This window comes from Camelus bactrianus, chromosome 29, assembly GCF_048773025.1.
Source record: "Camelus bactrianus isolate YW-2024 breed Bactrian camel chromosome 29, ASM4877302v1, whole genome shotgun sequence".
Classification (NCBI taxonomy): Eukaryota; Metazoa; Chordata; class Mammalia; order Artiodactyla; family Camelidae; genus Camelus; species Camelus bactrianus.
The window spans coordinates 25392658-25536836 of NC_133567.1; the positions used below are offsets into that span (position 1 = coordinate 25392658).

Below are 144179 nucleotides of genomic sequence, written 5' to 3' on the forward strand. Positions count from 1 at the left end.
TCCTAATGACGGTGATAATTAGGATGAAGATAAGGATTTCACTCCAAGTTAATGCATTATTTTTACTCTTCTCCAAGCTCAAATCAACTTCTCCTAACTTCTCTGTTTCCTAATGTTGCACTTTCATCTAATCAGGAGCTAAGTAAGTGCTGGGGAGTCTATCCATCCTTTTCATTTCTACCTGTACCAAGCTGGTCCAAACTCTTGATACTCCAATAGCCTCCTAATCCTTCACCACCCACCTCCTGCACTAGTCCATTCTACATCTTGCAAACTACAGAGTAAACACCCTGGAGCACACTTCCGATCAATAATTTATGGTTTTCAAAAGCATTCTGTAATGAGAAGGGAAAAGAAGTCACTTTAAAAGCCTGGTTTGCCAATCTGTTGTGCAAAAATCGTATACACAGAATTAGCAGACTGAATCAGGTGGTTTATAAGAGGGTAATCATGACTAAGCAGGGCTTAATCCAGAAATAGAAGGGTGGGTATTGACTGGGGGAAAAAATAAATGTAATTCACCAGAATAACAGGGAAAAAAAGGAGAAAAATCATGATCATTTAGGTAGTCACAGTAAAATCATTTGGTAAAGTTGAATGTCTATCCATTTATTCTCAGCAAAACAGGAGGAGAAGGAACACCTTTGATCTGATAAAAGGTATCTATGAAAAACCTGCAGCATACATTATACTTAAGGTAAATTATTTAATACTTCCCCCTGACATCAGGAATGAAATAAGAACATATTTGCTCTTACCACTTATTTTCAACCAAGTTTTGGATGTTCTAACCAATGCAATAAAGGGGGAAAAGAAAAGGTATATGGATTGGAAAGGAAGAAATAACAGTCATTATTCACAAACGACATGATTATGTGCAATGAAAAATCTAAAAGAATTGAAACGTGAATTTAATAAGGTTACTGAGTACAATGTCTAAAAAAATTTCCATTGTATACTTTTATTCCAGATAATACATAGAAAATTGCATTAAATTAAATATGTAATTGTAGTAACACCAACAGTCTTCATGTTGTAATACCTTGTAAGAAATCTATCCAAAGATGTGATACAAAACATTATTGACTGCAAAAACATTCCTGACAGAAATTAAAATAAGTCCTAAATAAACACAGGATAATATAACAAATTCATGGATTGTTAAGATGTCATTTTCCCCAAAATTGATCTACAGATTGAATGCAATTTAAATACTGTTCCAAAAGATTATTTGAATGGAAACTGATAAGCAGGTTCTAAAATCTAATAGCCAAGGACTTTTTGAAGAAATAAAGTTGGAGTACTTATAATTACCAGGTATCAAGATGTATTATAAAGTTATATTTTTTTGTCAGTGCTCTATTGGCACAAAGATAGAAAACAAGCAAATGTGTCAAAATAAACCTAAAAAAGATCCACACATGTAATTTAATTCTTCAAAAGTGATATTACAGAGCAATGGAAGTTTTTCTTTTTTTCAATAAATGGTCCTGGGGATATTACCTAATATTACGGAAGAAATGAAGGCTGATCCCATACCTCACACACATACAAGCTTTCAAATATACAAAACAGCGTTGTTAATTATAGTCATCATGTTGTACATTACATTATAACTGGAAATTTGTATATTGCTTTTTATTTACTATCTTGCCTGTGCAATTTCCGAGGCTCCATGTTGGCCTTTCCCACTTTGTTTTTACCCCAAAGACCAAGGAACTGATATGGATGCTGTACTAACTACCAAGTATGTCCATTCCAATTATACATTTGGAAACTGTGGAAGTGACCACTAGACAGGTCCCTGCACTCAGTGGACCTACTGTATACCACACCTGGGCAAAAATTCTGTTAATTATCATGCATTATTAGTAGACTTGCTAATGGGTTAATTTACTGGATTATTTGAAACAAATTGGCTGTTTGACTATAATTTATTAATTAAAAAATTGAAAGATAAAAGGATGCAAGTAAGACCTCAAATTGTGAAGTGTAAGGCTTGATTTTATAGAATGAGAACAAATAAGCCTATGTAATGGGAGCATGAGTTGACCTCACTTCCAGAAGGCACTCAAGTCACTCTAATTAATGATTGCAGAGCACTCTGAACATCTGAAGCTTACTAATCATATAAAATGTATAAATTAGATGAAATGTTCAAATACTAGAGATACACAAGAGCTGCTATACTAAAGACAGACACATCTATCAGCTATTTAATTTTAACAGCATTTCACAGTGACTTTCTTAGTGCCATAGTGGGTGGTCTATAATAATTCTACCAAATCTAATTTACTTGTAAAATCACTGATTTTTAGAACTATAAATGATTTTAGAGGTAATTTACACCAATGTCCCAGTTTCAAGGTTGAGGAAAATAAAGCTGATAAAAATTCATTTGCACAGTAGCAGAAAGCTAATTTGTAGCAGAGTTGTGACAAGAACAAACTTCTGATTCTCAGTGCAGCTCTCTTGGATCTCTTTAGGGGCAGCAAGTCCTTGGAGCACTGCCCTTGAGCAATATTGTGCATTGTAGCCTGGGAGTGAATACTGGATCAAAAACTAGAGGGAGGGATATTATCAGCTGTTGCTTCCTTTTCTCAGACTCAGATGCATACCTTTCAGGATATTACAGGTCACATGATCGGTTATCTCTCATCTAAATTAAGCAGGACTTCCTGCTATTCTTCAGTAGTGAGATAAAAGCCAGGACTTAATCACTTTAATCCCTCTCTAAGACAATACTAAGCAACTTTCTGGCCATTTCTGGAAGTCATTATTCTTTATTACCCCACAATCCAGGCCCAGGTCTGATATGGCAGTTTGACTTTAGCACTTGGCATTGACAGCTTTCTCACTGATGAATTCTTTGCTGGTGGGAAAATAATTATAAACAAAATCTTCTACAACCCCAGACAATCTCTCCACAAAGACAGAAGGAAAGGGGGACAGTTTTATTATTGAATAAGTGTAAACCAGAATTACAGGCAATCTTCTAAAGAAGTTGCAAAGACAGAAAGAACTCTTAACTTATATATAGTACTGGGAAAAAAATCAATAGTTAATCTAAAAAAGAAATGGAAAATTTTATTCATAACACAAGAGACAGTCTTTCGGAAAGCTTTGAGGAACAGTCTCATTAGCAGTCAAAGTAGAGTTATACAAGTTTTGAGACAAAAGTTATACACCAAATTATATATTGACTATTTACACAATCCAGATCTGCATATACAAAACAAGTAGTGGATCATCATGACCTCTTACAAGATTATGAAGGAAGATTATATTCTATGCAAGTCTGGTTAATGCAGATGCACAATACACACTAAGGGGGTGAGAGGAGGCCCAAATGGGCACAGAAAATTTTTATGTTTAAATATTTCTTGTCTTGTCATAAAATATGATTTTTATTTCCTCCATTTCCCTTTTTTGATCATTAATCTTCCAATAAAAAGCATTAGGTAACCAAATATTTAGTCCCTCAATGACAGGGTGGTTTCTGACCTGCCCTGAGTCTATCATGTCCCCTGATGTCAGGTCTTCATAGCCTGGTTCTTTCTTTCCTTTTAGGAAGTTGTACTAGTAAGATGTCTGGCAAGAAGTAATGGTCAATTCCAAGTTGTTCAATAGGATTGATGCCAATTTTACTTTGCACAGGCACTGTACATGTTCATTAATTTATAGAGGACTATAGATGTGATCAATAGTTTTAAGATGTTTAGGTATCATTCTTAGTAGTAGGTGATACATAGTGTGAAAGGCAAGAAACTATCACTTTATGAGTTACACAAACTAATCAAAATTAACAATAGAAGCAACAATGTCATTTAGTAAAAGTTTAAGCCAAGATCTTCCTAAACCAAACCATTTCCTGAGTATTTAACCTAAATTGGATAGAAGAGAATTCAGAGTAGGAAAATGATTCTTCATATGTGCCATAAGATGAGTTACATTAGAAGACTCATCAAGTATAAAAACAACATTTAGTATGTATTATAGCACAAGTTTCCCCTTGAGAAACAGTTACTGAGGGCCATGAGATTCTGGTCATCATGGAGATTTCAGAATTGAGCAAGCTAATGGCTTGATTACTATCATACAAAGCTTGTTGCTTAAAAATTACTATTGCTTGTTTTCAAATGGGGTCCTGAGCATTAGTATTTTTGAAACTCCCTAGGCAGTTTTAATGTGAAGTTTAATGTGAGTTAGATTCAAGAATCTCAGAGGTGGGTGAACTTTTTGTTTCACAGACACTTTGATTTTATATGGTTGGCTTATCGTAAACATTAAAATAAAACATGTATTTACAATTGACTATTTTTATGTTTAAATAAGAAGCTTGCTGAGTAAATTTTGTTAAAGCTTCTATGTGACTAATGTTATCTTCTATTCAAGTGAAGTTACAAATATCGTGGCCAAATGATCACATCATTGGAAAACTGAACCCAGCATGCTCACGTTAAAGGAAGATGGGCAAGGGCTGTTTCCAAGACTACCTATAGGTGACCTTGAGCCCAAGTGAGAAATGTATTTGATTCATAAGCAAAAGTGTATCAAAGCAATTAGTATACAGGTCTAGTCTGACATTTTGGGTCTGTTGTCTGCTTCAGATGTCATCTTCTTCTCATAATGGTCTGGTAGTGCTGGTCTTAGTTGAAATCAGGTGTCAGAAACAGGTGTTGCAGTTCATTCAGGAGAGGAGGCCTGATATGATCCTTTCCAACTTGTCTGTAAAGAGTCCTTTATCTGATGTCTTTTACAGTATGCATAATCTCTTGGTCATGGGGCATTTGCTTTTCATTTGAAGATAAATTACCGTGATAAGCTTCAGGAACAAACTTTACAATAATGTCACATAGCAATAAGGAGCCATTTGAGAAATGAGTCTTAGGCAGTAAATACAAAAAAAAAGTCAAAGGTAACAACACTAGAACTTAACGTCCACAGAAGTATAGGTTTTTTCTCTCTAAAATACAGAAAGTTAAAACAATTAAAAACATATTCTAAGAAAAATTTGTCCTCTTATCAGAGAGAAAACCAAATTCAGGTTTGTATCACTTTGCCTTTAATATTAAAATTCATTTATACAATTAAATTTATTATAATTTAATTTATATTTAGCCAGTCCTGACACGGAATTCCTTTCTAAAGATTCTTTTATTTTCTTTCGCTCAAACCTTCTACAACTGCATATATCTATATTAATTTGTCCCTTATATTTTTTCTCACTTAGAAATAACTTGCTCTAGGACAAAGTTAGTTTCTTTTCCCTTAACAAACCTCATTTCCAATCCTTATACCTTCCTTTTCCTTATTTTTAGCAGTTTTAATTACATATTTTAATTATAATTTAACCTTAAAACCTTAGTGAAGTGAAAACTAAGAAGCAAGTTAATATGAACTATTTGTCACGCCAGCACTTCCTGATTGGCCAATTTAGTACATATTGGCAAACATATTCTATAATCTAATTTATTTCCTTAGTAGAGCACAAGACGTATCAAAAGAACCAAAACATCTTTGGTTTTTCTCCCATAAGAAGACAAAAGTAGGTCAACTTAGACATATTACAGCAATTACTGTTCCATATCTTATTTGGAAATGATCTGGATATTCAATGAATTCCCATCATTTAACTTAATTTAGCAGTTTCAAGTTGCCAGAAGTCTGGAAAAACTATTTTTAAAAGACAGTTCTAAAACATAACTATTCCTAAAGCGTTTACCTAAAAAACTCTAATCTCATATACATTTAACATAATTTAAAGTTTCATCATATGAAGTTACAGTTCTTGCTGACAGATTTTGCAACAAGAATGATAAGATCTTGTTTGACTTATAGTAAACATAGGTATAATAAAAGTATTATACTTAATATTGGCTCTAAAGACACATGTGTGTTAATTAAAACAGCATACTTAAACTTGTTTCCATTCATTAAAATTAATCTTAGATTATTCCTAAAATTCATGTAAATTAGTTTCTTTTATATTTCTGAATATAGGTGCTTAATTTCCTGTAAGCCAACTGAACAGCATTCTTTCACAAATCATTTTTGGCAAAGTAACACATCTACAACACACATATATACATAAAAAATTTCAATTGTGAATCAGGTACAATAATACAAAACTTATCAGTTACAAAAGAGTTTGGATTCAACTTGTGTTTCTGATGGAACAAATCCAGGTCACCTGTTTAGATGGCTAAATCCTTTTTACCAATATTTACAGAGAAGACACTTGAGATTTGTATTTGTCTTTGACAAGTCAAGTTCCAAATTGCCTATCCCCCTTTTGGTTTCTTCTTTCCATAAGAGTCACCTTCCTGAAGTTTGCATTTTAAAAAGATGGCCTACCTAAGAGTTCTTGGAGAAGACCAAGAAGAACATGTACATCTCAAAGGCATAGGAGAAATGCAAGTTTCTCTTAGGAGGAACTTTTGCTCCCTTAAAGTCAGAACTTACTTTTTTCAGTACTTACAAGGCACTTAAGATATACAAGGGAGGTTTTGGGAGTGGTAAAAGGACCGGTGGGCTTTGAATTGTTTCTGAGGTCACACCTCTGGTCCTGTAAAGACAACGTGTAGAGTAAGGACGGCTGGTTTTAATTCCTCAAAGAAATGAGTGGCCACTTAAGTGATATCAAAAGACAGGCATATCTATTCACCTATGTTGGAATGTTTTCCTTCCCTTGTCCTGGAGCTCTCTGGCTGTCGAGGCACAATTTCCCATTATTAATTTGGTAGTCTAATTCAGATATGTGATATGATTTGAGCAATTTTTTTTTTAATGGAGGTACTAGGGATTGAATCCAGGACCTCTCACATGCTAAGCGTGCACTCTACTATTGAGCTCTACCCCATCCCTTGCCTCCAACACTTTCTGAGGACAGTGTAGTGGATCAGATGTGTGCTGCTTCTGAGTCTAGCTCCCCAAGGAGTTGCCCTTGGGTTGGTTCAACTCTTTTACATGTCATAGTTTCTCCCTCTGATAGTCTAAAACCACCGTGGGTGCTCAGAGCACTGGATGATCAGTCCTTGTCTCACACATCCTTGTATTTACTTAGTGGTTGTAGTGAGGAAGAGTACTGAGAAGCTGGTGGGGCTCAAACCACCTGAAGAGTACTGAGATGCTGGAGTTTGGGGTAGACTCCAGGTATCCTCCGGTGGGTATCTCTGATATGTTGCCAACCAACCATGCATATGTTGACCAAAAAAAGTTAATCAATAGTTGATCTAAGAAAGAAATTGAAATTTTTATCTAAGCCAACCTGAGGGTTATAACCTGGGAGACAGTCTTTCAGATATCTCTCAGGACTGTTCCACACATTAGAGAACAAGGCACAGTTATATAAGTTATTGAGACAAAGGGTTATATGTCAAATGACATATTGACCATTTACACAATCCAGATCTAAACGTACAATGAGTAGTAGGTCATCATTACCCTTACAGGATTAAGAAGGAAGGTTACCTCCTAAGGAGTTATTGAGTAATGGGTTATCCTGACCCTTTACAAGATCAAGAAGGAATGTTATTTCCTGAGGAAGTCTAGTTAATGAAGATGCACGATACACATTAAAGGGGAGGGAGGAGGCCTGAGTGGGCAGAGAAAACATTTTATGTTTAAGTTTTTCTTATCTTGTCATAAAATATGAATTTTAATTCACCAATAACCAAGAAGACACAACCCATCCCACTCATGTTTTCAAGATAAACAACTAGTCTTCAAATAAGAGGATTGACAGCACTGTTTGCACACATTGTTCATCCTAAATCCATGTAGAAATCAGAGTGAGCATCTGTTCTAGCTATTTGGCTTTACCAAGAGGAAAAATAAACTTCTCGCACCTTTATGACAGGAGGTGATTTTGCAAGTTGGAGCTTGGAGGCCCTCTGAAGATAGGCTCTGACCCTCCCACAGAAACGAGGAGGTGAGCCACTCTTTTCCTTGATAACTACATTTCTAGGAAACGGCTTCCAGGTCTCTCAGAAAGACATTCCTGGGTTGTAAAGCTGTCAAAAAGTTTGTTTAGCCTCTTAAAAATAATTGACATACATTTCAGAGAGGAAGAGAAAGAATTTACAATGACAAGTTTGCTAAACTAAATGCTCTTACAGAAGGGAGGGAGGGAGTCTCTTCCCTTATTTTCAACAGAGAGAATTGTCTATTATTTTGAATTTGTTACATTACCAAAGTAAGTAATCACATTTTTCAACCTCTTCCCCTGGAGCAGAAGCTGTGAGGCAAGATTTCATACAAAGACAACTTTGTAAACTTATTTTGAACACTGCAGGTTAGCTTTTTGTAAAACTCTCTAAACAAAAATATTAAACAACATTGAGCATAATTTCTAGACAACACTGCATGAGAAGGATTTTTTAAAGTTTTTTCTTTTTTTTTTCCCCTCCCTAATGGTAGTTTATCTTCTGGGTAATAATCTTGCTGATCTTGCTTAACAGTTAGAGCCAGTGGTTCCTTGAGGAAAAAAAAAATCATTATATACTGATGCCAGGGATTTACCCTTAATACTGGGTATCAACTGCTATTGTCCACATGCACAATAATAGTGAAAGTTTACTGACTGTTTTCTAGGTGCCAAGCCCTGTTCTAAATATATTATCTCATTTAAACATCTGTCGAGCCTTATGAAGTCAACACTCTTAATATCTGCACTTTATAGATAAGGAAATCAAACAGTTCATAACTTGTTAAACATTAGGCCTCTAGTGGGACATGTAGCTTGGCTCGAACCTCTGCAGTCTGCCTCTCACATCTACACCCTACTAGCAAAGAGTGCAACACCATGTCTGAGAGCTGGATCCCAGAGTCAGACAGGTCTGGGCTCAGATTCCATCAGTGTTTTTTTATTAGCTGGGAACTTTGCCTAATTGTTCTGTGCCTCAGTTTTCCAGATGGGGATAATAATAGTAGATAATAGATAATAATAAATGAGCACTCATGAGGATTACTGAAATGCATACACAGGATGCTGAGGACAGTCTGACACCCAGAAAAAAGTTAAGAAATATTAGCTTTCATGAGTAATATATCCTCAGGCATTGAAGTCAGACGCCATGGTTGACTCATTAAGATATTAAATAACACATTGCATTTGGAATAATGATTTTCTTTCATGCTCCGAGTCTAATCTGCCCATCAATGCTACAGGGTCTCTAAATTCCATTTATGGTACTGCCTTTAGAAAAGGCAACAACCTCGGTGCTTACTTATTCATCCCACAAAGGTTTATTGAGGGCTCACTTTGTTACCAGGCATTTGCTAGATATGGGAGATAGAAAGATAGTAAATAAAAAAGACATTCACCCCTACACCTACCTTCGAATATGTAAAAGAGTGGTACAATTGCAGTTGTGACAAGAGTTGTAAAAGGGAAATTCAGGGTTCTATGAAAACATAGAGTAGGTTGGGTTTACCCGAAGCCAGTAAACATCAGTACCCCTCGCTTGCACGGTTCTTCCAAGGACCCAGAGCTATTTATTTTTTAGTAAAATTTGCAAAAGTAAGCTATCTTAACATCCGTGGTTAAAATAAGTATTTTCATTCCACTTTTGTTTGTCAAACCTCTTCTCATATTGAATGATGTTGGAATGACTATCAAGCAGTTTTGGAATTTGCTAAGAGGAAGTTGAATTAGGGGTAGGTTTGACTTGGACTAAATGAGAAAAATTTGTGGTTTGTTGTCGCTTCAGTATAGAGGTAAGTAAAATTTAGTTGTCCTGTCAGAAATATACTTTATCTGTACTTTGTAACACCCATGGGCAGGGCCAAAAGGGGTATTGAGATCTGGGTATGTCCCGTGGTGTCCAATCCTGGAAGTATATGCAGATTGAAGGAAAAGTAAAGTTTGAAATGTTTGAAGTATATGGAGCAAGAAGCTAATATCAATTGTGTAAAATTGTAAGCAGAGTACATGGTTTCATGGATGCATAGTCATATGGGAAGTTTTCCTTTGTCAGGAATATTCAACAATACAGTATTTACTATTATGAGATACCATGCTTCTGAGGTGTGTGTGTGTGATGGAAATTACACTCAATAGACTTTATCAGAATTTCTGTCTGCGCAGGATAGAAATTTGTAACAATCCTATAAACAGCAAGTCTGTGTATGTGTGAGGTCACATGAGTTTAGCACCCAAACTCTCTACTGTCTCTATATAAAATGTGATTATAAAATCTTTGATATATGAGGATATGATCAAAGAGAATGTAGCCAAAAAATGTAGGGGGAAAGTTTAAATAGAGGTGTGGTGAGCTTTCAAGTAATTAAACATATTACTAAACTTTTCTAGACTCTGTTAAATGTGTAGTGTTATGGATTTTTTGACATTTGTAATTTGTTATGATTTCTTCTTACACTCTAATATTCATTTAAGGTACTTAATTTGGTATTCTTTTTCTTAAAGAGGGCTCCCCAAAGTGCATAAGCTTCAGATATCGCCAAACTTGGATGCACCTCCAGCAGGAAGACTTAAACCAGGCCAAAAGTCAAGGTAAATTTCTGAGAAAATGTCATTGAAACTGACTCCTGATAGGGGTCAGAGGCAGCCACACTAAGGAGGTAAAGAGTGTATGAGCGTGTATGTGGGATGGGGCTGGGAGGGGAAGGCAGTGAGGTGCTGGGTGCAGGTGCTCAGACTGAACCATAAGGAGGGATGGCAGAAGTCATGGTATGATTTTAGGCTCTCTGATTTCAAGAAAAATTAAAAAAATTTAATATGACCACTTCTTTTTTTTTGTCACATTCAAGACAGGAATCGGGTGTATGAATTTTCAACCTTATATTCAAGCGTGAAAGTAATATCACCTAATTTTATTTAAGTTGCATTCTTAGCCCCTGTCCATTGGTCTGTTATTGTGTGGGGCATTCAACCTTAGTCATCTTTACAACCCTGTCTCTCTCCTTCACTCTCAGGATCACAAGAAGGTGGAAATTCTCTGAGGCATGTGTTTTAGTCCTTCCATTCTGCTATAGCAAAATACCATAGATTGAGAGGCTTACAAACTGCAGTAATTTATTGCTCATAGTTCTGGAGCTGGAAGTCCAAGATCAGGGTGCCCACAGAGAGCCTCCTTCTGGTTTGCAGACTTTTCACTATAATACCTTCACCTTGGGGGTCCTGATTTCAACATATAAATTTTGGGGGGAACACAAATATTCAGTCCATAGCAGCATGTATTCTCCATCTTCTCCCAGATTTGCCCTGTGGTATTGGCTCTAGTTGCCCACACTATTAGCTAGCTGAATAATTTACCCTGTATTGTCTGTCTCCCTTCCTTATTGGTGTTCCCCAAAGTTCCCAGATGAGTCCCTTGCACTGGATCCTTGTCACAGGATCTGCTTTAGAGGAACCCAAACTGAGACAATGAGTTAATACTGTAAGGTCACTGTCAATGCCCTTGAGCCAAAGACCACCAGGGACACACATATGGTTGAACCTGTTGGGTTTATTATTTTTTGCATCAAGGTGGGACACACTCCATGGGAAATCATGGGGTGTCTGTGCAAAAGTGTGTCAGAAAGGGCCTATTACAGGTTTTGGACACTGGATGATTTGGGCGATGATCTAAGGAAGTGGGGGTTTCACTTTAGATTGGATGCTGTCAGAAAGCACGGGCAATTCTATGAAGGAGCATGTCAGTTAGTCTTATCTACAGTGAGGGCAGACTAAAATGAGGTTAAAGTTGTAACTGGTAAAGAAATAGCCACTCATCTCGGCCAAGAGCTGAAATGCTAGGTATTTTGTAGGTGACAACTTTGAGCTTGTTTTTGTCTGTGCTTGAGACAGGAAGGAAGGGGGTAGGGCATAACCATTGAAAGAATGACACAGCAGTTGAGGATAGGTTAACTAGTTAGAACCAATCAAGCCCAAGATGGCAGAGGATTTGACTTTCAGTGGACCTTAAGCTTCAGTATACCCTTATTGTAATGGACTAGCATGCCACATGACACACCCTCAGGTGCCATGACAGTTCTGAGGCTGACCATAAAAGGCCAAAAAGTGGGCAGGGGCTCAATTCCTGGAAATTCCTGCCACTTCTCCCAAATAGTTGGAATAGTCCTCCCACTTGTTAGCATGTGAAATTACTGAGCCCAGAAAAACTAACAACCCCCACACTCCAGGACCTCTCACCTTCTAAGATGGCCCATATTTGGTCTGTGGAATCTATATCTCCTAGGCCATTCTTGCCCCATCTCTTGCCTTCTGAGATGGCCACACTACCTGTGCAGTGTGTATCTCTCTAAATAAATTCACTTTCACTTTATTGTGGCTCGCTTTAGAATTCTTTCCTGTATGAAGTCAAGGAGCCTCACTTGTCAGGGTGTGTCCCAGTGATTTGCCCAAGACCTAGGACATGACTATCTTCTCAGGTCCCATTTTCCTGTAACACTTAGAATTGTGAAGTCAGTTTGCTCTGTTTCACCCTCTGGGCTCAGAGAAACCTTGTCTGAGGTTGGTATTCTGTGAGACAGTGTATGGCTAATTAGAATGGTCTACCTGTGAGTGCCAGGCCAGGGTCTGAAAGTCCAGGGCTGATTTTAAAAAATTCTCAGCGCTTAGAAAATGCCAGGTCTTTAGTAAATTGTCAATGTTAAGTATCATCTGTAAATAAAATTCATATTTTATGCCAAGACAAAAATTTAAACACAAACATTTCTCCTCTGCCCTTTGGCCTCCTCTCTCCACACTGTGCACTGTGTATCTGTATAATATAGGGACCAAACCTCCTCCATTGGCAGGAACATCTGCTCAACCATAAAGGTCAACATTCTCCTAGCATCAACATGACAACTCCTTAAAACATTCCTTCTTGATCTTGTAAAAGGTCACTATGACCCACCATGATGATGCTTAGATCTGGATTATGTAAATAACACATCATTTGATGTATGACCCTCTGTTTCAAGAAACATGAAACTATGCCTTCATTTCTAATTGGGTGACAGTTCTCAGAGCTTTCTGAGATGCTCTTCCCAGGTTATAATCCTTAAATTTGTATTGAATAAAAATTTCCATTTCTTTATTAGATTGCCTGATTAATTTTTCATCGACACATCAGTCTAAACTTGGAGCTTCACATGCGTCCTCTTTTAATCCTTGCAATAATCCCAAATTAGGTATGACTATTCACATTTTAGAGGTGAGAAAGAAATGTGATCTATGCTCATGAAGCCTGTCAACAGGTATATGACACTAAGATGGAGAATGATAAACCAAAGTTCTGCCTTTACTTTTAAAGTGTATTATTACTAATCCCGCAGAGAGAAAAACATAAGTAGAAGGGTCAGTAACCTGCTGCCTCTTGGGGATAAAGGGTGCTGTGTCCTTGGAAAAGTCAAAGCCGCCCCAAAGCTGCAGCTTTTATTAGATTTCCGCCATTTCCCCTTAAGAAAAAGGAGGCTGTGTCATAAATCTTTTATTATTCTGATGATGTATGGTCCAGCGTGGACTTAAATATGCATCTAAGGAATAAACATAAATTACTGAAAAGGCACTAGGACTCGAGCAATGTATATGCACCGCGTGTTCTGCACTCTGCAAACTTTCCTGGCGCAGTAGTTCCCGCATCCGCACCAGGACACCGGCACCGCCGTTACCTGCCCTACAGTAAACGATCCGGACGGTCTCGGCCGCCAGGGCTCGCCCACTCCAGTCCACTCCCCGCCCACTCCCCAGCCGCCCCGCCCACTCCCCAGCCGCCCCACACACTCCGCGGAGCTTTTCCGTTTCCGGGCGACGTTTGTGAAGCTCAACATGTCGCTGCTAGGTCGGGTGTTCTTTGCTCCGGGCCGCGGTCCTCGGCGGGTAAGGGGGCAGGAAGCGCCCAGGGCCCTCCTCGCCCCGCCATTAGCCCCCTTTTTGGGGTTCGCAGAGCCAAGATGAGGGGGTCCCTGGGTACCCGGAGAAGCACAGAGCGTGGACCCGCGCGCGTGGCGGGGCGAGGACAGGGTGTCCTGCGGAGAGAGGAGCGGGAGCCGGGGACGGGTTTCGGGGGAAAGTCACATTCTGTGGCTGATGGAGGAAGCCCTGATTCGTGTTTGTGTATGCGTGGAAGGGGAGAGGAGGGCACGCCATGGTTCTCAAAGGGTTTCACATTCTTAGAAGTTTTAAAGTCGTGTGTAGAGAGCAGGACCCTGTACACACCGGCCCTTTTGGGGGGAAGGGAGGGACCAGGGTGGAGAGTGGGGCCCGGTGGGAGCGTTGTCCTTATCTGCAGTATTTTTTTTTTTAAATAGACTAAATTTTTTTAGAGCAGTTTCAGGTTTATAGCAGAATTGAGCAGAAAATAGAGTTCCCACATAGCCCTCCCCACCTTCAACATCCCTCATCAGTGGCAGATTTGGTACAATTGATCTGCAGTCTTTTTTAATGAAAGAAATTCATTTAAGTGTTAGTTGTGCAGTTAAACAGTAATACAAACATATTCACATTAAAAAAAAAAAACTCAGAAAACAAAATCCAGCTTTTTACACTTCCCTTCCTAGAGGCAGTGCCACGGAGCTGCATCTCCTGCTGGTTTCCACTTCTTTCTCCCCCATATTTCTGTTGTTTTGTTTTGTCAACATCTCTGCGCTAGACCCATAGTCAAAATTAAGTGTACAAGGGAAGACAGCTGGAGGGGGAAGAAAGAGAAAGGAAAATAAAAAGCAAGAATATCCAAGACAGCTCCTTCCCCCAACTAAATGAAGAAATCTTAGCTAAATTAAACTAAACCAAAAATCACAATTTTCTTAGCTAGGTAGAAAAGTTAATCTGCCAACTGTGAAAACACTTTTCAGTTTTGATAGAATCCGCAGGAATGGTTTTCTTTTTTGTAAAACACGGTCGAATTCTAAATTCCAGATTCCAAAGGTGAACACAGGGAAATGGCGTAATGAGTCTCTGACGTAAAAGAGAGATTTGTTCAGTGCTAGATTTTATTCGTATTATTTTCTCTTCCTGTAGAGATTTAGGTCATAAGTTATTGTAAAAGGAGGCTATATTTTCTGATCTCTTCTTAAAGAATTCTCTTATTTGAATCCTACGGTGGGTCTGTATAGTAGAAAAGTCTTCAGAGTTTTTTTCAAAACACAAATCAGTAAGATTGTAGTAACACGGTCGCACGGACTGTGTCCCACCTCTTCTGACACCATTAGACAATACAGTATGAGAAGGTGAAAATGAACTCATTTAAAAATTAACTGTAATCACAGCTTTGAAATTCCTTTACTTAAGAAAAATGAAAGGTTTGAGGATGGGGGTTTGAAGGCAAGAGGGGCTCACATAGACCATGTTTCTCTCCTGGCACGTGCAGACTTGGATTTGAATTCCTGAAAGAAGAAAAGTCTTAACATTTGTGAAGTGGGGAGTGGTTTCAGGGAACATGATGTTTTTGTGGGTGAATACAAGTTACAAGTAAAGCCCTGATGTGAATACTTTAATTACCAAGAACCATGAGAAATGTTTCATTTGACATAAACCCTACTTATGAAGTGCTGCATTGTACTATTAGCTAGTAGGTCTTAGTTCAGTGTAAACTTTAAAGAGAATTGGCTCTTTGCCTGGCCCTGGGGATGCAAAGATTAAAAAAATATAAACCCTGCTCTCAAGTTGCTCTCAGTTTCACTGAAGAAAACATCCACTCATTCAGTAGTTGATCAGGAAATGCTAATTAAGTGCCTACAAAGTGTTGGGCATTCTTTGGGGATCCTTAGTTGAAAGCTGTCTCTACCACCCTTGAGTTAATAACCTCGTGCGTGTTTTTCAAGCTGTGGATAATAACTTATGAGTGGACGTTGAAGTAATTTAGTGGAACAGAATGACTTAAAGGAAAACAAAATGGGATAGAGTAGGAAATCGTAGACTGAAAATGCAGATGTGTATTAGAATGTATATATGAACCAAACAGTGTGTGCCAAGAGGAAGTAGGGAAGGCTTCATGGAGGAGGTGGCTCCTAGAGCTGACTTTTGATGGAGGAGTTGGAATTTATAGGCCCAGAGAAGGATAGCACGTATCAAGAAGTGAAGGAGCATGGGCTACTTTTAAAAATTCAAATGATTTGGCACTGTGGAGTTTCTAAAGTGGAGTAGTGGAAAGTGAGAAAAGTGCATAGAGAGGAGACTGGACAGGCTGCTGGGGGCGGCCAGGGCATGGTGGGCTCCACTTGCTTATGCAGCAGATCAAACATGTACTATGTGTTAGGCACTGTACTAGAGAGATGGGCACAAGAAAAAGAGCCGACTCCTGCTCTCAGAAAGCTTGCAATCTACTGACATTATGGTATAATATGGTTTGTGTTATGATGAGTGTTCTTGATCTCAGACGGGGTCCAAATAAATAGCATTCCTCTCCTCCAGTCTGAAAAACAAGAGTAAAGGTGGAGGCCAGAGTATCCGTTGTTATGGTTTGGTATGAGAGGCAGTTGTTCATACTAACTGGATTTCCTGAATCAGCCTCAGGAGGAGGGCAGAACTCCTGCTCCCTCCAGGCAGCTAGCTCCCAGGAGGAAGGCAGTTTAAGAAGGACTACTCATGCTCAGGTGTTCTCTCAAAATTTACTGGTGAGATAAACCGTTTCTAGGGGGACGGGGTACTAAGGGGGCGAAAAGAAGCCTGGAGTTAAATTAACTGAGCTCCTTTCTGGGGGAAGTGAATTTTCAGGATTGGGGAAGAAACACTTCCCATTCGCAGTGGGAGAAGTGTACAGTTGATGGCGTGTGATTTGGGGGTTATGCATTTCAGCTGAGATGTGAAGGATTAGTGGGCGCTAGCCCGGGGAGGGGGAGGGTAAGGAAGTTACAGGCAGAGAGTGGCCTGTGTGAAGGCCCAGACTAGACTTACAGGTAGCAAGTTAGGACGCAGGTGGTGAGAGACAAGCCAGTGAGCGGCCTCCGAGCCACATTAAGGAGTAAGAGCGTTGTCCTGAAGGCGTGGGAGTGGGAGTGAGAATGGAGGCAAATGGTCAAACCCTGGGTAGACCTCTCCCCATGGTGGCCTCAACCAGGGAAAGGCAGTGTATGAGAGACTTGAAGTCTCCTGATTTCAGGAGGTGACTTGAGAGGCCTTGGTGGCTGGTTGGTGAGGGCAGGGGGCTGAGAAAGGAAGGTTAGGCCGTGCTGAGGGGGGTAAGCAGCACTTTCACAGTTGTGAGCAGGAAAGTGATGTTACCAGGGGGGCCTGCAGGTGGGGAGACCAGAGCGCTAGTAAAGTGATGCGAGTCTGAACTAAGGGCGCTGTTGGAGCTGTTTGGAACTCTAGGCCTTCACAGTTGTTGAAATGATGTTGCCATTTACCTTTAGTCCTGATTTATTTTATTCCCTATGCAATTTCCAGCTGCGGGTTAATATCTCCACCTAAGTAGTCCACAGGCGTTCCAGGTGAAGCATTTCTAATCAGAGCTGGTTATTGTCAGTTTGGTCTTCTCATGTCAACCCAGGCATTTCGCTTACAGCATCACTACACGTGCAGCTGTCTGAACTGAAAAACTCCGTCATCTGCAGCTCTCCACTTCTTGGTCACCATTTCCAGTTGATTGGCTTCTGAGTTTAGGCTAATCAGCATGTTAAATTTCTGTGCAAAGTATTGTCTTATCTTAATTTCTACTCTCATCACTTCTTACCTAGACTTAAGCCTTTTGTTTGACTTACCTCCATTTCCTTGCAGCTCACAGTTAAATCTTATTTGTAAAGCACAAAGGCAATGCATAAAGTAATAGAGATTTTGAGGTGAAGGTGAAAGGAGAAAAGATTCTATCTGCCAAATGGCCTTGATCAAAGAGGGAGACCTCTTTGCTTGCTGTTAGTGAAATAGGTCAAAGTGTGCTGAGGTTGGGCTTTGAAGCAAGAAAAAAATAGTTGGACCAGATGGTACTGTAATAATTAACTGTGTCCTTATTTTCTGGGACTTTCCATCAGCAAATAATTTTATTTGCTAACCTCCCACCCCTTCTGATGGTGGCGTCCAGGCTAAGTCACCATCTCTTGTGTCGCCTGCTATAAAAGCATCCCCTATTCTCCCTGCTTCCAGTCTTGCTTCCTACATTTCATTCTCAACTTAGTAACCAGACAATCTCTAAACTTAAGGAAGATCATGTCAGTCCTCTTCGCAAAACTTTGAAGATCTTGCCCACTTGACTTAGAGTAAAATTGTAAGTCCACATAGTGGTTGACTTCAGCCTGTATGAACCAGTCCCCTTTACTGACCTCCCCTCCTGCTCCTCTTTCCCCTCCCTCCTGATTCAGGCCCACTGGCCCTCTGACTCTTGCTCAGCATCTTCTGAGGGCCTTTGTCCTCATTCTCCCCTCTGCCTGAAAGAACCATGGGACTCATTCCCTCACTCCCTTTAGGTCTTTGCTCAAATGTCATCTCAGCAAGACCTTTGCTGACCACTCTGTTTGAAACAGCAACACTCTACCCATATTTTATGCTTTATTTTCCCCAACAGCAACATGCTAGTTTTTAGTATACTATATATTTCACTTAATTTATTTATCATCCCCCCTCCCCAGGATAATCTCCCTAAGGGTAGAGTATTGCATCTGTTTTGATCACTGTTGTATTGCCATTGCCTAGGACAGTGCCTGGGGCATAGCATGTGCCTAGTGAAAACTTGCTAAAAAGAAATAATATGAATTAATTCTAAACCTAATCATAATACCATGTTTGGTTCTAATTCTTTTTCATATAAGCAAATTCCCAAATCAAAACAAACCCCTTTCAAAAGCAGGGCGTCTGTTTCTTGGTTCAAAAAAGATAGTCATGTTTGTTTCGGCTAACATGATAGGGATTAGTAAGAAATGACTGGAATGACAGGCAAGCAGGAATGAAGGCGCCAGTTGAAAATTTCAAAGTGCCTGCTAATTTGTCTCTTTGATTTCATCTCCCTTTATTGTATAGTACTGGTGAAGCATCTGTTTGGTCTACATCTAATTGCATACAGATAAGAGTTGTAATAAAAATGGGGAATACACCTTGTAACACAGAGCAGCTACTTTTTCAAGGACTCATTGTTATAAGATGTGTCATTATTCAAAAAATGTAATTTCTGTCTTGCTACTGGTGACAGCTGCATTCAGCCTGGCCACTGGAGCTCGGAGTCCAGCTGACTTCTTTTTATGCTTGCTCAGCTTTACCTTCAAGTTGCTGTGGTAGTGAGATCTGTATTCTGCAGAAGCTTATGTCAGTGGCTTCTGCGCAGTGCCCTGTTTAAGTGAAGCGGCAGACAGGTGCTCAAGCAGCCCACACAGGCGTAGAGCTGGAACCTAACACAGCCTGAGGCAAGCCATGGGGTGGGTAGAGTCTGGGCTCTTCAATCTTTTTGAAGTTTGTAGGATCACTGTAGGGTTGTTGAAAGTCCTTAGTAGACCTGGCTCATGGTAAATATTGAATCCACTACTGTTATTTCCTGCTAGTCTTTTTTTCTAGGCATATATTTTTATTTATAGTTAAGAACATCCTATATATTTCTTTTTTCACTTAACACCATACAAGCATTTTCTTGTCCAGTTTCCAGTTGATAACTTGCCTGTCCTAAATCACTGACTACATTTATAATTATTTTCTTAGAGTAAATTTCTAGATAATTCAGAACAACTGATGGCAGGCTATTCAACTTAACGTTGTAGCAGGAAATTATAAATTCCGGAGTTTTAATCTTGCAACCATGACCTGATAGGGAATATCATAGCCCACTGATGTGATTATTAAACTCAGTAGGAGCTCTGTGATTAGAGAGAGGCAATAGACAAGATGGTTATAATCTTGGTCCTGTAACTTGGTAACATAATTAACTTCTCTGAGCCCCTCCTGTACAATGGGATAAAAATAATGTGTATTTCATGGAGTGGTAAAGATTAGTTAGATACGTAATCCTGACATATGGTAAGCACTTAATGAATATCAGCTTTTTATTGCTTGTTATTCTGTTCAGCACTTAAAAGTTTGTTTTCATACTTAAAAATGAGAGAATGAAGTATAATCAGTTTACAATGTTATCATTTATATACTTTTAATTAAATGAGAGAATGGCAGTGATTTTGACAAGTAATATGAGAGTAAGCTGTAAAATATAAGATAGGGCAAGTATTTTTCAGTTCAAAATGGTTTAATTTTCCCCCATTTTAAATATAGCAAATATTTTTTATGTTAGTACAATAATTATTCTATATATTAGAATATAAAATATTTTAAATTTATTATCTAGAAGATAACATGAGAAGAAGCATTTGATTTAATAAACCTAATAAAGGACATTTTGTAACTTTCTTCAGTGATTCAAAGATGGAATGTGACTTTTATCCAAATTATCCTTGTTAAAAGATGAATGCTTTATGTAAGTTTTTTTAAAGTTAAATTTAAGCAAAACATCTAAACTAATAGAGTGTTTCCTATGTGTGACACAATTTTCTAGGTTTATTATTTATATTAACTCATGTAATCCTCACAATGTCCTATTAGAAAGATTCTATTATTATCTCTAATTATAGAAGAAACTGAGGCAAAAGAGGTGATAGAACTTGCTGAAGTTTATATGACCAGGGAGAAAATTTTGTCCTATGTAGTCTAGCTCTAAAGCTCATGCTTTTAACCATTTCCACTGTTACTTAACATTCCAACAGAAAAAGAAGAAAACTTGATTAAATACAATACCAATATGTTTACAGTGAGTTTATGTTAATCTAAGAATTTGATTAATGTTAAAGAGTAAGTTTTAAAAAATTCATCTCTTTTGTGGGAATACAAGTATGCAAATTTCTTTTCTTTTCTTTTCTTTTCTTTTCTTTTTTAGTTTTTCAGTTACGGAACACAAATATTATATCAAACCACTGACGCTTTTCAGTCTAAATTCTTTCCACCTGTTCAAAATGTGATGCTACCACCAAACAGTTTCCAAGGAAAAGTAGCATTCATTACGGGGGGAGGCACTGGCCTTGGTAAAGGGATGACGACTCATCTGTCCAGCCTAGGGGCACAGTGTGTGATAGCCAGCCGGTAAGTCAGTTTCAGCAAGTTGCCTAGCAGGAGTCTATCGATGGGATAATTCTGTGCCACATTGTTGAAAACATTGTTTGCCAGTTGTTTGATTTGTGTCTTAATCTTGTATGAAATATCCTTTAGGTCATTTAAATAAATCTCCTTGGAAAAAGTGTTAGTTTGTGATGATAGAAATAATGATTGATTATGGAACTGATATATACATTTCACAAATTCAGTGATAGAATTTTTTTCTGTATATGAATAGGAACTTAAAAAGTATTACAGTGAGGATGCTTTGCTTTCAAAAGTGATTATAATTGCTCATTCAATAGATGGTTAACCTTGTGCCAGGATAATGGATATAATGTTTCCATTTTCTATAAGATAGGCAGATATTTCAAAACATGTATTGTGATGAATGTAGGAAGGAGGAGACCATGTGGAAAGAATTTCTTCTTATTTAGGCGTGTCCTGGTACCTTATAACTACGTAAGTGTTGAGCTTTAGAGGCTGGTCAAAAAATCTACCCATTTCTCCAGTTTTGAACAGTGTAAAATTTTTAGGTAGGCTAATTAATAATCTGAATGACAAGTCATTATGTCATTTACAAGGGGCCAAGTGAATTTCTTTCTGATGTTTCCTTTAACGTAAATTGTCCAGAACATTTTTTTCATGTTATAATATTTTTGAGTGTTAAAATACTGTCTTCTTTGTAATACTACATAACGTACATGGTTTTTTTTTGTGTGTTACTCTCAAGAGTGTAAGACACTGAATGCGCATAGGTTGTCCAGACCTATCAATTTGGTCTAAAATCGACTAACATAGATTTTATAAATAACATTGATTTTATATAGTTTTAAGATAAGCTTACATCATTCCATGAATGTGTTTTCTTTCTAAAGCAGGCTTGGGCCAGGAAACAGATAGAAATGAATATAATTAAGGAAATAATTTTAAATCTGTGAGTAGATATAAATTAACTAGTCTAAAAGAAATTCAATAAATTAATGTCAGATGTATGAAAATTGCATGAATTTAACTTCTAGAAAATAAACTCATTCAGACTGTCTTGTTTGTAGATACAGATTTCCTATTGCCTCAAGAATGCATGTCTTTTAGCTATAGATTGTTTTTTTAATTTATGAAAAATAAAACATGAAATCGTTTCAGAACTCATGCAAAGTACCATGTGTTTATTTCTAGAAAAATTGATGTTTTGAAAGCTACTGCAGAACAAATTTCTTCTCAAACCGGAAATAAGGTATGTTAAAAAGTTATTTAAATCAGATTTAGGAATTATGCTTAAGTAATTTACTCATGCTTATAGTTTAGGAAGTCTGAAAAAAGGTAGGATTCTTTCTTTTTTCCTTTGTTATTTTGCAGGTTCATGCAATTCAGTGTGATGTGAGGGATCTTGATATGGTAAAAAACACTGTGTCAGAACTGATCAAAGTCGCAGGGCATCCTGATGTAAGTATAATGGTGATGAGGTCAAAGTTTGAGGCATTTGATATTGATAACATCTGCCAAGATGTAGGAAGGAAATAAAATATTGACGTGGACAAGTGCTGTGTTGAGAAGCATCTGTTTTCCGTCTGCTAGCAAAAAGCCATCTCTGCTTAAAGCGGGGAATAGATTAGGAGGAGTGCTATACCGTTTTCTTTCAAGAATACTTTAAAAATACATTTACAGTCATAGAACAAAAAAATCCTTCACTTTAATAAGTTAATGAAATAAGAGCAGTTATCTAAGAGCACAGTATCTACTTTAAATGGTTCATGCTCTTTGCTTTTCTTAATCACTTTTGATTATCTCTATCAGTGGAGGCAAATAATACAAACAAGGAAACCTACAAGGAATTCCAGATTTCTCCTTGTAAGAACTGAGATATACATTGGTATTTTGCCATTTTTTGGTTCACCTAAAAGAAGCCATTTCCTCCTGTAGTCTCAAAGAGAGTACTTTTCTATGTTAAAGCTGTTTTCAGACAGACCATAATATCTGCTGTTGTATCTGCTCTAAAACTAAAAAGAGTCTATTGCTAGTGAAGAAACAGGTCAATAACCAAGAGTTTCATTAGGTAAGTTAACCCAAAAATGACACCAGAAATTAAAGGCACTTTATTTGAGATTCTTTGAAGTAAAGTATAATTACGTGGTAGATATGTTAACAAGTCCAGACTCGTTCTGCTCACAGCATGACAGGCCAATAAATTGGGAGACGAGGTGTTGGGGCAAGAAATAGTGACTATTCGGAAAGCCGGCAGACCGAGAGGATGGCACACTAATGTCTTGGAGAACCATCCTGCTCCAGTCAGAACACAGGCTCCTTTTTTACCAAAACCCCCCCAAAACCCCCCAAAAAACAAACAAACAAAAAACCCAGGAGAGGGGATGTGTTGGTTGTTGCAAACTTCTTGGTGTAGGAATTCTTTGTTCTTGCCGCCGTCCGTGTGGGTCAGGCCATGGTGTCCTTGTAAACCTCCAACAAAAACAAAGGTTATTGTCTATTCTGCAACTTGTCATCTTTATGTAAGTGCAGAAGTGTTAATATCCTTGAAGGTCAGAGCCTTTGGAAAAAGGCTCTCCTGTTTACCAGACAGGCTAAAAGCAACATTGTTTTACAAAAGGTGCAGAGCCAGCAAGAATGAACCTAGAAAGAAAGGGCCCTGGCACACTGGTTAAAACTAAAGGAACAGATCCAATACAGAGTCAGATTTGTTCTCCTCTATTACAGATATGCTTAACTGTATTTATATTTTAATAATAGACTCTACCCTAGTTTTGAGATGGAATTAGGATTCTAAAATTTGGTAAAGAATATAGGAGATATTCCCAGGCTCAAAAAAGTGAAACTGAACCAGATCTTATGATATTGTTTCATAGCAGACTGTGAACTTTAGCTTTATTATATTATTGGGAATAATAACTTTCAGAAATAAAAGCCCTTAAGGGAAAATATTCTTCCTCATCTAAGTTTCTGTAACTTGCCTTATTCATTATTAGATTGTGATAAACAATGCAGCAGGGAATTTTATTTCTCCCACTGAAAGACTCTCTCCTAATGCTTGGAAGACCATAACTGACATAGTTCTAAATGGCACAGCCTATGTGACACTAGAAATTGGAAAGCAACTAATTAAAGCACAGAAAGGTATGTTTATTCTTCACATATTTATCGGGTCCCTATTGTGTGCAGTTTTGGTGCTAAGCCCTGGGATACTTACAGAAATCAATGATACAATGTCTGTACTTGTCCAACTCATAATCTAATAGGGAAGAAAGATACTTTTACCATATGCTATGATCTAAGCTTTAATGTTATGTTTCAAGTGCATTGGAAATCCAGAGACAGGAGTGACTAACTCTCCCTAGGGATGATTAATTATCGGGTTGAGGAACAAGACGCAATTTGAGCTGAGTTTTCAAAGATCAAGACATGGAGAAGGGGGAGGGAAAAGGAATGTAAATGTCCATGGGAAGAGGCTCCGTGTGGGAAAAGCAGAAGGGTGGGAAAAGCAGAAGGGTGTAGGGACTGGTTACAGATGGGGAGGGAGAGTGGTGGGAAATGATTATGGGAAATGAGTTAGGGGGTGTCATTGGGAAAGTTCTCAGTACCAAAATGGGGGAATTTCATGTTAATTCAGAGGAAATGGGGAATTATTTCCTTATGGCTTTCTCTTGAAGGTGTCTCATAAAGAATATGCTGTGATTAGAAAGGTTACTGGAAACAATGTGGTGGGTAGAAAGACCATTCTAATCTAGAAAGATTAGAAAGACCGTTCAAGAGGATTTTATTTTTTTTTCATCAGGATAGAGGGCATGAGGGATAAAGTAGAAGGCATTTAGAAGATAAGGTCAGTAGGTCTTACTGATGAGCTGAGAGAGTTTTTAGCTGGAGTGAGTAGTTTAGATGATGATGACATCGGTGAGAAAACTGGAAGGAGACTAGATTTAGAGAGACATTAACTAGGAGGCCGTTTCTGTTTAGTACTGTGAACAGACTTCTTTATAAAAGTTCATACAATATAAACGGTAAATATATTTGTAATGTATTTACGTGTGTATATACATGTACGTCCAGAACCAGTGTACATGTATTCATTCAACAGACACTTACAGACTTCCGTGTACCAAGCGCTGTGCTGCAAGCCCAAAGGACAGAGGGGGACAAGACGTTGTCCCTGAATGAGCTGTGGTTAGGACATGAAGGATGGGGGTATTTTCTCAGAGAGGGTGGAGGGTATTCTCAACAAGGATGGGAGGAAGAGTCCTTGTATTCCTTGAAGGATGTCCTTTGGGGTTTGAAGGTAGAAAGGAAGGCGTGGAGCTGGCCACATTCCTTCTGTTCATTCAGAGCTTTTGCCTCATTAGATTCAATTTCTTCTGTACAGTGTGGGTAATTCTCGGACCAGCTTGAGAAAGGATGTAGGAACAGACAGACGGATGTTAGAAAGGCACTAGATTTTTTCCTTTTTGTGTGCTAACAACTTCCGTCCTTTCTCCATACACTCACTGAAACTGAAACCCCAGGTCACTCATTCCCACTACAGCAACTTGGCTATGATTGAGATTTGGAGTTTGCATGAATTTTTTTTTTTTAAGGGATGGATGGTTGGGAAGGGAAACGGAGAAGTGTGGGTTGACTTCTCTTCTCTTCTCTGTCTGAGGATCCTTGAATGTACACATCTTTGTACGTGTAAGGAAAGTATCTTCATCTTCTCTATCTCTTCCTTCTCTGTGTCTGTCTGATTTTGTCTCACCATAACTCTTATTCATGTCTCTGATTCTGTCTCTCTCTCTTCTTCTCTGCCAACTTTTCACTTTTGGTTCTCTTTTTCTCTCATCATCTTGATCTTTCTCAACACTTGGTATTTCTCTGCCTCTCTCATCACTTGGTGTTTCTCTGTCTCATTTTTCTTTTATTTTATCTCTTGCCCATCTCTGTTACTCTTGATTTCTGCCTGACTCTCCCTTCTTTTCTCATTATTGTCTTTCGTTTTAACATAGACTTTGATCTATTTTTATTCATCACATTGTATTAAAATTCTATGGGCTTCATTAAAAGTATACTAGCTAAAACTTCTAGGAAGATGGAGCCAGTTTTTATTCTTCCAAGATTCCTGCAAACTGTAGATGTGTAACCTCCAGGGTTTTAAGGACCTGCATTAGTGGGCTGTGGAGAGCACAGCGCACGGGTCTATACTGGGATTGGAGCAATAATCAAGGAATTCAGGTGCTGATGATCTCTAACATGTGTCAAGCTGGTAAATGTGGAAGTCAGTTTAGGAGGCAGGCAATCTGTGATAATCCATGGTCAGAAGTATGTTAGGTGGTCTGGCTTCGAGGATGGCAGCCAAAGTAAGAGATCTAGGAGGTCAGACTAGAGAAGGTAAGGGCACTAGCAACTGGAAGACATGCTCACTTGCTGAGGGCAGGGATTGGTGATGCTGTGCACTCAGAGAGGGGCTAACAGATGACTGAGGATCGAGAGAATTGTGGCCTTAGCAGGGGCAGAGAGCTAAAATTAGAGGGACATTTTTAAAGTATGTTTCTAAGCACTATTGATGCAAAATTAACAATTTTGAACAAATAAAAGATGCACAAAACTCCTGAAGCCCTCAGCCCAATGTGCCACGAAAGTCAGTAACTATATGGCTGAGCCTTTTGGGGAAGGACATTGAAATTATCATGCTGAGATCCATTCATCACTAGATTACCATGTATAAATGTAAATTTAGTAAATAAGATAGAAAAGAGTACCTAATTTTATTAAAGAATTGGGAGAACTTGCCATGAGGAGAGATAAAAAGAAAGCATAATATGTACTTTTATTTAAAAGTGTAGTCACAACGGTCATGGATAGGATAAATACTGAATTTTTCCTTCAACCCCTAGAGGTCACTAGAAATAAGAGATACCTCTTGAAACTCACAAGAGGTGATTTTGGGACATATAATAAGCATTTTATTCAAGTAGGTTAATAATAATACTTTATACCGCTACAGTGCTTTGTAATTTACAAAGTACTTTGACATACCAGTATGGAACCAGTATGAAACCCAGCATTATTGTATGCTGAAATACAGATAGATTAAAGGAGTAAGTCAGTGCATGATATAGCTCTAATGTGTGTATTATTTTTAGGTTGCTAAATGTGAGGTAAAAGTTATATATAGTGAAGTCCACAGATTTTAAGTGTATAAATTGATGTTTTATAAATTTACACACTTAGGTAACCATTACCCAAACCAAGACATAGAACATTTCCACTGCCTCCAAATGCTCCCTTTTGCCACTTTCTACTTAATCCTCACTATATTTTTAATCCATTTTTAATTGAGTTGTCTTTTTATAATTTAAAAAATTTTAGATTTTTTTATTGCGGTAACTGGTTTATAACATATATATGTTTTATGAGTGCACTATTCTATTTCTGCTTCTACATACAATACAGTGTGTTCACGACTGAAAACAGTTTCCATCTGTCACCATACTGTTGATCCTCTTTACTCATTTTGCCTTGTCCCCTCCCTTTCCCCTCTGGTAACCACTACTGTGTTCTCTGTACTTATGTGTTTATTTTTGTTTGGTTTGTTCATTTATTTTGCTTTTTGTTTTTGTGTGTGTGTATTTTATTTTTGCATATGAGTGATATCATACGGTATTTATCTTTCTCCACTGACTTCTTTCACTTAGCATGATACCCTCAAGGTCCATCCATTTTGTCACAAATGGCAAAATTTCATCTTTTTAATGGCTGAGTAGTAGTCCAGTGTGTGTTTGTGTGTGTTTATCACATCTTTATCCATTCATCTGTTGATGGATGCTTAGCTATTCTGATATCTTGGGTGTTGTAAATAATGCTGTGATGAATAAAGAGGTACATATATCTTTTCAAATTAGTGTTTTCATATTCTTTGGATAAGTGCCCAGAAGTGGGATGCCTAGATCGTATGGTAGTTCTATCCTGAATTTTTTGAGGACTCTCTATACCACTTACCATAGTGGCTGCACCGTTAGACATTCTCACTAACAGTGTATGAGGGTTCCCTTTTTTACACATCCTTGCCAACATTTGTTATTTATGGTCTTTTTGATGATAGCCATTCTGAGAGGTGTGAGGTGATCGCTCATTGTGGTTTTAATTTGCATTTCCCTGAGGATTAGTGAAGTTCAGCACCTTTTCATCTACCTGTTGTGGAATTTCCTCATTTTTAGTATTTATTTCTCTTTTTTCTTCTGCTTGCATCACTTCTAGATTTCTGTCTTTGAGCTCACTATTTCTCTCTTCTGTAGGGTCTGCTCTATTTCCTGTGCTTTCTAATGTATTCTTCATCTTGTTTACTGAGTTCTTCCACTCTAGAATTTGTTTTACTATTTTTTTGAGTGTCAGTATTTTTGGTATAATATTCCTTTTGTTCATTAATTTTATTCCCAAGCTCATTGAATTGCCTTTCTGAGTTTTCTTGTAGCCTGTTGATTTTGTTCATGACAGTCAGATTGCAATATTCTGTGATTTTAAGTTTGATTTCTGGAGAATTGTCACTTTCATTTTGTGGTACAGTGTTACTGTGTTCCTTCGTGGTACTTGATGCATTGTTCTTGTGCTGGTGCATTTTAAGTAAGGAACTCATTTCTTTTTGAGTCTAATGATTGAAAAAGTTAGAAATTAGAAGCCTTTCTTTTCTTACCCAGTAGGTGGTGCTATAGCACAATTTTGGTTTCTCTTACCTGAGCGGCCTCTGGTCACATTTGAGTCTGTACTTTCCACTCTCCACCACCTCTGTGAGAGGTGTGGCCCATGCCTTTGTTATGGCTTCTTGTGCCTCGGGCTCATGGGTAGCTTACTTTTGCCAGTGTCGCTGGTGTTGCTGCCTGGTGCACCAAGATGGTGGACTTTTTTGACTGAGTCACAAGACTCTGCGTTCTAGGGGAGGGTGAAAGTAGAGGGGCCTGGGGTCACATGGGTGCCTCAGTGGCTGAAGGGACTGGGTCACAGGACCCACTGCTGCTGCTGCTACCCAGTTATCCATCGCTGTGGGCACTACTGTGTTTGGGAAGCCAGTTGTGAGGGCTGCATCCCCTTCTGTTCCCAGCTTTTCTGGGGCTGTGGGCTCAGCTGCTGGATTGCAGACCCTGCCTCCACTCTTCCTGGGTTCCGTCTCCTCTTTATGTTCCAGTCCACCCACCGTTAGAAGTACAGATTTGTGGAATTCTCTGGAGTCCTGGGTGTGTTGGGCAGAGGCATCTATTGAATTTTAGATGTTTTACTGAAGGGGAGAGAGAAAGGTAGCTTTTCACTTTGCCAATTTGCTCTGTCTTTTTATTATTGATTTGTGGAAATTCTTTATGCAATCTGGTCTGAGTACTTTGTCAGATACAGTATGTGTTTAGAATAATTCCTTCTATTGTGTGGCTTGTCTTTTCATTTCCTTAGCAGTGTCCTTGATTAGCAGAAGAAATTTTAATTTTGATCCATCTGCCAAACTGTTTTCCAAATTGGCCGTACCATGTTGTGTTCCCAGTAGCAATTTACAGGTTGTAGTTGCACCATACTCTGGCCAACACTCACTTGATTATACAGTTGACTTTTGAACAACATGGATTTGAACTGTGCAGGTGCACTTACATGCAAATTTTTTTCGTGCTACAGTACTACATGATCTGGGGTTGGTTGAATCAGGGGTTGCTGAACCACAGATACGGAGGAGCCAAGTATACAGAGGGCTGACTATAAATTATATGTGCATTTTTTATTGCATGGAAGGTTGACACCCCCAACCCCTGTCTCTTTCAAGGATCAACCGTATTACATTTTAGCCATTCTAGGGTTGTGCAATCGTTTTTCACTTATGGTGTTAACATGTGTTTTCTTCATGACTAATGAAGGTGAGCATCTTTTTGTGTGATCATTCATCATTCGTATAGATTCTTTGAGGAAGTGACTGTTTTATTCCTTTGTCCAGTTTTTATTGGGTTAATTTGTCTTCTTGGTATTGAATTGAAAAAGTTATTTTTATGTATTCTGATACCAGTTACTTTTCAGATCTATGTTTCGCCGATATTTTTCCAGTCTATGACTTGCCTTTCATGTCCTTAACAGTATTTTCTGAAGAGGGAAAGTTTTAAATTTTGCTATTTTCCAACTTTTCTTCTATGGCTCATGCTTTTTGGGTCCTATCTAGGGGATTTTTTTCCTAATCCAAAGCTGCAAGTAATTTCGCCCTTGCTTTCTTCTTGAACTTTTACAGTTTTCACTCTTACATTTAGGCCCATGATCCATTTTGAGTTAATGTTTATGTATGGTATGCAATGATGGTTAAGGTTAATTTTTTGCATTTTCCTGTCCCTATTGAAATACCTTGGTGTTTTTGTTGAAATAAATCAATTGATATATGTATATGTGTGTGTGTGTGTGTGTATACACACATACACACAAATATATATGTATATGGGTCAATTTCTGAAATCTCTGTTCTATTCACTTGATTTATATGTACATCATTATTTTGGTTTCTTTAAAATATATACATATATTACTTGTTATATGTATAGTATAAATTGATTACTTTAGCTTTATATTAACTTGAAGTGATGTAGTATTCTTTTTCAAAGTTTTTTTTTGCTATTCTGTATCCTTAGCATTTTCATATACCTTTTAGAATTAATTCAACAATTAAAAAAAAATGCCTACTGGAATTTTGACCAGGCTTGTTACAAATCTGTAGGTTATATTGAGGAGAGTTGGTATTTTGACAATGTCAAGTCTTTCAGTCCATCAGCATATGTCTTTCCATTTATTTAAATCTTCTTTAATTACTATCAGTAATGTTTTACTCTTTTCATTGTATAGGTCTTACATAAATTTTGTTAAACTTCTCCCAAGGTAATTTATATTTTCGATGCTATTGCAAAGGGTATTATTTTCTAAATTTTATTTTCTAATTGTTTTTTTCTAGTGTTTAGAAATATAGTGGATTTGTTGTTATATATTGATCTTTGTCCTGCAAGGTTACTATACTCACTTATTAGTTCTTATAGCTTTTTTTTGTAGATTCTTTAGGATTTTCTGTATTGCTAATAATGTTATTTGTAAAAAAGATGATTTTTGTATCTTTATTTCCAGTATGTCTGTGTGCTTTTTCTTTTCTTTTCTCACCTTATTTTGCTTACTGGGACCTCAAGTATAATGCTGAATAGCAGTGGTGAAATTAATCGTCCCTGTTTGTTCCTCATATCAAGAACAAATCAAATACATTTCCTCCTGATCACAGTGTTTTTTTTTTAAAATCATGAATAGGTATTGAATTTGCCCAGTCTTCTTCCTATATTTATTGAGATAGCCATATTTTTTAGCCTGTTAATGTGGTGAATTACATTGATTAATTTTTGAATTTTTAAGTCAACGTTGTTCCTAGGCCAAACCCTGCTTGATTATGACATGTTATCTGTTTGTACGTTGCTGGATTTGTTTTCTTAAGGCTTGCTTTTTCAGCTTTCAGCTGTTGCTATTGAGTGAGCTAAAAGAAGAGCCATCCCAATGCTTACTTAGTTCAGAAATCAGTCACAATTTTAGGGAAGTTTATGTGCAGATGTTGCCTTCTCCTTTCCAGCTGCTCTGTCAGTCCTCAGCTTTAATTTGGAAACAGATGATATGCTGGATACAGCCCTGCCTTTTGAAATTGATATTATGTTTAAACTAAAAACATAAATGCCTCTGTGTCACTGCCAGAGACGTGTTAAATAAGTGTTCAACATAGTTTGATAGTCTTCACATTTGGTTGTTTTCCAGAGTCCTAAATTGCTTAATATTTGAGTAAGAATATTGAGCAGAAATGCTCTAATTTTAACTAAATTCTCTTCTTCCTTGTCTTTACTCTCCTTTCCTCCCTCTCCTCCCTCCTTCCTTCCTTTTTACTTTTTTAAAACACCTAACATTTACTGAGTGCTTATTCTGTATCAGTTTTTGTTTTAAGTGCTGAATATTTATGAACTCATTTAATACTTGTAATGACCCTGCAAAGTATAGTTATGGGTGGAAACTGAGGCACAGAGTTAGCCTTTTTTAATACATGAGGGTAAGATGTTTTTAATTCTCAGTTTTATGGATGAGAAAATATGGTTTGTTAAATACCTAATAAGTGTTCATTATTATTAAATTTGATGATTGACTTTTTAAAAGAATTGTCATAAATGGTCTAGTAGAAAAAAAGAAAGGAAAGACTGTATCTGTGATTGACCTTGGGAATTTGCAAATTCTTTGAGTTTTTAACACCCTGTTAATTTCTTGAAATCCAGCTGTTAATTACTTAACCAGGCAACATTCATCCTATTGGAACAGTGCTGTTTTAAATGTTTGAATCTCCTTTTTACACTCAGGGAGAATCAAAAGCAGCAGTGTCTCATTCTAAGCAGTGGGCTACCCATGTCATAAATAAAATCTAGAGAGAAAGAGAAGAGGAAAATAACTTTCACTTTCAGTATCTGAATTGTATAACAATGGCTTAACTTCGGTCCCACACCTCAGTACACATTTCGGTTAAATATGAATGAGAAGATAGAGCACTTTCTATTGGAGCATTGGCTTTGCATAAGTAACTGTCACTTTGTAAAGTCATTTTTATAATTTTGTTATAAGAGTAATGTAGTTAGCATCTGTTTTCAGTGTACTGCAATGGTGTACACTAAAGTTCTGCATACCTCCACTTTCACAAGGTGAGTTTGGAAACAAAGTATTTTTCAGAGATCTGAAAGACTGAGCTTTTGGTACATTAGAAGCAGTTACCATAATGTCTTAACATAACCATTCTTATTTCTCATGTCCTTAAAATGGTACTCCTGCTCCCTCTTCCACTCCCCATGTTTACTGAATTTTGTTTGCTCTGGAGTGTACAGAGGGAAAGAGAAACAATACATATCAAGGAGGAAAAAGAAACTTATCTGAATATTCTTCAAATGATTTTCCTTATAGCCCTTCAAACCTGTAGTCCTTTAAATTTCTTAAAGTTTCTACTGTTTCATAAAATATATAAATATAGTTTGATTCTTTTGCAAATATTAACTAATAGTATTATTTTATCCAGTATTGTGGCCAAGTAAGAAGTAAAAATCACTGAGTTCTCAGGAGTTAAATATTATTACTTCAAACTTTCATGCAGTCAATTTATTGAGAACCTACTGTGTCCTTGGCAATTTTTTAAGCTTGTTTGTAACTGGTCCATTGTATTGCAGCTATCTTTTTTTTTTTTAATTGAAGTGTAGTCAGTTTACAATGTTGTGTCAATTTCTGGCTTACAGCATAATGTTTCAGTCATACATACACATACATATATTTGTTTTCATACTGTCTTTCACCATATGTTACTACAAGACACTGAATATACTTCCCTGTGCTATACAGCAGAAACTTATTGTATACCTATTTTATATATAGTAGTTAGTATCTGCAAATCTCAAACTCCTAATTTATCCCTTCCCACTACTTTTCCCCCCTGGTAACCATAAGTTTGTTTTCCAAGTCTGTGAGTCTGTTTCTGTTTTGTAAATAAGTTCATCTGTGTCTTTTCTTATTAAGATTCTACATTTAAGTGATATATATGGTATTTTTCTTTCTCTTTCTGGCTTACTTCACTTAGTATCACTATCTCCAGGTCCATCCATGTTGCTGTAAATGGCATTATTTTATTCTTTTTTATGGCTGAGTAGTATTCCATTATAGACATACATACATACATACATACATACATACATACATACATACCACAAGTTCTTTATCCAGTCATCTGTCAGTAGACATTTAGGTTGTTTCCATGTTTTGACTATTGTAAATAGCGCTGCTATGAACATTGGGGTGCATGTATGTTTTTGTATTAGCATTATATCCCTCCAGATAAATGCCCAGGGGTAGGGTGCTGTATCATGTGGTAAGTATGCTTTTAGTTTTTTGAGGAATATCCATACTGTTTTCCAAATACCATCAACAGTGTACTACGGTTCCCTTTTCTCCACATCCTTGCCAACATTTGTTATTTGTGGGATTTTTTTATATGGAAGCATCATAAGTGCATATCAGTAGATGAATGGATAAAGAAGATGCAGCATATGTATGTAATGGAATACAACTCACACATAAGAAAAAAGAATATTTTGCTATTTGCAGCCTTTCATTCACTTTTTTTTTCCACTTCAAAAACCAGAATTTTATAACTGGCTTAAACATTTCCATTGCATCAAAAATACCTAGAAATAAACTTAACCAAAAATTTACCTGTACTCTGACAACTGTAAAACATTGAAGGAAATTGAAGATGATACAAAGAAATGGAAAGATATCTTGTGCTCTTGGATTGGAAAAATCAACATTATCAAAATGGCTGTACTACCCAAAGCAATCTACAGATCCAATGGAACCCTTGTCAAGTACTCATGACATTTTCACAGAACTAGAACAAACAATTCCCAAATTTATATGGAACCATAAAAGATCCTGAACTGCCAAAGCAATCTTTTGTAGGTCTTTTTTTTTTTTTTTTTTCTCTCTCTCTCTTTCCTCTTTTTGTTCTCTTTTCTTACGGTTTGATGACTAGAGAAGTTCCTTTAACATTTGTTGTACAGCTGGTTTGGTGATGCTGAATTCTTTTAGCTTTTGTTTATCTGGGAAGCTTTTGATTTCTCCATCAAATCTGAATGAGAGCCTTGCTGGGTAGAGTGTTCTTGGTTGTAAGTTTCCCCCTTTCATCACTTTAAATATATTGTGCCACTCCCTTCTGGCCTGTAGAGTTTCTGCTGAAAAATCAGCTGATAACCTTATGGGAGTTCCCTTGTATGTTATTTGTTGCTTTTCTCTTGCTAATTTTAATATTTTCTCCTTATCCTTAATTTTTGTCCGTTTTTTGACTATGTGCCTTAGTGTGTTCCTATTTGGGTTGATCCTGGTGGAACTCTCTGCACTTCCTGTACTTTGGTGACTATTTCCTTTCCCAAGTTGGGAAGATTTTCAGTTATCATCTCTCCAAAGCTTTTCTCAGGTCCTTTGTCTCTCTTCTCTTTCTGGGACCCCCTATAATGTGAATATTAGTGTGCTTCATGTTGTCCCAGAATTCTCTTAAACTATCCTCATTTCTTTTCATTCTTTTTTCTTTTTTCTGTTCTGCATTAGTGATTTCCACTAATCTGTCTTCTAGCTCACTGATCTGTTCTGCCTCGTTTAGTCTATTCTTGGTTCCTTCTACCGTGTTATTCATGTCAGTGATTTTATTCTTCAACTTTCGGTATTCTTTATGTTTTCCAACTCGGCTAAAAACTTCACTCTGTGCATCTATACTCCCCTTGAGTTCTCTGAACATCTTCTCCATAATTATTTAAACTGTTTCTCAAATAAATTTCCTATCTCTTTATCACTTATTTCTTCTGGGATTTTATCGTGTACCTTGTCCTGGGAGATATTACTCTGCCGTCTCATATTGTTTATCTTTCTGTTTGTATTTTTAGGTAGGTTAGTTACATTTCTGGACCTTGGAGAGGTGGCCCGCTGTGGGAGATGTCCTGTGTGTCTCAGCCGTACACTCCTCTCTCGTCATCCAATGGCTAGGGTCCAGCCGGTCCTGATGTAGAGTCTGGCCTGTGTTTGTGGACTCCTTCCGCAGGCTTTGGGATTGTTGTTTTCTTATTTCTAGTATCTGCCCCTGGTGGATGAGGCTAGACTAGAGGCTTATGCAGGTTTCCTGACAGAAGGAGCCAGTGCCTGCCCACTGCTGGTTGAAACTGTCCTGGACCTCTGGTGGGTCTGTGTTCTTTTTGATGAAAGCCATTCTGACAGATGAGAGGTGATACCTCACTGTGGTTTTGTTTTGCACTTCTCTGTTGATTAGCGGTGTTGAACATTTTTTCGTGTACCTGTTGGCCATCTGTATGTCTTTTTTGGAAATCTGTCTAGTCAGGTCTTTTGCCTATTTTTTAGCTGGGTTATTTGGTTTTTTGACATTGAGTTGTATGAGCTGTTTATGTATTTTACATATCAGCCTCTTATCAGTCATCTCATTCACCAGTATTTTTCCCATCCATTATGGTTTCATTTTGTCCATGGTTTCATTTCTTTTGCTGTGCAAAAGCTTTTAAGTTTAATTAGGTCCCATTTATTAATTTTTGCTTTTGTTCTTTTGTCTTGGGGGAGCCAAAAAATAATTGCTGTAATTTATGTCAAAGAGTGTTCTGCCTTATATTCTCTTCTAGGAATTTTCAGATCATGCATTTAGGTCTTTAATTCATTTTTAGTTTATTTTTGTGTATGGTGTGAGGAAATGTTCTAGTCTCATTCTTTCATGTGTAGCTGTCCAGTGTACAATATCATTTGAAAGCTCTTTATCTGCTAATTCTATCTTTTCTTATTTCTTCTCTTATTTCTAAGGGCTTTCTATTAACTAATTTTTCCCCAGGTTGTTTCTGTGTCTTTTTATGTGTAGTAATTTTTGGTTACATACTGTGAATATTAGGTTCTTGAGGGGTGTGTGTGTGTGTATGTATGTATGTTTGTGTGTGGTGTGCACATATGTATGTGCATTTGAATTTCCCTTTGAATTAAAAACTTGTGGATCAGCTTGATCTTTTCAATTTTATTTTACAACTTTATTTGTGTGAGTGTAGAGTAGACTTTACTTTTCGGCTAATTTAACCCTCCTACTAACGCACAGCCTTTCTGAACTTTCCACTGAAAATCCTGGATCTTCATCAAAGCTGCTCAGACTCACCTATCTCCCAGCCGCTGTGCACTCTGGGAATTGTGCAGCTGACAGCTCTTAGGCTGTTGTTCTTTGCCTGGCCTTGTGGAATCTCACCCTAAACATGTACAGCTTGGTGTTCATCCAGAGACTCAAGGATACACTACACAGATTTATGGGGCTCTATCTCTACGTACTTTCCTCTTTGGGGGAACTCTCCTCACAAATTCCAACTTCCTTCATCTCTCCAGACTCTGATTGTCTCCTCAACTCAGTGATAATGCTATAATTTGGTGTATTCATATTCCTTATGCCACAGTCCACATGATACATGCACATAGTATACAGTATATAGTGTGTGTATGTATGTAGGGTGTAGTATATGGGTAGTACTTTTAGGCAAAAAATTTGATCTTAGGGCTCATTTCATTTGTTTTTCTTCTCCCAGGAATTGCTGTCTTTCCCTGCCCATAAACAATATCTGAAAAAGTTTGTATCGTATATTTGATCCAGTTTTCTTTATGTTTACAGGAGGAGGGCTAATCCATGATGCTGGAGGCTGAAGTCCTTGCTAATTTAGTTTTGGCTCTGACTTATTCTTACTTAAATAGGTGCTTAGTTAATGGAAATCCTGTCAGGCTGATTATGCAGGGTGTAACAGGGCCATGCCTCTGAGATTTGAGCCTCGGTATTGACTCACCTGGTATAGAATTTTAATCAAGCGCAGACTGGGCCATCCTGAATGACAGCACGGTGTAGTAGTTTTATTAGATTATGCTTTCATTCATTTAGCATTAGTGAAGTTTTGAAAAATGCTTCAATTTTTGTTACACCCTCTTGAATCAGATCCCATTATTATAAATCTTGTTTTCCTGATGTGAATGGATTTAGCTGTCTTGTTAATTACTGTATCCTTTTGCAATGTCAGGAGCAACATTTCTTGCTATTACAGCCATCTATGCTGACACTGGGTCAGGCTTTGTAGTACCAAGTGCTTCTGCCAAAGCAGGAGTGGAGACCATGAGCAAGTGAGTACTGTTATGTTCGTCTTGTCGCTGAAGGTAAATAATGTGCTTTAGTAGCTTATGCAACTGAATTCCTGCTTCCTAGTCTCTGTCTAGAGAAAAATGAAACAAAGGCTAATTTGTATTCACCAGGAGTCATCCTGCTTCACGGTTACGTCCTGTTTGTCCACAGCAGCACTTGTCCAATAGAATTTCCTCCATGATGGAGCTGACTGTTGTGTAAAATCTGCACTATCCAGTAGCTACATGGGGCTGTTGAACCTTTGCATTGTGGTTACTGTGACTGAGAAACTAAATTTTATTTGGTTTTAATTACTTATCTGGTATGACTGTATGTTGTAAAGTTTGAGGAAGAGGCTGATGGAAACTCAGGCTGGAGTGTCCATATGTCTATACACGTGCCACCTCTGACCTCTTAAACACACCATCATCCTTTTGTTGTACCTACTGTACAAGATTAATAGGACTAACATAGACAGTGACTGCTTTCTGGGTCTTGTGGCCTTTTCTGAGCAGCATGATTGCTTCTGGAATTTGTTCCTCGTTGGCCTTTTCCACTGTCTTTGTTGTAATGTAAGTTCTCATCATTGCTTGTCTTGCTGATTGTAATAACCCTAAAATAAGTTTCTCTGCGACCAGTTTCTTCTCTCTTTATTTATTATTCACTTTCCTACCAGACTTGGCTTCCTAAAAATGCACGTCTGCTTATTATGCTCCCTAGCTAAAAACCTTAGATGATTTTTCTATTACTCTTTAGAGTAAAAGCCAAAACTCAGTCTGGTATTCTAAACAGACTTATCCCTGGCCTTTCTTTATTCATTAACTCATTTAATAAATATTTACTTTGTACCTTTTGTGTGCATGGCACTGTGCTAGGTACAGGGAAATGATGGAGATAGAAATAGAACAGTCCTCATCCTCACCTGAGCTCACATTCCTTTTACCATTATCCCCACGCTCTGTAAATTTCCTTACTCGCATCATGCCTTTCATATCTCAGCGCCTGGGTGATGCTGTTGTTGGAATTTGCTGTGATATTTTGCCTCCCTTCACGGCTCTCTAATCACCTCCTCTGGGATATGTTCTCTCATTTCTCTAGAACAGAGTTAATCATTCTCTACTCTTTGCACCCTTAAAACTTTGTTTATTCCAATCTAGTGGGAAGACTAACACATTAATAAATGCCATCCAGTGATGTAGAATCTGAAATGAAGGTGGTGTACCAATGTAAAGGTGCACAGAGAAGGACATAGTAGACCACTTTTTTTTTTCAATTGAGTTATAATCGGTTTACAATGTTGTGTCCACTTCTGGTGTACAGCACAATGCTTCAGTCATACATGAGTATACATGTATTCATTTTCATATTACATTTTAACATATCATTAAAGCTACATGACTTCCCCACTAAAATGTGAGCTCTGTGAAGGAAGAAACCATATCTTACTCATTTTTGTATACTCGTTGCTCAGCAAGATCCGGTCCGTTACTGGTGCTCAGTGCTCACAGAGCTGCATAATTGTTCTCTTTTTCAAATAGTCTCAAAGTACTTTTTAACATTAAAACAGTAGCACACATTTGTTTGAGACACAGAGAATTAACTCCTGACTCGGCAGTTTAGTCTTAGTCTGAGTAGAGATAATTACCTTTTTCAAAGTCAGGTGGTATGGGAAGTAGGAGATTGGAGCTTGACTATTTGGCACCATTTGTACAACATCAACATTAGTTTTGTCGGAATTGTTGACCCTTGTTAGACATTTCAATTTCGTGTCCTTTAAGGACTGTGATTCTGTGCTGCTTTTTTGGTAGTAACTGCATAGTGGGCACTCAGTGTATGTATACCGCACTCTCCAGCCTGAGTTCCCATCAGCCCTCTTCCGTACTTTGTAGTACAAAGTCGTAACAGATAAGGCCTTGTGGGTCCCTGAATATGGCATGTTACTCATACAGACCCATATGCCTGGGCTGTCTTCCTTTCTCCACACTTCCCTCTATCATCTCCCATCCTCTTCTCCTTCCCCACTTACCCCCACGAAAAACTCCAGCTCTGTTATCACCTCCTGAGGGAAGCCTTCTCTCTCACTCCCGGGAGACTTAGGTGCACCTGCCTTTAAGTAGCCCTGGCTCATAGGACACGATTTCCCAGAATGCAGTATCTAGTTCATTACACAACTAAAGTGACCTCTCCTAAGAGAGAAGGACTGTCTCCTGAGGACAGGGACTGCTTTTCTTGATTTGATAGTATAAACACAGAGTATTGGCACAGAGTAAGCTCACAACAACCGTCTGCTGATTAAACAGCAGTGATGACTAACATATATTGAGTATATTGTGCTTAGCATCGTAAAGTGCAGAGCGAGCCAGTGAGGTGGATTCCTTGTTACAATAGGTCTTGAGAATATAAACTAGGTTAAACGAGCTAGCACTAGAATAAATTTATCTGTTGCACCTCTGAACAGAGGTGGCACGGCCTTTCCTCTGGGCTGATTTCCATAGTAGTTTGCTGTTCTGCTCAGCCCAGTAACTCTGTTAAGACACGGGGCTGCTGCCGCCCTAGCAGTTGAGAGTAGGTGCACTACAAGTGCATATCCACGGTGGGTGTGGTCACAAACTCTGTCAAAGGCATCACTCAGAAGAGCAATTTTTATGTGTGATTTGCCTCAAAGAGATGCAGCCCATTTCTCTAAAATGCACCAGTGGATTAAGTCAGATTAACAAACTGTACTTGGAGCACAATGTCCCCTGTCCCATAGAATGGGTTTTGTTAAATTGGCCTTTGAAGTGATGTTACCAGGTCATGTGAATGGATGCTTTATAGTTACATAGAACTTACCCCTTCGTGTCTATTGCAAGGATGCAGTGTCTTAAGGACATTACTATATCACACAGTTTTCCTTTTATAAATTTTCTTGACAGAAATGTTTCATTAAATTTTTAAAATCAGAAACAGTTGTGCTTTTCCTGAGAGATGAGCTTGCTTTTTTCCTTTTGGGCACTGTGGATTGTGTAACTGATGAGGCTTATCTTTTCTGCATAGCATCATGGGAGGGGTAGATACAAGTTTGTGACCCGCCTGTTACAATTGTGTGGACCATCACAGTACATTTAGTTATAACTCTCGTTCTTGACTTTATATTTCTTTATCCTTGTTTTGTTTTGTTTCTTTTCAAATAATTTTATTTCCTTCATTTGCATTATATGTATTCCTTAGTTACGTTAAATCATTTTTGAAGCTAGATTAAGTACATATACACACAGATATACATAAGAATATAAATTCCTAAAATAAATTTAGATGATAAAAGTTAGACCTACCTATCAAGTAGGCTTTTTAAAACCAGGTTGCTTCTTCATGATTTCATGTTTGCTATTAATGTTCTGTTTTGCTTCAGGGCATTTAGCAAGATTCTTTTGGATTCCTATCTCTTTTTAGCTCAGTTCAACACTTATATTAAAGCTTAGTTAAACATGATGTGTTAATATTTTAAATCTATATAATCTGTCTCTTGCTCAAAGTACTTGTCATGGTGCAAACATTGTCATCTAATGTACTATAAAGGTATATTGAACTTTATAAATGCAGGACTGAACTCCAGAAAATGTCAGGGAGGGGCATGAGTCTCATTTCTTTATGCTAAATAATGAGACCTGCTTTAAAAGTGTGTATTGATCTTGGACTTTGTTCTAAAATGTGAGTGGTAAGTAGTCTTGCGCAGCACTTACGGACACTACAGTGTTAATGGTGGTTAGCTCAGCAGAGTGGTGAACGGCCCAGGCTCTGGGGCTAGGCCCTTTGAGGTTGACCATCTGATTCAGAGCAGACGCTTTAACCTCTTTGCTACAGTTCCGTCGTCTGTGACATGAGGAATGGTAACAGACTGACCTGTTGGGGTTGTAGTCTCTAGCGTGTGGTAAGCATGCAGTAAGTCTTGGTCATTAGTATTTTTAACATATAGTATAATATTTTAGCATCTGTGTTGTTTATTTTAATTTTTAGGTCTCTTGCAGCAGAATGGGGTAAATACGGAATGCGTTTCAACATGATTCAACCGGGGCCTATAAAAACCAAAGTAAGTTTTGGTTTGCTTATCATCAAATTTTGAGTGATTAAGGAGTGAAACATCGATAGCTGTATTCTGATGTGTGCAGGACTTCCCAGGCACGTCTGAGTTTGGGGTCTTGGTGGTAGGGAAGAGGGTTTTGCCATTATCCAGTGTAAGAATTAAAGAGGTGGGCAGGAACACAGCAGCTAAACATCTCCTTCATAAGGTCTATTTCAGTGTCGTAATCATTCTGAGATCTTTTATGCCATCAGTTCTGGCATTTTGTCTGATTTGCTTTAATCGTCTGTTATTGTCTTATGTTTCTTTCTTTTTTTTTTTTTTTTTTACTGTATTTTAAGGTTCTTACTTTGACATCTTTTTTTTTTTTAAATCATGGAAGTGTAACTGTACTTTTAATTTAAGAGATGCTTTAGAAATTCATCATACAGGCGTGGTCTTGTTATAGGCAGCATTTTCTTCGACTTGTATCTGTGCCTTTTCATTTGAAACACTCAGTTCCGCATGTCTTCGAATTCCCACATCTCTCTGATTAAACGCCTTCCGACGGCATGGATTTCACTTGTAATCGGTAATCCTTACGGACACTTACTGCAGCTCATAATTACCACTAGCGCTGTTACGGATGTTGCTCAGAAGGTCCGCAGAGTTCTCTGTTCTCTCATATTACCCCTGATAACTTCACTCTCAGACTTCTTTTCATTTTCTTATAAAGCGAGAATGTATAATCCCAACTGAGGTGTAGCTTTGGAGGCCAAGTGAAATCTGCTAGCTTGTTTCAGCTGCATAAACTGAAAATAATGCTCAGGAGCATTTTGGCTTGTAAGTGGTTCTAGGGTATTAAATATTAACATGGAGATAGTTGTATTAGTTTATTTAGCAGTTTGAAGGGTGAAAAATGGAAAGAAGTACCTACATGAGTGAAACTTGATTGAATATCTTATTTGTTTGGCACTTCAATAATAAAAATAAAATGAATGGAAAAATAATTCAAATGCACATATTTAAACACATGATTGAGAACAGTGCTGTGCTAAGCACTGTCTTAAAAGGAATAGTCGTAGAAGCTTCTTTCTAGGACTTCAATATCTCAGGAAGACCATCTGCATTTGATACATTTATTTACTGTGTGCCTACTGTATGCAAAGGTGCTAAGAAAGATACAAAAACGTTTGTGACAAAAAGCTTGCCATCAAGGAGCTTTTAGTCTAACAGTAGAGGTGTGAGATGTATGCTTATAACAAGCATATAGTTTTAAAGAGATTAAAAGAAAACTGAAGTCTGGCAGCTCTCTAGCCCTGACGGAGCCAGGATTGGACCTTTACCACGGTTTGTCTGATGCTTTGTGCCTGCCCACGGAGAGCTGAAGGCCTCAGAAGGAGCCCGTGTGTGCTTGTTCTGTCTCCTGTCTGTGTTATTGAAGAAAATCGTCACCTATACTTCCAGGCACTAGAGAAAAATCTAACCGTTTTTATTTTATCACTGCACATGCATCCTTATCTTGCTCTGCTCCTTCACATCATTAACAGAAGGCAGAATTTGTTTGGCAGATTCAGTTACGGTTTTTCTCTCTCTGGCACCTACTTGAATTTAATATTCCTGCATACTTGTTTTCTTCTTTTCCTATTATTTTGAGAAGAAAGGAGAAGAAAGGAATTTCCTCTTAAATATTTCCCACTTTGGTTATTCTTCTGTGTTTTCTAAGTCAAATGACACTAACACCCCACATCCACCACACAGCTTGCGCGCTCTTCAGCATACTTCCATGCACGTTTTCTCATCTCAGACAGCAGGTTTGCAGGGTAGCTAAGACAGGCATCCTCATTTTACATATAGAGAGACTAAGATAAAAAGGTTATATTTTCTAGTGGTTTTTTTAAAGGTCAGTATTAGGTAAAATGAATATGAAAGAATTTGACAAAATTCTCTGGTGCTTATAGGCCTAAGGTATGAACAGGCTACCATAGTAACATTCCATTTAATGCAAATTTGTTTAAATAGGAAAGGGGTTACATTAAGAAAAAATAACTATTTTCTTATTTTCTAAGGGTGCCTTTAGCCGTATGGATCCAGCTGGAGCATTTGAGAAAGAAATGATTGAAAGAATCCCCTGTGGTCGGCTAGGAACTGTGGGAGAACTTGCAAATCTTGCTGTTTTCCTTTGTAGTGATTATGCTTCTTGGATTAATGGAGCTGTAAGTATTGTTGTCTTTCCCAACTTTTTAGGGAAGTGGATTGTAGAACCAGTCTTGACAATGTTGAATATATATATGATTTAAAGCATTTAATTAGCTACATTTAATATATTATTTATAATTAAAAATACAGTTTATATAATTAATATTATAATTAAAATATTAGTATACATTATTTAGCTTATGGAATTTTTTCATTAATAAATTAATTTTATTAAATGCAAATTACTATAGTAGACATGCCTCTAACATGATCTTTAAGATTGGGTAGAATTTACAGGGAAATATATACAAGATCTTGTGGTAGCTCACAGTGAGAAAAAAATTATGCTATAATGAATTTATATATGTTCACGTATAACTGAAGAATTGTGCTCTAGTTGGAATTTGACACAACATTGTAAAATGACTATAACTCAATAAAAAAATTTTTTTAAATAAATTAATTAAAAAATAAAACAATAAAAGATGATTGGGTAGAATTTGAAATTGTGGAAATGATGGAGAAAGGATTTTAAAAAGAGCAAATCAATTTAGGCTTAATCATCAGTTTTATCTTTAAAACCTGGGCTTTGATTGAAAGTACCAAGGAGAGATAGTCCATCCAATTAGGAGGCAGAAATGGCTAATGGCTCAGAAACTTTTTTAAAAGAAGTTAGTTTCACAGTTTTTATTACTGTTTTGCAGGTCATTAGATTTGATGGAGGAGAGAAAGCACTTATTTCAGGGGAATTCAACAGTCTGAGGAAGGTGATGCCATTTTTTGATTATAATATTGCCAGCTAGGAGACCAAGCTTAAAAACACACAAGGATCATATTAAATTGATTTTTTCTTTTTGTGTTAGGTCACCAAGGAGCAGTGGGACACAATAGAAGGACTCATCAGGAAGACAAAAGGCTCCTAAGACTACCTTGGCCTTCATCTTGGTCATAATGGAAATTGGACAGACTACCTATAATCTTTTGAATATTTTCAAGTCTAATAGAGCCTAGTAGATTGTTAATTAGCAAACATCAAGTGTGTATTACGTGCCACGCCAATGGTAGGTAGATCTTGTGATAAATAAGATAAATAAGGTGGGATAACAACCCTTCAAAGAATTTTTTAAAAATTAAAAAAAAAAGGGGGGGAAGGGAATGAAGACTTTGATAGAGGTAAAAAGTGCTTAGAAGTGCAAAGAAATGAATAGGTATTTGTAACCTGGAAAAATCAGGAGAAATTAATGGTGGAGGTAGCATTTCAATTACATATTAAAACCATGTCTTTGGTGGTGATGACTAAAAGGAAATAGAGGATTTACAGAAATCTAATGGACTTTGTCTTTTCAGTGTGTTTCCTTTTCAGTGGACTGATGAATTGTCTTCTTCAGAGAGCTCAATATTAATTCAAACAAGTTTTTGCCAAAACCTATTTTGTAGCCAGATGCTTTATTTGGTACTGAGAATAAAACATGAATAATCTACAGCCTTTGCCTTCTTGAAACTCATTATCTAGCAGGATGGACAGACCTGTAAATAATTATTTACAATGCGTTGCGATAAATATTATTCCAGCAATGTCAAAGTGTGGAGAAGGAAGTAATTCATTCTGTCTCCAGAGTTTAGAGAAAGTGACACCTAGGAGATAGCATTCCGTTTCAGCTTTTAAAGGAGAATATATTCTCTGTGTAGAGAAGATGAACAAAGCTTATAAAATATTTTTATGTATGATTTTATTTCATTCCATGTTTGGTTTGACTGTCATCCTAAGAATCAAATAAGAAAGCCACAATCTGAAGTTATGTAGCTGTAATTTTGAGTTTATATTATAAATATTACTCCTAAAAATGATTTTTATATGTAATCCAAAAGAAAAATATAAGAAAGTTGAATAGGCATTTCAGAAATAAAACGGTATTTAAATGTCCAAAATAAAAATAAAATAATCAACTTTATTGGTGGAGAAACGCAAATTTAAAAAAATGAAATACTACCATGTACTCACCAGAAAGGCTAAAATTAAGAAATTTTGAATGCTAAGTATTGGTGAGGGTGTGACACAGTGGAAATTTTTACACATTGCTTGGTGGGAGGTTAAATTGTCAAGACTTTGAAAAGCCATTTGGCAGTATCTGCTAAATTTGAACATATGTACACTTCACAACCCAGCAATTTCACTTTTAGGTTTAATCAAACTAACAGAAAAGGGTATGTATATATACCTTCTTCACCAAAAGAACAAAAGAAGAATGCTCACAGCAGCGTTGTATTTGGCATAGCCCAAACTAGAGGTAACCCAGTGTCCACCAATAACAAGGCAAATAAATTGTGGTATATTCATGCAGTGGGAAGTTAAATAACAATGAGAATGCATAAGCAGTTGCTACACAGGTAAGAGAGACTGAAGGATACAGTTGTGTAATTCTACTTACATAAACTTCAAAAGCAGCTTAGCTGTGGTATTGGAAGTCAAGATAGTGGTTAATTTTAGGGAGAGAAAGGGAGTCATAATGAAGCAAGGCTTCTGGATTCCTGGTGATGTTCTGTTTCTTATCTGGGTAGTGGTTACAAAGGTGTATTCATTTTGTGATAATTCATAATTTTTTGAGTACTTTTAGAAGTCACGGGTCAATTAAAAATTTAAAAAAATCAATGGTGTGCAAATAGGCTTGTAGGGAAGCCTCTCTGAAGAAGCTAGCAGTAAGAAGATCGGGGAAAGAACATTCTTAGGTCAAAGCAGCAGCTAGTGCAAAGGTCCAGGGCTGAGCAACCCTAAGGAGCGGAAAGCTGCGGCGGGACCGGGGGTTAGGGGTGTGTACCTTTGTCAGTTGTATGTGTTACAAATTGTTGGAGGAGGTCATCATGAGGATGTGACTGCAGGTTGACCCAAGAGCCGGATCCGGGTCATCTGAGGCTCCTCACCACCTCCCCAGTCCTGGAATGGACATTGGACCCACCGTTCCCACAGCCAGAGCTGTTCCAGAGAAGCAGCCTTGAGTGAGAAAGGTGCTGTTGAGACCATGTGAACTGAATGCATGACCGAACCAGTTTAAAGGCTCTAGCGAGACTCTTAAGATTCTGGTGGACAGTGCAGAGATTTACTCTTATACCTAAGCCAAACCTTGTGTGTAAGTTTTCTTGCTTATTAAACCTGCCGCCTCTCAGTCTGCAGTGGTCTGACTCTTTCTCAGGTCTTTCCTTGCCCTCTGGGTACCAGGGCCAGTTTCAGATTTCACCTGGGTAACTCTCAAGGTTGTGAGCCAACATAAATGTCTTCTTACATTCTGATGTTTGGTTTCTCAAATGACAAATAGATTTACTCTTAATAGTATATTTTCGGGAACAGAGTTCTTAATTTCAATAGATTCCAATTTTTCAATCTGTTTTTTCATAATTGGTTAAGGAATTTTTTACATGCACGAGGCATTGGAGATAATCTCTTGTTGTCTGCATACACTTACTGTTTAGATTAATAATATACTTGGAATGAATTTTGTGATACGAGGTGGGTGTTGTATAAGCTATCTTAAGTTTGGCCTTTCAGATGGATTTTCCATTCTTCATTCTGTCCTCTGCTCCAGGAAGCTGGCCTGTCACATATAATTGTGACTGATTTAGCTGCATTGTAAGAATTTCTTTTCCTGGTAATGCTCAGGAATTAAAGTCCATCATGGTAGGTTGGGTGCTGGATTTATGGCCATTATTACTATCAGTACTCTAGGAAGCCCCCTCAGATATCCTTCTATCAGACTTTTTGTTGTGGTTTTTCTTTCTTTCTCCATGCTACTATTGTAAGAGTGCCAAACCTGATCTCGTTATGGTGAATACTGTGTAATGAGCAGCTGATTACCTACAAGTGAAATGTTGGAAAATTCTGTATATTCCTCCTATTTGTCTGGAGAAGATCTTTCATAAAGAAATACTTGATTATGTCCATTGGGCAAAAAAAAAAAATCCAGATCTTCAGGTATTTTGAGATTTGTTTGTGTATCTTACTGTCAGAAGCACCTGTTAATTCAGTGAGGTATCCAGTAATTCACTGAGTCAGGCAGGTTTATGTTTACTTAGATTTCTTAGGCTTTAATAATTTGAGCAACCTACATTTTCACCTGGATTGATCATGGGTTACATGTCCACTGACTTTTTGAAGAAGAAAACAAAAATACAAGAGATTATTTTCCTCTTTATTTATTCTTAATAGTTAAATTCAGCCTAAGGTTCAGTGCTTCCATTTACACACTAGAAGCAAAGCCAGTCTGCTCACATCACATCATTTGATAAATTTTACTTTTTGGCAATCTCTTTCTGTTTATTCTTGGGGGAAAGAGATAACCTCACTTTTTTGTTATTTCTATGAATTGAGAAAATCAGTGATTACTTTATAGCATGGAGACATTCAAACTAACCCAGAACCATTAATTCTTTGGTGGTAACTATAAATTTCAAACAGGCACGTCTCTCATAGCTTGCCGCTTCACATTCAAAAATCAGAACTCACCAGTCATTACATGTCAGCTGTAACCAGTAGAGAATATTTTAGCTACAAATACATGAAACTGTGACTTGGATTGTGGCTCAAAAGAATGTTCTAGAATCACCTTTCCTTAATAAGATATATGATTGCGTTAGCATCTCCCTTAGCTGTTCTTTTAAACTCATTTGAAATTATTTGCAGATAGAACAATTTTGAATGCTGATCTCAACATGAAACAGAATTCAGAGAATACACAAAGTTATCAATGAGGTAACATTCAACAAGCAGGGTGCTATGAATTTGACATTAAAATTCATTTATGTAGTAAAAAGTAAAGTTGAAAAAAGTATTTTCAGAGGCAGCAGTCACCGTCTACATAGAAAGAAAATCCAGGAAGTATGCAAATTACACACCAGGATACTTGATATATAATTTAATCAGAGGATACATAGAATACAGAAGTTTACTAGAATAATTATAATCTACAACACATGAAAACAGTTTAGAAAATGGATTAAGGTCACATTCTTTGACAGTAGCTTCGTTGAAAATACAAACGTAGAATGAGACATTCATGCGATGTCCAGCGCTGCCCTGCCTTGTCATCAAATCAGCTCAAACCAATCAATTGGTATGGATTCAGGCAGCAGATGTGTTGTTGATTAATAAACTAAATCTTGCCTAGTGAGATTGTTAACCTCATAGAAGCACACTCAACTAACTACTGATTGATATTTTGGTACTTAAGATGCAAAAGCACATTTCTTCTAATTGGAAATATAGCTTAGAACTATATTGTGGGGCAGACCTACGATTGTCTGAAATAAGAATGCTTGGCTTGATCATTCTTCTATTCAGCGACAAATGTGCACTCACACATCAGAGACTAGGATTTTAGAAATTAATCCTGGTGGAATTTTTAGGGAAATCTTGTCCAACTATATTTATGGAAGCAAGAATGTGTTAGGTTTTTTTTTTTATTGGGTGTATTGACTGGCCTAAGCACAGACATTCTGCTTTTCAATCATATGTTTACAAAATCTGTACATTACAAAGAGTATAGAAACAAGCTGAAAAGAATGTGCCACACATCCTGGATAAGTATCTATATGCAGTTAAATTTACAGATACAAAAGAAAATACAGCCTACTTCCCTTATAGTGCAGTTATTTTTAGATACAATGTATCACTAGTAAATGGTCGTAGCCATCAACTCTAGTTGTCCCCCGCAGAGAGAATGAGAGCAAGATCCGTTCGATACAGCTTCCCTCCGTCCGACAAAGCCATTATGCTTTTCTTGTATGTTGGAATATTATTAATATCCAGATCCTGTACAGAACATAGATAGCATTATATTCCAGTTAAATATGGAAGTGAATTAACCACTGTCAAGTGATAAAATGTGAGAGAAAACTGCTTGTTACATCAGTCCATTAAGGGCTGGATTAAATTCTTAGATGTGAATAAATCACAAGGTTGTTTTTGAAATCTGTTTATCACAGTGAAACACTGACTCAGGCTAGTACCAGATCAGGTTAAGAGTTGCAATCTACTTCTGCTCCTCTGTAAGTTTTTAAAGTAGATTTCAAGAAATGAATGTGTGGTTGCTCCTGGATGGATCTGTCAAGTCTGCTTAAGAAGTAAGTGGCTAGGTAACTAGATTACCTGTTTATTCTTCTCACACAGATCCTTCAGTAAAGCATCTAGTTCATTTTCATCTATGTATCCATTGCCATCCTGAGGGAGGGGTAATAAAATAGGACATAAGTAACTTCATCCATTAAAATGGGGAATGTAGTAAAATGGAAATAATTAAAAGCTTCAGAAAATCTTCTACTGCATATTGGCAGATATTCTGACCTCTATGTCAGACCCTCAAATTTTTAACTGCTGTGTAAAGTTCTAAAATACATGTGAATTGCCTCTCATTCAGCACCTCACATTTGTAAAATCCTTTGAACTTTTCAAAGTGCTTTCACATTTAGTATTTCACTATATGTTAACAATATCACCACCTCCTACTGAAGTAAATAAGCACAAATATTTTCATATGAATGGGAACATAGGCTTGGGGAAGCTGTATTACTGGTCTGATGTTACACCAGGCAGTGGAAGAGCTGTACCAGAGCCCATAAAGGACTGATACTGGGTCCAGGAGTAGAGAAATTAGAAGAAACAAAGCATATCTTACCATATACAACATGGGAGGATTCTGCTGGATATATATTTTTTTTAGATTTATTCATTTTGTAATTCATTTTTCAGTTTTAGTAGGTAGCATTGTTGCAATCTGACTGCACATATACAATGTATTGCATGTAAATTCATATACATAATATACTGCACGTTTTTAAAAATTTACATATATGTACTGTTCATTGTTTCTAAGAATGTTTACATAGTTATCAAAGGAATAAAGCCAACCACAAAATAAGAATTAATTTAAAAAGATGCATACATCCTGCTATTAACAGCAACATTCTTTATAATTGCCAAGATATGGAGGCATCCTAAGTGCACATCACTACATGAGTGGATAAAGAAGATGCAGCATGTATATGTAATGGAATACAACTCACACATAAGAAAGAAGGATATTTTGCCATTTGTGGCCCTTCATTCACTTTGTTTTCACTTCAAAAACCAGAATTTTATAAATGGTATAAACATTTCCATTGTGTCAAAAATAGCAAAACACCTAGAAATAAACTTAGCCAAGGAGGTTACCTAGACTCTGAAAACTGTAAAACATTGATGAAGGAAATCAAAGATGATAAAAAGAAATGGAAAGATATCTTGTGCTCTTGGATTGGAAGAATCAACATTATCAAAATGGCCACACTACCCAAAGCAATCCACAGATCCAATGTGACCTCTGTCAAAATACGACATTTTTCACAGAACTAGAACAAACAATTCCAAAATTTATATGGAACCATAAAAGACTCCAAATTGCCGAAGCAATCTTCGTAGGTCTCTCTTTTTTTTCCCTTCTTTTTGTTCTCTTTTCTTATGGCTTGAAAACTAAAGAAGTTCCTTTAATATTTGTTGTAAAGCTGGTTTGGTGGTGCTGAATTCTTTTAGCTTTTGTTTATCTGTGAAGCTTTTGATTTCTCCACCAAATCTGAATGAGAGCCTTGCTGGATAGAGTATTCTTGGTTGTAAGTTTTTCCCTTTCATCACTTTAAATATATAGTGCCACTCCCTTCTGGCCTGTAGAGTTTCTGCTGAAAACTCAGCTAACAGCCTTATGGGAGCTCGCTTACATGTTACTTGTTGCTTTTCTCTTGCTGATTTTAATATTTTCTCCTTATCCTTAATTTTTGTCAATTTGATGACTATGTGCCTTGGTGTGTTCCTCTTTGGGTTGATCCTGTGTGGAACTCTCTGCACTTCCTGGACTTGGGTGACTGTTTCCTTTCCCAAGTTGGGGAATTTTTTAGTTATTATCGCCACATAACTTTTCTCAGGTCCTTTCTCTCTTTCTGGGACCCCTATAACGTGAATATTAGTGTGCTCCAAGTTGTCCCGGAGTTCTCTTAAACTATCCTCATTTCTTTTCATTCTTTTTTCTTTTTTCTGTTCTGCAGTAGTGATTTCCACTAATCTGTCTTCTAGCAAATTGATCTGTTCTTCTGCCTTATTTAGTCTGTTCTTGGTTCCTTCTAGTGTGTTATTCATGTCAGTGATTTTATCTTCAACTCAGAGTATTCTTTATATTTTCCAACTCTTTGCTAAAAACTTTGCTCTGTGCATCTATACTCCTCTTGAGTTCTCTGAACATCTCCATCATTATTTTAAACTCTTTCTCAGATAAATTACCTATTTTCTCATCACGTATTTCTTCTTCTCAGATTCTATCTTGTGCCTTGGCCTGGGAGATATTCCCCTGCTGCCTCATATTGTCTATCTTTCTATTTGTATTTTTAGGTAGGCAGTTACCTTCTCAACCTTGGAGAGGTGGCCCTTTGTGTAGGCATCCCTACTGCTGGATATTTTCATCTAGCTTAATCCTCATTCTACCCTGCAAAGTGAGTATTACTATCTCATTTACAAATGAGGAATTGAGGTTCAGAGGAGTTTGGTATCTTTCAAAGCCTCACAGGAGATAAAGTGTGGCATGGGATTTGATTCAAATTTATCTAATTTGGGATATAATAATTCACTTCTTATGACAAGAATGAATTGGGTGAGTAATTTTAATAGTTCAGGTTTCTTTTAATATAATCTTGAGTTTGAGGCTTTTTTCTCTTTGTGAGCATTTTCCAAATTTTTCTAGAGTCAAATTATAGATAAGAAAAAAGCTTTACCTGATCATATAACTCAAAAGCTTTATTGAACTCTTTCCCACACATTTTGACTCCCTAGATGATAGAGAAGAGAGCAAAGGTTAATATGTTACAATTATATATCTCACATTCTAACCTTTCAAAAAATATTCTTTATAGTAGAGAAAAAGAAAAATACCTGAAATTTAAGAAGAAAATTCTCCTGCACTGGTAGTAACCTTTTGAGAGAAAAATATTAATAGATTAGATTTTTTTGACAAATATCTTGTTATAATAATATTTGCATACTTCCTAAACTCACCTGGCCATCTCAGTTAATTCCAGCTTCCCATCATTATTTGAATCAAACAATTTCAGCTGAAAGACAGAATGCATTATTGTAGCCACTGAAGAATTATTTATTGCACGAAGGAGAAGACAATTCAAAATAAAGCATTTTCAGTTATCAATTATTTACACAGACAGCAAAATTCTAGAAACTAGCATCTGTTAACACTTTCAGTGTAAAATTTCAACTCTGTGACTTTCGTCAATTGCCAAAGTTTATCAGCACGATGCAGAACAGTCAGAGTAACAGCGATCTTAGGCTGGGCTTTTAGAACATAATTATTTTTCTTGCAAAGATGTGTTTATATGTATCAAGATGTGGGAGAGATGGTGTCTGGCTGTATATAGCACATCCTGAAACTTTCCAAATAACAGTCCGAAATAAATAATTTGTTTCCCTCTTTTACAGCATCAAAGAGTACGAACAGAAGTAATAGGTAGATAATAGGTATAAACCCTTCGAGAGTAGAATTTTTGAGGGAGTTTGAATAGTTTTATTTCTCTTGGACACTAGGTACTCGATAAAGCTCCCTACCTCCCCACTGCACTATACACATCATACACCAAGACATACCCGGGTATAAACACATTCATATCCATATTTGGGAAGCATTTACGTTTTTAGAAAGTTTCCAACTATTGCTCTAATATATTACATAGGAGGACTGCATATGAAATCAAATGTATAAAATATGTGGAAAAGAGGCATCTTTGTTTTTAAAGAAAGGAATGTGATCATAAAGGTTATAGGTTTGGTGAAGTCTTTTTAGGGAGATAAGGAAGAGCATTCTGTGGTTTCAGATATTCTAAGAATCCTTCGTAGGAGGTAGATTTTTTCAGGACCTGATACTGATACAACATTTTATAATCCATTGACTGTAAGCTCAAAAATTGTCACACCAGCAAGTTACTGGACTCCAGATCACACAGTTCAGTGTCCACAGGGAATTATTTCCCTACATATAAATTTTAATTTTAATTAGTTCTTGATTAATCTGCTTCCGGGATTTGAGCTGGTTTATGACATTTAGTCAGACACGCCAGGCCAATCCAACAGGGGAAACTCCCCTCTGAGTGGTTTTAAAAGGCTGCTTCAAATTTCTACCTGGAGAGGAATCTTTAAATAGACATCCCTTGAGATTGGCATAAAACACAAAGTTGATAGATGTAGGTTATTGTTCATTTCCCAAAAGTTATTCAGAGTCTAGATCTGCCCACTGTGACACGTGTATGCTAATGCTGTGATAAATGGAAATGTGATGAGGAATTAAAGAGCTCACTTCCTTACAATGAAAACTTTTTCAATTGTTGTGAAACTAAAGATTAGACCTACTTTATAATAATTACCACTGTATAGTGAATAAAGTACTGGTATAGTTCTAATGTTTTTTTTTTAATCCCACATAAAAGTAGGCTGATAGGCCGAAAGCAAACCTGTTCCATCAAATATAATCAAATCCTTTATAAGATTATTCCTCAGGAAAAAAGTCTAACTCCTTTGTTGGTATAATATAATTGTTGTAATAGGCACCTATATTTTGCAGGTTATTTATTTAAATCAGTGAGGTAAGAATTCACTGTACATTGATAATACTTAAAGCATATATATAAATACATGTACTGACTGGGTAATTTGAAACTGTGAATTTCAAAAATTAACTAGTTAAAATAATGTTTCCAAAAATATTGGCTGATGAATTAATCAGTTTGGCAAAGATTTTTCCTCATAGTCCTAGTGCTGCGAGTCAAAATGAACAGACTCTACCCACTTGAAAGTTAATTAACTTCATGGGCATTGGATTATTTTGTCTAGAAGTTCATCAACTTATTTGTTCATTCGTTCCTAAAACATTAAGTGCCTATGTATAAAGCAATTTTCTTAGTGCTATTAGCAACATTCTACAGCAGCTCTTGGTTATACTATTTATGGTAGCACCAGCTCAGGGAATATTCGGATTTCCTCACCCAAAGCACCAAGAACAATATTCCAGAATAACAAGAATCGAAAGAAAGAAGCAGGAAATGCCCCTTTTTTTAGTCACTCAATGACTGAAGTAGCTGGACGTTTTCTTTAAACTTCAACAAAATCTATGATTTCCTAAGACATGATAAAAATGGATCAGAACCTCTATAATAAATGAGTTTTTAGTGATACAATTTATATATATAAAATGTAACTTACATATATATGTTATATAATTTAGTGATATGGCTTTGTAAGAATAACAACGGATCTTCTGATAGATGAAAATTACCTCGCTCCACAGAAAGGAAATGCTCATGTGTTGCGTGCTTGTAACACTCAGCCTTACAAGGTGTAACCACCCTAGTTATTTCACTTTTCAAGTGAAATGATACTTATGTGCATGTGATGCTCACAACCATGGTTTATTTACTTCCTCCTGTGTAGCCTCGGGAATTAGCCAGAGCACAGTAATATTTCACAGGCTCTTGGCTACAATATTTCCAAGCCCAGTCTTACCATTAGGTCCGTATACTCGGCTAGCTTTGTATCATCAACAGTCTTGTTTGCTTTTTCCAGCAGGTCCTTTAGAAAGTTCTGTTAAGACAAAAAACAGTCAGATAAATTTCATCAAGAGCAAACAGTCTGCTTTCATTTCAGCCTGCCTTGAAATGGAACACCCCAGGAATACGAAGAAAGTCTCTTTCTGAGGGTAGAACTGGGTAAGGAGAGGTGCTTACAAGGGAGGTCCTCTTGGCGTTCCAGCAATGACGCTGCCTTTGACAGGCCTTTTACTGAGAACTGATCTGTTACCATCTATACTAGGCTGTTCTATGCTTTTATGATTTCAGTTAGAGTATCTGGATTACGCACTGTGTAGGAATCAGAGGAAAAACTTGTTAAACCAGCCAGCCCAATGAATGCATTTCTACCTAAGGATATCTTCACAGATATTCGTATGACTCTGCTGCAAGAGACACAAGGGACCCTGCTATGCCTTCATAAGGTATGTGAACAATTATCAACAAACAAGATGGAAATACACCCCTAATTTCAAGTGCATTTTATGCCTGCACAGGCAGTTTTCACATCAGTTTACGGCCAAAATGAAGCTCTTCTCACGAGAGGGCCAGTTGGTTAGCTTTGGGGCTTGATGCAGTCCAAAGCACCTTGGTTAGAACGTGTCAGCTGCCTGTGCAAATTAAAGCAGTTGACTGCAGATGTTACCTAATCTTTGTAGAATACGTGAATCACATCAAAGTAGAGATTAATGTGGGAAGGATGAAAATGATGATTATTAATTTGACAGTTAAAGTATAGGAGTGAGTTTAATTTTTTTAACAGAGAAATAAATCAAATAAAGGCTTTACAAAAGTTTGCCATATAAATGGCAATGTAAGTACTTACGCATATAACAGTCTTCATTTTGTCTAGGGCTATTCATTTGCAACTTCTTTCTTTGTTCAGAAAATGAATTAATGCAATTATGGAAAACTGAGCAGATACTATGTTCAGACATTATTGAAGGATTGGGTTTCTCCGGTTGTGCAGCCATTTACCTCCCTCTCACATGTACTAGTTCTGCTGGACTGATTTAACTTCATTATTTTCAAGGAAGGAGATCTTTCTCTTGGCTTGATAAATTTATTCTCACTTCAGACATTCCACTTCAAATCCAAAGTGAAGCATGGAAAATTCAGTTATCTGTTGGGGTGAATTTTATTTTTGAACCTTATGAGGCTTTTGTCAGAGACTAATTGGGTTAAAAATCCTCACCAGAGACTGAAATGGTGGTCACAAAAATAGCCTGGAAGAAACTTCGGGACGCTGAGATTCAAAGTCTGTCTGAGAGCAAGCAATGTTTTACTCTATTATGGATCTTAAAATTAGCTTTCTTGAAAGATCCATTAAAAAAGAATGCCAACTTATCTTCAAAATTCCCCAGAGAGGAGTGCTTCTATTTAGAATCTCTTTTGAGAATAAAATTGAGAACAAAGAAGACCAGTATTAGAACTGAGCTTAAGTTTCCTTATGAACTTGAAATGATTTTTAAAATATATTTTTTGATCCAATAGAATAAAAACACAATAGTTTAACTTGTGGGCTCTCGGTTGCTAAGCTGCAAGTTTGTGAAAGACACTGTTTTTAGTAATTTCACATCAAAAAGGTTTACATTTCTAAGTGTTCTAGTTAAATATTTTAGCAGTTTTGCAGTGGTCCAAAGTGACCCAAATCATGTTAAGCTGTGACTAAGAGACCATATTTATATTCGTATTTTCCTGCATAAGCAGAAGAGGTAGCTTTTGATGACTGAAGCTTGAAAGCATGTGGTATTGTGGGAAAAAAACCATTATTACCATTATCAGATATTCCGTGTCCACATCTGTGTTCTTTTCCCAGGCAGCTGTGTAATCTTGAAAAATATCTAATCTCTCTGAATTTCATTTCTCTGTTTGTGGTAATGGGACTCATAATACCTTCCCTGCAACTTTTCTGTGAGGATTAAATGTTAAAATACATTTCAAGCACCTAGTATTATGCCTGCCATATAGCAGGTGCTCAATAATTACTAATTTTCTTCCCTTTTAGTCATTCTATATCCTGAAGATAAGGAAAATAAGGTTTTCTGGACTGAGCAGTTTGGGGTCAATTTAAAGAAATGAGAGAGAGCTGATTTTGTATTTCTGAAAGGCTAGTAAATTACTGAGTTCATGACTAACATATTTATTGTGCTTGTATTTCACAAAAATCTTTCATGTGCAACATCGTTCTTGAGTTTCACAATAAATCTGAAAGAAGGTATTACTGCCCCCATATAAAAGATGAAAAAAAATCAGGCAGAATGATGAAGAGATCTGCCCAGAAGTAGGACTTGACTTTAGACCTTCCTGCCTTTTCCTTTACATCTGCCTTCTCCCGCACCAGCTCCTACGTACATCTGTGAGATAGGAATTGACCGATTCATTTTTTTCAAAGTTGCAGTTTTTCAGAAGTTTGACTATATCAGGACATTGTTTTTATTATTGTTACTGAGAGGCAGGAGGCTGCAGGGAATGTCTAGCGGCCCAGGAGGCAGACAAGTTTAAAGAGCACAGCTCTGTGTCTTATTTCTGTGTAGCCGTAAGTACATGCCCTAACTTCTCTTAACTTTTTTACTCACTGGAATAATACTGATCTCAAATAACTCACATGAAGATTAAATAAGATGTGTGTAAAGTACCTGGCCTATAGTAGGTGTCCAATTAATGTTTAACTTGAAAGAGGAATCTGTTTTATATAGTTGTTTAATTTATAAAATAAAGTGCCAAATTTCAACAAAAAGAACTGACTTATTCGGCTTGGTGTATCATTATCTATCCATCTATCTATCTGTCTACCTACCTACCTACCTACCTATTCATCCATCTATCTATCCATCTATCTGTCTATAATCTATCGTCTACCTCTTATATAACAATTTGTATAGACCACAGAGAATTCTAATTCCGCAATGCTGAACAGAATTTCAAAAAGTACTTGAAGTCTCTTTTTTGATCTGGTACTTCATTAATGATATGGAAGAGTGGGTGAAAATATGCCATTGCTCAACGTTAGTTTCTTCTGTGGGAGGTTTTTTTTAAAAAGCTACAAAGTTCATAATTGTATTTGAAAGGAAAAAAATTTAAGCACAATATTTTCTTTGCTTACCTTAAGCTCCTCGGTTTCTATGAAGCCGCTGTGATCAGTGTCATATCTTCTCCATGTCTGTAAATAATTTTGGATAAGGAAAACCAAATACATTAAAAAAAAAAAAGGCAACCATTTTCCTATTTTAAGGAGCTTTCTGAAGACGTCACTCACTGACACAGCTTTCTTATACCTTCATGAACTCCTCACAGGACTTCAGCTGCTGGCATCGGAAAAGCAGCAGGAAATTCTCTTCCGTGGGTAATACGTGAGCCAGCTGCAAAAGATTTAAAAAGTTGTTGTAAGGAGCTTGAAAGCGAGTCTCACGTTCCCTGCTCTTAGTTGTTATTGAACATAGCTCTATTACCTAGAAAACCAGGGGAAGAAAAGCATTACAATCGATTTTCCCTTTCTGATCGTTCGTCCCTACGAAGCGCCGTCCCTGTTTCCGGGGCTTGGCTGCTCTTGAGCGAAGGCGCTCCGGCCAAGAAGCCGGCGCAGCGAGCGTCCGCAGGCAGCTCAGACCGCTGTGGTCTGGCCGCTTCTCATCTGCAGGACACACAAGCAGACACGTCCTGGTGGCTCGAACCCTTTTTCTGTGCCACAAATCAGGTCTTGCTCCTCTCAGGCCACATAGACCTGCACACATGGGGCCGTACATTTCATGTAAAATGAAAGAGACCACGAGAAATATGAATGTAGGGGAGGGGATAGAGGGAAAATAATGCATTCTCAAGTCTGAGAAGAAAGCTTACTAAGAGATTCAAAGCAACACAAACTCAAAACAATTCTAAGACAGTGGAGAGAGGTGGAAAAGATAATTCACAATGAACAGTGGAAACTGAATAGTAACAGGGAGTATCAGCTCTCAGATTTTTTGTTCCTGCTAAAAGAACATTTATTGCGCGAATCCAGCGCTTGGATTTTATTTTATGATCTCCATTTTGTGACCCTATGACATTTCTCCATTGATCTCATTTCATAACTTAAAAGCTCCTTTTTTTTTTTTTTTTTTTTTTTTGGAGGAAAGAAGGGCTCCAGATCCCATTTTAAGATGAATATAATCTATCTATTGCGTGCAGGGAAGGAGGGAGTTGGATTGATGGCCTCACTGAATATGTGAATTCTATTCCTGGCTCAGCTGCTAATTAGCTGTGTTCCCCAGCAACTCCCTCAGCCATTTCTGGAACTTAGCGCCCTCATCACTAAAATAAGGAATTGGAATAGAAACCAGTGTCTCTTAAATGTACTGGGTTCGAAATGACTTTGAGAATCCGTTAGAATCACTACATCGTCACCATTAAAGAATAAACCTACAGCACTGTATTTCATCTAATTCCCAGAAGGTAATGAATCCTGAAATACAGGCATAGACCCTCGTCTCTGGATTTTAGACCAAGAACCTGTGGTCTAGATCAACCTTACGGGCAGCATAAGCTCCAAAATTTGTACTAAATTATAGGAAAGACTCTCACACTTTAAAAAAAAAATTGTCCTTTTAGGTTTATTTAAAAAATTAAAATATAATATAATAAAATGTGTCATTCTACCTTATCTGCAAGTAATCTCAATTTTTAATTATATTTTTTATAATATATCCTTTAACCCAGCTCATTTTTAGATCTTTGAAATAATAATCTCAAATTAGAACCAGACAGTTTATATACACTAATAATGAGATGAAACTAATGGACGGGGCCAGACAACTTATTAGGATGTTTAGTATGACTCAGAACGCATTTTTTAATTTATTTTGAAACAAATGTCACTACTATGGTTGTGCATTAATGCAAGCATTCATTTAGGAAACAGGGAGTAGCCAATGCCAACTCTTCCTTTATTTATTAGTGTGTAACTTGTCAGGTAACCACTTTGTATGTTTTTGGTGGACTTCCCCATTGACCATCCGTTTCAGGAGGGTGAAGACTATTCTTTGTCTGCATCCCTTGAATCCTCAGTGGGATGCTCAACACGTTAGGTGCCTGACATAAATGTTTGGGATTGGTTGATAATTTTACTTCATTAAGAATACCTACTTAACATGATTTATAGTGAGCATTGTTTTTCTATCTTCATTGCAATTTTCTATTTTGTTTGTTGTTTTGTGCAAAAAATAACAAGTTTTCTTAAAAATTTTCTACTTATTGAAACCCACCAAATACATGAAAACAGAAAAAAAATAAAGAGTTAATAAGCAATGACCATGTGTAAGATTAGGGAAATTTTAACCGTTTTGTTTCAAAAATTAAAGTCTAACTTTCATGATGTTCAGAGATCCCTACAATGTCAAATATAGAGATGGTAAAATTCTCTTCAGGTTTAGTGTAAATGTATATTTCTTTGTCCATGTCATTTTGGTTCTAGTTGGTTTATTTATAAGAAGACAACATTTTATCTACATGTAACATACTCAGACTTTTACTTTCATTGTGCTATTAATTTTGAACTGAATAACGTGCCATCCTGTTCTACAGATATTGTGGATAGGCATGTGGCTATAAAGAAACCACCTTTTTTAAGGTGTGTTTCACAATGAGGTGGTCCTGTGTTATCTGTTAGTCCTTCCATTGATGCATATGAATCAATATTCAAGTTTAAGAGCTGAGTACAGTAACTCTCCAGCTGTTGTCTCTGGACCATGTCCACAAAGTGCCTGAGGTCCTCTATAGAAACTGCTTTTTTTCCTCAGATTTGCTAAGTCACTGTTGTCCATAGAATTATCCAGAACTGCCCGTTCCAAAATTACTGGTGATTTCTTAGTCCTTGGGCGGGCTGCCTCCCGGCTCTTTTATAAACTCTCAAAACTATTTTACGGATTGGAGAAGAGAGGAGAGAAAATCAACGGAATGTGTGGAAGGCAGATAGCTGTGGTTACAAGGAGAATCAGACCTTAATTTATGAAAACTGGTTGCTTGTCACTGAGAACGGGGAAGGAAAATTTTTTCTCCATTTGCCTGTATTCCCTATCAGTCTATATACATTTTGAGGAGAGGGTCTGTGTTTTAATTATTGTTTCTTTTCTGGCACTTGCACAAACTTAAGTAGGTATTTTAATGAACCAATGAATGAAGGCAGTTGACTATCTAGGGTCCGCATAGGCTGAAAGTAAGTGGAAATTAAGTTCCTTTGGAGGTAATTCAAATAACTTATCAGTGAGGTGTGGATAAAGGTTGGGTGGACACTGTGATACACCATCCAGAGCTTTCTTTAGGTGCTAGGAGTGTTGCTGTGGTCTCAGCAGTCAGGTCTCTTAGAGCTGTATTCCCCAAGGAGGCTGAATTCCATGACTGATCAGCATGGGGATATGAAACCTAGCCTTCTCAGTCAAAATTTGGGACATCTCTGAAGGGTTGTCCCAGCTTCAGAGCTCACTGTAGGGTCAGCTAAAGTCTCCTTTGAGGCTGTAACACAGCTCAAGGTCTCCCTCTGCCCATTGCTGTTCTTTTCATTTCCTTTTGGCAGGTACTGATCTCAAGAGCACTTCCTAATAAACTTCCTCATCACTAATCTTCAACTCAGATATGCTTCCCACGGGGCTCAGCCTGTCCCATGACAGGGATCGTTACATCTCTCTTCTGTTTCTAGGTATAATATGGAGCCCTTGCATTGTGTTTTGAAGTAGGTTGGAATCCCTTGCTATGGCTCACATGGCTATGATTCAGAACCTGCTAGGCACCGTCCTGGATGCTGGGGATTCAGAACCACCAACAGCAAGAAATTTACAGGGAGGAAGATAATTTCAAAAAATTTTTTTTTCAGAAAACTCCAAAGTAGGAGATAGCTACAATGATAAAGCTATGTTCTAGGTGCTGGGAGAGTACACATGAACAACAACTTCACTAGAAACACAAATGACCCAGGTACATAACTTAAAGCACACAGTCTTGGTGCGTGTTAGCTTGAAGACAGTCTTGGTGCATGTTAGCTTCCTTTAACACATATTAATACAACATTCAGCTTTTTACTTTGGGAACTAAAGAAATTTTTTTTCTAGCCAATAAGCAGTGAGTCTAGGAAATCTGGAAATTTGAAAGGCAAATTAATTTTCTCATATAAATTTAGGTCTAGTTGAATATAATAATTTGAATTTGACAAATTATAAGAATGGGGAAAAAATTGGCCTTCAGAAAAATGGTGTAGATTTTCCAATGAATTATTTTGATTTTTAATAATAAGAGCACATACATTTATAGAGTTTTTACAATATGCCAGGATTGATCTATTTGTTTGATGTGTATTGTCACATTTGCTGTTGATGCTCACATGTCACCCCTGTTCACAGACAAGAAAGCAGAGGCTCAGAGAGGATAAATGGCCTGCTAATCTTGTATTTTACAGTTTAAGCCAGATTTGAAATCTTGATTTTGAGATTTTTTTCCTTTTACCATCACTCTCCATTAAAATCTCCAGTCAAGAAGTTCTCTTAATAAAGTGTTTAAAAAATATACATCCAGAATAAAGTTTTAAATCAGATTTCATTGTCAGTCATTTCCCCAAATTCTGAGGTGGGAAAGTAGACTGGTATTAAAAAATTACATTTCCTATGGTTAAACTCACATGCTGAAATCCCACTGTGGAAGAAAAGAAGGGAAGTCTAGAGAGGTGCCTGCTTCCCTGGGAGGGTTATTACAGTTTAGGTATTAAAATAGCTTTTAGATCTATTTTTCCACTGGATGCACTGACCTGGACAAATAAGACACAATAAGACTGGAGAGGATGGTAGTTGAAGGGAGTAGGTAAACTATTATAAATTTCAGAAAATATAGGGGTTTCCATTCCTTCATAGCTGGTTGAGATTTTTGTATTTGTGTCCCATGTTATATACAGGATTTCTTAGCAAGTGATGTATGTCAAGTTGGAAAAAAGAAAGGATGAACTTTACATAATACAACTTCCTGGTGACACTAGAGGGCGCATTAGAAATTCAGGCATTTCCGCCTCTCCTTTCCCCATTTTATACATATGATTGGTAGCTTTCAGTTCATTTCTTTCAGTGATTTTTCAGAACCCTTCCTTTCTCTTGTCACACCTGCTTAACCACACCAGGTACAGTCAACATGCTGCAAACTACTATAGCAGTCTCTTCCCCATTTTCCCATTCTCTCATTCTCATCTCTCCAATTAACCACCCTCCCCACTGCCTCCCGTGTCTTGGCTGATAACTTAGATTAATGAAAAGAGTTCTGGAATCAGAGTCAGCTCTAGGGCTGCGTAAGTGTTCTGTCACTACCTGCCAGTGAGATCTTGGACACTTCCTTCATCATTTGAGCTTCAGTTTCTTCATCCTAAAAACAAGTGATTTAGGCTAGTGTTCCCCAACGGTCCCATGTAACAAAAAATTCCATATTCTGGAATACTTATTTAAACTTTCTCGTTTATTCTTCTGTGTCCCACTTCTCGCCCTTTAAACTCTTTCTGCCTCAGCAGATCTGGAAGTCCTTCCTGAATCATGTTTCAAGTGGTTTGGTCAAATAACTTTTCTATACCTTGTGTATCCTTTTTCAACCAGGCTAAATTTAAGCCTTGCCATGAGAAATCAACAAACTGAAGCTTGAAAATATTTTCTTTTAATGTGGAAAATATATGGATTATTAATTATAGAAAAAGGCTAAGTACTTTGGAGAAACATGGCTGGATTCTGGCTCTTCAACCATTTATTTCTTGTGGGTTTTTTTTTTTTTAATTTTAGGCAAATTCTATTAAAGCCATAGGCTTCCCCAACTATAAAATATATGCTCATTTTATATTTATATTTACTTTATTTTGTTATCATGAGATCAAATGGGATAACATATCTGAATACACTTTATAAATTGTGTAATGTTATACAAATGTAAATCTTTTTCCTACTGTTACTGCTATAAAAGTTCCTCAGTTCTTTATTTCAGTCTTCATTAACTTTCTCATCTTCCTCTGTTACCTATATCTATCTTTCCTCCCACAGAAATCCTTTTCTTTCTGATGACAGTTTCTTTTCTCAAACCACTGGGGAAATTTCTTTCATCAAACCTCAAGGACAATGTGCCTGCTAATGACTTCTACCCTCTCATTCAAATCAGGCCTCAAATTCTAATTCATAAATGATTATACTATATCATATATGGTAAAATATAGGTTCAAAACAGATTCAATCATCTTATCCTTTTAAAAATGTAAAATCCATGTGAATCAGATCCATGCTTTTTGTACTACTGTTGCAACCTGGTATGAAGAAATTAAAATAAATAGCTGAGCCTATTTGAGTCCTTCAAAATGAAATATGTTAAATACAAGATGCCAAACTCTGAAATAACCACATCTATAATTTCACTGATTTCAGACTTTCAAACTGGTTTTGAATAATTAGACTTATGTCACCTCATTTATGTTCATTTCAAAGTTCTTTTCTTACCCTTGATGATTCTCATCTTGATTAGCTGGCCTCTAAGTCGGTCTATAAGTCCCATTACTATTAAGTTATCTATTTATATAGTAATGAGTTACACATAGGCAAAGGGAAAAGTGTATACTCCGGGGAAATATTTTAATTACAAAGATAATAATAGTATGTCCTTCCTTAACTCTATTTGTAGTAGCTATTTAAAAATAAGTGTACTTCACATTGACATCACAGGTGTCCTGTAAGATCAATTATTTAAAAACGAGGTTAGTTCTCTGAATCAAAGGTAAATTATGACTAAATGTTGTTGACAGCCCAAATTCTTCACACTCTTATACACTAAGAACGTTATATAAAGAACATGATTATGCCTGTAATTTGGCATATTTTAAAATATGACCTTATTCATTTTTCTGGGCAAAGCTATCCACTCAATTTCTCTAACCAGGTTGGAGAGAGAACGAAAGTAGCTGAGACACTAGATTTTATAAAAGTAGACATGAGGGAAACAACAGCTGTTTCACAAATCTGAGAATGCTGGAGAATCAACGCATAGTCAAAGTTTTGCTTCTTTGATTCATTGACCAAAAAAAAAGTCGCCCTCGATAGGAAAAGTCATTGTCAAAAGATAAGACTTGACGCCCACAATTTTAACTTTTAAAGTCTCAAAAGCTATCTGTACCTATAACACATCATGAAATAGTCACTCACTTTAGCTAAGTTCTTGTGGTTTTGTAAGGCCAACTGCCAATCTAGACTGAAATTTCAGAAATGAGTGTGCAGCTTTTTGCTATGATATTATCATAGGGACTGCAAATACTTCATTTTATATTCTAACAGAAAAGTCTAATAAGAAATACTGATGAACCCTGTCCTTGGCTGCTGTTTTATTGAACTGAGGCTGGGTAACGTATGGGACGAGTACTCATCCACAGGTTGGAGACTTGATCCTGTAACTGCACCAGTGCCAGCAAACAGTTGCATGGCCAAAGGCAAGTCATTTCACTTCTTCAGGCCTTACATTCATAAAGAATTAAATTTTGACTTTGGATTATGCAAATTCTTAAGGGTCTCTTTAATTTCTGAAGGGTTTTTGATTTTATGTTTCTGAACAGAAGATAACATGTTACTTAAGTAAACTAAGCCTCTTGGAACAAGTCTTCCAAATCATGTTTGAGTTGGATACAACTACTAAAAGCTCATTTATTAAAACCACATGAGAAAAATGCGTAAGTTCCTTACCTCTACAATTCCTATTTTTCCATCATCTCTTTGCCCATACTGATCCACAAAAGTTTTCATCTCAGGTGATAACTCCTAAAATTATTAAAAAAAAAAAAAGAGGTAAGAATTCTGTAAAACAAACAAACAAACAAACAGTATGCTTGTGATAGTGCTAATAATTTGTTGCAAAGAAAAACTGGAATTGGAACCATTTAGAATTATGCATATTGGTTTTAAGGATATGTTATCCTTTGAAAGTGTAGTCAGAATCATTCAGTTCATAACGTTTAGTGAATTTAAATATAGTGATCACTGTGAATGTACTTTAACATTGCTTCAGGAAAGATTATTTTATATTGCTGCATTAACTGTCCTATAACATTTTCCTTATTATAACATGTTTTATCCATGGAAGTTACAAATATGTGTTTTCAGTTTGGACAAGCAAACAATGTGATTGTTGAAGAGCAACTCACTTTGTGAGTGAAGAATGTTTCAAGCATGGAAGTAGCATTCATTGATTAAATAAGTTAAAAAATTAAATATCAGAAAAACATGTGTCAGATTAAAAAAAATTACTTGATCAATTTGTACCTTTACTAGAGACAGACAATACAGTGACCTTATTTTGGGTCACTGATTTTATGTACTTAAGATCTTTGCCTCCAAGAGTAATTTAGGGAGCAGCTTTCTAGTGTTTCCTTGTTTCCATTTTTCCCAAGATGTTTTCTCTGTCATTTATTTTTGTACATAAGATGTATTTAAGAGTGACAAAGTGAATGCTTTTATCTCATTTGACTTATTTTTTTCAATCTATTCTATTGCTTATATAATCTCCTCAAATATTGACAGATTAGAGAGCTCTGAACTGTAAACTAGTGATCTGAACATAGAACTAGTATTCAGGAAGTTGGATTTGTACCCTTGGGTCTTCAACATAGCCCAGCTGAAACAGCCCTGTCACATTAACTGAAGCCTGTGTAAATAGGTCAGCCTTCGTAAATGTCCTATTCTGTGTCCTTGGAAAAGTAAGTTAAGGTCTCAGTTTTTATCATAACTAAAAAGATGATGGTATTATCTATTGCACAAGTTTGTTCTAGGGAAAGATGGGTTAATATAATTTAAGGGCGATACCGTAGCTGAATATTATTATTACTAGTGTTACAAAATCCTGTTTAAAGCAAGTTATCTTTGGTAGAACTGAGGTAACAAATCGTAACTAAGTAAATTAATATAGACTTTAAAAAACCCTCCTAATATGAATTAATTTTAACTTGCATTTATTAAAGTTTATTACAGAAAACAATTTTAAGAAAATGAAAGGGGCCATAGTAGGACTATCAGTTGTCATATTGTTCACACATACCTTAAAGTAAACAAAAAACCATCAGGTAAACTGAAAAACAATATAATGCCACTAGTTTAACTAGCAGACTTGATGTTTAGTTTATGAGATTTCTGTATGATAATTATGTCAAAATCTGTGTTTTAAACAGTACAAAACATGATAATAACAATAAATTAAAGCTTTATAAAAATGAATGCAAACTTAAAGACTATATTTAGTGAAAATGGTAGTTCTGAAAGTATATTGGGTTGTATTTCATTAATGTTATATTCACTTATACTTAATATTAATGAAAAATTTGAAATTTCACATTACTAATATAAGCCAAACAATCTATCTATTAATACAAGAAAATCTGCTATCCTATTGCTATAAATGCAAAGAAACCTGGTTTATAAGGTCAATCGTTAGGTTTTAAAAAAGAAAGAACAAATATATAAAAGTAGATTTACTACAATGGGGCCAGTACCAAAATATTTGTCTACTATTACAAACCTCGCAATTCAGAGTTTGATTTAGATTTTAACTATTCAAAGATTATCTACTTAATTCATAAAATAGTCAGTAATCAAGGTATTAAGCAATTTTATATAATCCTGTACCTGTGCTCAAATTTCATATAATTGGATTATAATCTAATAATTAGAGCTTCCAATACTCTAAAATCAGAAACTTGGAAGAAAAAAAATTAAGCTCTAAAATGTTTAAAACTCTAACATAAAGTCATTGATTAAGAAAAGTTAAACATTAAAATAGGAAGAGGAAAAGAAAAATCTGAAAACATGTAGACAGTTTCTAAATATCTGAATTTCTAAGATGAAATAAGTATCAATATTAAAATTAATTCTAGAAAAATTAAAATATAATCATTTAGCTGCTGGAAGCATCTTTCAAGGTTTTAATTAGAAATTTTATGGCAAGTAAGATATTTCAACCAGGTATTTTAAATATATATTTTTTTAAACATGGAAAAGAAGTTTTTGTTTTATTACTCAAAGATACATAGAACTGTAATGATAGTATTGCATGAATATATTTACACAGTAATGTACAAACTGGGGGGAGGGTGTGGAGAGAGCATATAAAACATTTTCAGTTTTATTTGATCCTATCTATTATGCTTTCAGATTTATGTAATATTCAACCTTGGTAAAACAACTCCCAGAATGCTATCTAGTTTAAAATCAATTTGATCAATGATTTTAGCAACTGATAGTTTTTTAATGCATCATAGTACATTTTAGTGTCCTCTGGGATTCTTGTGAATATGTTGTACAGAGGTGTGTATCACACAATTTTCAATTTAGACAGAACAAAAAGGTAACTATTAGTAGATTATATATGTATATAAATATATGTATGCTATTTTATATATGTAACTCAGTGCTAGAGGTGGTGATCTGTTAAAGGACCACATACACCTGTATTTCCCTCTAGACATATACATACAAAATCTGTAATGTAAATTTTCTTTCTAATGGTAGTCAAAAAGGCCAAAGATTATTAGCATCTAACTAGCCCAAATCCAACATTGCTTTCTGAAATGCAGTCCTACATAAAACCCAATAGATTAGTAAAATTCTTAACATTTTTTCCTCTATGCAATCACCTCATCTATGTTTTAAAGCTGGCTGTATTTTACTTTTATGCTGACAACATCTTTTCTTAAGGGATTAATTCATGCCCAAAGGAAGTCATTCAGAATTAGTAAAAATTGTCATTTCTTTAATTAACTAATGGCTTAAATTACAAATATAGCTTGCTTTGAAAACACCATGAATTGCTTCCCATCAGCGTATCATTTTGTTTTTTAAAAAAATATGAAGTTCTTAAAATTACTTTTTACACCTCTAACTTTTGGATTTCTTCTCAACAGAAACGGACACTTTTTTTTTTTTTTTTTTTTTTTGCTATGTTCTTGCTCATTATAATGTTGCAAAGTTGTCCAAATTTCCCCCACCTTGGGAAGTCAGGACAGGACTGTTTCTCATCACTCCAACCACATCAACAAAACAAGAATAATAACAGTCAATGAATAAGAGATCCATAATCTGCAGATTTGTTTCCTGACCAGCAAGGGGCAGAAATGTATTTCTACCCTCTTACTTACCAGGCTGTTATAGAGAAGATTAAAATTACCTAACTGAACTCAGACGTAGAGGTGGTGATCTGTTAAAAGATCTCACACACCCACCATTTCCTTTTAAACACTGTTAAAGAAAGTACAAGTATAGAATTTATATTTTAAAAGCTCTGATTTCATATTGTAAGTTTTTTTCCCTTTAAGGAATTTCTCTTTCCCTCTCTCTCCCCTTCTCACTCCCTCTCTGTCCCCCTCTCCTCCTCTCCCCTTTCCCCTTCCCCTTCTTCCTTACCCTCTCTTCCTCCCTACACGATTTGCAAAGGCACTCCTTCTCCCCTTTCTCAGTAAATAAGTGTTTACATTCCAGGAAATTACTCGACCTCACTAGTTCTTTATGAGAAAGCTAGAATATCTTTTTCTTTAAGGGTGAAGGTCTTTTTCCTCCTTTGCAAACTTCAACCTACCAATCCAGCCTTCTTCCGCGCCTGCTGGAGCTCTTGAATCAAGTTCTGAAGCTCTTTTCCTTCCAGGTAACCACTTCCTGTAAAGACAAAGAGGCACCCAGGTGTCAGACATCTCATTCTGAGTTTCTTCCCCATCCAGTTTCCACAACAGCCATCTTTCTGGCCACCGGAGAGGTTCTCTCTTGCCTCGGTATTGATTAACCCTCAAAGGATACAGAGGCGGCTGAACTCCCCTCCCGGGGTGTCAAAATTTAGACCCACTAAGGGCAAAGGAGGATGACTGGGATGCTCAGCGCAGCTGTAGAAACTTTGGGGGAGGCAGAAAGCCTCAATCCCTGAGTTCTTGCTCCCCCCATCTTTCTACTAGTACCATTCTTGGAGAAAAAAGATTAAGGTGTAGGGATAACATAGAAACAGTAAATTAACTTTAAAATTGATGGTTGGCAGCCAGCCAGAGAGAAAAGATTAGGGAGATGTGGGAAGAAGTAAAGAAAAGAAATGAGGGCTAATCGGATCAGGAGTCTCATGGAAGGGGAAAAGGTGGGAAAGGGCAGGGTCGAGATCCTTCAAACAGTTAAAAAAAAAAAAAAAAAAAAAAAAGAGGATAATCACCGTCAGCGTCGAAATGAAGCCAGATCTCGAAAAACTGTGAGGCTGAGATCAGGGATGACTGCAGGTGGGATTCTGCCATTGTACAGCGGAGTGTGTGTCTGCGTGTGTGAATATGTGTGCGTGAGTGTGTCAGGGCGAGAGTGGGGTGAGAAAGAACCGCAGGGTGTGTGTGTGTGTGTGTGTATGTGTGTGTGTGTGCGCGCGTGTAAAGAGGAAATTCTGGGCTGTTGGAGGAAGAGCAGGGCGCGGGCGCTGTCCTCGGTGCTGCTCAGCTCAGGCGGTCCTCCGGAGTTCTCTCTCCACACCCGGCACCCAGTTCTCAGTATTTATCCTGACAGCCGGGCCACGCCTCCTCCTGCCTCCGATTCCTCACTCCCTCCTCTTGCTCGCACCAACCTTCTCCCCCTCCCTTCCAGTTTTCCCCTCGCCTCCCTGGAAAGCTAGCTGGAGCAGCAGTTTTTTGGAGTGTAGGGAGCAGCAGGTGGTGGGAAATCCTTAGCTCAAAGACTGAGTGCTGAAAATAGACTCTTTGCCCTCCACATTCTTCTGTCCAGAAGGTATCTTCTTCCTAAATATTATAGTAAAATAACGTACTTGAAGAATTTTTGATTTTCAGATGGAAGAGGAAAGCTAATGAAGGGTAGAACCACATAAATGATATTTATATTGCATGTGCTATGTGTGTGATTTCTCTAAGATATTTTAGTGTTTGTTTGAAAACAGCCAGGTGAAAGTTTGGCAAATATTAAATTACTGTGATTACTTTGATTAATGTATACAATCTACTTATATAAATAACTACTCTATTTTGTGCTTGTGGGGACCATCATATGAATGTTTCTTAAGATGGCTTATATAAACAAGCCTTTACCAACATGAGAAAGCAGGACTATGTTTTTTTTTTTTTTAACTTGTAGTAGAATTATAACTGGAAAGTGACAGAACTAAACTACAAAATCATAAAATGATAGGAGAAGGAAGTGATCTTTACGGATACTATGGTTTATCTCTGAGTTTAGAAAAAGCAAGCAACCTAAAACAAAGAGAAACCAAGGATCTGGACCAAGTTCATATCTATGTGAATTAGTGACCCCAGCCAAGGCTCTTCTCAATGACTGTAACACACATCTCTCTCCTTTTTGCTGTGCTAAGCAATTCTTATTAAAGAATTTTTCAGAAACTGGAAGTTACCGTCAGAGTTGGAAAAAAAAAAACCTAACTGAACACGTGTTATGTATTTTAATATAATAAATGATGTATTAGATGATTTATTATTTACTTCTAAAGTATTTGGTTTTGAATGTTTTGAAACTTTAAGTTCTCCTGAAGATGTATCTTAAGTGTCTGATTAGAATGGTAAAAAACGCCAGTTGGAGTAGCAAGAGAAATTTCAAATACAGCCAATATAAACTTAAAGTGAATTAAAGTGAATTTAGCAAGCTCTGTTTTTAAGCTTGTGTAACTGAGTATGAGAACCCTGAATTTTACGTTTCTGAGGCTATAACTCTACCTAATAAGGGATTTGTGGAGCTTTTTATGTATAACCTTTTCAGAGACCCATCATTTCAAAGCTGGCCTATTTTAATAATCTTCTCAATGGAGTTCTCACTTCCATAGTACCTGAAGTACACAAATTATTTTCACTTTATATGATTCTCACATTTAGTCTCTGAGGCTGCTCTTCAGAGCAATACTACTATTAACATTTTACACAAGAGGCAAATAACTGTATTCTTGGACTAAACAGGCATTCACTAAACATTTAGTTATTTATACTTTTATTTATCCAATGAACATTTATTAGTACTTATTTTGTCAAGCACTAGACACTGGAAAACAATGAGATAAAAGACATGGTGCCTGCCTTATTGAAACTTGGACTTATGGGCATACAGTGACATACACACACATGACATAGTGGATATAATGGAGGTGTGCACAAGCTACTATGAATGTGTAAGACTCCTAATTTTTCTGCATGTGTGAGAGTTGAAGCTTAAGTTGTCTAACTTTGCTTATATAACAAGCACAGAGGAAGCTCTGTTTCATGGTGGGCACTGTTGCTTGTAAGGAGAAATGGTCATGGGAATGGACTGTAATTCTTGAAAGACTAATCCTCATCCAGTCTGGTCTGCCACTATATTAGCAGCAGGAACTTTGTATGAAAAAATATGGTATGTGAACTAGGAAGCTAATGCTAGAGGGTAAACTTCAAGGAGAGGGTGAGAAAGCATTGACTGTAGAATGATTTGAGGAAGAACTCTGACCTTTCTATTCTTAACAGCTAACAATGTGCCTAGACTATATATACAATTCTGAGAGAAGGAAAAAATGCCAGGAAAAAAAAATGAAGGAACATGATCTGAATAAAACAATGAAAAGAAGACTAACATTTCTATTATTTTTGGTAATTACAACTAATTTTCTTCCCAAACATCTCCTGAATCCCCAAACGTGTGTGCGTGCCATGCACACACACACACACACACACACACACGCACACAGAGGCATAAATGTTTCCACCACAACTTTTTTTTTAGAATATAATTTTAAGCGTCAAGAATATTATATGAAAACTTTAAAAAATTAAAGATTTATATAAAAAGCTACCTCTTTTGCATTTCACTTTGCTGAAACTAAGAAGACTCCAGAATTTCCACGTAGCATTGTTTAGAAGTGATTTGTTTAGGGTAGGAAAGCAAGCACATTCTTTTCACTCTTCATGCTTCTGTGCAGTGGCTTTTGAGGGAACTAATTCAGGTTATGAAGAACTAAAGCCCCCTTTCAAGTCACCTCTTAGTGTTGTCACTACCCTGAGCAGTCAGTATTAAGACCTCCATGCTTTAACAAACATGCAAATACACACATATGGGTTTTTTTTAATTGGCTTCACAGAAAAGAGACTATATTCTGTACATTACTCTGTAACTTTTTTATTATTAATTGAAGGACATCCCTCCAATATTAACATCAACATCTAATGAATACATTTTTACAGTCAAATAATATTTTTATTGATTAACTATAATTACAGACATTAAGGCTATTTCTAGCTTTTTTTTTTTTCTGACAAACAATGCTGCCACAAACATCTTTATCCATGTAACTTAGATACAAGTGTTTTTTTATTACAGCAGGACAGAGTTCCCAAAAGCAGTTCTAGTTCAGAAGTGTGCATACTTTAAATTTTAATACACATTTCCAGATTATTTCCCCAATTTGTAGGAACTCATATGAAGAAAGTCTAAAGATAACTTAACCTCATTAGCTATGAATATTATTGCCTTTTAAATTTTTGTGCTAATCTAACAGGTAAAAAATCCGTTATTAGTCTCCCTTAATTTGCATTCACTATTAATTCTTAAAATTTACCTTTTGGCTTTCTAAGGTGAGATTTTTATCATATATATATCTAATAGCAGAAATATAATTCAATAGAAAATATTTTTTCCTTGAAACTATTATTGGCTTACTGTTCCAGACTGTTACCTAATCGTACCTACAATACCTCTTTTCAGACTATTTTCAGCCATTTCTAGATTAAATTCTACTTTATGCTACCAGTAAAGAAGTGTATGTTTTACGTAGATTTGAAGTAAATTCACAAATACTTCTCATAACTACCTTCAAATCCTTTGATTCCTTAATTAAGGTAGGAAGGATTGTCTTAAGTTCATGGGAATCCTTTCATTTCTAGGATTCTTGAAGAACTACAAATGTTTTTAATAATGAGAAAGATTTTTCCATAAGATTGGAGTTTCTAAAAACAGCATTGCAAAGCATTTTTATGACTTGCTTTATATGCATCATTACCCAACAGTAAGGTGAATGGGCCCATGATCCAATATTGTCATAAAAATAGAAGCAATTTGTTTGCAAAAAAATCCCCAGGGTAATTAAAATGCATTTCCCATTTTGTGGTACTGAATTACCATATCTCCATTCATATTAAGGCTACTGCTGTCTCAACTCACTATGCAAATTGGAAGACTGAACTTCCCAGGTTTAATGAATGCTTACTTAACCTCCATTTAGAAAGGAAAACTCCCAGAAATCTTTTACTATGAGTCCAATTGCTTGCGGAATGTGACAAATCACTATATCTTAGCATCATAGCCCCTCATAGAAGTGTCCTTAATAGATGAATCAAGCCTTCTGGGAGGAGTTCGTTGTTTTACCTGCTTGTGTTCTCGGCAAGGTACCTGATCAGCATCATTTTGTCATTTGATGCAATGTCCCAAAGATTGAAGAACTTACATAGATCCAGTCACAGAGAATTCTATACTCTGGGCTGGCTAGGCAACAATTGGAAAGAACTATATTTCATTCTGAGTGCCACAAGCTTTTCAAAAAGGGATGATCGAATGTTGCTTAGATGGGGGACAGCAGAATGTCTTGGAAACAATGATACATGGCAAATTGTGGAATGAAATGGGGAAATTTGGCTTGGAGAAGAAGCTGCCTTGCAAGTGTTTGCAAGGCTTACATATGGAAGATGGGGCAGACTTTATCAGAAGACACCAGAGGTGGATTTTAGTGCCATTTAAACAGGTATCTATCAATTTGAGCTCTTCTACAAGGATGGGCACCGCTGGATAGGTGGCACAGTTTCTCCATGAGAAAACTCATTCACTTACTCAAAAATACTTATTGACTACAATATATTTTTCAAGGGCTAGCATGGTGAAGAAGAAAGTTTCTGCCCTCGTGAAAGTTACAGTTTAGCACGAAAGAATGTGAAAGTCAAATGGCAAGCAGTGAGAGGAGATACATGCACTGGGGGCGTTTTGACTTTATAACTTCTGTGATCCTTCCAAACTTTTTTTTTGTATATATATGTTTTTTATTGAAGTATAGTCAGTTTACAATGTTGTGTCAGTTTCTGGTGTACAGCATAATGCTTCAGGCACACGTGAACATACATATATTCATTTTCATGTTCTTTTTCACCAGAAGTTACTACAAGATATTGATTGAATATAGTTCCCTGCCAACTCTTCAGTTCTATAATTTCGTGACTCTGCTTGGTCTGGTGTGTTTGTGATAGGTAGTATGCATTTGCAAAATAGATATCCATTGAGAAGTACAGACTGTGGCCTTGAGCAGAAATGACTTTCTTGGTGACTAACTGTCCTACTTAAGATAATTTTAAAGTCCTTGGCCTCACTAAACCCATTATCTAATCTCCTGAGTTACAAACACTAGTAAATACTGCTACAAATATTTTTGTTTACATTAACTATATTTTCACTTTTTCAAAGACATAGAATCCTTTGTTTTATGGAGAGGAAGAGATCTAAAACATGAAAACAGATTTTCCAAGTTTTTTTCTTTAGAGTAGATATCTAATATCATCAGCCTTCTTTGATTGATACAATTTCCATCAGTTGTAAAACTCATTTTCTTCACATTTTACAATCTCCGATGTTGTGATGTATCTTACAATCATTGCTCTACAATTGGCAAATTGGTACATGATAATCATATACCTTAAACCAATGGTGTATTAAAACTGAAACTTGTTAATTCCCTTCAAAAGTTTCCGTGGCTACCCAGTTAACATGAAGAATAGAATTTAAATTTCTCAGCCTGGATTCAAGAGACCTATACAATATATTTTCAGCCTTATTTCCAGTACCATTCCCATAATATGCAACTCTCCAGCCACAAAAACAAAACAAAACAAAACAAAAAACCAAAAAAAAAAAAAAAAAAAAAACCAACAAAATTAACTCCCACCCCCAACCCCCAAACCACTTGCATACTTGCAGGGTGCCTTTTCTCATGTTATTCTCCTGTTTCTGGGAAATCTGTCTTTCTCTTTCTTCAGCTATTTCTCCACTGGAGCTTCCTATAGGTTTAGGTATTACCAGGTTGCTCTCTCTCAGTCCTTTACAAAGAGATAATACTTCTTTCTTTTGAGTCACTTTGAGTAGCTTACTGTTCTCTATCTTCTCTGCTGCGCCTCTCAACTGGATTATGCAGTTATTTATAAAATGGTCTTAAAGGCCCAGATAAAAGGAACTATATTTGGCTAATAACAGGCAGGAAATTGATCACATCTTGATTTTAATCTGAATTAATACAAGACTTAGAAGAAAGCCATTATGTGTTAATATCTTTGAATGTATAATTGTAATTTTTTTCCCAATAGACTTTTGTAACATTTACAAGTATGAAAGGGAAAGTTCTCATCAATACATGCAATGAATATATACAATGAATCAATACATACAGTGGATTAAAAAGTTAGCCTTTAAAAAATGTAATAGGAAATTGAAAATGGGTAACAATGAAACAAGTACGTACTGTTCAAGAATTTCAGAGTTATTAACCAAGTCTGGTGTCTGACTTCTTTTTAGAATCATCTCTTTCTAGCACACTTGCCCTGTTATATTCTGTGCCCTAGCTACACTAATCCTTTTTAGTTCTTCAAGACTCTCTTTTTCTCCCCAGGGCATTTGCACATACGGTTCCTGCTTCCTGGAGCACCTTCATGCACTCTCCTAGCTGGGCCAACTCCTGATCATCACTTGGGACTGAAATTAAATGTCCATTTTTAAAGAAGATCTTCTCTAAATTTTCTCCCAGTTTATATAACCTTGCTATATGCTCAGAGAGCACCTTGTGTACTTAATCCTAATACCTGTCATTCTAACTTTTAACATCTCTCTTTTTTTTCCCACCAAATTCTAAGTTCCCTCTGGACAGGGACCAAGTCTATCTTTTCTTCATTGTTTCGTAAGTACTTGACATATAGTACATAATCACTAGATATTTGAAAACATAAGTTATTAAATACAGATAAAAGTGTAAGGGTTCTTAATTAAGGATCTGAACATTCAATACATTATATATTTCTTATAATCTGCCTTTCTGAGATCTAAATTTCAAAGGAGGATAGACAAGAGGGGAGAGGATCATGGGAAAAAAGAATACTAAATTACCCAAGGCAAATGTGAAAACTAATTAAAGTAAATAGCTGTAGGGAAGTATGGCTAAAAATACTCAGGGATATTAAAGCCACAAAATTCACATCCCAGATTGAACTCATTATATTCTAACCCTCCCCTCATCAATGTGCTCTTGTTCTGTATTTCACATTTTTGTTAATGACTATTCAGTCCCCCAAGTCACAGGTCTAGGAGTCTGGATTTTCCTGCCTACACTTCCAACTGGTTTTATTCCAAAATAATAAAATTCTCTCTTTCCCCCCACCCAAAGCCACTCTTGTTCAGCTGACATACTGCAGCCTAGTCAGTTCTTGGACTATTATAATAGCCTCTTAGATGGTCCCCTGCCTCTATTCTGGATGCCTTCTCTACTTAATTCTTCTTTTACAAAACAGCTTTATAGAGATATAGTTACCATACAATAAACTGCACATATTTATAGTGTACAATTCGACAAGTTTTGACACATCAATTACTCTTGTGAAACCATCACCACAATCAAGATAGTGAACATATCCACCACCTCAAAAATTTTCTCATGCCTCTTTATGATCCTTTCTTATCTTCCATCCCTTCTGGTTGCCTCTTACCCATCCACTCCAGGCAACTACGGATCTGCTTTATGCCACTATAAATCAGTTTGCATTTTCTAGGATTTGTGTAAATGAAATCATACAATACACATTCTTTTTGTCTGGCTTCTTTCATTCAGCTTAATTATTTTGAGATTCGTTTGGGTTGCTATGTATATAAATAGCTCTTTCTTTATTGCTGAGTAGTATTCCATGCATGGATACACCACACTTTGTCCATTCACCTGGTAATATTCACTTGGTTTGTTTAAGTTTTGGCCTTGACAGATAAAGCTGCTATGGACATCCATGCCTGGTAGTTTTTATTGGATTCCAGACATTGCAAATTTTACCTCGTTGGGTATTGCATATTTTTGTATTCATATACATATTCTTGAACACTTGTAAGACTGAGTTATTATTATGGGAAACAGTTTAAACTGTTTGGGTCATTCTTGTAAAACCAGAGCAGTCTTTAGTCTAAGGCTAATTATTCCCCACTACTGAGTTCCTCCTGTGTGCTCTACCCAATGCCCCAAGAATCGTGAAATTCTCCAGTCTACCTGGTGGAAACAGGCACTATTCCCAGCCATGTGAGAGTGATGAATATTCCTTTTTCTCATCCTTTCTGGTGGTTTCTTCCAAGCCTTGGTTAGTCTCCTCACACACATGTACTGGTCAATACTTAGCTGAAAATTCTAGGAAGACCTTCTGTAGATTTTCAGAGCTCTCTCTCTGTGCAGATGTCTTCTCTTTAGTGCTCTTGGCTGTGAATGTGATCCACATTGTGCTCCTCAGACTCTTGGCATTGTCTCCTCAAGCTGGAAGCCTGCTGGACTCTACCTGGATTCCTCATCCCTGTGCTGTGAACTAGGAACCTTCTGAAGGCAGTAAGCTCATCTCATTTGTTTCCTGTCTTTTGCTGCTTGATCTCTGTTGTCTTGAAAACTATTGTTTCATATATTTTGTACAGTTTTTCTGTTTTCTGCAGGGGTGTGTGTATAAATTTGGTTCTTGTTGCTCCATCTTGACCAGAAGTGGAAATCCTCTAATTCATTATTTATGATGCTGATAGAGTGTTCTTTCTAAAGGCCTTTCATTTAGTGGCTTTTCATTGTATGACATTATGATATCCTCTGTAATTTCACTTTGCCCTCCTTTACAAGGTCTCTCAGTGTTCATTATTTCTTTCCCTACTTTTTCAGCTATATTGAATTACTTGCTTTTCCTTCAACACTCTATGCTTTGCATATTTTTAAAATTGAAGTGCAGTCAATTACAGTGTGTCAGTTTCTGGTGTGCAGTACAATATCCCAGTCTTGCATATACATACATATATTCATTTTTATATTTTTTCCGCTAAAGGTTATTACAAGGTATTGAGTGTAGTTCCCTGTGCTATGCAAAAGAAACTTTTTAAAAATATATTTTTAGATAAGGTGGCTAACATTTATAAATATCAAACTCTCAAATTTATCCCCCCCACCTCCTTTCCCTGGTAACCATAAGGTTGTTTACTAAGTCTGAGAATCTGTTTCTGTTTTGTAGATGAGTTCACAGTGTGCTTTTTGTTTGTTTGTTTGTTTTTAGATTCCACGTATGAGTGATATCATAGGGTATTTTTCTTTCTCTTTCTGGCTTACTTCACTTAGAATGATGAGCTGTAGGTCTATCCATGTTACTGCAAATGGCATTATTTTATTCCTTTTTATGACTGAGTGGTATTCCACCGTATAAATATACCACAGCTTCTTTATCCAGTCATCTGTTGATAGACATTTAGGTTGGTTCTGTATCTTGGCTATTGTATATAGTGCCGCTGTGAACACTGGGGTGCATCTATCTTTTCACATTAGAGTTCCCTCCAGATATATACCCAGAAATGGGATTGCTGGATCATATGATAAGCCTATTTTTGGTTTTTTGAAGAATCTCCATACTGTTTTCCATAATGGTTGTACCCAGTGAAATTCCCACCAGAAGTGTAGGAGGGTTCCCTTTTCTCCATACCAACTCCAGCATTTATCATTTGTGGACTTTGGAATGATGGCCATTCTGACCGGTGTAAGGTGGTACCTCGTAGTTTTGATTTGCATTTCTCTGATAATTAGTGATATTGAGCATTTTTTCATGTGCCATTTGTATGTCTTCATTGGAGAAATGCATGTTTAGTTCCTTTGCCCATTTTTGGGTTGGGTTGTTTGAGGTTTTTTTGTGTGTAAGTTGTATGAGCTGTTTATATATTCTGGAAATTAAACCTTTGTCAGTCATATCATTTGCAAATATTTTCTCCCATTCTGTAGATTGTCATTTTGCTTTGCTTATGGTTTCCTTTGTTGTGCAAAAGCTTATGAGTTTAATTAGGTCCCATTTGTTTATTTTTGCTCTTATTTCCATTGCCTGGGTAGGTTGCTCTAGGAGAACATTGCTAAGATTTATGTCAAAGAATGTTTTGCCTGTGTTTTCTTCTAGGAAATATGCTTTGCATATTTTTTGTCTGTCATTTTCTCTCCTTCTAATCCTCCAGGATTAAGAATCACTATTTCTTAAGCTTTTTTGACCTTTCCTTTTATTGTTCAGAACTGATCAGAACTTTTCTTTGTACTTCCACTAATACTTTACTGACTTTTGTTGTAAAATATATTATACTGTTACAATGATTGCATTGTACCTCCTTCTTGTACATTAGTCCCTGGAGACAGAAATGAGGTCTTTATTTTTTGCCTCCTCAGTGTCAAACACTGTGCCTGGATCATAATGAATATTAAATAAATTGTTAATTAAATTGATGGAGAGTTGGAATACTGTATATAAAGGCTACAAGAAAGGACAAACAAACTTTTAGTGCAGTGATTCTCAACCATTCACTGCACATTTGAATCACCTGAAAACCTTTTTAAAAAAGTTTCTGATGCCCAGATCCTAAGAATATAAAATAAAAATATCAGACAATAGGTCCCAAACATGAGTATATCTTTAAACAGGTGATTCAAATATACAACCAAGGTTTAAGAACTCTGCTTATCTAGCATTTTTAAAGGCTTTATTGAAACATACCGTAAAGTTCACCCACTGTTAGTGTATAATTCAGTGATTTTTAATGAATTTATAGAGTGTAAGACTACCACCTCAATACAGTTTTAGAACATTTCCCCTACCTCCTGAATTTATCTTAAGCCTGTTGTAAATCTCTGCTTCCACTCCACCAGCCCCAGGCAACCAGTCATCTGCATTTGTTTTGATAAATTTCTCTTTCGTGACATCTCATATAAATGGAATCATACAATGTGTAGTCTTTTGAATTTGGCTTCTAATGCTCTTGAGGTTCAAGCCTGTTGTAGTGTGTGTCAATATTTCTTTCCTTTTTCTTGCTGAGTAGTATCCCATTGTATGGATGCAGAGCATTTTATTTGTTCATTTATAGATAGTAGACATTTGGATTGTTTCCGGTTACAGGTGATTGTGAATAAGGCAGCTGTAAACAATCATACACGAAACTGTGCAGGCATATTTTCTAATTTGCCTTGGGTAGATTCTTAGGAATAGAACTGAAGAACCATGTAGATTTAACTTTTTGAGAAACTTCAAAATGACAGTATCATTTATATTTACATTCCCGTTAGCAATGCATGAAGACTTTAGTTTTTTCCACATTGTCACAAGCAGCTGTTATTGTCTGTCTTTTTTATTATAGCCATTCTAGTTAGTGTGTAATGGTATCTCACTGTGGTTTTAATTTGCGTTTTCGTCATGTTTAGTGATTTTATGCATCTTTCATGTTCTTCTTAGTCAGGCAAGTATCTACTTAGGTGAAATGTCTATTCAAAATTTTTTTTATTTTGTAAATTTGATTGTCTTCCTGTTAAGTGTATACTGTATACAAGTCCATTACCAGATATATGATGGACAATTACTTCATTCCAGTCTCTCTTGCCTTTTTATTTTGTTAATGGTGTCTTTTGAAGTGCAAGTGTTTTACATTTTAATGAAATTTAATTTATTTTTTTCTTTTCTTGTATACGTTTTGGGATTGTATATAAGAGATGTTTGCTTAGCACAAGGTCATATAAATTTTCTCCAAGGGTATTATCTTTTAGTTCTTAAATTCTGATTCTTACATTTAGGTCTATAATCCTTTTGCGTTATTTTTCTCAAATTGAGGTATAATTGACAAATAACACTATGTTAACTGTAGGTGTACAGCATCATGATTTAATATTTGTGAAATTTAATATTTGTGAAATGATTACCACAATAAGTCTAGTTAACAGCCATCATCATACAAAAGTTTTTTCTTGTGATGAGAATTTTTAAGAACTCTTAGTAACTTTCAAAAAAGCAATACAGTATTATTAACTAGAGTCACCATACTGTACATTACATCACCAGGGCTTATTTATTTTATAACTTGAAGTTCGTAACTTTTGACCCGCTTCACCCATTTCGCCCCATCCCCATTCCCCTCACCTCTGTCAAGAACCAACCTGTTCTTTGTATCTATGAGCCTGGTTTTTTGTTTGTCTATTTTTGTTTTATATTACACATATAATTAAGACCATTTCAGTATTTGTCTTTCTCAGTCTGACATATTTCATTTAGCATAATGCTCTCAAGGTCCATCCATGTTGTTGCAAATGGTAAGATTTCCTTTTTTATGACTGAAAAATACTCCCATATATATACCACATCTTCTTTTCCCATTCATTCACTGATGGACATTCTTTTGAATTAAATTTTGTGTATGGTATAAAGTAAAGATCTAAGTTTATTTATTTGCATATGGATATCAAATTTCAGCATCACAGGAAAGGACTTCTTTTCCTATTTAATTGTCTTGACAACTTTGTTGAATCTGGACACTCATTTCTGTTCTGATATTAATGTCTGTTTATGTACTAATTTCATACTGTCCTGATTACTTTTAATTGTATTGCTAGTTTTGATATTGGGCGGTTAAAATTTTCAATTTTTTCCTCTTTTTTCAAAATTGCTTTGACACTTACAGGTCCTTCACATTTTCATAAAATTTCGGGCCAGCTTGGCAATTTGTACATGAAAGCCTGCTGAAATTTAACAGAGACTGAATTGTATATAAAGACCCACCTGGGAATGAATTGCCATTTAATAATATTGAATTTCTTACTACATAGGCATAGAATGATGCTTCATTTATTTAGATTATGTATCATTTCTCTCAGGAATGTTTTGCAGTTTTCAGCCTATAAAGTTTGCACTCTTTGTTAAATTTATTCCTATGTATTTTGTTCATTTTGAGGCTTTTGCAAATGCAATTATTTTAAATTTCACTTTCAGATTGTTTACTGGTAGTATGTAGAGATACAGTTGATTTTTATACTTTAATCTTTGTTCTGTTGTTACCAAGTCCAAACTTGTTCTGCTTGCCACACATCAGGCCGATAAATGAGGAGACGAGGTGTTGGGGCAAGGAATAATGACTATTCAGAAAGCCGACAGACCAAGAGGATAGCAGACTTTCTTGGAGAACCATCCTGCTCCAGGCAGAATACCGTCTCTTTTTTTAACAATAAAACAAACCAAACCAAACCAAACCAAAACAAAACAGGGTAAGGGGTGTGGTTGGTTGTTGCAAACTTCTTGCTGTAGAAATTGTTTGTTCCTGCAGCTGTCCATGTGGGTCAGGCATGGTGCTTCTGCAAAACCTCCAAAAAAACAAATGTTATTCTCTATTCTGCAACTTTGTTATCTTTACATGAGTGCAGAGCTAGCAAGACTAAGCCTAGAAAACAGGGCACAGGGTTAAAGCTAAAGGAACAGATCCAATATAGAGTCAGATTTGCTCTGTTATATTACACTGTGACCTTGTAAAACTCATTCATTAGTTCTAGTATTTTTGTGAATTCCTTAGGAGTTTCTACATACTGAATAATTAACCTGCAAATAAAGACATTTTTACTTCTCTATTTCCAATCTGAATTTTTAAACTCCTTTTCTTCCTCCCCGTTTTTCTCTTCCTCCCCTTCTCCTCTTCATCTCCTATGTAGATACTCTCTCAATTATTGAGAATGGGTTATTGAAATAGTCAGCTATTGTTTTTAATTATCTGTTTCTCCTTTCAATTTTGTCAGCTTTTGCTTCATATATTTAGATAATCTGTTCTAGGTGTGTATACATTTATGATTGTTATATATTCCTGGCTTTTATCATAAAATATCCTTCAATGTCTCTTATATTTCTTATTTTAAAATCTATTTGTCTGATGCTAATAAAGCCACTACAGCTCTCTTACAGTTACTGTTTGCATTTTATGTTTTTCTACCCTTTTACTTTCAACCTATTTGTAGATTTGGAATCTAAGGTATATCTTTTTTGGACAACATATTTTTAGGTTTTGCTATTTTATTTTATTTTATTTTATTTTATTTTATTTTATTTTATTTTATTTTATTATTTCAGTCTGACAATCTTTTTTTGAATGTATTTTAAAGAAAACCAACATCTTTTACTCTTATTCTATTACTCATTAAATGAAAACAGGTAACACTGATGAAGAACCACAGGATAATAAGAAAAACAGGCTTTGCAGTTAGGAAGACCTATTTAAAATCCTGAGTTTGCTACTTGTTAATTTTGTGACCTTGGTCAAGGGGAGTTCTAAAATGTGTAAAGTGGTGATAACTGTTTCACGGTATTGTAAAATTAAAAAAGAAACCTTAGGTAAAGTGCCTAGCAGGGTTCTAGCCAAGGCAAGTAGTTAGTGATCAGTGCAGTTATAGTAAGCAGCTATTAAGGTTAGCCTATTAGAAAACTCAATTAGATTCAAGATTGTTATCTTAAAATTCTCTAATCCTGATTCATTGTAACTGACTGGGGAAACTATCCCCATGCCTCTTATGATAGCAAAATTCCATGGCAGTTTTACTGGTGCATGATTATTGGATGGCTGTTGTTAATTTTCATTCATAGATCATAATTCATTAACTAAGAGTGCTGTTTTGAATGACCTTTTGACTTCGGCATTGCAGGCAAAGCCAGCATGAATTAAAATATAAAGGTGAGGTCTATTTATCATGATGTTTTTGAGGTATATTGTGATTATCAAAGCTGAGCATGGCTTCAGTAAATGAAGCAAGATATCCCCTTCCAATTAGCCATGACACAAAATAAAGAGATCTTCTGGGAAACATGCTTTTATGGAAGATGAAAAAAAAAGTTATTTTAAGGGCACCACAAAAATAAGGGTAAAAGAAGATAATCTGTAACAAAAAAAAAAAAAAAAAGCAAACAAAGAGACTACCTGACACAAGGCAAGTTTTATTTTAGCACTTTTGTAAGTGTGTCTTTTGCAAACAAAACATTAAGAATGTTCTCAGACATCAGGGAATACTTGAAAGCTGGGTTATTTTCTATTTTTTTTTTTTCTTGGAATAATAGAGCTTTGGTATAGTCAGGGCTAAATCAAACTGAGAGATTTTGCATTATACTCTTAATTTTTTCTAGAAAAATGTTATCAATTTTTTTCTTAAAAATCATGTATGTGTCTAGGGAGAGCAGTAATTAGCTGTAAACAAATGTTTTGATAGATAGATGGAAAACAGTTAGAATGTGCTTAGAGGTACTGCACCCAGCACTGTGGTGTCTGGGGCCAGGGAAATGCAGAGTAATTAAAGCACTGGTAATCATAATGTTAGTGATGATAAACATTGTTAAAAATTATTTGGAGCTAAGTAGACAGAGCTTTATCTGTAAATATGCACTAAGAATATATATTTATATATGCAAGTATATGTAGTTAACAAGGCATATTTCACTTTCTGAAATATATTTGTGCTGATGAAGTTGAATTTGAAGTGAGTTTCCATACAGCAAATCCTATTTTCCAACCTATCCCACTCATATAATTGGAAACATTTTTCCATGGAAAGGTAATGAAACTGAGAGGCAAATATTGGTCTGGAATTTGTTAATAAGGTTTTTACTCAAAACCAATTTTTCAACAATCACTATGTGCCCTCTGCAACAAAGAAGCTGGGGATGCAATGCTAAGTCTCAAGCTCTCTATTTCCAAGGAGTTTGTCCTTTAGAGACACAGAGAAGTAAACAAGGAATTTTTAAATAGACTTTATTCTTTTAGAGCAGTTTCAGAATCGCAGCAGAATTGAGCAGAAAATACAGTGTTCGCTCATAGCCCTCCCAACCTACTCATATATACTCCCCTACCCTCAGCATCCCTCATCAGTGTGGCATATTTGGTACAATCAATGAACGAACATGGCCATATTATTATCAACCAAAGTCCATAGTTTACATTAGGGTTCACTCTTGATGTTGTACATTCTATGGGTTTTGACAAATGCATAATGACATGTAGCCACCACTATAATATTATACAGAATAATTTCATCGCCCTAAAAATCCCTTGTGCTCCATCTATTCATTCCTCCCTCCCTCCCTCTCTCCAAACATCTAGAAACCACGATCTTTTGTTTCTGTAGCTTTGCCTTTTCCAGAATGTCATTTGGTTGGAATCGTACAGTTTGTAGCCTTTTCAGACTGGCTTCTTTCACTTAGTAATATGTCAAATTTTAAGTTTCTTCTATGTCTTTCATGAGTTGATAGATCATTTTTTTTACTGCACATATATCTTTTAAATTTACATATATGTATTGTTCATTGTTTCTAAGAGCGTTTAGAGCTTTAGCCTTTTAAACTTACATAGTTATCAAAGGAATAAAGCCAACCACAAAATAAGAATTAATTCAAAACAATACATACACCCTGCTATTAACAGCAACATTATTTATAATTTAGAGAGAGGGAGGTGCTATACAGTATAATCTCGTCTATTTATTCTACAGTTTTGAAATCCCAGTCTATCCCTTCCCACCCTCCGCCTCCCTGGCAACCACAAGTCTGTATTCTATGTCTATGAGTCTATTTCTGTCCTGTATTTACACTTTTGTTTGTTTGTTTGTTTGTTTTTGTTTTTTAGATTCCACATATGAGCGATCTCATATGGTATTTTTTTTCTGTTTCTGGCTTACTTCACTTAGAATGACATTCTCCAGGAGCATCCATGTTGCTGCAAATGGCATTATGTTGTCAGTTTTTATAGCTGAGTAGTATTCCATTGTATAAATATACCACATCTTCTTTATCCAGTCACCTGTTGATGGACATTTAGGTTGTTTCCATGTTTTGGCTATTGTAAATAGTGCTGCTATGAACATTGGGGTGCAGGTGTCATCCTGAACTAGGGTTCCTTCTGGATATAAGCCCAGGAGTGGGATTCCTGGGTCATATGGTAAGTCTATTCCTAGTCTTTTGATGAACTGAAGCGTATTAAAAAAATTTTAAAGTTAGCCAGAACTCTTCTAGCTGACAGGCTAGCCTTTTGTTTTTTCAAACTCTCTCTCTGTCTTGGGTCTTTCCCACAGTCGGTATTCATTCCTGGGGCTTGTCGATTTCCCCCAGATCAGCAATGGGTCACTCAACATCATAAATGTCTTGTCCCATAACTGGGCTCAGCACAGATAAAAGCATCCCACACCAGGTGCTGGGGATTCGAGTATCCTGGCTTTTATGTGGTCAGATCAGGGCCCCCAAAGACAAGGTCATAGGTGGCTATCTCACTCTTAACTCTCTAAGAATTTATTGTATATCCTTTATAGAATTCCAGGGTCCCACATGGCCAAGGAGACCCCCCTCACTGGGCCAAATACCCCTGGAGGCTAAAATCATCCATCTATAAGGGAGTGAATAACTTGAGCATCTCCCCACTCCACCCCACAGCACCATGAAGGTGCTACCGGTAGTCAGGGTGTGGCGTGCTGTTCATTTTCTCTGCCTCACCTTGCCTGTCAGGCAAATACCATATCCCCACCCCCTTCCCTGCTGACCAACTCCATATCCCATAGTTGCACTAACCGTGCCTGGTTACTTCTCTGGCCTTTTTCTGGAACTTAGCAACTATAGCAAAAAGCTCAACAAGAGTAGATGCTCCCATCATGGATGTTTCCTGAACTGGCGGCTCCTTTGCTGGTTTGGTTGTTGCTGCTGTGCTTTTTTGCTTTCTTTCGCATGGGATATTTTCTCTGTTTCACTGTCAATCACCACAGCATCCTCCCCTTCACTCTCCTCACCTTCCAGGGATTCCACCTCTTAGCACCCCAGTCAAGTTTTGTCACAAGTGCTAGCACAGGAATTCACAGCAGCCTGCACCCTCCTTAGCTTTGCAAAACAGCATGCTGGGGTCTTCAGTTTATTGTCCTGCTCTCTCAACTTGTCTGCCAGTCCTGAAGCTAGCAGAGTGGCAGACAACTGTACATTCTCCTCTAACCTCAGCTCTTCTTTCAACTTTCTAACTTGAGTATCAGCCTCTAGTTAAACATCAGTGGCTACACACCTGCTCACAGTAGAGGCCAACCCCTTGGGTAGCCATTCATTTCCCTCCTTTGCAGTTGTTCTTCAAACAAGCACATCAAACCAGCTGGTTTTTTCAAGGTGTATCCATACTCACTCAGTGGTCCACAAGCATCTTACTGTATGGGTAACCCCTCCCCATACACAGGTTGATGGCCAACTTGGGATTCCTCTCCATCCCACACTTCTTTTCCAAGGCCCATTTCTTTGGTCTTCTGGCTGGATCACCAATTCTTGGTTTCAAAACTCCAAAGCTTCTTGGGTGAAATATGAAACTGGCTCCCATACATGGAAGGCAGGGAGAGACCAAAGAAAGAGAGAGACCACTCCAGATAGGTAGGTGGCAAGTTTAATAAGCAAGGGAACTTACATACAATGGTGTCTTCAGTGGCTGCAAGATGAGAAGATGTTTGCACCCACCCACCAGAATCTTGAAAGTTTATATTGAGGCCTTAACTGGGTTCACGAGAACACCACTCAGACGATCTCAACAATACATTATTTTCTCAATGCTGTGTCTTTGAAAAAGATCCTCATTGTGGGAATGATGGGCCAAATGTACTTTCCAAGGACAGGGAAGGAGTGAGGAGCCTCCCATTGCCCAGATCAAGCTCTGGGCTCAGTCAGAAGTCATGTTTTCTTGATAATCTCCTCCAACAGCCTGCTAACCTGAATGTGGAAAGGAAGTGACAAAGTGAAACTTTACCTTCCTTTCTTGACCAAGCACCAAAGGTAGAAATCTGGGAAAGCTTTGGTAAGAATTCTCACTCTTGGCTCGCTTCTGCCAGTTTTCCCCTTTCTGTAGGCTCTGGTGTGAGTGGGGTGTCACCGTGGGTCTTATCCTAGTCACCAGGAACTGTAGACAAGAAAAAGAATTTTCCCTCTACACTTTATGGTGAATTCTTTGCTGAGACCCCTTTTTCTCTAGGGCACCTCATAAATGGGTAAGCTTATCTTAAGTTAAAAGTTCTCCATTGTGGCCACTGTAATTCAAGATTATCTTTGGAAAGGTTAACTTGCTTGTTCGGCCTTAAAACAAAATTTTATTCACCCAAGGCCTCACACTGGATTCAGTTCAGCTTAAGTTGGACCCAGTCTGGTTTCTAAATCAGACTGAGTTCAACTCTGGTTGATTTCTGGACTAAGTTTAGAAAAATAAATGCTCAAATAAAGTTTGAAATCTCACAATGCCAAAGCTATGGACCTAGAATCTGAGAGAGGCTTGTCCATCAAGAGGCAGTGAGGAAGCAGCAGACCCAGAGGGCTCAGCAGATTCCTGCATCTGGTTGCTTGTTGCATCTGGGGGCCGTCAGGGGTCTTCTTTGGTTCCCTCTTCTGACATCAGAGCTATTAAAAGATAAACTGAAGCATATTAAAATTTGGGGGGTTATTTGAGCAAAAACTTCATTAGAATCTGGCAGCAGCCAATGTAGCAGATAGAAAGGTGCTCTGAAGAGCTGCACAAATGAGACTGTTATAGGCAGAAGGGAGCAGGAACAAGGAAGTGACACTACTCAGAAAGGCAGGCTGGTTATTGAAAGGTAACTTTCCTTTAGATACGACAGGAGTCTGTCACGTAGATTACATAACTAGTCCTCATCAGGTGATTACTGATTGACTAGTTTAAAATTTCATGTCTGGGAGAGCAGAAACTAAGTCTTGATGTGGTGATGTGGGGCTTAGCATAAGCAACTCCATTTTGGGCCTGTTTTCTTGTTTTTAACAGTATACATTTATAACTTTATGTATATATAAAACTTTGACCCCAAGTTTTCTCCCTGTCAATTTCTCACTTTTGCACCATTTTCTTATCTTGTTGTTGTTGTTACTATTATTTTAGTGTTACATGTTAAAATACCTTGTTTCTCCTTGTACAATTTTGTCATAAAATAAATGCATATTTTTAGATCTTTTTCTATATATTTTCCTATTTTCATTACTGTGAATTTTACTTTAAAAGCCCTTATTAAATGAATCTCTTGATAGCAGCCTGAATTATCTTTAATCCAAATAACGGCGTGAATTCAAATTTAGACTGGATAACTCTTATTGCCAACTCACCTAGGAACCCATCCATCAAATTAGAGGCACAAGCAACTCCTTTAGCCTCACTCTAAAGGTTAATTTCAAAACTCGATGAGGTTCACATTTTAAATTTGTGCTTCTTTCTTATAGCTCTAAATTTGGAGTTCAAAGTCCTTTTTATTTAATACATGTAATTTAAACTCTCAAATCCAAGCAAGCTGTGCCACTGGCTATATAATCAGGTCTCTGAAGAACAAAAGTTCATAAAATGATACAAAAAAGTAATATTTAGGTGAAGAAAATAGAGTAAGGATAGAATGTATCTTCACTATATTCTTGAGTGATACAGCTTTGTGATTTGAGTTTACATCAACTCTCCATGCTCCCCAAACCACAAGTAACATGTTTTTGTTTATTTTATTTTATTTTTTGTCAACTATAACTGTGAAAATGTGTTTTCCAAGATGGAAAATTTAAGTCTGATTCATGAATTTTAGTTTTGGTGATACTTAAACTAATGGTATGGTCTTGAAAAGTCATTTCATCCTTCTGTCTCAGTTTCCTTGCCTATACATTGAAGAGGTAAGAGTAGTCTATCTTTTTATATGTTGATGCAGACTAAGATTTTTTTTTGATTGAAGTATAGTCAGTTTACTACGTGCCAATTTCTGGTGTACATCATAATGTTTCAGTCATACATATATACACATATATTCGTTTTCATATTCTTTTTCATTATAGGTTACTACAAGATATTGAATATAGTTCCCAGTGCTATATAGAAGAAACTTACTTTTTTAAATCTATTTTTTATATATGATGGTTAATCTCAAACTCCCATATTTGTCCTTTCCCACCCCCTGAAAACCATAGAATTGTTCACTATGTCTGTGAGTTTGTTTCTGTTTTGTAGATGAGTTCATTAGTGTCTTATTTTTTTCTTTCTTTTTCTTTTTAGATTTCACATATAAGTGACACGTGGCTTACTTCACTTAGAATGACAGTCTCCATGTCCATCCATGTTGCTGCAAATGGCATTATTTTATTTTATTTTATTTATGGCTGAGTAATATTCCATTATATAAATACACCACAACTTCTTTATCCAGTCAGTGGGAAATTCGCAGAGTATTGCAGCCAATGGCAACCTGGAATAGTATAGGATACAATACCTTTATTCAAGAGATTCAAAACAAACCAATTCACTAGGATTAATTAGTGATACAAAAATTGTTCCCTATAACAAGATGCAGTAACTCCTTTTTGCCACTAGGGTATTAATAGTGCCTGGAAAGACGTAACTGCTGACTGGAACCCCAGAAGAGTTGTTGCTCCTAAGAGAGAATCAGGTAGCTAAAGCCAAGTTATTTTACCTCCTCTCCTTTTCTTTAATTGAATTTTGGTGACTTTGGGGCAACACATAAGTTATTTTTATTTAAGGATGTCATAATTTTCCCCAATGTCTAACTTAGTTCCTTCTTGTCTCCTTTGCAGAAATAGAGATAGTAATAAAATATCCAATACGTTGCATCTTTTCTTGCTGAGGAAACTGAGCCTGAGACAGACAATGCAATGTCTCCAAAGCTACTCTGAAGTTCAATCAACTATCTTATACTGGGGATAGAAAGTTTCATTCTCTTACTATTCTGTTATTCATCAACTTTTTGCACTGCAGAAAACTGGAAAGATTCTCTTTCAAGTGTATGTAAAAGGTGGGCCATTGTTTCCAGAGCCAATCTGATCTATGTTCTTGTTAAATAAGGAACCTTGGGCTCCACCTATGTATACTAATTTCTTAGAGTGATTCATTTGTAACATTAAGATAGATTTAGAGGTGAAATAAATCCATATTGCTGAAAATGTCTACACTATACAGACTGGTTTGAGCCTGTAGCAAGCTGCACAGTAAAGAAAGAAAACACTGGTCTGGGGTCAGAAACTTGGATTTAAAACTTGAATTCAATATTTGTCACCTTTGCGACTTTGGGATAATTATTCCACTTGTCTTATGCTTGTTTCCTCATTTATAATAGAGGGATAAGATTTGCCTAAGCTGCTGAAAGTTTTAAATGAGAAGGTGCACGTGTTTCTGATGATGTGGTCTTGCTTCTCCTCCTATCTTCCTTGTCATAATCAACTAACCTAACATTTATTGTGGGCATCCTTTGCTCCATAATACCTCTCAGTAATCCAACCTAAGTAACAACTTTATCCTGAGACAATTACAGAGTTAACCAAAGCCAGAGAAATTTGACAGTGGAAATTTACTCAGGAATCCTATTATTTGGCATTTAAAAAATCAAATTACTATTTGGCTAATTAAAAAAATCAAACTGGCTGCTTTTTCCACTATTTAATTAAAATACTAGATGGGCACTTTGGTTATTGGCTAGACTTAGGTGTTAGAAATATTGCTTACGAAAAGTAAACTATGACTTTGGGTTGCATCTAGAAATTTGTTTACCAAATAGAGAGACACTATAAATCACGAGTTTGTTTTTGGAACTAAGTTGTTTATGATGTCAAGTGAATTCAAACACAGAGTTCCATATCTTTTAGATAAAAATACTTCACTTAATGTTTCTGCTATTGGAGGAACTGTTATAACCATACTGTTTAAATAGGTATTCTTTATATTTTTCATACAAATTCCTTTTGTTAGCCTACCAAAATGAAACTTGAGATTGATTTCAAGGATAATTATATAACTATGAACTTTCAAAGCCTGCACACATTATCTATGCAGCAGACAGTGTTGTTTATACAAACAGTAGCATTTGAGGGGGCAAATATATGGCTGTAATACATAAACTTTTACACTTCTAGACATGGGACATTTATTTAAAAGATTCACCTGGCCAGTTGATTTGATTTCATGGAATTATATTGTATGTAGGCTAATATACACTGTTAGATGCACTCCTTTGTGTATGAGAAAACATGCGTATCTTTGTGCAGTGTTAGTAAATTTTAGTATAAATGAAAAAAATTTTAGTATAAGTGAATGTATTACAATATTTTCATTATATTAGTTTGTTGGGCAGACTAACAAAGAAAATATATTCACTTGGCATAAACATGTTCTTTCCACTAAAGCTAACGGGTATTTTTGAAAGAAAGAACATATCCAGCTTCTTTTGATCAATCTAATGAAAATTCACGTTCCTTTGATCTTGTAAATGACCTCCTTGAGTAGCTAGAAAATGTAAATAAGCAAACAGATTGCTATGCCTACACTAGTTGAGAAGCCTAACATTAAAATCAGTCATTCTATTATTTATAAAATACTAAGTCACCAATTGTATTTTATCTTTCACTGATTTTTGTTCAACATTAACCTTCAAAAATGAAAGAAAATAACCTTGATTGTTTTTTCCTTTTGTTTGCAGAGTCTCTTTGGTAAGAATTTCAAATATCTTGGAGCTATAGATGTTACTTTGTTAACAGAAGTCATTCTCAAAACCATTAGCGCTCAGCTTTATTTTTGGTCTAATATCAAAAGTCTGCTTTGCTTTACATCACAAGTTTATTCATAAACTCTAAAAAATAAATCTCCTATTTTACTGCTGCTCACGAATGAATGATGTCAATATTTATTTAGAGCAGTGGTATCATTGAAAGGACAGTTTGGAATGAAAATGTGAGTCAGAATTACTCTTGCAAATATTAAATTTTGATATTTCTTATTCATTATTGTTTCAAAATGGAAGCTATTTTCCTGGTGATAAAAATCATGGTAAAGATTATCAAACAAAAATTTGTAAGTTCCTCTGTAATCTCACCTTATAAAACTATTTACCATTATTTTTTGTGTACTTCCATCCATCCTTTAAAATTATACACATAGATGTATATATCTATATAATAACTATACATAGTATTTATGAGATAATGTAAGATGTCTATTTGACTTAAATGTAATTTGTGGACCCCTCTCCAAGTTAACAAAAGTGACTTTTTGAGAAATTATTTAATATTATTTCCACATAGAACTTTCTATTTGTTCTTTACTATTATAATGTTTCAATAAATATTTTTGTATATTTGCCTTTGTCCTATTATTTCTTTGAATAATTTCTCAGAAATAAAATTGCTGGATCAAATAGTATTTAAGTTTGAAAGATATTGAGATGATTCTCCTCAAAGATACTTTCAAACTACATTTCCATCAAAACTGTCTGTTATCTTATATCCTTGATAGCACCATACTGCTTAAAGCTTTTAAAATTTGCTAATCTGATAGGTTAAAAGACAATATAATCTTTTTATTTTTATTTGAATTTTTAAAATTATTAAAATGAGCAGTTTTTCATATTCTTTCTAAACCTGAGATGTAATTGACATAGAATATTGTATACAATGTATTGACTTGATACATTCATATATTGCAATATGATTTACCACTGTAGTGTTAGCTAACATCTCTATCACATCACATAATTATCATTTCTTTTCTGTGATGGAAAACATTTAAGATCTAGTTTCTTAGCAACTTGGAAGTATATAATTGAGCCTTGTTGTCTATAATCACCATGCTGTGCATTAGATCTCTAGAACTCACTTATCTTTTAGTTGTAGTTTTGTACCTTTAGCAATCTCTCCAACTCCCCTGCCCTGCACCCCCACCCCACCCCAGTCTACTCTCTATTTCTACAAGTTTGGCTTTTTTAGATTCCACATGTAAGTGAGATCATAAGGTACTTGTCTTTCTCTAACTTAGTTCACTTATCATAATGCCCTTGATGTCCATTCATATTGTCACAAATGGCAAGCTTTCATTCTTATATATGGCTAAAAATTATTTCATTGTGTATGCACATGCACACAATGGAATATTTTGTGTTACATTTTACCTATCCACTCTTTCTTTGAGGGACACTTAGGTTGCTTCTATATCTTAGCTGTTGTGAATAATGCTGCAATAAGCTTGGGAGTCCAGATACCTCTTGGAGATCCTATTTTTGTTTCCTTTGGCTATATACCCAGAAGAGGGATTACTGGATCCCTGGATCATATGGTAGTTCTATTTTTAAATTAATGTATAGTTGATTTACAATGTTATGTTAGTTTCAGGTGTATAGCGAAGTGATTCAGTTATACATAGATATATATCTATCTATTCTTTTTCAGATTTTTCATTATAGATTATTACAACACATTGAGTATAGTTCCCTGTGCTGTATAGTAAGCCCTTATTGGTTATCTATTTCATATACAGCAGTGTGTATATGTTAATCCCAAACTCTTAATTTATCCCTTCCCCATACCCTTTCCACTTTGGTAATCATAGGTTTGTTTTCTATGTCTGTGAGTCTATTTCTGTTTTATAAATAAGTGTTTTTGTACTTTTTTTTAGATTCCACATATAAGTGATGTCATATGATATTAGTCTTTCTCTGTATGACTTACTTCACTTAATATGATAATCTCTAAATCCATCCATGTTGCTGCAAATGGCACTATTTCTTCCTTTTTTATGGCTCAGTAATATTCCTTTATATATATATAATCTATCTATTATCTGTCTGTCTGTCTGTCTATCTATCTATCTATCTATCTATCTATCTATCTATCTATCTATCTAAATTCCTTATCCAGTCATCTGTTGATGGACATTTAGGTTGATTCCATGTCTTGTCTATTGTAAATATTGCTGCTATGAACATTGGAGTGCATGTATTATAGTTTTTTTCTAGATATATGCCCAGGAGTGGGATTGCATGATCATACGGTAACTTTATTTTTAGTTTTTTAAGGAACCTCCATTCTGTTCTCCATAGTGGCTGCATCAATTTACATTCCCACCAACAGTGTAGAAGGGTTCTTATTTCTCCACACACTCTCCAGCATTTATTATTTGTAGACTTTTTGATGAGGACCATTCTGACTGCTATGAGGTGATACCTTGCTGTAGTTTTGATTTGCATTTCTCTAATCATTAGTGATGTTGAGCATCTTTTCATGTGCCTGTTGGCCATCTGTGTGTCATCTTTGGAGAAACGTCTATTTTGGTCTTCTCCCCATTTAAAAATTTTTTTTTATATTGAGCTGTATAAGCTGCTTATATATTTTGGAAATTAATCTCTTGTCACTTGCATCATTTGCAAATATTTTATCCCATTCCATAGGTTGTCTTTTCATTTTGTTTATATTTTCATTTGCTGTGCAAAAGCTTTTAAGTTTGATTAGGCCCAAGTTGTTTATTTTTGTTTTTATTTCCATTACTATAGGAGAAGGATCCAAAAAAATATTTCTGCAGTTTATGTCAAAGATTGTTCTACCAATGTTTTCCTCTAGGAGTTTTAGAGTAACTGGTCTTGCATTCAGGTCTTTAATACATTTTGAGTTTATTTTATATATGTATTAGATAATGTTCTAGTTTCATCATTTTACATGTAGCTGTCTAGTTTTCCCAGAACCACTTACTGAACAGACTGTCTTTTCTCCATTGTATATTCTTGCCTTCTTTGTTATTGATTAATTGACAGTAAAGGCATGGGTTTATTTCTGGGCTTTCTATCCTATTCCATTGATCTATGTGTCTGTTTTTGTGTCAGTACCATGCTGTTTTGATTATTGTAGATTTGTATTATGGTCTGAAGTTAGGGAGCATGATTCCTCCAGCTCCATTTTTTTCCTCACGATTGCTTTGGCTATTTAAAAGCTTTTGTGTTTCCATACAAATTAAACATTTTTTGTTATAGTTCTGTGAAAAATGTCATTGGTAATTTGATAGAGATTACATTGAATCTGTAGATGGCTTTGGGTAGTTTGGCTATTTTAATGACTCTTCCAGTCCAAGGGCATGGTATATCTATTTGTGTCATCTTCAGTTTCTTTCATCAGTGTCTTATAGTTTTCAAAGAACAGGTCTTTTGCTTCCTTAGTTTGATTTGTTTCTGGGGATTTTATTCTCTTCTGATGAAATGGTAAATGGAATTGTCTCCTTAATTTCCCTTTCTGATATTTGGTCCTTAGTATATAGAAGTGCAACAGATTACTCTGTATTAATTCTATATCCTGCAACTTTACCGAATTCATTGATAAGCTCTAGTAGTTTCCTGGTAGTGTCTTTAGGATTTTCTACATAAAGTTTTATGTTATCTGCAAATAGTGACAGTTTTAATTCTTCTTTTCCAATTTGGATTCCTTTTATTTCTTTTCTTCTCTGATTGTTAAGGCTAGGACTTCCAAAACTATGTTGAATAAAATGGTGAGAGTGGGCTTCCTTGTCTTTTTCCTAATCTTAGAGGAAATGCTTTCAGCTTTTCATCACTGAATATGATGGTAGCTGTAGGTTTGTCATATATGGCTTTTATTATTTTGAGGTATGTCCCCTCTATGCTCACTTTCTGGGGCTTTTATCATAAATGGATGTTAAATTTTATCAAAACCTTTTTCTGCATCTAATGAGATGATCATATAGTTTTTATTCTTCAATTTGGTAATGTGGTGTATCACACTAATCGATTTGTGGATATTGAAAATTCCTTGCATCCCTGAGATAAATACCTCTTGATCTTAGTGTACAGTTCTTTTAATGTTATTGTTGGAGTCAATTTGCTAGTATTTTGGTTGAGAATTTTTGCATCTATGTTCATAAGTGATATTGGCCTGTGATTTTCCTTCCTTCCTCCCTCCCTCTCTCTTTCTCTTTCTTCCTTCCTTCCTTTCTCCCTTCTTTCCTTTCTCCCTTCTTTCCTTCCTCCCTTTCTTTCTTTCTTTCTTTTCTTCCTTTCTTCCTTTCTCTCTGTCTCTCTTGTCTCTCTTGTCTCTCTCACCCTCCCTCCCTTCCTTTCTTTCTTTTCTCATATCTTTGTCTGGTTTTGGTATCAGGGTGATTGACGATGGCCTCATAGCATGAGTTTGGAAGTGTTCCCTCCTCTGCAACTTATTGAAATAGTTTCAGAAGGATAGGTGTTAACTCTTCTCTAAATGTTTAGCAGAAATTGCCTGTGAAGCAATCTAGTCCTGGACTTTTGTTTGGTGGGAGTTTTTAAATTACTGATTCAATTTTAGTACAGGTAATTTGTCTGTTCATATTTTCTGTTTTTTCCTGGTTCAGTCTTGGGGGATTGTGCCTTTCTAAGAATTTGTCCATTTCTTCCCAGGTTGTCCATTTTCTTGCTGTATAGTTACTGTTAGTAGTCTCGTGTTCTTTTCTATTTCTGTGACACCGGTTGTAGCTACTCCTTTTTCATCTCTGATTTTATTGATTTGGGCCCTATCCCTTTTTTACTTGATGAGTTTGGCTAAAGGTTTATCAATTTTATTTATCTTTTCAAAGAACCAGCTTTTAGTTTCATTGATCTTTTCTATTTTTTTAAGTCTCTATTTCATTTACTTCTGCTTTGGTCTTTATGATTTCTTTCCTTTTAGTAATTTTTAGTTTTGTTTGGTCTTCTCTTTCTAGTTGCTTTAGGTGTAAGATGAGGTTGTTTATTTGAGATTTTTCTTGTTTTCTGAGGTACGCTTGTTTTGCTATAAACTTCCCTCTAGAACCGTGTTTGCTGTGTCCCCCCCCCCTTTTTTTTTTCTGTTTGATAGTTAAAAGTTTATTGTCAATTCTTGGTAGTTCCCTTAAGTCATTCTCAGTTCTACTATTTAAAAGCAACTCAGGGAACCTCCTTTCCAGTGGCACAGAAGTCAAATGAGAGGGCTTCATGTAACAAATATATCTATGTTAATAACATATTAGTTTCAATTCACAGCTCGTTATCAAAGTCCTTGCAGCTTTAAAGAGGTAACACAGTGGCATAAGTGAAGGCTGCTGCACGCCTTTGACCAAAGGCCCATCCTCTGCCTAAGGGTCTGTCCCCCCTGACTGCTTGGGTATCATCTTGCAGAGCCTCCTAGGCCCAGGAATGGATGTGTGTGACCTGAGGAGGCTGGAGTGCACAAAGGGTTGTGCTGAAGCCTCCTTCCCTTGGGTGCCCCTGCTCAGCCTGTGCTGCCTGGGCTGGCCTGCGCCCTTTCTGCAGGTGTGTCTGGGGCACCATGTCCATATGTGAGCTGTTTCTAAGTGGCAGGAGAAATTGTTCCTACTTAGATGTGGCCCTGACCTACTGGGCAGGACGTGGTGGTTGCACCAAGGGATGATGAACTCCCTGGTGTCCTAGTTCTTCTTTGACCTTCTCTGCCAGGCCAGGGTTTTGGATTGTCGTGTTTTCATTTTCATTTGTCTCTAGGTATTTTTTTGATTTCTTCGATTTCTTCAGTGATCTATTGGTTGTTTACTAGCATATTGTTTAACCTCCATGTGTTTGTGTTTTTTGTACTTTTTCTTATAGTTGATTTCTAATCTCACAGTGTTGTGGACAGAAAAGTTGTTTGCTAGAATTTCAGTTTTCTTTAATTTATGGAGGTTTGCCTTGTGGCCCAGCACGTAATTGATCCTGGAGAAGTCCCATGTGCACTTAAAAAAAAATGTATATACTGCTGCTTTGAATGGAATGCTCTATGAATATCAATTAAGTCCATCTGGTCTAATGTGTCATTTTAAGGTTTGTGTTTCCTTATTGATTTTCTCTCCGGATGATCTGCCCATTGATGTAAGTGGGGTGTTACATTTCTCCATTATTATTGTGTTACTGTCAATTTCTCCTTTTACGTCTGTTAACATTTGCCTTACATGCTGTGGTGCTCCTCTTTTGGGTGTATATATATATTTACAATTGGTTAGTTATATTTATCAACCTTGGGAAAGTGGCCCTCTGTAGGGGATGTCCTGTGTTTCCCACCAGTAAAATTCCCTCTTGACACTCAAGGGCCAAGTGCTGGCTGGTCCCAGGGTAGGATCTGGCTTGCCTTTGTAGATTCACTTCCACAGGCTGCAGGATTATAGTTTTATTGCTTCTGTTCTCTGCCCCCTGGTGAGTAAGGCTGGTCTAGAGGCTTTTGCAAACTTCTGGCAGAAGGGGCTAGTGCCTGTCCACTGGTGGGTGGAGCTGGATCCTGTCCCTCTGGTGGGCAGGGCCATGTTGAGGGATGTGTCTAGAGGCAGCTGCAGCTGTGTGTTCAAGAAGTTATTTGGCAGCCTGCCTGCTGATGGGTAGAACTGTGTTCCTGCTCAGTTAGTTATTTGGTCCAAAGCCTGCCAGCACTGGGGCCTGCAGGTTGTTGGGTGGGGCTGGGTCTTGGTGCTAATAACCCAAGCAAGATGTCAGTCTCCAGTAGAATTCATGCAGATGAATGCTCACTGATATGTCTGCTACCAGTTTTTATGTTCCCGGGGTGAGCCACAGCTGCCACCCGCCTCTCTGGGAGATCCTCCAAAACCAGCAGGTAGTCTGGCCCAGGCACGTATGAAGTTACTGCTTTTGCCCTTGGTTCCAGTGTGCATGAGATTTCGTCTGTGCCTTTCAAGAGTGAAGTCTCTATTTCCCCCAGTCCTGTGGATCTTCTGCAATTAAGCCCTGCGGACCTTCTACAATTAAGCCCTGCTGGCCTTCAAAGCCAAATACCCTGGTGGCTTATTTTTCAATGCTAGACCCTCAGGCTGGGGAGCCTGAGGTGGGGCTTAGAACTCTCATTCCTGTGGGAGAACTTCTGCAATATAATTATTCTCCAGTTTGTGGCTCACTCAACCAGGGGCTATGGGATTTGATATATTTAGAATTTGCCCCTCTTACCATCTCATGGTGGTTCCTTCTTTGTATTTTTAGTTGTAGAAGATCATTTCTTGTATATTCCAGGTTTTTTTTAAAATTGATGATAGTTCTGCAATTAGTTGTGATTTTGGTGAGTTTGTGAGAGGAGGTGAGCTCAAGGTCCTTTTCTGTCATCTTGGCTTAATGTGGTAGTTATATTTTTAATTCTTGAGAAACCTCTATCCTGTTTCCTGTAGTGATTGCACCAACTTACATTCCCACTAACAGTGCACAAGGGTTTCCTTTTCTCCACATCCTTGCCAACACTTACTTTTTGTCTTTTTTGTAGTAGCCATTGTAACAGGTGTGAGGTGATATCTCACTGCAGTTTTGATTTGCATTTCTCAGATAATTAGTAATGTTAAGCACACTTTGAAGCCTTATAGTTTGATGTAGTCTCTTTTATTGATTTTTTTCTTTTGTTAATTGGTGTCATGTCCAAAAAAATCGTTGCTAAGACCAATGTCTAGAAGCTTTTTTCCTTATGCTTTCTTCTATCAGTTTTAAGATTTCAGGTCTTAGGTTTCAGTTTTTAATCCATTTTGAATTAAATTTTGTGTGAGTGGTGTAAAATAGGGTTTCTATTTCATTTTTCAGTATGTAGTTATCAAGTTTTCTCAATACTATTTATTGAAGAGGCTATCTCCCCCATTGATAATTATTGGCTCATTATTTGCTTTTCTTATTCTGTAAATTGCTTGTGTTCAATCTCTGCCTGTTTTTCTATTAAAGCATTATATATCATGATTTAATATTATATGAAGATACACAATATTAGGGTGTTACATAATGTGAATATTATTTGTTGATTGATGCATTGTGATGTGTCTTTTTACTAATCTTTTAACTTTGTTAATGATTTTGCCTTAAAATTTTAGTTAATATATAGTTATGTAACTTTATAGTTTTTGGATTTCTCACACCTAAGAATTGTCTTTCTTCTTCAATATTAAAGTAATTATTTCCTTTGTTTGTAATAATTTTATATTAAAAATAATTTAAAATACATTTGGATTTTGTTTGAGGCAGAAACAAAATTTTTCCAAGTGTTTATCCAGCTGTGCAGAATTATTTATTATATTTATTCATCATTTTTCCCACTGATTTGAAATGCCAAATTTATAATACCAAAGGTTTCATATCTTTATGGATTTGGATCTTATTTTGTGTTTTTAATCTATTTATTTATTCTTAAGCAAATGATGTATTATTTTAATAATTGTAGCTTTTTATAAATTATGTCATCTAATAGAACAAATCCCCTTTATTTTTCTTTTTCAAAAATATCTTGGTCATTGTCATGAACTTATTCTTCTTCATGGAAATAACAATCACCTTGGTATATTCCACCCCATTAGTACCTTCCATTTTCATTAGTTCTATAGGAAATTGAATTAGAATGCATTATACTTACAGATTATGTCAGAGAAAATGGAAATCTTCAAAATATTGAATACTCTAATGTAAGAATCTGGTATATTATGCATTTTATTAGGAAGTCTTTATTAAACTTTATTTAGAGAGTCTTTTTATGCTTATCAGTAACAGTTTAGAGTTTTCTTCACGGATTTTATATAGTTCTTGTTAGGTTTATTTCTAGGAATAATATAGCTTTTACTTTAATACGACTGTGAATAGGACTCTTCCAATAAAACATCTAAACTATTACTACTAATGTTTAGGATTCACTTATTCTGTGTATTAATACTGCAATTTAGTCATCTACTAGTTTATTATGACTCTCAAAATTTTTTATTTGGTTTTCTTGCTTTTTGTGAGGGATTATATCATTTGCAAATTATGATAATTTGCTTGCTTGCTTCCCTTTGTGTACCTGTCTTCTTTGTCTGTTTCATTGTATTGACTAGAAACTTCAGAGAAATGTCAATTAGTAGAAGTGACAGAAAATATCCTTGTTTCATCACTGACTTTAATATAAATGCCTCTAATTTTTTCACCATTAAGGATGATAATGCTAATTTTTTTTCTTTGAGACTGAATCACATTAAGGATGTTTTACTTATAATATAGGAATAGATTAATGCCTTTTATAATTATCTTAAAAATAAATATATGGTTTAATCTATGGATCTAATGGATCTGTCAACATAATGAACCACAGAATTGAATTTCCTAAGTAGAGTTAACCTTGTTTTCCTGGAATGAAGTCAGCTTGGTTATGTTGCTGTATGCTTTTGATTTTAAAGCTAGATCTGATTTGTAATATTTTAATTAGGCTTTTTTTCATTATACTCCCAAATGAGATTGCTTTGTAGTTAGTGACTGTGTGGATGGATGTGTGCTCACAGCTGGGCATACAAAATCAATTAGTTTTTAGAATTAAAATGCCCTAGCTTCATAAAATTAACAATGAAAACCTCTTTATTCTCTGTAACAATTTAAATAACAGAAATTATATGTTCTTTGAATTTGGGAAATCATCTTCATCTGGTGCTGTATGGGAAAGGTAAATCTTTGTACTGTTCTTATTTATATAATTCATTTTATCAAACATGTTATTTGTTACACAAGTCTCCTAGATTGATATTTTGTTCCTACTTGTTCTGAGGGAGTTTTCAGTATCCACTTTGTGGTCTTCTTTTCTGCATTAATGATAGTTTTCTTTATAGATTTTGACTAATTTTTTTGAGCAGAAGGGTTATTTTAGCTTGGGTTCAAGGGCAGGTAGTTTCTAGGAAGTGTTGGTAAAGGAGTGGGGAATTGGGACAGAGAAATTAGGGAAGCCACTAAGGGGTGTGTTAGCAAGAAATTTAGCATTGTGAACAACTGGAACTTAATCTCTCTAGGAAACTCTCAGGAGTCAGTGTAGAAAATACGCTTCAGCGTTATCCTTGCTAAGCTGGTGAGAGAGTTGGTATATTTATCCCCCTAGGTCATCCGTTATTGATTGAGGGCTACTCCAGGGGTAGGAGGCATTAATTCTCCAGCATATCTGGCCTGTTTCATTTGCAGTCAGAATGGACTCTGAGAAAGCAAAAAAGCATCTTCTACAAGTGTCCACAATTGTTAGAGGTTTGTGACATTTTGTACCTATAACTAATTCATTAATTCTTATATTTATTAATTTATTGAACAAACATTTGCTTTCATACAAGACTGTTAGTTTACTGGTACATAATTGTAGGATCATACTCCTTTTCTAAAAGTATTTCTCAAGTTTTGGCTCATAGACTTGTTTTGCAGAGAATACTCTTCCTGAAAATTATTACTTCTATTAAATTACCTATTTTATCAATTATTCTTCATTAAAAAGTCCACTTTTCTCTTGCACTTTTTAGAAAAAATAGATGTTTACTCTTTTTCTTTATCAGTAATTACTTTTTTCTTTTTTAAACCATTTTTTAATTGAAGTATAGTTAATTTACAATGTTCTGTTACTGTCAGGTGTACAACAAAGTAATTCAGTGATATATATATATATATACACACATATGTATATATGTATATATATTCAGATTCTTTTCCATTATAGATTATTATAAGGTATTGAATATAGTTCCTTGTGCTATACAGTAGGTCCTTGTCATTTATCTATTTTACATATAGTAGTGTATATAGGTTAATCCCAAACTCCTAATTTATCCCTTCCCCTTATTTTTCCCTTTGGTAACCATAAGTTTGTTTTCTATGTCTGTGAGTCTACTTCTGTTTGGTAAATATGTCCATTTGTACATTTTTTTTAGATTCCACATATAAGTGATATATGATATTTCTTTCTCTGTCTGACTTACTTCCCTTAAAATAATCTTTGGGTCCATCCACGTTGCTGCAAATGACATCATTTCTTTTTTATGGCTGAATTATATTCCATTGTATATATTTACTACAGCTTCTTTATCCATTCATCTGTCGATTGACATTTAGATTGATTCCATGTCTTGGCTATTGTAGATAGTGCTGCTATGAACATTGTGGGGCATGTATCTTATTTGAATTACACTTTCTCTGGATATATGCCCAGGAGCAGGATTGCAGGATCATATGGTAACTGTAGTTCTTTTAAGGAACCTCCATACCCTTCTCTATAGTGGCTGCACTAATTTACATTCCCACCAACAGTGTAGGAGGGTTCCTTTTCTCTACACACTCTTGAGCATTTATTTGTAGGCTTTTTAATGATGGCCATTCTGACTGGTGTGAGGCGATATCTCATTGTAGTTTTGATAATAATTTCTCTGATAATAAGTGATATTGAACTTTTTTTTATGTGCCTGTTGGCTATCTGTATGTTTTCTTTGGAGAAATGGCTAGAAAAAAATAGGTGTTTACTCTTAAAAAAAACATACAATGCAATATTATCTTCTCATATTTCATTGAGAATTCTACTTAGATTTTTTTTTAAATGTTCTCTCTAGTTTCCAGGATTAAATATATTCACTGGTGGTTATTTGTTCTGATTACCCAGCTTGGTCACCTTCTTTTTTGGCTTCTGATTTTCATTTCTGAAGATCTTCTTGATGACTGATCATATTAATAATGATTAAAATCATTAACTTACATTAATTTATAAGTAATGTTAGCAGGTATAATCTCCCCTAGCAGTTATGCAGAATAGTAGTTCTGGACATTTTTACAGAAAACAAATTTTTTTTAAATTGGAGGAAGACATAGTGTTGTTAATTTTTAGATTCACTATATGTCAATTGAAAAACTATTATTTACTAGTACCACAGATTTATAAAAGAAAGAACATTTGAATTTCTCTGATATAGAAAAGATAGAATCTCTTAAATAGTACAAGTTTGGCTGGGTATATACTTACAACAGTGATCTTTATTTTCTCTCTTCATAGGTCCATGGAAGCCTTCTTTCTGTTAAGTACTGGGAGCTACTGTGGTTAGAGTTTCGTCCTCAGGCCTCACCTTATACTTGTCCACTTTATGAGCAGTAGTGGATTTTTTGAGGTGGCAAAGCTCCATTTCATTTGGAGTGCTGCATGTATCAACTGAAATCTGGGTGCTAATGCTGTGGTTCCATTTTTCACCTGAGGGCTCTAGTGGGTTTCCCCAAATCTTTCAGTTTATTCCCTCCAGTCACTCCCCAAGCCAACTTTAGTTAGAAAAGATATTCTCTTGACTTCATAATTTTTTTTCCCAGCCTCCCCAACCAGCTAGAGAAAATTAGTATTACCCTGCAGAGTTTCCTCCACTTACCCCTGTGGCTCAGCCCTGTGCTTGTGAGTTTTCTCCCGAGGTTTTGTCAAATTTGTATGGTTCTTTGCTGATATTTTAAAAAGTTGTCATATGAAATTGGGGCCTTTCTTGGCTTAAGCAAAATTGAAAGTATATTTATTTATTTATTTTTGGTTCATTTTAGTGGGTGCCATTGAGATGTTTTTGCATCTTCTGTATATTTTTGTAAGTTACCTACCTCTGGACTTCTCAGTTACTGGGAATGAATGGTCTAGATATCTCAGGCAATTATGAAGAGCATTTAGTCAATAGCAAAGATAGTTACTGAGTTCTTCCTAGGTGACAGGGTGTGCTAGATTCTTTGAATTCCTCTTAAACTCTGTAAGGTAGTCATTTTGAGGTAGGACTTGTTATCACCTTTGACAGAAGAAGGAACAGGGGTTCAGAAAGTTTAAATACCTTGCTCTTTGTCATGGAACTTATACTGGCAGAACTTGAATAGAACATAGTTCTGTTTGGCTCCTCAATCCACATTTTTTTCAACATTCCACAATTTTTTCTAATGAATTTATTGAACAGCCATAATTCTTTGCTGCACATTTAATGAGGACCTAGCCACATAATTACTAGTGACTTATTTAAAGGTTTTTTTTTTTTAAAATAGTGTTTGGTTATCTTAGATTCTAATCAGAAATACTGATTAAATTCTTTCTTTGACTCCAGCTCCTGCCATAATAATACTTTCAAACTAATTGGTGCTATTATTTAAAACATTTTATGGAAACTATAAGCTCTTTCCTTAGAAAATGTTACATACACACAAAATTTTTACATAATTTCAGAGACTTCATGAATATTGCTGTTGCCTGTCCATGGACCCAGGATAAAATTTTGTCTTAGAAGGAAGGGATTATCACATTGATCAGTTCTTTTTGAATGGCATTATGTCTTCTTTGAAACTATTAAGAGAAGATATGCTTGGATTCTGGTAGTTAACGGGAAATGTAACTTTTCAAGACCACTTTTTATATACTACCTAATATGCTCTGTCTTTCTGAGACAAACTGTTAAATGTACATGTGATACATAATAGCTACTATTTTTTACTGTTTACCCTTCCAGCTCTCCAAGCTGAATTACCTGGCCTTTCCTAAAGATTTTCTCTCCTGGACCACACTGGTCGTAGGTGCTTACGTGTAAAATTACAGTAGAGTTTGATGACCTTACAGATAGTTCCTTATGATTCAATAATTTGTTTGCTAGTTCAGCTTTCTATTTGGAGGAGAGTTTCAGATGGTCAAATCCTTGCACACTGTTTTTTCATAGGATGCAAAATCTGATATTCTTTGTGCATGAATCTGGATTAGTAAGAATCACCAGGCAAGACTTGTAATGAAAACTCTCTTCAAGCTATTTTTAACTGCGTGTGATGAAAAAATGGTTTTAATGAGGAAAGAATAATACATTGATCTTTCTTCTATTCATTTGTGAGGCAGGTTATATAGGCCATGATTGAAATACTGTTCTTTATTAAAATGTACACAGTGAAATATTTCAGTGCCTATTGATGATAGCGCATTGATGTCATGTAGATGTTATAGAATGAATTCACTGTTTCACTATTTCCTTGAATGCCATGCAGTGTTTTTGATGAATAATGGCTATGCATAATTTAGTTGCTTAAGAATTTATGAGATCAGGATCAGCAGCTAAATTTGAGGTTAGTAAGATGTAGGGCAGTTGGACAAGGGTCTGAGTTCACATGATATGAAGACTTGGCTCACCACAGAGACCACAAACCAGCCAGAGGCTGAATGTAGCCTCAGCTTATTTTGTTTTAAACACATTTTGAATTAATTCTCAATGTGTAAAAGTTGGGCAGTTTTACAGAAAATTCCAGAGTTTTGTTTTCCGTTGAATCATCAGAAGATCTGGCATCACTGGCCCAAATTCTCAAGCTAAGTATCAGCAGCAGAGTGAAACATGGTTTCCTTTTTGCCTCTCTGATAAAGAAACTGAATTTCAGTTGCCTTATATTATTGCATTTCTATTGTTATTTTCTTTTGTAGAGAGAAAGAGAAATAATTTCTTATACTTGTATCTTTATCAAAAGAGGGAAAACAAATGATAAGCTGAGAGGGTGGCATAGGGGAGACAGCACATTTTTTTCCCCAAGTGAAGATTATTCTTCCATGTTTAATACGCAAAATGTGTTTCTGTCCAAAAAATACAACTTAAAGTACCAATATGTAAGCAACCATGATAAGAAATATGATTGATATCTGTAAATTTTGTTTGGTGAGAAACTTAACGATCTGAGAAAAGATTCCAAAGTTTTTACTGGGCTTGTTTTTGAATTTAAAATATCTGAGTAAAATTGTCATAAAATTCATTTATTACCTAAAAAAATTGCCTTGTTAAAGACAAAGGAAATTATGTGTCCTAATCAATCATTTAAATTGGCAATAAGATTTAATTCCAGCAAGAAATGTGAACTCAAGAGTGTTGAAGAAATGGCAATAACCTAAAGAATATGTTGGAGGAAGTTAAAGTTTTTATGTCATGTTCTATATAAGTGATGAAAGCCTGGAGGTAACAAACACCATCTGGTTAGCTATATTTGTATGTGTTATAAATGAGGCTATAAACGAGACTAGAGAAATTTTGGACATAAAACCCTTGAGAGGCATGACACTCAAAACCACATTATCTATGTTGAAGAAAATTTTGAACTACTTAGTGAAAACTGGCCAAGAAATGTTAGGGAGTGACTCTAACATCAGATGGTGCCTCCATGAAAGTCTGTGTTAACATCAAACTCCTTCTGAGGTGGTAAAATTTGGAGGGACACATTACAATTTTTCAGGAATTACTTTGTACCAAATGGTTAAAAAAATAACTAAATAAAGCCTGTCTTTGTTGGAGTAAGATCCTGTGGCTTGAAATGTAACTTACTCAATGTGTGTCTTGATGCACTGGAAACACAACTGAATAAGGGGTGTAATGTAGTGTGCAGGGGTTAGGTGATTTGAGTCATTTTAGTTGTATTGAAGCTCCTTATTTTTACTTGCTGAAACAAATTGATTTGCTCATGTCATCTTAGAAAAATTTCTGCTTCATCTCACCAGTGACTAACGGATAAATCTTGGCCTTTTTGGTTAATGTTACAACTCATCTAAGCACCTTGAAACAGACCTTCACAAGCAGTTGGCAATGATTTTATGTGCCCATTTCAAGCAAAATTGTGTCTTTGGGAAACTCATCTGACAAGAAATATGGAGATCTACATTCATCTGATAAAAGTGGCTCTAGAAGTGACAACCATGGCTTAAACTACGTTCCCTAAATATGAACTAAATTCCAGAAAATATTCTCTAATTTCAAAGGGTATAAAGATGTGCTAACACTCGATTTGAATCAAATTAAGCTATCTCAATTAACTTTAATCATGTGAACAAAGAGCTTCAAGTGGAAGTTTCTGAATTGCAGAAAGGTTACTGAAAACTAAATAGAAGTTCTAGAATATTAGAACCCTACAAATATCTCTGTTCTGCAGTTTTCTTAATTGTAAAAAAAAAAAAAATATTCTGCAAAGATTCGATAGATGCCCAGACATGCTTCTGTTCGTGCACAGCTGTTTTATTTTCTGAATAAAACTAAATAAAACTCCCTGCTAAAGGGTTCAAGGCTAAATTCTGTGCTGCACATAGCAGTGTGAAACACAGAACTGGGCACAGCTGTCTTGGTATGGAAGAAAAGCGGAGAATTTTCCTGTTCTAAATCAAAGGAGCAATGCATTAGGAAAGAGAAAAGTTACACTTAGTGGCTCCGGTTTTTTAATGTGTATATTTAAGTTCCAATTTAAAATATAATCTCCACTATAATACATGTTTGCAATATTAGACATATTCAAACCATACAAGACATAAATAAAATTTTTAAAAACCAATACAATTTAAAAAACAGTTATTTTTTTAGCAATTGACACTTTAAAAAATTATCTGGTTTACTTTACTCTTTTATTCTCTTTCTGGAACCAAAAGCACTTGAATTTGAGATACTTGGGTCAGGGTTTTATCTTAGCAAATGACAAGAAGAAATCTGGCTTTGCTCTCTAAATGCCTTTCAGATCATGACTGACTTCTCTCTGCCAGCACAGCCTGTTTACTATATTTGGCATAAGAATGACCTTTGGCTAGGTGGTAAACTCCTTACTTGTTTTTTGTTTTGTTTTGCTTTGTTTTAATTGAGTTATAGTCAGTTTACAATGTTGTGTCAATTTCTGGTGTACAGCACAATTTTTCGGTCATACATGAATATACATATATTCATTTTCATATTCTTTTTCACCATGAGCTACAAGATCTTGTATATATTCCCCTGTGCTATACATTATAAACTTGTTTATCTGTTCTATATATACCTGTCAGTATCTGCAAATCTCAAACTTCCAGTCTATCCCTTCCCACCTCCTTCCCCGTTGGTAACCACAAGTTTGTATTCTATGTCTGTGAGTCTGTTTCTTTTTTATATTTAAGTTTGTCTGTCTTCTTCTTTTTTTTTTAGATTCCACATATGAGTAATATATGGCATTTTTCTTTCTCTTTCAGGCTTACTTCACTTAGAGTGACATTCTCCAAGGACATCCATGTTGCTGCAAATGGCATTATGTTGTCTTTTTTATGGCTGAATAGTATTCCATTGTATAAATATACCACATCTTCTTTATCCAGTCATCTGTCGATGGACATTTAGGTTGTTTCCATGTCTTGGCTATTGTAAATAGTGCTGCTATGAACATTGGGGTGCAGGTGTCTTTTTGAGTTAGGGCTCCTTCTGGATACATGCTCAGGAGTGGGATTCCTGGGTCATATGGTAAGTGTATTTTTAGTCTTTTGAGGAATCTCCATACTGTTTTCCACAATGGCTGCACCAAAATCCTTACTTCTTCATTCACCTTTCTTCAAAACTGCTAAAATTGTTGATGCTTCTTTCAAAATGCTGCTCATTTTAAATAATTTGAAGCAAATTTTCAATCAAATTAAATAGATTATATATGTTCTCAGTTAATGTAAGTGTATTCTAATTTTGTGAATTAGAAAAAACTCACATATAAATAATAATGTCTTTAATAATATTATGAGAGTATTTCCTGTATTTGCCAACGTTCTCTGTACTTAATGGTTAAGATTATTCACAATGATTGTGATTTTTCTTGATTAGAGTATAAACTCTACAAGGACAGCATTTTAAAAATGTTAACTGATACGACCTAGATATTCAGTAGTGTGCTTGGTACATAGTAGGTAACACATGTCTGATGAAATACGATTCAAGGATAACTGAAAAAACTCCATTATTTGAATAATACCTATTAGACAGACTGGGCTAAATCGCATTGTTGGTAATACACAACCTCCAAGTCTCAGTGGTTTAACATACAAAGGTTTATTTCTTGCTCATGAACACATCATGGCGGTTGACAGAAGGGTCTGCTCTGCAGTCTTGCAGCAGCACCGTTTGGTGAAGAGCTCTTCCTTCAGATGTCACAGCAGGGGAAGGATGAAACTAGGGACTCAGGCACAGGGTTTTCTCCACTCATCTCTTTGGCCAGAAGTAGTTATATGTCTTTACCAAGGTGCAAGGAGTCGGGAAGCACTGGGGAGCAAATAGAGTATTTGATGAGTGTTACTGTCTTTGCCACAACATGGTAAGTAACCAGTGACTAATTATTACCTGAAGTTGCTGCATGCAGTGGCCTGGACTGTTGTTACACCTTCTGGTACATATTTCCAGATAAGAAAAGAACTTCGTCCCCTAGAAGGACCATAAGACAGGCTGCAGTGTCATTCATTGGGGTTTCTGGAAATCCACAATTGTGTCAAATTGTTTAAAGTGATAATTTAGAGTGCTCTTTGATCTGCATTTGATTGATCATACCACATGCATAGATTGACCCGAAGTATTGGATCCTGTTGGAGACTAACAGGGTGGGTCTCCGAAGTGGATTCAGAAGTGAATTCTGATGGATTATCCTCAGGTTTCAAGGGAGGCTTCTCCTTCTTCTCCAGAATAAGGATCTCAGAAGTAAGCTGTATAGAAACCATTCCAGTTTGGGAATCATTTTGTTGGTTCTGCCAAGGATTCTGGGGTTATCCTCTACACTGATGACAGTCTTGGGCTCCTGGTCCATGTTTTTCCAAAGGTAGCCAGCTCTTATTCCTGGAACTGATCTATCTTGCATTGATTTATGAAGGGATTTCTTTCTCTAAAGAAAAATCTGGTGCTAGCCACTAAGACAATACTGTCACTTTACATGTTTGCATGAAGGCATGTAACATTCTAAGACATCTTTCAGGTCTCTATTTCTGAGTAAAATCTGTTGAATGTGTACAATTTAAGTTATTTTAGGCTATTCTTTCCAGAAGACATGCAGACTGTACAAAATTATTCATAACCCTACGTGTATAAGTTAGGAACAGAGTCATTCACCCAGTAAATGTTTATTGAGAAGTAACTCTGCATCTAGGATGAAGATAACTGATGATGACTATTGGATACACAACAATGAACGAGACGTAGTGACGACCTTTGAGATGCTCAAATGCTGGCTAGAGACAGACGTGTCAATAGATAATTCTGGCACATTGCAATTACTACTGTAATTTAGGAACAGAGTGAATCAGGGTAAGGATTGTGCCATCTGTACATTTTCAGGCTTTTGCATTGACTTTTGTCATTGACTTTTAGGCCATTGCAGCTGACTTTTGAAAGTAGGTACTCTCTATTTGAGACAGAATATTCCAAGGCAGGGAAGCACCATGAAGTATAAGTGGAGAAGCCTGGGTAAAAGTTCAGAAGGCATAAAATGCATTACATGTCTCGGAGCCTTTGAGAAAAACTGGACTAGAACGTTGGGTTCTTGTGAGGGAAGTAGTGTAAACTGGGTATAGAGATGTGTCATTGCTACAATAGTGACTTCCAAGGAGTCGTGCCTCCTGGAAGCCTCATCTTGTGTAATCTCCTCTCATGAGGGGGCTTGACCATGTGATGCATACAGAGGCTTGATAAGCACTCATGCAGAAGACTTGCCTGCTTGGAGCCCCGAGACTGTCATGGCTCAAGCAGTGCATTGAGGAAGAGCAGTCTCATGATGAAGGAGTAAAAACATGGAGAGAGATTCTACAGAAAGATAGAGAGACCATGTGTGGAAAGAGATCCCATGGAGAGAGACCATGAGGAGGGAGATTCACGGAGAGAGGCCACATGTAAAGATACTCTGGAGAGAGAGAAAGATACACACACGTACACACACACACCACACGTACAGAGAGATCCCAAGAGAAGAGAGGTCATGTGAAGATGTGAGTCTCTGGACGTCATCCATCCCCAATTGACAGGCAGGCTGAATGCAGTCATATGTGTGAACCCAGGCAAAGTCAGCATTTAAGTGTCATCCAGTGAACCCAAAAAACTATGAAAAGTAATAAACATTATAGTTTTAAGCTACTAAGTTTTGAAATGGTTTCTTATAAAGCAATAGATAATGGATACAGAAAGTAACTATATTTATTTATTCATTCAACAAATTTCTATAGAGTTTATTATCTACTATGTGCCAGGAACTCTGCTAGGCGAAGACTGTATTTTGGAGGGCCTTACATTTCTTGTTAATGAATCATCTTCTTTCTGCCCTGACTCCAGCCATTGTAAATGTTATTACTATTGTTTTAATTGAGGGCTTCATCATATCTTACCTATTGTAATAATGTTACATTGTTCTGTCTTTCATTTCAGCTTTTCCCCCAAAACACAAGACTTGTTATTATCATATTTAAATCTCTTTAGTGGCTTACCATAATTTTCAGGTCTAATTTTAAACTCCTTTGTATATGTCACCTTATACCATGTATATAGCCTCTTCTCCAATGTCCAATAACTTGTAGTTCTGTAAATAAGCAATGCTCACTCAGATATTAGAATCTTTGCACATGTTGTCTTGGCCTGGAAGGTCTTCTCTCATTTGCTTGCCTGGTAAAAGCTTGTATATTCTTCAAGACAGAGTTGAATCTGCATCCTTTTTCAATACCTCTAGGTGGAATTGATCACTCTTTCTTTTGCATTTTATGCCATCACTAAGCATTGCATATCACTCTAATAACATAGCACTTGTCACACGATGTTGGTATGCTGTTTCCCTTCTAGACTGTGAAATCCTTGAAGGCAAGGGATTCTATCTTTCTTCCACCTTTCTTACCTTTGTATAGTCAGCTCTTAATTCTTGGTATACAGTAGGTACTCTTTTCTTGAGAAATGCCTTTTACTTATAGGCTGTAGGAATTCACTGACTATTTTATAGGAAGGAATTTTAGGAAATTAATTCAGGCATCAGTGTGAATGAGCCAAAACAAAGGCAGATGTACCCATTTCTTAAACCATTTAACCATTTTACTTCCATCATCGAGGTGACACATGAGGATTGTCAAAACTAGGGTAGTAGGAAGATGGAGGGAAGGATCTACATAAAGGACCTATCAGAGGCAGAATGGCCGTGACATGGTGGAAACCTGAATGTGGAGAAAGAGGAAAAGCGAGTAATTGAAAAATGTTTGCGGTTTCTAGATTGGACAAATGGGTAGGTAATTATGCCACTAACTAAGACAGAAAATAACAGAAGAGGAGCAGGTTTAGAGAGGAGGAAGTAGAAAGAAGGAGATAATTACCAGCATACTGCCTGTGAAGAATGAATTTCAAGATTTTAACAGCTCTCACTGGTAAGGGAACTGTTAATTATAATGAGGGTGACTATATTAGCACAAAGCAGGAAATCTTGTGAAAGATGATCTGGTTGGACTAGTTCTCAGATTAAAAGAGAATGATCTAAATTAGTAAATTTCTCTCAGGCAGAATTTGATACACAAACAGTTAAGACACAGCCTTCAATTGCAATTTCTTTAAGAAATTTTATTCTTCAGGAAAATATACCTAAATAGACAATAATAGCCCCATTTTAGGATGCTATGACTGAGGTAATTCTTATCAAACAGAGTAACAGTGGTCATTGACTTAACTGGGAATGAAGTTTGTAGCTCTTACCACAACAATGGCAAGATAGAAGTGATTCTCCAGAGATTTTATCCATGTGTTACAAGACTGCAACACTGTCTCTTTGATGCTTTTTCAATCACTTATTGTTTAATAGCAATAATCCAACAGCTAGAATATCAAACTGATATCCTTTTTCCATGACTAGAAGTCTTACCCTTCCTGAAAAGACCTTGGTTCTGTGTTTCTCACATCATCAGGGTCATAGATTAACAGCTTTCAATAATTCATTGCCTATGACAACACTCTCCTTTCCTGCTAATTGTTCTGGGCAAGTTGGCCTACGTAATAATGAATTCATAAGAAATATATTTACTAGAGAAAGGAGTTGAGTAATGAAACTATGTATTATTTCTTTAGAGTATTCCTTAATATAAAGAAAAGTCAAAATCTAACCAAATCAGGGTTTGTGGGATATCAAAAAATAACATGAAACCAATACTTCAAAGCCTTGAGTTTTGTGATAATTAGTGCAGCAAAGAAACACTCGATACATCTGCAAAGCAAAATTAAATAGTGCAAATAGAGGGGGTCAAAACAAAGATTAGAAAGACTGAAGACCAAACTTAGAGTCTGGATTTTGCCAAGGCTCCCACTTGTATCACTGCATGAACAAAAAAGGAGATCAGACATAGACTCTTATGATAAAATCTATCAGGAACCAGTCACACGTTGGTGACTGCTATTTGTGGTCATTCTGTCTCTCTCTCATCGTTTTGGTTAAAGTGTAAATAGTAAAGTAACAGTACAACCTCACAATAGATTTATTCCCCCTCTTTAGTCACTATTCCAGGGAGACATCTCATGACATTCTTCTCATTCTTATAATGGATTAATGCTACAGTGAACTCTGGAGGTCAACTGAATTAGCTCTCATGGGACGCAAAAGTCATCACCCAAATAAAGCACTTACACAGCACCAACATATGATCCTGATGTAGCTGGCAGCTTGTGCCTTACCTTGGAGAATGAATGCATCTAACCTCATCCCTATCACAGAGACTGCACTTGGGATATTGTACACCAGTCTCCTTGTACTGTATCAGCAAGATGGACCATATCCTGTAACTGGAGCCTCAGCTCATGCTTGTGGTAACTCAGAAACACATAACGTCCACTCTCTCTGTAATTTGGGTAGCACTATCTGAGAGGCTAGTGAGAAGTTAGGTAATAGTGAAAATAAGTCCTTTAGGCAGTGCATATGCTATGTCGGTTTGTTATGAAGCTGTGTTTACTTGCAAAGTGAGTAGTCCTGTCTGTACAATTGCCAGTAAGCTAAATCAAGACCGAAATATTCCTTAAAAGAGTTGCTTTTGTTTAGAGAAGCATGCCACTGGCTGTGATGAATATGGACACTGTATTTCCAGAGAGTGGCAAAGAGCACAAAGCCTTTAACATTGTCGATACTTGTGAAATACTTTAAATTTGATTTTAGCGACTAATATAAATTTAGGTTTTGCCTAGTTGACCAAGTTTAAAAATGTATTTTCCAAGAGTAGCCATGAGTTGATCATTATGATAGTTTGATGATGGGTCTATTTTTCTATCCTACTTTTTATTATTTTATTTTACTTTTCTATTCTATTTCTTTTTTTGTGCATTTTTAATATATTGAAAATAAAATAAATCTTGTAGCCATGTTTTTCAGTAGTCAATGGTCTTATGCTGCTGCAAATTCAAATTTGCAAATTTGAAACTGCAAGTGTTATGTGCAATGAAATTTCTGGGTGGGTACACACCTTTTCATTGTATTTCTACTTGCATATCTGTCACTGGTTTGGCCTTTAGTTAATTCAGTCTAATATATTTAAGGAAGAAAGGAGAGTATATTTAACCAAATGCATGGTACTAATTTAGATATTTAAGATTAAGACAATTAAAATATAGTTCTTACTTTCATGGAGCTTATAGTCTATTTTTGAAGACAGATAAATGCCAAAAATCAGACTTTGATAAGTATTTTAGTAAATGTTGTTTGTGAGGGTTAGTTCCAGCAGGCTTGAAATTAGCTTGAGCTGTTCTGCTTGTCTCTGTATGGCACTGACCCCAAGTCAGTAAGAGTATTGCTTTGTAGCCACGAATCTCAAGAGTTTCAGGTGGTTTGCAGCACTGTTTATTGGTAACAGTGAGACTGATAAGTTGTGCCTGGACTTGGTGAGACTCCCTGGGAGAGTCTGCTGCTCAGGCTGATTTAACAAAAGGAATATGCCTACATGATCCACAAAATTAAAAAGAAAACAACCCAAACACTAGTGATGACTTCATTTAGCATCTTTGGTTCCAGAGTGTTCAGTGTCATAATGATGGTTCCAGATTCAAGAGAGAAGGTACCTCCTGCAATGGCCCTTATGGAGGGAGGGCAATAGGATTTTTGCACTTGACCCTCCAGGTTCCCTGCTGTAAGACAGTCTTTGACTCTGATGGATATTCTCACTTGAATGCTGTAGCTGTATTGTATCCATTTCCTGTAATAAATTGTAGACTTGTAAGCATTATTATTTTGGGTCCTGTAAGCCCTCTTGAGCAATTCAAACTGCTAGTGAGAAGACACAGTGTGGGTGGGGTTAATGCAAAAGAAACTAATTTTGTGTGTGCGTGCTGTATGTGTGTACACCCATAACCCTTCACGTAGGAGGTAGAGTTTGGAGAAATTAATACTTATTTTTAAAAGAAGATAGAGGAGATAATAGGCCAGAAATAGCTTGGGTAAAGGCATGGCACAGTCTAGGAATAATTCAATGTGAGTAGTACAAAATCTGGAGCTCAGGTCTGAGCTCAAGGCTGGAGATACAATGCTTGGGATCACCAGCTGAAGGAGTGAAAGAAGTGGGTATTGTCCAAAGAGAGACTGTGCTGTGAGACAATAGCTAAAAACTAAATCTCGTTGATGATCTGAATTGGTAGAGAAATGCCAAAGAAAATAAAGTTTCAGAATCAAGGAAAGAGGTAGTTCATCAAAATATTAAATCTAGTAGAGTTCAAGAAGAATGAGTATGGTGAAGAGATTTTTGAATTTTTTAAACAGGAGGGTTGAAGGTAACTGTCTGAAGAAAGGTTTCAATTCAGAAGGAAATAGAATAGAAATTTGATGGTAAAAGAGAATGGGAAAGATGAAGTTAGAGCTTGAAGAGGAAGAGGTTGATGGAAAATTTGTTTAGAATTGGTGAAGAGCCAAAATGCCTGAAGACTAAGAGGAAGGATCTGAAGGAGGGAAAAAGTTGAAGTGCAAGAGTTGGGAAGAATTCATGGACAAGGCTTTGAATGAGGGGATGAAGTTACAATCAAGAAGATGCTGCTTTTTTTGTGAGAGAAGAGAAAGAAGAAAATATAAGTTGCATAAAAAATAAAATGTAACATATATTCTATGGGCCAAACTGTTTGGAACCTCAGGATAGGAATGTTGCCATCTTAAAGAGCAGATCGTATGTAGGTATACTGTATCAACATATGACATGTGAGAGCTGCTATAGGTTGTCCTGGAGTTTAAAACTCTTACTAATCCTTACCAATCTACATCTACCCCTTCATGAATAACAGGCATTTTATCCTGGGCTCAGACTTTATTTAGGCCATCTTAATTTGCTCTTCTAAGTGTTTTCTAGAAGTGGCTTTTCAGGCTTTTGATACCTTCTGTGCCCATATATAAATGTAGTGAGATACAGTACTGGGGTGGAGAAAGGCAGGTTTCAAACAAATGTTTCTATCAGTGTTGGTAGGTCTCCAAACTGACTCAGTCTATAGCACAATATTTTCTTTAGCTTGCTCCTCAGATTAATTCACTGATTCTTCTAAAGCTAATCTTAATAAATTACACGTATTAATTTTCCATTTTAAAATTGTGTTCTATTATTTTGCACATAGAATTTTAATTAGTTTTACATATACCAGAGAACTTCTGCTTTTTCAGCTAAAATGGTGTAATAGGGACTAGATTTACCATCTTTCCTAAAGCAACCAAAAATAATGAGCAAATTTTAAGAAATAACAAACTTTAAAGCATTGAACAAAAGGAAATGGAAGACAGTGATCTAGCAGAGATGAGAAAAAAATGAGATGAATCCTATGATTACCCCAGTTTTTTGTCTAGAGACAGTCTCTAGGCCATGGTGCAGGAATGAGGAACTCAGGCAGGGCACAGCAGACTCCCTGAGTTAAAAATCTAAAACTGAGTGTTCAGAGAGATCAGGGAGGCTAGAATTCACAGGAAAGAATATTATAATCTGGGAGGTTATTCCTCCAGCTTTGTTCTCTTTCCTCTGTGTTGCTTTGGCAATTCTGGGTCTTTTGTGATTCCATATAAACTTTAGGATTAAGCTGGAGGAATAACCCTCCCAGATTTCAGACAATACTACAGAGCTATAGTAATCAAAACAGCATGGTAGTAGTACAAAAACAGACATATGGATCAATGGAACAGAATAGAGAGCCCAGAAATAAACCCACAGGCTTATGGTCAATTAATCTTCAACAAAGGGGCAAGAATATGAAATGGAAAAAAGACAGTCTCTTCAGCAAGTGGTGTTGGGAAAATTGGATATCTGCATATAAATCAATGAAGTTAGAACACTCCTTCAAACCATACACAAGAATAAACTCAAAATGGCTTAAAGACTTAAATATAAGACAAGACACTATAAATCTCTTAGAAGAACATGTAGGCAAAACATTTTTGGACATAAATCTTAGCAATGTTTTCCTAGGGCAGTCTACCCAGGCAATAGAAATAAAAGCAAAAATAAACAAATGGGACCTAATTAAACTCATAAGATTTTGCACAGCAAAAGAAACCATAAGCAAAGAAAATGACAACCTACAGAATGGGAGAAAATATTTGCAAATGATGCCCCTTACAAAGGTTTAATTTCCAGAATTATGGAAAACAGCTCATACAACTTAATAACAACAACAACAACAATAAAAAAAAGTAATCCAAAAAATGAGCAGAAGACCTAAACAGCAATTCTCCAATGTAGACATACAAATGGCCAATAGGCACATGAAAAAATGTTCAGTATTGCTAATTATCAGAGAACTACAAATCAAAACTACAATGAGGTATCACCTTATACCAGTCAGGATGGCCTTCATTCAAAAGTCCACAAACTTTTTGCTGGAGAGGGTGTGGAAAAAAGGGAACCCTCCTACACTGTTGGTGGGAATACAATTTGGTGCAGCAATTATGGGAAACAGTATGGAGATTCCTCAAAAAGCTAAAAATAGGCTTAACATTTGGTACAGCAATCACACTCTTGGGCAAATATCTGGAGGGAACTATAATTCAAAAAGACACATGCACCCCAGTGTTCGTAGGAACACTATATACAATAGACAAAACATGGAAACAACCTAAATGTCCATTGACAGAGAACTGGATAAAGAAGTTGTGATATATGTATACAACAGAATACTATACAGCCATAAAAAGGAATAAAATAATGCCATATGCAGTAATATGGATGGATTAGGAGATCATTATTCTAAGTGAAGTAAGCCAGAAAGAGAAATAAAATTGCCATATGATATTACTCATAGGTGGAATCTAAAAAAAAACAGAACAGACTCACAGATATAGTAAACAAATCTATGGTTACCGGGGGTAAAGGAGGTGGGAAGGGATAAATTGGGAGTTTGAGAATTGCTAATATTAGCTACTATATATAAAATAAATAAAAAAACAAATTTCTTCTGTATAGCACAGGGAACTATATTCAGTATCTTATAGTAACCTATAATGATAAAGAATATGAAAATGAATATATATATGTATATGTATGCCTGAAAAATTATGCTGTACACCAGAAATTGGCTAACTATACTTCAATAAATAAGTAAATAAATAAATAAAGGGAAGAGAAGAGTATTATAAAGGAGAGATCTGCACAAAAGAGAATTCCAAAGATCTTCAGATGGTTTTCCTCGAGCAGTCAGATGAGTACTAATCAGCACATATGTATTTAGGAAACTACCTGAGTCTGAGGAAAGAACTGTCTGAAAGTATTAGAGTTCAGTGCACAATGCCCACACAAAACAGAATGAAAAACCTCATGATTCATGGCACATTGGGTAGACTACACAGAAGGGCATTGGTAGAGAGGAATAATTAGCCCCAGTTTGAGCTTCAGTCTTTCCTAACAAATCTTTTGTGTTTGTTTGTTTATTTATTAAAGTATAGTCAGTTTATAATTTGTATCAAATTCTGGTACACAATGTAATGTTTCAGCCATATATATACATAATATATTCATTTTCATATTCTCTTCCATTATATATTACTACAAGATTTTGAATATAGTTTCCTGTGCTGTATAGTATAAACTTGTTGTTTATCTATTTTATATATAGTAGTATCTGCAAATCTTGGACTCCCAATTTATCCCTTCTCACCCCCTTCCCCTTCTGGTAACCATAAGTTTGTTTTCTATGTCTGTGAGGTTTTTTTCCTAACAAGTCTTAAAAGCATGATGTGAAATGATCAGATTGTTTCCAGCAACTTATAACTTGTGTCCCAGAAAAAAGGCTCAGTATATACAGGTATACAAACTTGGATGTCTAGGAAAATTTTCAATATCTGGCATTTAGTCAAAAATTACCAGCCAAATAAGGAAGCAGGAAAATACAGTTGATCTCTGAGTAATGAAGGGGTTAGGGCCACCAACCCCATGGGAAGTCTCATATAATTTTACAGTCAGCCCTTGGTATCTGGGGTTCTGTATCCATGAATTCAACCAACCATGGATCATGTGGCATTGTAGTATGTATTTAGTGAAAGATATCTTAGTATAAGTGGACTTGTGCAGTTCAAAAGTTGTTTAAGGGTCAATTATATCAGCCACAATGAGGAGATAACTCAATCAAAACCAACCCAGAATTTACACAGATATTAGCATCAGCAGACAAGGACATTAAATCATTTGTTGTAACTATATTCCATTTGTTCAAAAAGTTAAGTTGAGACATGAAAGCTATAAAAAGACCCACACTGAACTTCTAGAGATAAAAACTACAAATGTGTGAAGTAAAAAAAGCAAACTGATAGAGTTAACGCAAATTAGACATTGCACAAGAAAAGATCAGTAAACTTGAATGCAGAGCAATAGAAGCAATAAAAACCACACACACACACACACACACACACACACACACACACACACACACAGAAAAGAGAATTAAATAAATATTAAGAGAACATCAGTGAGCTATGGAATAACTTCAAATGCCCTTATATATGTGTAGTTGGAGTCCCTGAAGGAGAGGACAGAAGTGGGTACAGAAACATTTTGAAAAATTAATGACTAAATTTATTCCCAAATTTAATTGAAAAGTGTTAACCCACAGATTCAAGAAGCTCAACAAACCCCAAGTTCAAGAATCATGAAAAATCTCTACTGAGGCATATCATAGCCAAATTGCTCAAAATCAGTGATAATGAGAAAATCTTATTAGGATCCAGAGATAAAAATGTTATGTACAGCGGAACAAAGATAAGATGCAGCATATTTATTATCAGAAACAGTGTGAGTGAGAGGTTAGTGGAGCAGTATCTTTAAAGTACTAAAAATATAAAAGGTCAAACTAGAGTATTATAATCAGTGAAAATATCTTTGATTCTCGGCAAGTTGATCTGGAAATTATTTTCTTTGTATTTATCCCATAGGGCTTCACTGAATTTCTTGTAAATAAAAACTTATGCTTTTCTTTAAGTATGGGGAATATGAGGTCATTATTTCTTCAAATATTGTAAGGCCCATTTTCTCTCTTCTCTCCTTCTGGAACTCTAATTACACTATGTTAGACCATTTTCTATTGCCCCAAAGATATCTGAGGCTCTATGTATTTTTTTTTTCAGCTCATCTTTAACTCTCTTTTTTTAGTTTGGGTAATTATATTGATCTATATTAAAGTTTAGTGATTCTTCTATTTCCAGTCTAATGTGCCCATCCACTATATATTTTATTTCAAGAACTTTACTTTTCAATTTTATCATTTAAATTTGGTTCTTTTTAAATAGTTTTTGTTTCTTTGTTGAGATTTGCTATGTGTTTATTTGTTATGACCATCTTTTCATTTAAATCCTTGAGCATATTTATTCTAGATGATTTAAAGTCTTTATCTGGAAATTCAACATCAGGATCATCTTAAGTTTAATTTATCCTGACTATTCTTTTTTTCCCCAAATGAAGCATCATAATTTCTGGCCTCTTCACATGTGGCTAGTAATTGACTAATGGATATAGTGATAACTCTGTCATCCAGAAATTGGGTTTTTCATTGTTTTGATTTTCTTTAATGAGTGTTTCTTTTTGTTCTGGCATGCCGTTAAGTTTACTTATGGTTCAATCTGATCTTTTTGAGTGTTGTTTTAAAGCCCAATCCAGGCAGTTCTAAAGCATTCTCTACACTAATAATAGAGTAGCCATACTCCTAAAGTATGCTCTTTCTATATCCTGGGAAATTACCCAAATATCCATTCAACTCATAGCTCACTAGCACACCTTGAGAGTCTCATCTTAACAGCTTAGTAATCAAGGCTGAAAGAGACCCTGTGCAGATTTCTAGAGCACCCTTTCTATGCTAATTTCTTCCGTCTACTACTCCGTTCTTTAAAATTTTGCCCCTTTAGCAACCTCAAACTCTTATCTTTCCTGCCTCAAGAATTTTTCTATTCTTAGCCTCCAACTCCCATTTTGTTGTGTAAAAAGTACTGTCAGGCAGAAAGTTAGGTTGATCTTAGGGCTTATTGCATGTATTTTTCTTCTTTCAGAGGTCATAGTCCTGTATTATCTGTTGTTCAAAAATTGAAGTGTCAACTCATATATTTTTTGATTTCCAGTTTTATTTATAGTGGTTGTATTTTGGTGTAAGTTAATTCATGATGGCTGGAGATGGAAATCACACTGGATTGTTTTAGCTTTCAAATTTAGGCTTGTTATCTATCTTGTTTTTTTTGGTATGTTGTGAGTTAGACAACAAGATTTATTTTTCACTTACAGATATTCGATTAACCTAGATCGTTTATTTTAAAGACAATCTTTCCCCTACTGAATTACAACAGACTCTTTGCCCTCTACCTTTAAAAACTATGTATTAAATTTTAATATCATTTAAATATAGCTTATTGATTTTTTTCAGTTCTGAGACTACTTCTTTGTGTATGAAGATAGAAACTTATCAGTGATTTTAGGATTAAACATTTTATTTTTTCCAATTGCTAATTATGAGAATATAAAATCTTTAATTTGGAAATTAGTCCAGTTCTTTATTTCCTTTTTAAAGGGACACATTGATAGTTATATACTAATAGTAATAATACTAATAGTAGTAATATCAACAACAACAAAAAAGATTTATTGATCTTATTACTAACCCTTGTTAGTTACTGTGGTGATGGTTCTCTACAAATATCCTTCCAATGTACCAAGCCTCTTGGTATTCATATCATTCTGTAGTCATCTCCCATAATAAATGTGGACTTGTTACATGTAATCAATATAATGCCGTGAAAATGGCACTACCTGGTTCTGAGGTTGGATCATAAGAGGATTTGTAACCTCTACATTTTGTTAGAACATATATCCACCATGTAGGAAATCTACTACTTTGAAACCATCAAATTATGAGGAATTTCAAGCTGCCATGTAGAGATGCTGCATGGATGGAGGAAGGAAGGGAGAGAGGGTGAGGGAAAGAGACAGAGGAGGGAGAAGGGAGGGGAGGAGAAGAGAGATGTGTGGTCTGGCCAGTGCTCAAATGTTCCGGGCATATTAACTGGTGTGCCAGATACTGGTGTGAATAAAGGAGGTATGCTGAACACCTGGCACAGTTGAGCCCTCAGCCACAGCCACCATCTTACTGCAACTGCACAAGAAACTCAGGATGACCTAAGTCCATCCAAATCATAGAACCATGAGATATAATAAAAATTTATTACTATTTTTAAACAACTAAGTTTATTGGTAATTTGTTGAGCAGTCATGGATAACCAGACAATTACAATAATAATTGTTTCAATTGAAATAAGCTGTTTATGTCTAAATTATTGTTACTTATAATGAGCTTTTATCTTCTCCAAAACCAAAAACTCTGTGGATTATTTTACTATTAAAACAGTTGAGTTTGAAATGACATTTAATTGTGCTGGATGCTTATCAGGAAACACTCAGTTTTGGGGTTGAAATGTTTCATTTGAAATGATTGAATACATTTTCCATGATTTTATTGTAGAACTTAAGAGACTTGCTTCATGGGGCAATTTGTAAGACAAATTCTATGGGTTGACTTGAAGAACCAGATGATTATTCCTTTATTTCTGACAATTTTATTTCTATTTCTATTCATATCATTTTAATCAATAATATGTTGTTAACCAGGATTGATTGTGCCAGAAAAAAATGAAAGTGTTAATTTTTAAAAATTATACCTATAAATATTGTTGAGTTGTGGATATGGCTACTATTTTGGGACTCTGTTTCAACTTGTTTATTCCAAGCTTCATTGATAAAACTATTTCTCTGTTCAAATTGAACCCTGTTCTGTTGATTATCGTGTGAAAAGTTTGTATGCCTGCTGAGGGTGTTTGTAAGAAATTCTCAGCAGTTATATCTTCTACTCTGAAGTTTTAATTTAATATGTTCTTACCAGTATTTCCTATACGTCTGCTTTACTCTTTCACGTTGTCATCTGATAAGAGCTGCTTAGGTATTCTTTGGTTACCTGTGGGCCAGATATGTTCTGAACAGCTGAGCAGAATTATTTTTTGTGTGTGCTGGTAAAGTGGCTTTGTTGTACAACATTGTTACTGGTGATTATGGTATTAAAATGTTTTCATTAGTTATCAAGTGAACTCTAAAAACAATTGAAAATGTGATACATACAAATTTTCCTTTGAGTAATGTTTCTAGTACATGTAATTATAAAAGTAGTATATAACAATGTGTGAAACAAACAAGTTTGATTTTTGTGGTTCATAATTTCCACCATCTACTTTTATTTATTTAGTACTTTTAGTAAGCAGAGATTAAAGTCCAGGTAACACATACATGCTATTTATGTCAATTGAGTAGGTTGCTATTTACATAGTATGAACATCTAGGCTGGGTTTTATTTGTGGTCATGTATAATCAGAAACCTGATGACACTGCATTTACTTAAAAGTCTATAGTGCTTATCTGTAGCTGAGAAAGTGACCAATCATCCAATGAACAAGACTCTTAAAAATTGTAAAGAGAGAGGCGTGATCAAGATGGCAGGATGGGAAGACGCTGAGCTCATCACCTCCCACAGGCACACCAAAATTACAACTACTCACGATAAGCTATTGATGAGAAAGACTGGAAGACTAGTGGAAAAGATTTTCTTCAGCTAAAGATGTAAACTAGGATCCACAATAAGAAGTGTTAAGAGGGGTGGAAGTGCAATACAGTCAAGACCTCCATCCTTTGAGAAACCCACCAACAGGAGGCTAATTACAATTACAAAGGTTCTCCCCAAGGAGTGAGGAGTCTGAGCCCCATTTCCGGATCTGTAGCCTGGGTGTCTTCCACCAGGAAGACCAGTCCCCAAAACGTTTGGATTTTAAGGGGAGCAGGGCTTACACTCAGGAGAGCCAGAGGGTGGTGGGAAGCAGAGACACCAGTATTGAAGGGTGCACACAAAATCTCACATGCTCTGGGACCCAGGGAAGAAACAGTAAGGAGCCTGGGTCAGCCCCACCTGCTGATTTTGGAGAGCCTCGAAGAGAGGCAGGAGGCCTCTGGGGACACAGATCTGGTGGCAGCCAGTTTGGGGGACCCATTCTATATGAGGGTATTGGTGCTGGCAAGTGCCAATTTTGAATCTTCCCTGCGCCTTTTAAGTGCTGGGACCTGGCTCCACTCATCAGCCTTTTAGCACCAGTCCTGGGATGCCTCAGACCAAGCCAGGCATGGACACAGACACATCTACCAGCAAGCCAGCTGCCTTAAGACCCCCTGAATCCAGAGCCACCCTGGGACATGACCCTGTCTACCAGAGCACCCAGGACCTGAGCCCACACACTAGTGGGCTGACACTGGTCCTGAGAGCAGCCTCACCCACCAATGGGTGGGAATCAGCACCAGAACCACCACAGTCCCACAGCCTGCCATGTGAGTACTCAGCCCAGCCACCAGCAGGCCAGCACCAGCCCCAGGACCTTGGGCCCTGACCCATCAACCAGCAGGCTAACATCAGCTCTGGGAAAATTTGGCCCCGCAGCCAGCCACCTTGGGATCTGGCCCCAACCACTTTCGTGCTGACATGAGCTCTGAAACACCCAGGGCACTCAGGTAGAGAACCCTGGCCCCAGCCTCACCCACCAGCAGGTTGACACCTGCTCTGAGACACCTTGGACCCTTCAGCTAGCTACACCAGGATCCATTCCCACTCACCAGAAGGCTGACACACACTTTGAGACAACCCAGACCAAGAAAACAGCCATGACAAGAAACAGTCCCAACAGGCTGACATTAGATCCAGTATCCCCAGTCCCTCAACAACTCACCCCAGAACATAGCCACATGCCCCAGCAGCTGGCAACCTTCATACAAGGCAGGGCCTGGCAACCGACTGAAATGGGGGCCAGCTACGTCTACCAGACCACCCAGAGTAGCAAGCCTGCCACAACACAAGAATCTGTGCAGCCCACAAATGGGGAACCCCTAGAGCATTTTCCTGTGGTGACTAGAAGAAAAATGTATATACATCTACAAATTGCCACTTCTCCAAAATTGGGAAATGTAGGCAACCTACCAGAAACACAGAAATAGAAACAACAAATTAGGCAAAATGAGGCAACAGATGAGCAGGTTCCAAATGAAGGAACAAGATAAAACCTCAGAATAAGAACTGAGAGAAACAGAAATAAACAATTTACCTGATAAAGAGTTCAGAGTAATAATTATAAACATGTTTTAAGAACTCAGGAGAACTCATCAGTGAATTCAATAAAGTTGCAGAATAAAAAAGTAATATAGAGAAAGCTGTTGCATTTCTATATACTAACATTCCCTGGTTGCAAACTATACTATAAAGCTATAGCTTTTTTTTTTTTTTTAAAGAAGTTGTGGTATATTTACACAATGGAATACAACTCAGCCACAAAAAAGAATAAAACAATGCCATTTGCAGCAACATGGATGGACCTGGAGAATATCATTTTAAGTGAAGTAAGCCAGAAAGAGAAAGAAAAATACCATATGATATCACTCATAGGTGGAATCTAAAAAAAAAAAAAAAAAAGACAAAGGAACTTATTTACAAAACAGAAACAGACTCACAGACATAGAAAACAAACTTATGGTTATCAAGTGGGAAGGGATAAATCAGGAATTTGAGATTTGCAGATACTAACTACTATATATAAGATAGACAAACAACAAGTTTATACTGTATAGCAAAGGGAATTATATTCAATATCTTGTAGTAACCTATAATGAAAAAGAATATATGTATGTGTATGTATGACTGAACTATTATGCTGCACACCAGAAATTGACACAACATTGTAAACTGACTATACTTCAATAAAGAATTTAAAAAACTTAAAAAGGGAAAAAATACAAAGCTATAGTAATTTTTTTTTAAAGTACGGTATTGACATAAAAACAGTCACAAAGATCAATGGAGCAGAATAGAGAGCTCAGAAATGAAGCCATACTTATTATCAGCAATTAATCTGTGACAAACGGAGGCAAGAATATATAATGGAGAAAAGACAGTTTCTGTAATAAATGGTGTTTGGAAAATGGCACAGCTACATGCAAAAGAATCAAACTAGACTACTGTCTCACACCATGTAAAAAAATTAAATAAATGTGTATTAAAGGCTTAAATGTAAGGCCTGAAACCATGAAACTGCCAGAAGAAAACATAGGCAGTAAACTCTTTGATATTCTTCCTAGCAATAGTTTTTTTGACAGGTCTCTTCAGAAAAGGGAAACAAAAGCAAAATAGACAAATGGAAGTACCTCAAACTAAAAAGCTTTATGCAGTGAAGGAAACTATCAACAAAACAAAAAGGCCACCTATTGAATGGGAGAAAACATTTGCAAACATTATATCTGAGAAGGGGTTAATATCCAAAATATACAAATAATTCATTTAACTCAACCTAGAAAAATGAACAATCCAATCAAAATATGGGCAGAAGACTTGAATAGACATTTTTTTTTTCCCAAAGAAGATACATTGATGGTGAATAGGCACATGAAAAGATGCTCAATATCACCAGTCATCAGGGAAATTAAATCAAAACCACAATGAGACATCACCTTACACCTGTCAGAATGGCTGTTATCAAAAAGACAGCAGATAACAAGTGTTAGCAAGGATGTGGAGAAAAGGAAACCCTTGTGTACTGTTGTAAATTGATGCAGCCTCTATGGAAAATAGTATGTAGACTCCTCAAAAAACTAAACATTGAACTGCCCTGTGATCCAGCAACTCTACTCTTGGTTATTTATCCAAAGGGGAAAAACACTGTTTCAAAAGATATATGCATCCTTATATTCATTGCAGTATTATTTACAATAACCAAGGAATGGAAGCAACCTAAGTGCTCATCCCTAAATGAATGCGTAAAGAGTGGGATATTACTCAATCAGTCATAAGAAGGAATGAAATCTTGCTATTTGCAACAGCATGGATGGACCTAGAAGGTATTATGCTAAGTGAAATAAGACAGAGAAAGAAAAGTACTGTATGATTCCACTTATATGTGGAATCTGAAAAACAAAACAAATGAACAAACATAACAAAACAGAAACAGAGTAGTATTTAGAGAGAACAAACAGGTGATTGCCAGGGAGGTGTTAGGTGTGGGGAGGAAAGAAATAGTAAGGGAGATTAACCTCCAGTTGACACATAAATGAGTCATGGGTGTGAAATGAACAGTGTGGGGAGGATAGTCAATAACTATGTAATATCTTTGTATGTTGACATATGGTAACTAGACTTGTGATCATTTTGAGATGTACAGAAATATTGATGTACTATGTTATGTAACAGAAACTGACATAGTTTTGTATGTCAATTATACTTCAAAAACAAACAAATAAACTCATAGAAAAAGATATCAGATTTGTGGTTACCAGAGGTGGGAGAGAGGAAATAGAAGGAAAACAGTCAAAAGGTACAAACTCCCAGGTATAAGGTAAGTATGTACTAGGGATATAATGTACAACATGATAAATATCATTAACACTGCTGTATATTATGTATGAAAGGTGTTAAGAGAGTAAATCCTGAGTTCTCATCATAAGGAAAAAATGCATATTTTTCTATTTATTTAACCTTGTATCTATAAAAGATGATGAATGTTCACTAAACTCATTGTGATAATCATTTCATGATGTAAGTCAAATCATTGTGCTGTACACCTTTAACTTAGACAGTGATATATGTTAATTATATTTCAATAAAACTGGAAGAAAAAAATAAAGCTGGGAAAATTATTCAATTAAAACTAATGTACATCCTTTTGAAAAAAGGATATTATTAACTTCATAGTATAAATTTTTATAAAAATAAGTGTTTTTAGATGTGAAAGAAATTTAAAGAGAGAAAAGGAGGCAGTTGGCAACACTCATCTGTATTATGGTGGGAAATGCTCTCCTTCATTCAATGCAGAAAATGATCAGAAAAGCATGCAGAATGTGGGTGAGATGAGATGAGAAAGAAAACTCTGAGACACTATTTTCAAATATGTTTTTAAAACAATGGTATTGTTGTGGATCAAACACTAAAGTTAGTGTCAAATAACCTATGGTTATTTCTGGCTTCTCTGCTCATGCTTGCATTTATATAGAATTGGTCACCCAGAAAGTCTTGTAAATTATTAACCTGGAATCCTCTTCATTACATCCATCTGAGATGGGCTTTATTATTCAGTTTATTGTATTGGTGCAGAAAGTTGAAGCAGGTGGGGAGGGTCACTTTTCATTATAACATAACAGTAACACAGCCAGGAAAATTTCACTTTCTTGACTCAAACCCTGAGCATCGATAAATCTAGACTTAATGTTTAGGCAACAGTAAATAAGTACTTGGAAGTCATAATCAATGAACACCCATAGAGAACACAGCAATACAACTGCTCTCTGTTTTTACTTCTTTATTTTTAGTTGCTAAATAAAAACCGCCAAGAGTGTATTTTGTTGTTTGCTGAGTGCTTCCAGGAATGGAGAAGATTGTTAGAGATTGCCCAGACTCTCCACGGTCAACTCATGCTTGTGTTCCGCTCCCGGAACTTGTGTGCAGAGAATCTTTCTACGCCTTTCTCTCTTCTATAACACATCATGAAGTTTTACACGTAGCACTTTTGGGATCCAGAAGGCACAGGGAAACGTCACTGCCTACTAACTCCTTACTCTCAGAGCTTCTGAGGCCACTGTCAAAAATTATTATGCTTCTTTTGTGGTAAATGATAAGATTTTTCAGTGATTTTATCTTTTTGTGTACTCAGATTTCCAATAAAGTAAAACATTACAGGTGTAATGCTCTCACACTGCTGCCAGTAGGTAATATGAGCCGGAAGGTGGATTCTATCCTGGAGGCACTCAATGGAATGCATATCTTGTAGCTGGCTGATACCAATCAATGAAGCTTTAGTTTCAATGTGACCCAGCTGTTTTGGAATTCACCTTGGGTTTAATGTTCCTGGAGCTTTATCCAGAAGACCAAATCACCAGTTAATGACTCCAAGTATCTGGAATGTTGTCTAGGTACTTACATAGGTAGGCATATTTAATAAAAGGGGGCGAGGGATACTAGATTGCTTCAGAAAATTAAATGGGAACAATGCCTAGATCTACTTCTATATATTTGCTTAATGAGGTTGCTCTGTTTTGAGAGATGTATCTTTTTAGGTTAAAAATGGGAAAAGAAATCTCAAGGTATTTAATGAACTACAACAATCTTAATATAGACAGTAGTGTTTCTGTCAAGGACAACTCTGCCTGATATAGGATTTGCATTTTGATCTTTTCATGGGTCATTGTGAGTTAGCAATGTTAAAAATATAAAATAGAAAATAATTTTTTAAATTGAAGTATAGTCAGTTACAATGTGTCAAGTTCTGGTGTACAGCACAATGTCCCAGTCATGCATATAAATACATGTATTTGTTTTCATCTTCTTTTTCATTAAAGGTTAAGAAAATAAAATTCTTTATTGAAATATTTTAGTGACTTAAAATTCTTTCATCTAATATAAAAGAGTTAAGATTTATTTCAAGGATTTTGTGAAGTACTTATATTCATTGTGATATTTAAAAGATCTTAAATTATAACTTGGAGTTTTTACATATTTGATGCTGACTTCTTAGTGTAAGATGGAAACATTAAATGGCTCCTTTAGTGTTTGTACTCTGGTCTCTAAACTTTTGGCAGTTATCTGACTCTGAATAGCCCACAAGTCAGACTTTTAACATCTGAATTATTTACTTTAAATGATTGGCTAGGGTTGCTCATGGATTTTCCTCTCATTAGCATGTGGTTCTAGTGTCTTTGAAAATAATAAGAAGAATAAGGAGAACAAAAAAATAACAAAGGGCAAATTTCTTGAAATGGGCTGTTGGCTTTCTGTAATAGACTCGTGGCTTAGTATGTAAATGGGGACTGGTTGGCAATAGAAGGAATTATTATTTGTGTGCCTATTTATGACATGAAATTCCTAAATGGAGTGCCCCAGATGTGGGAAGTATAAGACACAGGAATACGTTCTAATACCACCAACTTCTACTGCAGTGTATCTGATGACTCATTTAGATGGCTTTGGGGACTGGCAGGGGACTTGGGTGGTAACCAATTCTTCCATCCGTTGCTGTCACAATGGCCAAAAGTGGTAGTATGCTGTAAAGCCACAATGTAAAGGGCTGCCAGGTTATCCTTCTTAAAACACCAGTTCCATTCTGTCATTCTCTTTCTTTTACACTATAATCGTCTTTCAGTGTCTGCTGAATGAAATGAAAATTTTATAACTTGGCACTAAGACAATGTGTTACAGTCAAATGAAATTCAAAAAATGGATAAAAGGATACATATATCTAAGGACTGTAATGAACATAGGTCAATTAAAAAAGATGTGTACTGAAAATACCTGGTACCTAGAAAATCCTTAATATGTGGTGGTTATTGTTATTAGTCAATGATTACTATGTTCTAGGCACTTTTTCACAAATTTATTGGTTTAGTCCTGTAAACCATAATATAATATATATATGATTAAACACACACTCTATATATCTTAATTATTTATAAAGATTATGATGATATAAAGAGATAATGGCTGAATGGTGAAAATCATGAATAATTTAATAACTTTAGTATTCCTAACAGTTCTTAAGATAAGGCAACTTTTGGGGGACCTGGGTTATAATTTATCTATTTTTGTGTCCCACAACTCACAAGGTCCCTTGTACTCTGTGCAGACTTATGCCTATATGGTAGTCAAAATGACATATCATGGAATCATACACTTAAAGTAGGAAGAACATGGGCAATTATGTAATTCTGCTTCCCTCAGACAGACAGTGGAATTTTAGAAAGAATGAATTTCTAAAGGTCACAAGCTATTTCATTTTGAAGAGTATAGACTAGAATTTAGATTGTCTGATTCAGTTTCTAGAGATATCCAAGTTTTGCTTTGTATGAAATGTCTGTTAATTCCTGGACAGGGAGATGGGGTCCTTGAGGAATACAGAAATATTCTTGTAGAATGATTACCACGGTTCCTAGGACCATTGTCTTCACATCATTAGAAACGTGCTATGTGGGAAAGTACTTGGCAGAAGATCCGTGCTTGGCAGCTGCTTCAGTAATTGTTCCCAATAAAACTAGCTTTTAAAAATAATTCCTTTGATGGAAATGATAAAGATAATCACTTTCTGCAATTTAGTGCCCCAAATGTACCTGCTATGAGGAGGGAAATTTGGGTCTTTGCCTAGTAGAAGTCTAACGTACACCAGTCCTGGAATTTCTCAGGTAGAAAATTAAATTTCATGTTTCTTCAAAATTGGTGCAAGTGTGTGTGTGTGTGTGTGTGTGTGTGTGTGTGTGTGTTGGGGTTAGGGGAAGTATCAGGAAGGCTATGATAGGATGTGGATAAGATTCTCTCACCAAAAGCCCCCCACGCCCTCTCCCTTCACTGATGCTAGACATTGTGGTAAGCTCTTTTTTATAAATTATATTATTTTATTTTCACTACTAACTCCAACTCTATCCCTAACTCTCCAGGGGTAATGTTGTTTAAAGAGGTTAGGTAAATAGCTAAGGCCAGTAGTAAGAGAAATGGAATTTTCACCTAATTCTGTTTGATTCCTTACATGGTTACATAATACTATATACCCTTAAGGTTTGTTTTTTTTTTTAATTGAAGTATAGTCAGTTTACAATGTTGTGTCAATTTCTGTTGTACTTTTATTTTTATCCCATTCAGGCTTGATTTCAAACTATCTCCCTTCACAGGACACAGACATACATAAGGTGGCTTGGGTTGGGTGCTGATTTATTACAGAGAAGGGATAAGGTGATAATTATTATGCCATGCAGATAGTAATTTGTATCTAAATACCATGTTTTTCTTTATCCCGATGATAGGATGATGGAGTGCCACCATTGATTAAGGTAACTAATGGTCTGTTAATGGGCCCAGACGTTTTCAAATAAATATACATGAACCAGGCAGGATTCAGACATTGAGAAAAACAAGTCCTTGTCAACCCCTTATTGCTCTTGATTTTCTTGTAAAGAGCTGTAATTATTCTGAAGCTTGGCTTATGACACCAAACTTTGGTTTTCCATGACTCTCATCCCATTCCTCTGATTACAGGTTTGTTACCCTGTCTCTGCCCTTCCAACTGGGCTTGGCTTGCTGCCACATGACCTGCCATTATCACCACCAGAATTTAAACAGTACCTCTTTCGGCACACTGAACAATGAGAAACTTTCACATTTATAAATGAAAGATGTATTTTATCCTCATAATGACAGTCAGCTTTGTATCCTTTTGCAGATACAGAGATTGACCCACCAAACTATCCAAATAACATACTGGTTATTCTGACCCAGTTCAACAAAAATTGACCACCATGGGGCTTCTATGCTATGTGCTCGGCATAGAAAGATAAATAGGCTTTATGCCCCGGAGTTTTCTGACTACTCTCAGAGATTATTACACATCACTTAGTGTCAACAGAACAGCCTCAGTGATGACATATAGGGTCATAGGTGATCTGCCAGCACAAGGAAGTGGCATTTACAGCAGCTGGTGGGTACAGGGCCTCTTGCTTTGTACAGTAGCAGAGACCTGCAACACATGGTTAGAACAACAGCCACACTGTAGCACAGAACGCTGTATTCACCAGCAGCTGGAAAGATGACACCTACTGTTGTAAATGGACTTGAAATGAAAGCCTTCACAGATGTTATAGTTTTGTATTCCACACATAGACTGTCATAGGATGATCATTCCCTATGTCATCTCCACGACTGTCCCTACACAGGCTAACAGCATCTTTTGGCAGAAGAGAAGACTCTCCAGGAGTAAGCTCAGAAGGTCTTTATTGCCACTAAACCTCTCCAGTCTGCTTTCACAGCATGAAACCCCTTTACAGTGCCTTACAGGACTTGATTAGAGAAAACCTAAATGTAACCCTCCTGAGAATACAAACTTAAAAAGACATAAACCTCGGGCCTAATCCATGGCAGGCAGCGTGCTAAACATTTTTGTGTAATTGTTCAATTAATCCCCAGAGTAGTATGAGGTAGACACTAACCTTCTTTCCCTTGACAGCCGAGGAAGCAACACAAAGGCTCAGAGAAGGGGAGGGATTTCTCCAAGTCTCATAGCCTGAGTCAGGATGCAAATGTAAGACTATTTAACTTCACAGTAGCCAGATCCAGGTGGCATGAGTAAAGATTAGGTGGAAATGACTGACAGAAGAAAATTTCCTAAGGGAAAAGGAAGAAGTAAATAAAAAAGGGAAACATTGCAGGGAAAAGTGCAGAAAATGAGAGCTATAGTGGCTTAATATAAGTATATCTTGGGGGGCTTTTGGTGAGAGAATCTTATCCATATCCTATTATAGCCTTCCTGATACCTTCCCCAACCCCAACACACACACACACACACCTATAAATGGCGGGAGCTAGTATCATCATTACTAGCAGTAGCAATAACACTGAGAAATAGTAATAGTTGTGACATAGGAATGGTGGTAGGATCCATCCTCAATGAGATGAACCTTATGTCAGTTGCTTGGGGGAGGAGGCAAGATCTTCAGACAGGAAATCAGAATTCAGGAGATCTGGGTCTTAGGCATGAAAAGTCTCTTCTGCTTCTCTTGGGGATCTGGACTTGGAAATGTCTGGGTGATATTTTAGGTGGGAAGGAAAAGCTAATTGGTCAGCCACACAGGGATGTAGATTAAGAAGCTGCCATGTGGGGACTCTATCTGTAGCTCTATATGAGGTTTAGCTGGTATATCAGATCATTAAATTATAGGTAATTTCCTTTTTGTTCCTCCAAGTCTTTTTTTCAGTCTATTTTAGTTTGTCACCCCAGATTTGCTATGAGTCATGTAGGAAATTGGGATTTTCCTGACTCAAACTTCATCTTTATTGGGGTTATACACAACTTAAACCCCTTATTTGGGCCCTGGTCCTCCTTCTCAATAATAGAAGGTAAAGCCAGGGACACAAGGTCCCCATAAGGACCCTTCATTTTTTTTTTTTATTGAGTTATAGTCATTTTACAATGTTATGTCAATTTCTGGTGTACAGCACAATTCTTCAGTCATACATGAATATACATATATTCATTTTCATATTCTTTTTCACCATGAGCTACTACAAGATATTGAATATATTTCCCTGTGCTATATAGTATAAACTTGTTTATATATTTTATATATACTAGTCAGTATCTGCAAATCTTGAACTCCCAGTTTCTCTCTTCCCATCCCCCTGGCAACCACAAGTCTGTATTTTATGTCTGAGTGTGTTTCTGTTTTATGTATAAGTTCATTTGTCTTTTTTTTTTTTTTAATTCCACATATAAGTGATATCATATGGTATTTTTCCTTCTCTTCCTGATTTACTTCACTTAGAATCACATTCTCCAGGGCCATCCATGTTGCTGCAAATGGCATTATGTCATCATCTTTTATGGCTGAATAGTATTCCATTGTATAAGTATACCACAACTTCTTTATCTAGTCATCTGTTGATGGACATTTAGGTTGCTCCCATGTCTTGGCTATTGTAAATAGTGCTGCTATGAACATTGGGGTGCAAATGTCTTTTTGAATTAGGGTTCCCTCTGGGTATATGCCCAGGAGTTTCCCCTTCATTTGTAATTATGAAGTTCTTGCTTTTAATTTTATCAAGAATGCTTTCAGGTGTTCTGGCTGGCACTTAATCATATACTGTGGTTCTCTTCCAAGTTTAGTATATTTAATGTAATCTTATTTTTCTATTAGATTATATTTCTATTATTGTACATTGTAAAAAATCATCTGTAGCATTTGGCACAATGATCTGTAGGTGAGTATTTAGTAAAGATATTTACTCTTTATCTAAAATCTGATATTAATTTAGACATCAGCATTGTATTTCCCTGGTCTTCCAGACTTTTTGGTACTTCAGATATTTCTGTATGTGATTAAGATTGTCACTCAGCTGTCAATAAACAGCAGAAAAAATGGGGAAAAAAGATTGTTACTTAATAGGTTTTTAATAAAATTGGAGCATGCCTTAGAAGATAATTAAATTCCAGGGTTCTCAATTCTCCAAAAATGTACAGCTGTGGGCTAATTCTAGTACCCACTGCTCAAAAAGAGCTGACACAAAACTTAGATAAAGGTATCTTGCTATGTAAGAAATTGCTTTTTAATTCATATCTTGAGAACATAAATTACTATAAATTTGTTATAGAAGCTAGATGTGAGAAGTCAGAAGAGCCTATAGATGAGATGAAGTAATTAAAGCAAATGCATCTTAAATATTTAGGAAGTGGTGCTTATACAGTCAATTCTGTTACCATCCTAAAATGTGACCCAAACTTATTTCTAATGAATAATATACACTGTAGTAGCATTTCCTTCTCCATTAGGTTGTAAATTAATTTTAAATAGTGCTTTCATTCCCTAAATTTGATGATCAGATCTTGAGCAGGATTAATACTTGAGAGCACAATATTTCTGTTGGATAAATAAGAACCTCCACTATGTATGTAAAGAATCTTTTGTCTACAGGGCTCAGCCACATTTCTTTCCCTGTAAGATGAGTAGTAGTCACTCTGACTCAGTCTAGAACGAGGGGGTGCAGCCTCAGAGCAGCTCCCAGCACTGACGCTGGTGCAGGGTGCAGAGTTTGGGTGATGAGAGATGAGGGCCAACTGTCAGCCAATTCAAACACTTATTTGAATTGGTTCCAACTCCAGGGAACATTATAAACACAGACACTCTTTAGTTGTTAGACTTTGCCTCTACTAATACTACTTGAAAAAAAAAAGTGACTCGATTGAATTCTAACTACATGTCAGGTAGTTGTGGCTGTTTGCATTATATACATTATTTCATTTAGCCCCTTTAACCATCTTATATTTAGTAATATGAGGTGAGCAAGGTCCCACATTAAGCAGGTAGGGAATCTCAGGCTGACCCAGGTTTGTCTGATTTCAAGCCTGTCCTTTCCAGTCTTATGCTGTTTGGCCTGAGGTTTTGGAATGTGCTCAAAAGCAGGGGTAATCCTAGCACCACAAACAGCTTTAGACTCTCGGTTGAGAATGGCATTGTGATATTGTATGGGCTGCAAGTTCAACCAGAAAAACCCTGTGGTGAATTTCTCAGAAGTAGGGAAATTCACTCAGTAAATTATTCCAACTGTGTTAAGTAGTGATACTGCATCTGAGAACCCATGACTGTTGATTGATCTAGTGTTTGTAGATAAGGGGGTGGGCACCACTTAACCTCTGCCCCAACACTACTGCTTGACACTTCTGCCTTTCAGAGGCAGCTCCCAATATTCTTCACAAAGTTATGTCCCCCTTTTTAGTTGTCAGATAAGGAATAGAAGGGGAGTTTTCATAACATGATAACTGGATCCTATTTGTTAATCATACTTCCTCCTTGTAGGGTTTCAGTGCAAATCCTACAAATAAGGAATCACGTAGGCAGACAGCTGGACATGAACTTCATAACCCATGCTGGATCTCTGACAAAAGACTGGTTTGGAGCCTGTGGCTTAGGACTGAAGCTTAAGCAAGGCTTTATAATTTATTCCCCTTGTCTCCAAATGGAAAGTTGAGACCAAAAGCCCAAGGTGTATACTTGCAAAAAAATAGAGGTGGCTGAGGTCTACTTTAAGTCCACTTGCATAAATACATTTGCACAGAAGCCATCACTATCCCACACATACCCTCTCAGCATTCAGTCTCAGCCTCTGCTGAAAGCATCTTGCCGCATGCACCCAGGACTCACTCTCTTATGGTATAACTGTCAGCTGTGCAGTTGGAAGTTAATACCCCTGCAGCAGCCCTCAGGTGGCAGGATTTGAAGGCTAAACATCCCAGCTCCTTCACCTGCCTGTATGGGACAAGTCTGCATAGTCTATGCTTTCTCCCAGAGTTCTCCAGCAGAACTGAGACTTGGTCGTCTCCAGTGGTAACCTGCTTAATAACTGTAGGCTGTAGAATGATGGCCCCCACCTGTCCATGCCTTAATTGCTGGCACTTGTGAAATTATGTTACATGGGAAAAGAGACTTTGCAGATGTACATAAGGTTATAGATCTTAAGATAGAGAGATCATTCTAGACTATCCAGGTGGGCCCAGTCTAGTCACATGTGCCCCCCAAAGCAGAGGGCTTTCTTGAGCTGGGGGCCGAAGAGATACTGTGGAGGAAGTTGGAGGGATATGAAGCCTGAGAAGGAGTTGATGCATTGTTGCTGGTTCTGAGACAAAAGAACCAACGTTCAAGGACCTGAGAGAGGACTCCTGAGCTAAGGGTGGCCTGCAACTGACAGCCAACAAGGAAACGCAAACTACAACTACACAGAACTGGATTCTGCTTACAATCTGAATGAGCTTGAAAGGAGAGTCTACCCCAGAGCACCTGGATAAGGCACCAGACTTGCCAGAATCATGGTGTTGGTCCTGGGAGATTCTCAACAGACAACAGGCTCAGCCCTGCTGTGCTGGAGCTTCTGACCTCTGGAAACTTGGAGACACTAAATTCATGCTGATTAAAGTTACTCAGTTTCCAGTAATTTGTTATGACAGCAATAGAAAACAAGTAAATTAAGGCATACTCTCTTGGTATGCTCCCTTCCCTAATTTCACCTTCCTATTCCCCTACTGGTATTTCTTGTGATCCCTTCCCAAATAAACCATTTGCACTTAAATCCCAATTTGAACCTCAGTGAGGCTGTCATGGAGGCATCCCATTCAGTTCTCCCTTTAAGAGAGAACCTTCCATGAGGAGTCAGGCAGCCAACAAGCCTCCAGCTTCAGGCCTTCAGGAACTGCACTGTTGGAAATGAAGACATGCCCTCCTTGGGAGCTTCTGGCCAACAACTGGGCTCAGAGGAGTAGCCGAGCCTGATCATTTCTGCCCAGAGGACACTTCCTCAGACAGCCTCTGTGCTGGCATCCCATTGTGCTGTTTGACACTCTTTAGAGCTGCACCACAGCGTGAGGCTCTTCCTTCCCATGCACACTTCCTTTCCCATGCACACTTCCTTTCCCTTCTGTCTTCACAGATGTCAGATTTCTTTGCTGTCCGAGAAGTTTCTTTGTCTAATCCAGGCCCCCCCTTTTTTTCCCCACAGGTGTTACTCCCAATAAATCTCTTGCAGTTGTAATTCCATCTTGGCATCTACTTCCCCAAGAACCGAACTGACAAACCAACCAAAAACACACACTGAGGTTTGTCCAAGAAGGCAGAGCTTACCTAGAGCATCTTCGACATTGAAATAAAATCAGATATATAAGAAAGGAAGTGGAGAGTAACTACATGTGTGTTATGGCATAATAACACTCCCCATTAAAAACTGTGGTCCAGTAAATATCCCAGAATCTAACAGTTCTGAACAACACCACAGGAAGTAGGAAGAGAGAAGCTTGTGATTGAGGACACTCAGCTGGGGAATCAAGAAACATTGACCTCTTCTGTATCTTTCCACCTCTCCGTCCAGTATACTGATGTGCACAGGATAGGACACAAGGTCTGTTGATTCATGGGACTTTATAGCATACAAGTGAGTATGAAAGTTTCACTGGGGTTTGATAACTTGTCTTACACAGAACATGACCATTTTTATTCGCCATGTTGAAATATACCTACTAGAATTAACACCAGGCACACAAAACAGGGCCTTTTGAGATCAGTTCTTGATGTATATTAATCTCACTTGGAGATGTTCAGTACAGTATTATGTGTATAGCATCTGACGAAGGTGGTATTGCCAGTGGTTAGTCCTATGGACTTTATGTGACTTGTGTTTGATTCCTGGTCCAATATCTATTGGATGTGACCTTGAACCAATTTCTTAACTTCTTGAATCCTTCCTTTCCTCATCTGTAAAGTGAGAAAGATACTAGTATCTATTTCATTGGGCTATTATAAGGATAAATGACAATAAACATAAAGTGCTTAGCAACACCTTACACGTTAAGTCCAATACATAGAAGATTGGGAATATAGTATCTAATAATATCTTAGAAAGTTCATGGGCATACTTTTGTAATACACTGCCTAGAAGAGAGTAGGCATTTGATAAACTCTATATTAATTAGGATAAGCTAAAGTGTCTCAATACATAATGGCTCAAACACAGTAGAAGTTTATTTTTCCTTTACATAACAGTTCACAGTGGATGTTCCAAGTCAGCAAAGGAAACTGCTTCACACAATCATTTAGGGACCTAAGGTGAATGTGGTGGTAACTTCTTCAACTTGTGATGCTCTTGGTGTCACTCCCCTGTCAGCTGGAGTGGAGTGCAGGAAAGAGCATGAAGGCATCCTCCCGGAGATTTAAAAGGTGTGGACCAGATCTGAAAATGATGTGCTATTTTCCTCTCATTCCAGTGGAGAGAAATTAGTTGCATGGCCATACTCAACTTCAATGGAAATTGGGAAATGTAAGTACATAAGGGAGGGCAGATTTTGTAGACACTTAAGAGTTTCTACTAACAATATCCTTTTTTGAAGCCACAAGCTCAATGTTGATTCATTTTTTAAGATAAGATTAAATTTTTCTTTAATGTTAAAACATTTAACACTTAACAAGTTATCATCAAAATATCCTATAAATCTTTAGGTAAACTTACACAGATCACATAATTTTAAAAAATTCTTATTTTATAAATACCAGAAACTCCTAACAGAAAACAGTGAGAGAAGATATGCACATTATATGCTACAAACTTAGGACTTTATTCAGACGTTTATTAAAACAATAGATATTTATAGAATATTTAGTTTTTTTCCAGGGACTGTAGTTTTATGTAGGTGAAACAATAAAACTGATTTCATCCTCAGATAGCTTGCAATCTGGTAGCAAAATGATATGTCCACCACAAGTTATCATGAAGTTGGAAAATGCAAGTGTTATAGAAGAATGGTAGAAACAGATGAAAAAACAACCTCAGTTAGGTGAACATTGGCTGTTTCCTTGGCACTGAAGTTTTCCAAAAAGAGCCCTTGCGATGTCAAGTCATATGTTTCTCTGTAAGTCTTCAGTTGGTCACATATCTTGAAAGTCTGCAACTTTTCTTCTCACTTATCACTCATATAAGCTTACAATTTTTAGTTTTTCAGTTCTAAGAGGGACAGCTTTTACTTTAAGGGAAAATTTCTTGATCCAAAATGAAAGTTAGATATCTTTGGTGGTATTCTTGGAAATAAATTCTAAGCAAATTATTACAAATGCAGAAATAATTTATATTGTAGGCTTTACAGCCCTGTATTTTATGCTAATTTTTTGTTTTACAGAGATTATATAATTTCATCTATTTATATAATAGTTTACTTTTCAAAATTATTCTGGCAAGAAAATTTTGAGAATGCTCATTACACCAATATCTATTTAAAGATGGAGCTGAAGACAGATAATTTTAAAATTAATTACAAGGGTATCTCATTAAATGCTTTTTTAAAACTAAGGACAAAATAATTTCCTTTTTCCAAGAGTAAAATATAAGCCTGATTATAATTATGCTATATTATATTAGTAAAAAGATATCACTGGTACCAAAATTAAACTTTCTGGAAAATATCACTTCCTATTTAAATTAAAAAGAAGTTTGAAAGCACTATCTTTGTTCTTTTCTGTTTTCTGTCCTAAAATTCTTTAAGCACAGAGTGTGTGTTTTCTGCTTGGAACAAGTGAGGATGACATTCCAGATTCTGTGGGTGCATAAGCTGCTCTTTGAAAGTCTCTTCTAGTCTAACACAGTACCAAATAATTTTCCACTGCATCTCCTTTGTATTTTCTTGATTACAGACAATGAGGCAAT

At 36.4% G+C, this 144179-nt stretch overlaps 2 protein-coding genes across 2 annotated transcripts; one reads left to right on the forward strand and one right to left on the reverse strand.

The window, feature by feature from the left end:
• The first annotated feature begins 13711 nt into the window (after positions 1 to 13711).
• DECR1 (2,4-dienoyl-CoA reductase 1) lies at positions 13712 to 45448 on the forward strand. The gene is made up of 10 exons (XM_010949731.3): positions 13712 to 13831; positions 20793 to 20995; positions 22187 to 22244; positions 22367 to 22453; positions 23989 to 24136; positions 37630 to 37729; positions 41724 to 41796; positions 43836 to 43982; positions 44670 to 44732; positions 44829 to 45448. Exons 1-10 carry the CDS (start codon positions 13781 to 13783, stop codon positions 44886 to 44888), a joined length of 990 nt encoding a protein of 329 aa, XP_010948033.3. The 5' UTR covers positions 13712 to 13780; the 3' UTR covers positions 44889 to 45448.
• Positions 45449 to 48125: 2677 nt separating this feature from the next.
• Positions 48126 to 71103, reverse strand: CALB1 (calbindin 1). Its single transcript, XM_074355036.1, has 11 exons — positions 70792 to 71103; positions 70180 to 70256; positions 66303 to 66377; positions 58875 to 58958; positions 58703 to 58759; positions 55535 to 55612; positions 53027 to 53082; positions 52904 to 52943; positions 52747 to 52800; positions 50102 to 50173; positions 48126 to 49765 (listed from the first exon to the last, which is right to left on the reverse strand). The coding sequence occupies exons 1-11, from the start codon at positions 70868 to 70870 to the stop codon at positions 49652 to 49654; spliced, it is 786 nt and encodes a 261-aa protein (XP_074211137.1). The 5' UTR covers positions 70871 to 71103; the 3' UTR covers positions 48126 to 49651.
• Positions 71104 to 144179: the final 73076 nt, after the last annotated feature.

Excerpts from the sequence above, each read along its gene's own strand:
- CALB1 (XM_074355036.1), bottom strand. The coding sequence starts at position 70,870 with ATGGCAGAATCCCACCTGCAGTCATCCCTGATCTCAGCCTCACAGTTT. Across the intron at positions 52,944-53,026 it reads GAATTAACTGAGATGGCCAG|GTTACTACCAGTGCAGGAGA; the intron begins GTGAGTTTAGGA and ends TTCTCTCAAAAG. Across the intron at positions 50,174-52,746 it reads CTTTTGAGTTATATGATCAG|GATGGCAATGGATACATAGA; the intron begins GTAAAGCTTTTT and ends CCCCTCCCTCAG.
- DECR1 (XM_010949731.3), top strand. The coding sequence starts at position 13,781 with ATGTCGCTGCTAGGTCGGGTGTTCTTTGCTCCGGGCCGCGGTCCTCGG. Across the intron at positions 37,730-41,723 it reads GGAGTGGAGACCATGAGCAA|GTCTCTTGCAGCAGAATGGG; the intron begins GTGAGTACTGTT and ends TTTAATTTTTAG. Across the intron at positions 44,733-44,828 it reads AATTCAACAGTCTGAGGAAG|GTCACCAAGGAGCAGTGGGA; the intron begins GTGATGCCATTT and ends TTTTTGTGTTAG.